A 144179-nucleotide genomic window follows, 5' to 3' on the forward strand; every position below is an offset into this window, starting at 1 on the left:
GGCACCCTGTTGGCCGTGGGGGGAGTGCAAAGGTGGGGGCTCCCAAAGGAGGGAATTTCAAACCTATATAAACCCAAGCCTCTTCTCTGGAAACTTCTCTTGGCTGCAGTTGTGGGATCATCTCTGAGACCTGCTCGCCCTTTGCTGGCTGCTCTGGTGTCTCTGTGAGTCCTGACTGTGTCCTGTGTCTCTCTGTGTGTGCTCTGTCTAATCCTTTGTCCACCAGCCCTTTGTGACTCTCTGTGTGTCTCCTCTCTCTGTCTGTCTCTTCTCTTGCCTGTATACTGTGTGTTACTTCACTTTACTTTCTTCTTAATTTCCCCCAATTTTCCCTGTTCCTTGTCTGTCTGCTTTTCTCCCCCCCTCCCCCCCCCTTTCCCTTCTCATCCTTTGGGCCTACCCTCCCCCTCCCCCACTCCCACCCACTGCATCCTCATTGCTTTAAATCTTCTTCCATTAATTATTGCTCTTTGTCCTGCCTTGTTGTTGTCCAACTTTTTGATTTTCACATTGCATTCCATTGGTTTCAGTTATATATTGCTTGCTGGTTTTGCTTAAATTGTACCATTTTGTTTGTTTCTGCTGACTGCTGCTGCCCTGCGAGTTGGTTCCCTGAATCCCTCCCCCCCACCCCCAGAGGATTCTGTTGTTGTTTCTTGTTGTCCCATATAATCAGTTTTGGTTCCCTGCTCCAAACTTGCCCCTCCAAGTCCAACCACACCACACCCCAACCCCACCCCATCCAGCCTTCTCCCAAGTTTGCTGCTGCCAAACCGAGTCCAGTTTTCTTTGCTTGGTTCCACTTATTCATTTGCTATTATTAATTTGCAGCAATTGTGGTTTCATTGTCTCTGTTCACTTAGTGGCCCCCCTCAGAGTCTGTGTTTGGTTCCCCCTCCCCACACCCCCACCCCCAAGTTTTTTCTGCTGGTTATAGTCTTTCTTTTAATTTTTTTTTTAAACTTCTGGCTTGTGTTCTCTTGATATATATTGCTTTATATATTTTGCTCCCCTCCTCCTCCTCCTCCCCCCCCTGCCTGCCCCCCCCACCCTCCCTCCTCCCAGACCCTACCCTAGCCCAGGCCCAGCTCCTCCCCCAACCACCCCATCCAGCCTAATCGCTGCTGCTGCCCGAGTTGTTCCAGTTTCTCCTTTGCTGTTTGTTGTTGCCCCCTCCCCTTCCCCCCAACACCCCTCTGCCACACACTAGCCCCCAACCACACACAGCCTCTCTGCTCCCCCCACCCCACCTCTTTTCCTCCTTGCCCCCGACTCTCTCCACTTACCCCAGGCCCCCTGCCACACACTAGCCCCAACCACACACACCCTCTCTGCTCCCCCCACCCCACCTCTTTTTCTCCTTGCCCCCGACTCTCTCCACTTACCCCAGGCCCCCTGCCACACACTAGCCCCCAACCACACACAGCCTCTCTGCTCCCCCCACCCCACCTCTTTTCCTCCTTGCCCCCGACTCTCTCCACTTACCCCAGGCCCCCTGCCACACACTAGCCCCCAACCACACACAGCCTCTCTGCTCCCCCCACCCCACCTCTTTTCCTCCTTGCCCCCGACTCTCTCCACTTACCCCAGGCCCCCTGCCACACACTAGCCCCCAACCACACACACCCTCTCTGCTCCCCCCACCCCACCTCTTTTTCTCCTTGCCCCCGACTCTCTCCACTTACCCCAGGCCCCCTGCCACACACTAGCCCCCAACCACACACAGCCTCTCTGCTCCCCCCACCCCACCTCTTTTCCTCCTTGCCCCCGACTCTCTCCACTTACCCCAGGCCCCCTGCCACACACTAGCCCCAACCACACACACCCTCTCTGCTCCCCCCACCCCACCTCTTTTTCTCCTTGCCCCCGACTCTCTCCACTTACCCCAGGCCCCCTGCCACACACTAGCCCCAACCACACACACCCTCTCTGCTCCCCCCACCCCACCTCTTTTCCTCCTTGCCCCCGACTCTCTCCACTTACCCCAGGCCCCCTGCCACACACTAGCCCCCAACCACACACACCCTCTCTGCTCCCCCCACCTCTTTGGACCGCTGCTACTGCTGTGTCCTCCCCCCACACCTGAATCCCCCCTCCCTGCTGCGCTGCGCTTCTCCTCTCTCCTCTTTCTCTCTATCATCTCTCTTTCTCCTCTCTCTCTCTTTCTTTTCTCTCTCTCTCCTCTCTTTCTCTTTGTCCCTGCCCCCCCTCTCTTTTCTCTCTCTCTTAGTCTTTTCTCTCTCTGCTCCCCTTCACTTTCCACCTCCTCTCCCACAGCTGCAGCCGCACACAGTAGCCTACCCACCTGGCGGCTGCCATCGGTTTTTTTTTTCTTTTTATAGTTTTTGGTTGATTTTGTCTCTGCTTGGGGGTGAGTTGAGCGACACAAATAGTGTTGTCTCCTCACTTCTGCCCCTCCATCGTTGTTGAACTACCCCGGTTGCCTGTGTGCCTCGTGCGGCCGCCCTGCTGTGTCTCAGCCCAGGGTGGCTGGCTGGCGGCGGCGAATCCGTGACCAGCAGTGAGTGGCAGGAGAAGGACCGGAAGAAGAGGGGTTAGTGCGTGTGCGATTGTGCACCTTTTGTTGCCCCTTTCTCTCCCTAGCTGGCGGTTTTAAATAGGGACACCCCTATTCTGAAATGCATTTGGGTGTGGGGAGGAGGGAGGGAACCTTGGAGAGGAGATGTACTGTTGTAAAACTTGTGTCTTCATGCCCATGCCCAGTAAAGAAATTGCTGCTGTGTGTTGCGTTGCATTGCATGCGTCTTGCAGGTGGTTTTTGAACAGGTGCCTTCCAGAGTGCTTCCTTGCCTCTGGGGCAGTCTGAGTGGGGTCCAGGGTTCTGATGCGATGCTGCCACTACATGCTGGGCCCATGCCATGCCAGAGTGCTTCCTTGCCTCTGGGGCAGTCTGAGTGGGGTCCTGGCTGGGCTCTGATGCTGCCACTACATGCTGGGCCAATACACACGTATGATGATGATCATGATGTTCAATCCATGAGGCTGCCATCAAGTGTTTGCTGCTGCTTGCTTGCCATGGCATTGGGCAGGCAGAGTCACAGAGTGGGTGGGTTCAACCTCTGTGTTGGTGTGACTGGGTTCTGGTTTTGGTTGTGTGCAATTTAGAGTCACTAAATAGGCTGCATTGAGTTTGATGCTCCCCCCACAGGAGCATTACTTGAGAACCACCCCCCAGAACCCACACTTTGTGTTCCAGTTCACTAAATAAGGGTTTCCTCCTTTGATCTGCAGGTTCCCAAGCGTTGACTGCATCCCTCCCCCACCCCCGGTAGGTGCTGTGCCCTCCCCCCATCCACTCTCCCCCCCAAAAAAAGCTAAAAACTTGCCACCCACACCACAACTACTCCACCCAACTGCCCGTGCCACCCTCCCACACCGGGGTTCCACCCTTTAACCCCCTATTTTTCTAAAAAAAAACCCTCCCAGACCCATCTCCCCAATTGGCTTGGTGGTTGACTCCCAAATTCAAAAAGGACACCCTCCCCCTCACTTCGATTGGCTTCCCCCCCCATATCAAAAAGTCTTCCTTTCCCCCCAATTGGCTTCCTTTTTTGAAAACAAACTTCCCCCCCGCCGCCTCCAAATCAGCTGCCTTTTTTTTGGCCCCTAAGCCCCTCCAAATTATTTTTTTGACCCTGTCTGGCCTTCCTCCTAAAGTCTCCCTCCTTCTGACCTAGCAGCATGTCTGAGCGCCGTGTGGCGGGCAGGGCTCGCTCAAGGCTGGCAGGCAGAAAGGGAGAGGCCAGGTGCGGGGTGCGCCTGCGGCACGGGGAGGGAGAGGACGCGGGGAGCCTGAGGACACCCCAGTTCTCCCCATTGGAGAATTCTTTGCTCCGGCCCCATCTTTGGTGCGCAGGATTCAGTTCCCCACGCCTGCTGCCGCCAATCGCGGCAGAGGCAGAGGCACCGTTAGGGCTGTGGCGGGTCCCTCCTCGCCGGCGGCACCAGGTGCTGCTGAGCTACCGCCAGTTGTTGAGGTGGAGGAGACTGTGGAGTTGGAAGAGCAGGTAGAGGGCGGTGAGGACCGTGCGGCTGGCAGCGATGCAGCCAGGTTCTCCCTCCCTCTGGGGCCCCTTCCCCCTATCCTTTCGCCGCTCAGTGGGGCCCCCCCTCGTGAAGCCCGACACTCTGGTGGGGAGCGGTCTGGCGAGGTGGTGGAGGAGAGGCCTGCCTCTCCGATGCCAGTTGAGCCGGGCCCTTCCTCCGCTGTGGAGGGCGGAAGGGGCGGGTTGGGTGGCAGCAGTGGGCAGGCAGCGGCGGCCGCCCCCCCCCCTAGGACTGCAGCCACCCTGCGAGAAACGGCCTAGGACGGCGCCCAGGGCGCAGGAGGCCAAGGGCAGTGGTGCATGGGTGCATTTTGAGGTCCCTCAAGATGCCCCATTCCACGCCCGCTGTGTCCACTGCAGGATGCTTGTCAGCCGTGGAAGGGACCCTGCGCACCTGGGTACGACGCCTATGTGGAGACACCTAGAGCGTCACCACCCAGGTCTCAGGGGACAGGCTGGCAGCGCTAGTGCGCCTTGTGCATCTGCCACTAGGGCGGGCAGCGGCAGTGTGCCAGCCAGCAGGCAGGCTACACTGCCCGTCCAGCGGTGGACGCAGTCCTCGGGCAGCCAGCGTATTGTTCGCGTGGACCATCATCACCTCACCCGCCTCATAGGGGAGATGATTTCCACCGATGACCAGCCGTTTCAGGTGGTCGAGAACAACGGCTTCCGCCGTATTCTCCAATACCTGGCTCCCGAATACGTCATCCCCTCAAGGACGACGTTCAGCCGGAACGTGGTCCCCTCCCTGTACCGCCGGTGCAGGGAGCTCGTGTCGGCCGAGCTGCGTGCAGCTCCGGCCGGGACAAGCGTGCATTTCACGACTGACCTCTGGACCAGTGTCAGTGGGATGCACGCTTCTTTCCTGGCCCTCACTGCCCACTGGTGGGGACCGGAGAGTGAGGGGACCTCCGCGGGCGATGCTTCCGGGTCCGGCGCGGCTCCCGATGCACTACGGCACAGGTGGGCCGTCCTGCACGTGGAGACGATGGACACGAGGCACACCGCGGAGGAGGTGGCGGCCGTACTCGACCGCCAGATAGAGGAGTGGATTGGCGGGTGTCCACACCTCTCCCGCGGCTTCATTGTCACCGACAATGGAGCCAACGTTACCGCCGCTGTCGAGACAGTCATGGACTGTGTGAACATACGGTGTATGGCACACACGCTCCATCTGACCGTCAGGGACGCCCTTGGCCTTAAGGAGCTGAGGGCGTCCCAGGAGAAGGGGGCCCGCCCCATCGCAGGTGCTGTTGCTGCCACGGCCACGCTTGTGGATAAGTCCCGCAAGCTGGCCGCCCACTTCCACCGCAGCGAGAAGTCCAGGAGACTGCTTCGCCAGAAGCAGGATGACCTTGGCCTTCCTCGCCATCTCATCCCTACGGATGTGGAGACGCGGTGGAACTCCACCTTCCTCCTGTTCCAGCGCCTGTTGGAGCAGGAGAGAGCCCTTGTCGCCCTGGCGAGGGACGAGTCCTTGGATGTCTGCGACTTCTCGAACGCAGAGTGGAAGCAGATGTCCGAGGCGGTGTCGGCACTCGAGCCCTTCCAGCTTGCCACGAAGGGCTTGTGTGGCGACACCACTCCCTTGAGCCAGGCGCTGCCCACAGCTGTTGGTCTCGAGAAGCTGATGGGTGGACTCCATATCTCTCTGACCACGCCAGAGGGTCGTGCTCTGGCTGGGAGGCTGAGGTCTGGGGTTGACAAGCGGCTCGTTGATGTGCTGGGAGACAGGGAGGAGTATGTCCTCGCTTGTCTCTGTCACCCAGCCCTCAAGGGCAATGCCGTGAGTGCCGACGACTTGCCCAGGTGGAAGGGCATCCTGGTCGAGAAGGTTAGGGAGGAGGAGGCCGCTAGGGCCCGCAGAGACCAGGGTGTTGGTAGTGGTGCGGGGGCAGCCCTCGCGGCCCAACCCGCACCCAGCAGCAGCATGGGCGGCCAGCCGGCGTCAGCTTCCCCTTCCCCTCCCTCTTCCCAGTCCAGCAGCGCGGCATCCCAGGCGGCGCCATCGCAGCAGCCATTTGCTACCGACTCGAGATCCGCCCAGTGGTTTCAGCGGTTCTGCTATGGCGCCATGCCTGGTATGCGGGAGGCTCGACCTGCCAGGCCCCCCTCCAGTGCTGAGCAATGCGTTGCGCAGTACTTGGAGGAGCCTGTGGAGGGAGACGGCGTGGACTGCGCACAGTTCTGGGCGAGCCGCCGCCAAGTCTGGCCGGACCTGGCGGTGGTGGCTGTGCGCCTCCTCTCCTGCCCCCCAACCAGTGTCCAGAGCGAGCGGGTGTTTTCACGTGCCGGGGACGTGGTGACACCCTCTCGCTCCCGCTTGGACCCTGGTCTGGTGGAGCAGCTGGTCTTCCTTAAGGTGAACCTCCCCCTGTTGGGCTACCCCAAGCTGCAGTTTGAGACGGGCGAGTGATTACCGTGGGTTGCCCCATGGTTGGTCACCTGCCTGGCTCGAACTCTGTGCTTATCCCTACCCTCCCCCCTTCCACCTCTAGCTGAGCTGACGTGACAGATGCTGAGCCGTGCCAGCCAGTCGCAGCGTGTAGTGTGCCCACACAGAGATGCAGTTGTAGTAGTAGTTGTAGTGCTGCGACTGGCCAGATGTTTACAATGCCCACGCCCACCTAAAAAGAAACCCAATGCTGACCAGCACAGGCCCTTTATCTATCCACCTGTCAGCATTTGGGGACCTGGCGTGGGCACGGCACACCCCCCCAAAGTAGCACAGCCCACGGAGTACTAGACTTAGCGGCAGCGGCGGGTATACGTTCAAAAATGCAGTGTAGATATGTAAATACTGTATGTAAATAAACATGTAAATAATTTTTTCTTTAAAAACCCCATGTCAAAATCAAGCCTCAAAATTATGCAAAAGAAAGAAAAAAAGGTGACAAAGGGAGAACAAAATGATGAATGCCAAATGAATTGATTTTATTGAAAATGTCACCAGAAATCATGTGTGGGGGGCTTGGTTTACATGGAGAAGATGATTGGGTGATTTTTTGAAATGAAACGAATGAATTATTATCATCTTATGTTCATCTTGATTGTGGTCACTGTTGATGTTGGCTGATGGCAAAAAACCCAAAACCATCAGAATAGCAATGAACTGGCTGCCAACACAACATATTGATTGATAACTGTGCAGGGGGGGGAATTGGGTCTGTGTGTGTGTGTGTGGTGCAGGCTCAGTCTGTCTCTTCCTGTTGTGTGTCTGTCTGTCTGTCTGTCTGTGTGAATGGATGCCTAGCACTGTCTCTGTGTGTGGATGCTTTCTGTGTGTAGTGTGGTGTGTGTCTGTCTACATGTTTTTTTTCCTCCCCCCCATGCCTCCCTCCATCCTTCCCCTCTCATCCTCTCCCCTTCCTCTTCACCACCTTCCATCCTCCCTCCCTTCCAGCCCACCACCGCCTCACCTGCCCCCAACCCCGGTCTGGCAGATGATGAGAGTCTGGTCTCTCCCACCGAAGCACACACGTGAGCACGTATGTGCACAAATATGTGGCTGACCAACTCTGAGCCGGACCCTCCCCCCTTCAATCCCCTCTACATCCCTCTCCCCCTCCCCTTTCCTCCCCCCTGCCTCCCTGCCTCCCTCCCTGCCTCCCTCCCCCCTCCTAGCTAGCAGCGCACACATACACACACAAAACACCTGTGGTGGCAAACACCACCAGCACACATGCACTCACACTGGTGCCACCACCTCTGCCTTGGGCCTCTGTGTCCTTGAGCAGATATGTGGTGGTGGACCAGAGAAGCATTTCTTTCCAGCAAGGCAAAAGGCATGCACTCACTGCACGCACACACACACACACACACACACACGAAGAGGTGAAGACGAGAAGAGGCAACTTCTAGAACCAGCAGCAGCAGGTGAGTGTCGTGTAATTGTGTTGCTTCCCAAGGCCACTGCCCATGCTCAATGCTCAGTCTGCTGAAACTAAAGAACTAGCTACAATCACCCTTCCTCACATGCAGCTCAGCTCAGCTCAGCTCAGCTGCACAGCACACTGACTAACTAGACACTACAGCTGGTGGTAGAAAAAACAGAAGTCTAGATTCTAGAAGATGTCCTGGTGGATTTTAAACTTTCAAATCTGTGCTAGGATTGCCTCGCCCGCCTCCTCCTCCTCCTCCTCCTCCTCCTCCTCCTCCTCCTCCTGCCTGTAATTGTGCCCTCTCCCCTTGCAGTTGCGCCGTCGTGATGGGTTGGTGATGTGCGTGCGCCGTCTACTTGTTAGCTCTCTCCTCCTCATGTTGGCTGGGCTTGCCAGGCACTGGCTGGCAGCAGCTGTTGGCTGTGTGCTAGGCTCAGGCTGTGGCGCGCGTGACTGGACTGGGAATGTTATTGTAGCGGCAACACTGGTTGTGGTGGTAGCAGTAGTAGCTGTTGTTGTTGCTGGGCTGGTGGCTGCTGGCCTGTGCTGACTCTGCGCACTTGGTCTGGTCTGGTCTGGTCATTGGGATGCAGATGTAGGGTGTGTGTGCATCATCCATGGGGAGCATCAGAGCAGAGCAGAGCAGGTTGGCTGGCTTCTGTCTGTCGGGCCTAGTCAGTGGCAGGCACTGAGTGAGGCGGTGGTTCCTTTGGGCATCACGTCACCCATCATGCAGAGCGGCAGGTCTGCTGCTCTGCTGCTCCGCCTCCTGCTTCTTCTCTGTGTGTGCTGCTCTTGTGCTTAGTGTGCTGCTCCGCTGCTGCTGCTGTGCTGGCAGGCAGCACAGCAGTGGCCTTTTTGTTAGATCAGAGAGTGGGTGTTGTCTCTCTGAGTGTCCTCCTCTTACTTGCTTGGATAGGAGTGGTGGTAGTAGGTAGGCATTAAGATGGACTGACTAGGTGTTACGTGTTAGGGCGCCCAGAGAGAGGGGCCAAAAAGATGGGGTGGCAATTGTTGGGTTGCTCCTAGTATTATTGGTGAATTTCTGAAGAAAATTTTTTTCCCCATTGGCTAGAATGGGGGTTCGGGGCTGCCCCAGACCCGCCTCTGTGGGGTGGCAGCACCGCCAAAGTGGGTCCGGGGCCATGGCAAAAATGCCCTCAGTCCCTCCCAGCAATCCCCGTAGAGATAGGAGTGATGGTTCTGTTGTTTTTCTGAGGTGTTCTGAGTGAGTGTGGATTCTGTGATAGCAAATGAGAGTGGATTCATGGTGTCTCATTGGAAATCTCATAAGCTATCATAGAATCTACACTCAGAATACCTCAGAAAAACAACAGAACCATCACTCCTATCTCTACGGGGATTGCTGGGAGGGACTGAGGGCATTTTTGCCATGGCCCCGGACCCACTTTGGGGGTGCTGCCACCCCACAGAGGTGGGTCTGGGGCAGCCCCGAACCCCTATTCTAGCCAATGGGAAAAAAAATTTTCTTCAGAAATTCACCAATAATACTAGGAGCCACCAATTGCCTTGGGATTTTTGGGGTGGAGGACACCCATGGGTGGCTACCACCCACCCCAGCTTTTTTGCCCCTAAGGGCTCCACATTGTGAGTTATGGGCAAAAATTTATTTTTTGAAAAAAATTTGTAAAAAATCAGAGGAAGGTCCAATCGACTTGAAATTTGGGTGGCAGGTAGAACACAATGTCCCCTTCAAAACCAGCCACTTTTTGTGATCCGAACCGGTTCGGTTCGGATCCGAACCGGTTCGAAACCGAACCGGACCGGGGGGGTGGTCTGGCAAAACCAAAACCGAACCACCCCGGTCCGGTCCGGACCCGGTTCGGACCCGAACCGAACCGGGAGAACCGGTTTTATGCACATCCCTACAGTTAATTTAGGACCAACAAAAAGTAGTACTTTTTCACACAGTGCATAATCAGTCTATGGAATCTTTTCCAGGGGATGTTGTGATGGCCATGAGCTTGAATAGCTTTAAGAGGGGCTTAGAAATATTCATGGAGAACACATCTATCAATGGCTACTAGTCTGGTGGCTATAGGCCATCTCCAGTCTCAGAGGCAGGAGTGTGGCCACCTTTGAGCATGGGAAGATAAGCATCCCCCGGCTGCTGTGGCCCTGAGCACTTCCAGGGGCTGCTAGAGGCTTTCCCAGGCTTTCCCCCATATTTTCGGAGGGCTGCCAGCATCACCTGCCCATCCCCATGTCAGGCACGCTACACTGGCTGCTTCATTCATGCACCACTGAGTTCAGTCAAGCAGAGAAATAACTCACTTGCCCCAACCCCAAAGGCATGCAACGAAATGCCCAGTGCAGCAGGCAGACGGGCAGGTTGTCCATCTTGCCACTGGTAACTACACCCCTGAATATTGTGTCATATGCAGAGGTGTGGCCAGCGCATACTAACACTCATGCACACACACAACCACAGGGGAAGGAGGCCACTGGTCGAGCTCATCCAGCGAGCTCCCTGTGCCCCTGCTCAGATGCAAGATGCCTCTAAATACCAGTTGCAGGGGAGGAACAGGAGCCAGTGGGCCTGTTCTTATGGAAGTGCCAATAAAAGTCTGCCATGGAACTGTACCAATACCATTTTAACCTCCATTGTAAAACCTTTTCCTATAGTAATCTATTACAAAACAAAAACCAAAGCTTTGATATAGCATTCTCTACACAAAAACAGCTAACAGTGAAATTGGAATACCATACTTACCTGCATATTACAAGGCTTTTCATCTCCGAAACATCTTGCAGATGCTGACCAAAGTTAAAAATAACTCTTGGGTTAAGATGGAAGTGGCTGATCAATAAATACTCTTATACAGGTGAAACTCGGAAAATTAGAATATCGTGCAAAAGTCCATTAATTTCAGTAATGCAAATTAAAAGGTGAAACTGATATATGAGACGACACATTACATGCAAAGCGAGATAAGTCAAGCCTTAATTTGTTATAATTGTGATGATCATGGCGTACAGCTCATGAAAACCCCAAATCCACAATCCCAGAAAATCAGAATATTACATGGAACCAAGAAGACAAGGATTGTAGAATAGAACAATATTGGACCTCTGAAAAGTATAAGCATGCATATGTATTCAGTACTTGGTTTGGGCCCCTTTTGCAGCAATTACTGCCTCAGTGCGGCGTGGCATGGATGCTATCAGCCTATGGCACTGATGAGGTGTTATGGAAGACCAGGATGCTTCATTAGCGGCCTTCAGCTCTTCTGCATTGTTTGGTCTCATTTCTCTCATCCTTCTCTTGGCAATGCCCCATAGATTCTCTATGGGGTCAGGTCAGGTGAGTTTGCTGGCCAATCAAGCACAGTGGTGGACAGCTGATTGAAAATGCCCATGCAATGTGGGGCAGCTGTGAGAAAGGCCAATTCCACACTAGGGATCATTAGGAAGGGGATTGAAAATAATTGCTAATATCACAATGCCCTTTTACAAATCTATGGTGTGGACACATGAGTACTGTGTACTGTTCTAGTCACCCATACTTCAAGGAGGACTTTATAGAACTGGAGAAGGTGCAGAAGAGGGCAACCAAGATGATCAGGGGCCTGGAGCACCTTCCTTACGAGGCAAAGCAACAACACCTGGGGCTTTTTAGTTTAGGGGGGGGAAAGGATAACTGAGGGGCAATATGATAGAGATCTATAAAATTATACACGGTGTGGAGAAAGCCGATACAGATTGCCATGAAATTTAGGGCCAAGAAAAAGTAATTTTTCATACAATGCATTAACCTATGGAATTCCTTGCCACAAGGTGTGGTGACAACCAGCCTGGGTGGTTTTAAGAGCTCAGATAAATTGATGGAGGACAAGTCTATCAATGGCTACTAGTCTGACGGCTATAGGCCAGCTCCAGCCTAAGAGGCAAGATGCCTCTAAATACCAGTAGAAGAGAGGGCATGCCCTGAAATCTAGCCTGTGGGCTTCCCAGTTGCATCTGGTGGGCCACTGTATGGAGCAGGATGCTGGACTAGATGGGCCTTGGGCCTGATCCAGCAGGGCTGCTCTTATGAACCAAATCTGTTACAGTTGTAGGGACACCTCAATGGGTTAGTTTGTAATGATGTTATCCACCCCAGTTCAAGATAGATGTGTGACTGCAGCTCAAGTGGGCTAACTTGTGAATTCTTTGTTGTTCTTTGAGTTTAAAAATTGCTTGGATTTTATGTTAGCACTTAAAATTATTGTTTTCAATAAGGAATAGAATTCCCTAGAGGCTTTTTTACACGAGTGCATGGCTCTAAGACTATATTTTGGACAGCACCCTGTTCTTATTGGGGCGGGTGTGTGGGGGGGGGAATATTGATTTTAGACCATTGGTACAGAAGACAGTGCTATCAGCACTTCTTTTTTAACAACTGCACCACCTAGTGATTTTTTTGAGCTATGAACGAAGCCAATTTTCATCTTTTTATTATTTCCCAAAGTGCTTTAATTTGGAACACTTATGGGCTGTGGACCAGCTGCAGCAAGTGCAAGGTAGCTGTAGACTCAGGGGGGCCCTGCAGATAGGTCAGTGTTTTAAAAAGTCTGAAGGGAAAATAGCTTAAGTGGGTGGGGAGGACCAAATTGCCCCCATGTCAGTCAGTGGGATGAAATATTTGTGAGCATTGGCAGTTAGATAGGCAGATGGGCAGAGCTAATGAATCTGTGGCAAGTGGAAGGAGAGTGGGAAATTTATCAGCTTTTTATATATTTATTGATTGTTGGATTTCTATACCGCCTTTCATTAAAAACAACCCCAAGGCAGTTTACAAAAGTTAAAAACATACAATAAAAATGACACTTAAAATATTAAGCTAAAAATATAAAACGAATCTAATTTAAAAACTATAAAATACAAGCATAAAAACACATAGACACAAGAATAAAAACACATAGAAGAAGCATAGAAACAGTCATGTAAAAGCCTGGGTAAAAAGCCTTGAAGAATACTCCTTGAAGACAGTCATAACCCCTTTTGTCTCTGTGCGAGAAAGGTGTGTAGAATAATTTTGTTTTACCAGCCATTTCACACCTTTGTGTTTGAGGAAGAAGGGCTTTAAAAAGGAGCTGGGACTGATCACCAATCTTTTTACACCACTCTCCAAGACACCCAGAAAATGGGGGCGGGGAGAATTGTGTAAGACCTAAGATAAAGCAGCACTCCTGTTTTTGTTACTTTTATTTTTTCACCATACTCAGCCCAAGACTTGGGCAACACTCATGTACCAGGAATAAAGTGCAACATTTTGTTACAGGTGCAGTCTTGTCCATACCGTACATAGTTTTCCGTACATAATTTTTATGTACAGTGATACCTTACATAATTTCCCTTAATAAAGTAGGGATAGACTTCAGGCTTCTGCTTTGCATTCTACTATAACCCTGAGGTCCATCCACCAGAGCACAGGGCAAATAGCAGCTTGCAGAAGAGGAGCAGAACCAGATGCAAAACGTTAAAGCTCAGGGTATGGAGCCTGTTACCTATCAAAACATGCGTATACAAGTACAAATCTATGTCTGAGTTAGCTACAGATTAGGTCTTCTAACATAAAACTAAAACTACCCGGCAGAGTTGGACAAAGGTCTGGCCAAGGGCAACAAATTAATACTATTTTACAGGTGAGGAACACCAAGACTAAGAGATAAGTCTTTAGCACAAAGTCAGTCATAACAGAGCACCCCCACACACACATTTGCAGTTTTAAGGAACAGCAAGTTGTGCCAACACTTTATGCTTTAAAAAGTCCAATTTTAAAGCTGGGGACTGAGTCTTAGAAATGCAGAGATTGCCTATGGTTCAGGCAGACAAACTTGCATATTGCCACAGGTTGTTTTAGTTGTTTTTTAAACTTTATTTACCTGAATCCAAAACTAGGTTATCTCCCCAAGTTCTTTGATGTTGGAAATTAGGGGGCTGTCTTAAATTCAGAATCCTCTTCCTTTCAGGTAAATACAGTATAACCAGTATATTTTAAGAGGGTCATCTTAAATTGTCTTCAATTTTGGCCACTGTGTGAAACATGATGCTGGACTAGTTGGGCCTTGGGCCTGATCCAGCAGGGCTGTTCTTAAATATGGTAGCCGTTCACCATGAGTCAAACTCTTGCTGATGATCTACTGCAAGTCACTTTCAGGAAATATTTATAGAACTTCTGCACACCCCTAAAACGGAGCTAGGGAAATCAAGTTAGACACTCTTTTGAACAAGGAAGATGAATTATATATTGTTTTCAAAAGTAATCCTAAGCACATTTCTTGAATCCAGAGATCCAGCAATTGTAACAATGCCACCTATTCTGCTCAGGGGGCCTCACTTAATTTAAGCCATGTTTTTGATGATTTCATCCACCCTAATTGAAGATGGCAGATGTGTGAATGCAAAAGTGTTCTTCATTTTCTAAAGCAGCAACTAAAATTTAACCAATTTGCAATCCAAGGAGTAACCTCCAAGCGCTTATGGTCTCTAAAGGGCTACAGATTACTGCACACAGTATTTTCATTGCTTCATAGATTAAATTTTGGTATCAGTTTTCTGGTTGGTAGAATACAGGTCCCTGGTCTTTCACTGGTGGGTGGCGACATTTAATTTTCCACCAACCTTGATCATGAAACCGATTCTGGGTCTGAAATGGCTGAAGACTGCTGAGCTAATTCACAGGATTTGAATACAAGAAATCATATTACATATTGTGCAACCAAATGCATAAAAACAAAGAATGATTGCTTATTAAATTCCAACCCTGGCTTTTTACAGCAAAATCATTAGGATTCAGTAATAAATTTTTATAAACCAGAAAACGTCCAGTCTCCATTTATTACTATTGAACATAAGCATAACCTACATACAAGTGTTTCAAGTTAGCTCTAGCCTTGAATTTCAGGCATAAAACAGGACACATGCATTATTTTTGGAACATTTCTCTATATAAGGCCATTATTCTAATAAAGCTCATTGGGACTGGCTCTTATGCAGCTTCTATACAACCTACAGCATTTTGATACTTGTTTGAATTTAAAAAAAAAATTTCCCTGGGTATCAGATTTTCATTACATTGGAACCACTTGTTTTTAGGGCCATGCAAGTTATGCAGTTGCACAAACAGTTTGCTTAATAAGTAGTAGCTACCTGGTTTATCTGTTCCTACTGCAAGAAGGTTCCTCACTATCTTGGTTATCTTCTGCCAATAAATGTAGCTACAACTATTAATCCTGGACAAGCACAATGAAAGTATATTGTTTTAATGTACCACTATCAATAATGACACACAAGTAAAGTCCTGTGTAAGCATTTGACCCCCAGAACTAGGCTGAAATAAGCTTGTCAGCCAGCTGGGAATAACCTTGTTGAAGCCAAGCATGATAGGACCAGTGGGCTGAAACTACTTTCTTGGAGTGGCAGCCACTGTGGTTAGGAATGATGGGAATTGTAGCCCAGAAGCAGTTGGAGGGCCAAATCTGTGTAGCCCTGGTATGAAGGAACATTACAAGCCAAGTGCACTAAGAACTTCCCCTTTGACTGGTGGTGGGCTCTTTATTCAACCAAAAAAAGAAGTCTTATTTCATACTAACCAGGTGTTCTGCTCCTTTTCAGTAGACTGCATCTCTAATAAAAATCAGTGTGAACACTGATATTTTTGCTCATGTTATTTACATCTATTCTGATAATAATTGTAGACAGCCATTTATAGAGCTGTGGGATGGGAGGAAAAAGATGTACTAGAGAAACAAATGACATTTAAACATCCTTTCCATAAAGATTTTAAAGGCTGATATAGTTGATACTATGCGTTTATAGGAGGGCTAAAAGTAACATCCCATATGAACATCCCGATAAGCTGTAAAAGCCATAAAGAAATCTTCCTCATTCCAGTAATATGCACTTTGGTCTGGGGGACTCATGTGTTCCTAGGAAAATTAGGTTATAAGATTTTATTAAATCAGATTTATACCTTTCAGCACTATATATGTTTATCAGTATTAGGCTAATCTTCTGTCACTGCAATGATTCACTTTTATGATTGTGCTTAAGGAAACTCAATTTCTAGATATTTACCAGTGATACCCATGTCCTGTTAACACAGCTGTCCAAACAGCAACAAGACAATCCACAGCAGCAAGTCAATGGCAATCAGTACATGAATTTCATGCAGGTAGTAAAAGAACTAAGATCTTTCCAAAAGGTAGCTAAAAGTTACTTACAGAAGTCTAAACATAATATAAATATACATTAAATATACTACACATGAAGATTCAGCAAAATTATTTACCTTTTAGTGTACTTCATTGCCCCCCCCCCCCCCAAAAAAAATGAAGCTAGACAGAGTTTCTTCATTAGAATTTTATATTTGTGTCTGCTGGAAGGCAGGGATAGATCTTCCTCACCATTTGTTCTATCTTCTTTACTCTGGTATTATTAAGGTTCTCCAACCCATTTTGGAAAACATTTTCTTCCATTTCCACCGTTATTAATCACAGAGTTCGGTAAGAATGATCCTAACATTTACAGGGCATTATAAAAAGCAAACAACTGATTATACAAAATATTACTATACTGTTTGCTTTAAGACCGTATTTTATCATACTGCTTAAATTATAATTGTGTGTATTTTCAGAGTCTGACATACTAACCAAGTGTGTGTATGCCAGGAAAATGTGCCTTTGCTGCAGAAGGCTTCCAGAATACTGAAGCACAAAGAGTCATTTTTTTAAAAATCTCTACTTCCCCTGGAAATGCCCTGTGCAATATTAAGAAATGTCCCTGAAGGTCACACTGCCCTCAGGGACAAGTGTTCACATTCCACAGGGCATTTCTGGGGAAACAAGGATCAGAGAACATTGCTCCCGACTCTCCACAGCTCTCTACAGTATGGGTCTACTTTCCCAGTGTGCATCTCCTTTATTAGTCAAGATATCAGCCTATCTTTATAACAAATCAGCATATAATTAAACTTGCTAAGGCCTCTCCCTGAGATAGATTTATTTATTATAGTAGGAACATAGGAAGCTACCATATACCAAGTCAGACCATGTAACTCAGTATTGTCTAAATAGACTGGAAGAGGCTACTCCAAGGTTACAAAGTAGGAGCCTCTAACCCTGTCTGGAGATGCCAGAGAGGGAACTTAGGAACATAGGAAGCTGTCATATACCGAGTCAGACCATTGGTCTATCTAGCTCAGTATTGTCTTACACAGACTGGCAGCGGCTTCTCCAAGGCTGCAGGCAGGAATCTCTCTCAACCCTATCTTGGAGGCCAGAGAGGGAACGTGAGACCTTCTGCTCTTCCCAGAACAGCTCCATCCCAAGGGAATATCTTACAGTGCTCACATGTGGTCTCCCATTCAAATGAAACCAAGGTAGACCCTGCTTAGCTAAGGGGACAAGTCATGCTTGCTACCACATGACCAGCTCTCCTCTCAGCTTGGAACATTCTGTGTGCAAGCATGCAGTTCTTTCCAGAGCAGCTCTATCCCCTAAGGAGACTATCTTGCAGTGCTCACATGTAGTCTCTCAATTCAAATGCAAACCAGGGTAGAGCCTGCTTAGCAAAGGGGACACATCATGCTTGCTAGACTTGCATAGACTAGCTCTCTTGGGCTATGACCAGCAACCAAAATACAGCTCTCCCTAAAATAACTGGTAATAAATTACTAAATTTGGAGATTTTACCTCATTACCTTTCTTCATGGGAAAAACTGTTTATATACCCTTACTCTTTCAGACACACTAACTTCAGTATGAATAATATTTCCTGGAAGGAGCTTACCAAATCCACCTCTGCCAAGTTTTCATTAATTCCTCTCTCCACAGTAGCCTGTTGCTCCCCTGTCCGTTTCATTATAGTCCAGGAGGCTGGAGTTTATTTTATATTTATTTCAAAAACTCAGGGCAGCATACATCCCACTCTATTTTATCTGTCCGATGACATAGGCGGAGAATGCCTGGTGAAAGGTCAAATGGTGAGTTTCATGCAGAATGGGAATTTGAACCTGGGTTTCCTAAATGGAAGTCCAACATTTTAACTACTTCCTGGCTCTCATGGTTCTTAGGCTACTACCCACCACGATCACCTAGAAGGGCCAATCAAAAAGGTTGCCCCTTAAGGTAGCCAATGCTGTACAGTATTGGTAGCCAACGCTGAATTTATTACGTTTCTATACTTCCTCATATGGTCTCATGGCAGTTTACAAAATGAAGTATTTTTTGAATACTTACGCTAGTAAGTATTACTAATTAAATTAAATATTGCTAATAAGTTTAGTTTAAATACAATTTACAATCCATTTTCTTTAGGCATTTGTGTTTTCATTATATTATTTGAAAGTTATGACTATATTTCAAATTTACATTTTTAAACACACCACAGGAAAGTGCTTCTGGAAAATACCATATGTACAATACATTTATATTCACAGAATGTCCTTATGGAAGACAGTTATAATTTATTTAAATTGAATGCGAAAGCAACTATGAATATACTTACTTTAGGACAAAGGTTCCCAACCTGTGGAACTCCAGATGTTGCTGATCTACAACTCCCATCACACCAGCTACAATAAGTTGTGACTGAGGATGATGGGAGTTGTAGTTCAGCAACATCTGGAGTACCACAGGTTGGGCACCCCTGTTCTAGAATATGCCTGGATTTACTTGGGATCTAAAATCCAAATTACTTTATGTCATCCTTGAATGTAAGTGGAGTCACAGCATTTTGACTATATTTAAGTTACTCATATAAGTTACTTCGAGTTTCTTCACACCCTGGTCTTCTCTGTGATTTATAAATCTGTGATTTATACACAAGTAAATACATACACTTACTCTTTGATTCACATGCTTTATTTACATACATCTACAGAGTTATATATTTTCATAGAACAAACCAGCATATTTTCATTCAAGGCAAATGAAACCATAATTTTCCCTTAGTCATCTCTAGCCTATCATTTGCTGAGTTTAAAAACTTGTTAGGTACAATACTTAGGAATACATAACACAAGGATAGCTAACTTTAACACGGAGCATCTAGCAAGTCTGATTTTCACAATTTAAGAGACAGACTTTCAAGAAGTCAGAGGCACAGTTTACAAGAGACTATTTGTTCTTGTGCAACCTATGCTATATTCAGCAAATAAAAATAAAACCAGATACTTAAGAGAAAGCCAAAAGAGGAAAGATTGCAGGACACTTCTTTCTGCAAAAAATATCAAAAGTATTTGTACAGCAAAAACATTCTGCCTTGTCCTGATCAGTCCAAAATAAAGTGATGTTCTTGAAGAGGAAAATATAAGACAAATTTTGCTCTGTTTTTCTTTGTGCAGTTTGCTTTACAAATCAAATATCCAACATGAAATCGATAATATGCAAGTAACTGAAGACATATCGCTTCTTTTCCAGAAGCACTATTCTCCCTTAGCATACTTACCTTAGGATGTCACTGAAGATGACACAATTTCTCCCAATTAAATGGAGCTTAAAAATGGTCAGCATTTTAAACATATATTGCTAGTAAAACAAATTTAATGAAGCATTTTAAGCCATAAATTTAAATTATTCCAAAAGATAATTTGCCATGATTTGCTGAATTATTCTTAAGAGTCATGGCATTCGCTGTAAGAATTATAAACCTTTTGGCAGTTTGAATTCAATTTTGTTTTTTCAAGTACATGAACCAATTTTAGTATTACATCCCACTTTGTAAAAGATTTCAGAAAGCTTGAAAGTAATTCTTGTCCAATTCTTAGTATTTTCTTTTAGTTTCATAACTACCAGTTGCTTAATTTTTGGCAGGATCCAACCTTCTTGTGCACACACCTGATGAGGAATATATCAATTTTCCCTCCTGGCACACACCACTTCTACCACACTGGAATGACTCAGGAATGTGCTTCAGGAACATATTTTCTGTTGGGGAGGGGGAGTGAGGCAAGGGTAGAGGAGTTGCTTGAAAAGCCATGGCATGCACAGACCACCACACACATTCCTTTGGAACCCAGCTTTTATATGTAGAGTTTGCAGTGGCTACACGGCTATTAGCTAGAGCCGGGAACTCATGAAACCGAAGTTAAATCTCCTGGAAGTTACCTCAAATTCTTCCTATGAAGGAACAACTCACAGATGCAGTACTCGGCTCAAAACTGTACAATTTTTTTTAATTTAGTTGCTGAATATTCAAACAGCAACATAAGGCATAAGGCTAAGATATTAGCTATGGCAAAAATAATTATCTTCATACTATAGGAGCTTTCAACAGTTAAGGTTGTTAGAAGATGGCTATAACGTAACTTCTTTGCAACTAAGACTTAACAGCTACAGCAGTGACCCATTTTCCTTGCAATGAAGAAGGGGGGAAAAAGGAAATCAGACCATCTTAGGAACAGAGTGTGTATGAAAATCAATTACATCAACATCCCTTAGAATGTCTTGCAGATGTGAAGACTAAATGGCTGGCTGGCATGGCATCAACCTATACTAAGATCTCTGTAAGCAGGATTTAATATACTAGAGTCTCAGCACGTAAAAGGAAAAATATTCCGTCAAATTAAAAAAGAGGGAGTGTGCTCCCCCCATCCACCCCAAGTATTTTTTATTTTTTTAAGTCATACCACTCACCTTTCTGGGATCAATTTATGGCTTAAAATATTTCATTACATTTTGTTTCATGAATTAAAATAGCTGCAGTTGTCCATTAAACATGCACCTCTACTAGCAGGATTTAGCACTTCTGACCAAGAAAGACACCAACTTCTTTAAAATGTCTCATGCACTGGACTATACTTTTGCTGAATTTTAATATATTATTTCTTTTTAGAACTTGTACGGGATCCAGAATGAGAAGATCCAGATGATGACCTGCGATTTCTGTAAGATATAAGTGGGAGAAAGCATGCAAACAAGTCAGTTTTAATTATCATGTTTTTCACAGTGTAAGAGTTTTTAAAAAGATGGGGAAGTATATGAACGGAATGTAATTATCTGGACTTCATCTCTGTATTAGAAGCGTAAAGAGTTCACCAAATATACAACTCTTGGTTGAGAATGCTGTCATTTGTAGATATCTAAAAAATACGGTGTCATGAATGCTTTAAAACTTTACTCTTTTCTCTGATGAGTATATTCATAGGAAATTGGGACATGATAAAGGCTAATATCTTATAAAAATATCTTTTAAAAAAGGATATACCTAGAAAGATTAAAATCTATAAAATCGAAGATGGCTACTTGCAAACACACAATATTGAAGCATTCACTTCTTTTTCTAGACCTAACATGTTCAACATTTAAAGAACAACCATTCTTATTCTACAGAAACCCAAACCTTTCAGGTGACCGTGATCTCGTTCGTCTTTTTTTGCGATCACCAGATGAAGATCTAGATCGGCTCCTCTTTCTGCTTCGCTCAGGGGAAGATGATGAACGAGAGCTCGAATAAGATCTTTTTCTTGGGGTTGAAGAACCCCTGACGGACCTGGAGCTGGATCTTTATTAAGAAATAAATTAAGACTTAATCCTAGTGTAAATAAGACCGGGGGGAAATTTACAATGCACATGAGATCCAAGAACATTCAATACAAATACAGACACATAAAATGGAATTCAGTTCATGAACAAATACTTACTGCTGTGCTAATAAAGACTTGGAATTACAGTTTTGAGTAGAGTATCTAAATCCATGGGAGTGTCTTGTGGTCAAATAATGCAACTTATAGAATGACCAGAGCTGACCATGTAATAACCACAAATGACAATTAAGAAGCCCTTACTGTTGTCTAATGGTCATCTCTATATACAAAATAAAAAAATAAAAAAGGAGGAAATGATTTTCTGTATGAAACCCATTAAGAGAAATGTTAGAGAATGAGATCTTTGAAAACACAATTTTGGTAAAGTCTCTAAAATGGCCTGATGGTCATGATCCTCCCTGCCACCTCACACAGACTCTCTCCTTCCCATCGCCCTCTCTCTCACACACCCCTCTATGTGGGGACAAGATTCTGCACCAATTGGCCTTAAAAAAAAAAAAAAAAGATAAGAGCCAGTGAGAAGCTTTACATTTACCACAGCAAAGATCTAAAAGTTATATCATCCTAAGTATTTATAAGGCTGAAAAGCATATAAGGCAGTAACATTTCAGATAAACTCATCTGGGGCAACCAGCTTTGCTGGAGGTGTGGGGAACTCCCCTCAAAAGGACAAGATGATCACTTTGTAGTTGAATAGTCTAAATACAGATATGGTAATTATCAGCTGTAATTTTAATTTGTGAGGTCAAAAGTCTTTTGATTTGGAAAAAGAACATACATCCCAAAATGACTATTTCTTTTATTACCAATCTCTTCTGCTTCTACCTCATTTTAAATAAGATGTGGCTGTTTTCCAAAAACAAAAAAAATCTGGAAGTTATAATCACTAATTGGGGGGAAAACGACAGTACTACAGCCTAATCACATATAAATTTATGCAAAAGCCAACCACACTGAGGACAACAGAACCTAACCCTCAGCTAAGTAAGCACAGGATCAAGGCTCTGTTTTTTCCAAATAATTCTGCAGAGAATGAAAAGTTGCCTCTATACCATCAGATCACAATTATGCAATAACAACTTGGCAAAATAATTCCAAGTCATAAACATTAGAATAATTCCAAGTCATACATGCAGCACAGGAACACTGTGAAGGACACAAAGTTCTATGGAAAACTACTATAGAAGTTACGGGGGGGACGGGACTTTTCCTATTACATTCTCTTCTCCACATAACCTGAAAGTGTATTTAAGATACTTTCATGGGCAATAAAAATATGGGGACATCTCACAAAAGTTTCAACAATTTCCGGGAGGTGGGGCAGGTGGATGGCTTACCTGTGATGTTGGCAGAAGCACCGTCTGTTGCCATAGCAGCCAGCTCATGCCAGCCCCTATTTTCCTTCATGGACTGCACTGAGGAATGATACCACATCATGGTGCAGCATAATTTCCTGGTGCATTCTGCGGGGGGGGGGGGGGTAGGCAGCTGGCATAAGCAGACTGCCAGGGAGACACACAGTGCTTATAGTGCTGCTGTTGCTGCCCACAGAGACTGTGACTGTTTCAACTCAAAAGGAAGATAAATGGCACTGTTGCTGCCACAAGCAAGCATCCCTAAAAATTATCAGAACTTTCATAGTCCATTCCCCTGAAAGTGATGCATTTAAAGTCCTGAATGTTTGGGCTGACCAAGTTTGATCCAACAGACTAGCACTACTACAAATAAATTGCAGCTGGGGATGAAGGGAGTTGTTGTTTAGCAATATTGGGAGTGCCACTGGTTGGAAACCCCTGTACTAAGCAAGTACAAATTTATGGTACAATTCTTTACTATGCCACAGGGCCAGAACCCCCTTTATGTCCTTGCCTGGTACACATGGAGGCAAGGCACCAGAGCCCAATTCTGACATTATGTTGTACTAGTGTACAGATGTATGAACTTTTGTACATGTTTTTGGGTGAATTACTGTACGTGCATTCAATTTAAAAGTGTTCAATTATATTTCAATTAAAATCGGTACAGGCCCCTCAAATGAATAGTACCAACAGGAAGTGTACTGCTGTACCTGTTTTCAACATACGTGAATAAGATCTGCACCTATGTACATTGTACACTCCTGAGAAGCACTGAACATGTGTGAGTAGGCCTAAGGGCAGTCTGGAATATGGAAAGTCTGTGCACCTCACATATTCCCCAGCCACCTCTCCCACTTTGCTCAAACAAGTTACGCGAGTTCCCAGTTAACACAGACCTAAACTAAAAGACCTCCAAGGATCTTTTCAACTCTAAATTCTGATATGACCTCCCATCCCCTGGTTTCTCCTGTGTATGCCAGGGAGAAAAAGAGAAACAGAGCTCTGTTAAGCCGTACAAGGAAAGACCATTCCCTTCACCTTGAGATATACTGGCTCAATATTGTGGCTAGTTCTTTTAGCTGCAATATATTCCCACAAGCTTCCTTAGGATAAAGCAAGGAAGACTCTTGGGAGAGTAATGCACTAAGTATACCAAATGGCACAGAACTAAATAATATAGCCTATTAGCCATCATTCTTGATTTTTTGAAAATCAATTTATTTAATTGAAAACTGTTTTATTTAACAATACTGGCTTATTTAGTAGAATTATTTCTTCAATGGGTATTGGGCAGATATGCATTCCAGACCTGTGAGAGCTTTGAATGTTTATAATGAAATAGTAATTTCTGATGCCCTTCTAGTCTCTCTGCTTCTGACAAGCAGAGAGGTTGCTACCTCATTCACCTTGATTTCGAACCACGAGATCTAGAACGTTCTCTTGAAGTGGAACGAGATCTTGACCTTGAACTGGAAGAGCTTCTTGACCTGAAACAACATGAAGCATTTTTTCCTTTTTTGGCAGTGAACAGACAAGAATGAAATAAAGCCTAATTTTAAGTGCAATTCATATTTGACGTTATCCACTTTAAGGCAGATCTGAGTATAGCATCTCAAAAAAACTGTCAGGATCCAAAGAGTTGTCTGTGCTAGCTTAGTAGAATTTCTGACGTTTTGTCTGCACAATAACACTCCCCTCTCTCACAATGCCATATCAAAAACTATTTTTGAAACACCCTGCAAGTTTCAAAAGCAGTTTGTCATCTGGTATTGGTTGAGCAGGGCTAGAGAAATAGTCTAAGCACTTTTTGGACGCAGAACTGGTTTCAGGGTTTATTGGATCCTAGCCAATGACAACACATCTAACATCTATCTAAAAGATTGATGTTATCAATGATACATTGCTATCATATGATACATTGTTATCCAATGTATATGATATGTTTTTAAATGCTGAGAATAATTTCAGTGCATAAAGTTCTATTCAAGTATTGGCTAGCATCCACTCGGAAAAAGGAGAGTTAACACAAGCATTTTTCATCTCACTAGTCCTTCTGTAGTTACTGAGGGACCCTTGGCAATGGCATGGAATGAGATGTTGGCTTCTGCCGAGGAAGGAGATCCATGGAAATGTCCTTCCTAGTAGCAGCAACTCCATTACCAAAAGGACTCTCTGCCACTGTTAAGGGTCTTCTGACCCTCAGAAATGGCTTTCTGGGTGGCCCTGAGAGCTCCAGAAAGGTGTGTGTGTGGGGTGGGGTGGGGGGGAGGAACCCTGTATGCACTAACTGACTTCCATTAGTACTTCTGTGGATGGTGGCCACTGTGTTTTGAATCTTACATTTAAAACAATTCAGTTCTAAAAGCAGGAAACAGATAATTTAAGTCATGTAAGAATATTAGAAGTTTACTTCAAATATTAGATTTGTGCTTCAAATGTGTGTTTCAAAAGCAAGCTTTAGATGAGATTTTGATATGCTAATGAATATTCAATTATTTTAAATATTATTTTCCATAAATAACAGAGTTTTAGATTCTTAGTAAAAACTTGTTGTATCTTTTGAACCAATACCAAATTCAATCTACATGTCAAGTACTAGCCAAGGGCTCAGAACAAACAAAACATTTAGCATTCTGTCCCCCATCCTCCCCTAAAAGTTTCAGAACGTATTTTTAAAATGACTATATAAATTTCAGAAAAACATTTTCAATGTATTAGTGGTCATGATAGAATCCTTTAGATTACACATTCAGGCATAGGAGAAGTTTGTTTCAGAAGTGGTAGGATGTTCTTTCAGGTACTATTTTAATTTTGGATGCAACTCCTAATTTTTCATGTGAATGCTCAAGCCCTTTTATGCACATGCTTTAAAGACTGATCAGAGGAGTCCAGCTGGGGTGAAATGTACGAAGAAAGGTTGGGACAAGGAGTCTAGTAAGCACACACGATCCACACACCTGGCTTCTATTAAAAGAAGATGTTCCTTTATACTGTTCCACATTAAATCAAGTATAAGATAATTCTACAATTTCACTTCCTGGTGGGAAACATTTATATTTCGTAGAGCATTATTGTTGCTTACAAAATAATTTATTCTCTGAAAATGTGTGTACTAGGAACTAGAACAAACATTAAAATTCTGTGTACAACTGAATTTGTGGTTTACAGAGCATCCAGAACCATAGGAACACCAACATAAACTGAAAATAATTGAAACTATATTTCCCCAAAGGTTCAGTATTTTAATATTAGTACAGAAGGTTTAAGATTTCAATATTCCGAGGATATTGTTCTGAGTAAAAGTGATAGTTGTATAAGATGATCTCTAGTGCATTAGGAGAATATAAAGCTGTACTATTCTAGGTTCTTTGTTAAGAGAAATGTTAATTACTAGCCAATCTAGTTTTGCTTTAAAGCAGATAAAAGTAAAATTATTGGAAAGAATGATGTGTGTTTTTAGTTTTCATACAGTACTCCCCATAAACTATGCACTACGGAAAATTGTTCAAAATAAGGAGATACTAGGGTTTCTGATGAAGCAAAAGAAAAAGAACAGCTATAAGCAAAAGTTAGGTGCATCAGCACAAAGGATTACCTGTATATTAGTAAACCTGAGCAGGATTCAGACATCTTATCATGACTAAGCACCACTGAAATAAATGAGACTTGACTAAAGTTGCATTAATGTCACTGGGCTACATGTTGAGCAGTCATCGCTTGACGTAAGGAAATGGCATCCCTGCACAGCAAGGCTACTCCAAGCTCAGTTGACATCTTATCAAGCAGCAACGTGTGCGTTTTTTGCAGATTCCCCTTGCCTATGTTAGTGCTTTATGCTGTCCAGAAATGTATCCCTGAAGATTAAATGGCCTTATTACTGGACAGCGGCAGCAGGGAGAATCAGCAAAAGAAAAGAAAGAAATGCTGCATCTTTGCCCATGCACACTTTGCTTCTCAACAAGATGTCAGCTGAGCTTGCCTCACTGCCTTACAGCAGAGGATGGATGCACACATGTGTGTGTGTCACTAAGACTTAGCCATGGTTAACAACCCTGTCATTCCCTTTCCAGATTCTAGATCCTCCAAAATTAAGAAGGGTTCAATTATGAAGCAGAATGAAGCGACCTTCAAATGCTAACACATTCATACCTCATTATTAGCAACTTCTTGGCAAAGATGCACTTATGACACACAGTCCATCAGATAAAATAGGATTAAAGTCACTAAGGAAGCATTAAAATCTATAGTCAAACCGGATCTCAAAGTAACATATATCCTCAAATGTATAACCAACACCTGAATTTTCTTGCTCAACTGCAATGTACCTGTCAGCTGGATATGTAAGATTAGATTAACTCAAACTGTGTTTAAAAAAAAAACCAATCACAAAAGAGATGTAAATAAAGAAAGTTAGATACTGACATTTTGTCTGGCGTTACCCTTGACCTGTACCCGTTTACCTGGACCTAGACCTTGAGCTTGAGTGGGAGGATGAGCGAGATGAAGATCGTGAATGAGTCGATGGAGACTTGGAACGGCTGCGCTGACTACTAGATTTCTTCTTCTTGGCAGAATCTTCTTCTTCACTAGCATCAAGATTATATTTTGAAAGATCAGCATCCTCTTCATCCTCATCCTGAAAAATATTAGTAGTTAGGCTGGCTGGGGCAGGGGGGAATTAAGCACATTTTGAGTTGAATTCATTTACATGTCCTGTCTCAAATGATCAGGGCAGGTCCTTGAAATCTCAACACAGATTCAAAAATAACGTAATATAGCACACTTAGATAATTCACTGAACACTTAACTTGATGCATTAACCATCAGTAAAATTTGATGACTCCAAACAGAGAGACCTGGGTTCAGATGCCTATTTAGCTGTGAGGTTGCATGGGAAAATCTTGGGCTAGTTATCTTTCACCTTAACCTACCCGACAGAGTTGTTGTGAAGATGAAATGGAATAAGCCCATGTACAGTATGCTAATCTTAGTTCCTTGGAAGAAGCACAGGATAGAAATATCATAAATGAACAAAAGAAACAACAGTATAAACATTGCAGTAATATTTCCTGAAAGAATATCAATTTCTCAAGACCAAGTTTTTCTTGTTCATTCATCCAAATCAGTTTGTTGTCAAAAATGAGTGAGCTAGATATTTAAGTTCACTATTTTGTGTATGCACATCAAATGTGTGTGCAGAACACAGAATTCCTTGAACATTGCCTTTATGTATTCAACATCAGACCACTATATCTGGTACTGCTTCCTTAGGCTACAGCACACTTCTATTTGTCAATTTGCTTTGTTGAACTATCAGTTTTCTACTACACCTAGTGGAAACTAGTAGCTACTTTATCCACAAAAGCATACAGTCCTTCCTCCTACTAAACAGCAAACTGTATGTTGAGCTAGATGTACAGTTATATTATCTTAGTTCTCAGATGAGAGCAATCTATTTAAGGAACCCCATTTTGCTTCAAGAAAGCAGAGATTCTGCTAGATTGCATCCTCGCTCATTAATTCTATGACATTTTAACAGTTGTCGTACAAAATGCCAGCTATATGGATTTAGCCAACAAGAAAACGATAGTATCAAGTCTGTTTTACCTCATCCAGTTTATATTTAGACAGATCTCCATCCTCATCCTCCTCTTCTTCCCCTTCAGATTCCTTATCTTCCACTTCCTTTAGGATTGATGCAGGACCAACAGGCTTTCCTCTATACTTTTTCTTTTTGCGACCAAACTAAAAAAATATGCATTGTATTTAATAATCAAATTGTTAGAACTTTGTGTTACATGCAGAGCCAATCACAATCAGTGGCCGACAACCAGATTAAATCACTTATGAGTAAAGTTGTGCCATCGAGTCGGTGTCAACTCCTAGCGACCACAGAGCCATGTGATTTTCTTTGGTGGAATACAGGAGGGGTTTACCATTGCCACGAGATGCCTTTCAGCATCTTCCTATATCACTGCTGCCCGATAGAGATATTTCCCATAGTCTGGGGAACATACTAGTGGAGATTCAAACCAACAATGCTCCCTAGGCAAGTTACTTCCCCACTGTGCCATTAGGTCTCATTTAAATCAATGGGACAAGTTAGTCATTACTAGTGGCTGATGGATTTTAACTGAATATTCCTGCATGAAGTCTTATTAGTCTTTCCCTATTTATTTATAACTACATTTAAATAAATCATGCAAGTTTATCACCTGGAATCAGAAAATTTAAAATGTAGATGAGTATCCAAAAAGCAACATGCTGCATGCATCAGATAAAAACTACCTGAGATTTATTACTTTTATTGCAGCTTTTCTTATTCTTAAGTTGACACTGGAAACCATTGCAAGTGGAAAAAATAAGGCCCGATTAAAAGTAGACAGACCTTTATGTATGCATAATTGTTTGTTAGATCCTTGCTCAAATTCTAAATGCAAGCTCTCCAATATTTATTTTACACCAAAGGTGTGCTAGACATATGCAACAAGTGTTACTCTTCAGCATGCATTTTGGACAGAGGCATCAGAGCCAATTCAATGTTATATTCTGCCACATTTTCTATTTTCAGGTTGTTGTTGTTGTTAATAATAATAATAATTCGATTTCTATACCGCCCTCCCAAAAATGGCTCAGGGCAGTTTACAAAGAGAAATAACAAACAAATAAGATGGCTCCCTGTCCCCAAAGGGCTCACATTCTAAAAAGAAACATAAGACACACACCAGCAACAGTCACTGGAGATACTGTGCTGGGGGTGGATAGGGCCAGTTACTTTCCCCCTGCTAAATAAAGAGAATCACCACGGTAAAAGGTGCATCTTTGCCCATTCAGTGCCTCTTTGCCACATGGTCTACCGGCATAATCAGTGAGCCAACAACTGATAGGGCAGTAACATCTGTGATTGTAAGGCACATTTTGGGCGATCCATAATTCCGGAAAGAATTTCAGCTCACACATTATATTGTTCAAGAAATAGTGAAAATGTAAAGTGCACGTTGACCTCGGTAACTTATGGAAGCACTTACAAATGCATGTATATAACTTATGTGCCCAGCAACACCTTTAATAAGACTCCTTACAAGCCTTGGGAAATGCCACCCTACGAAAACACTGAAGCTAAAGTTAGGTGCAAGCAAACTGAACCTGGAATCCTATAATGCACTTTTGTTTTTGCAACTTAATCCTCATTGGTATACAATCCAGTAGCAGTACGCCTTCCCTCAGCCAATGAACTCCTATTTTAGTAGGAGTTAAATTTCTTTACTTTTAGTAGGAGTTAAATTTAGTAGGAGTTAAAATTTCAAATTTAAAGAACTACTCTCATGCATTGGGCCCAAAGTAACAGCTACCCTTGTTTTCCCCACAGAATAGCTGTTGACAATTACTTGTTTCTAATGTACATCACACCTACCTCATCATATTCCCCATCAGACTCTTCACGTTCAATATATTCAACGTTTTCTCTTTCATTAAAGCCCCCACCATATCCTGCAAGGAATAGTTTCCAGGAATCAAAAGAAGTAAACTCAAAAATTCTAAGCAAAAGAGAAAGATAGAAGCTATTTTTCTATAGTCTGCTACAAGAAAACAAGAAATGCTTCTAAATATACAGGTTAATAAACATTTATGAAGCTTGTAATTACATCTGAAGAGAAACTTGGATATTGAAACTGTTCTGGTACCACACTTTATGAATTGGGTTAAGAAACTGCTTACTTTCAGCTTGGAAGCAAGCAAGCGGAACCTTACATTAAATTAGGGCTGCAAGCCACTAGAGTTTAATTCCGAGTCATATAGGCAATAATTATAATTACTGATAATTTTAAATAATTAAATAATTATAACTATAATTCAGAAAAGAATGTGTAAAAAACGTACCAGGATGAAAGGTTCAGTTTTATGGTGGGAAGGTGCTTCTATGGTAATGTATATGTGAGGTGAGCACACTGAAAACTTTTAGGCAAATAGCAGAATTTCTGACAACAGTTTTATACTGTGCTTTCTTAGGCTAATAAGGCAAAGTCTGTGTAGAATTTTCCTGAACACCAATAAAATAAGTTCAGCTATTTGTCAGCATCTCTCTGGATGTATTCAGTAATGCTTATTAAATTTAGTAGTGCCTGGGCAATAACTTTCAAATATGCAGCTGAAAGTTTCAGTTCTTAGAACAGGTCTCTCAATGAAATTAATCTCTGCTTTTCTAAAAGAAATCATAATTTGAATGTTGTGGTGTATAAAGAATCCCTGAACTGAAGCATTTTTTCAACAATACCGGGAATCCAGTTTTTGACATGGCTCAATGTCAAAAACAAATATGACATATTAGAAGAGCCCCATGATTACTGCAATTATTATTCACAGATACACTCAAAGCTCATTCCCAGTTCTACAGTAAATATTTCAGAAATCAGCAACATGCTCTATGTTTATGCACATCTCCTCCCCTCCTGCACTGAGCTGAGTGAAGCACTTCTTGATTTGATCAAGCCATAGCTTGCTGTTCTGTCAGAAGTGGCAAATGATGTTGAGTGAACTCTCCAAACTAGGATTAGAAACTACAATTTGATCATGATTCCGGGAGTTTCCTGTATTACCTGAAAATACATCCCCAAGGGTTGTGCGACCCTCAAGGGCATATTTTTGACTGATACAGAGCATTTCCCAAGCCAAACAAAGTCAAAGGGAAAGCACTTGGGCTCACACATGGGATGCTTTGCATCCTAGTCAAGTTAATGAGCGTACGTTTTTTAAAAAGACAATAATGAGATATGGAAAATAAATATCTGGTTAAGCAGTAACTGGTGATCAAAGTTACAAACCTGATATTGACAGAGCAATTCGTATCTTTGAAAGCAATGACCACCACACACTAGTTAAGACTACTATGCAACTATTTACAGCTTTGTTTGCTTTTTTCTCTCAGAAAGTAGAACATTTACTTTAACTTGGCCTCAACTTAAGTTTACAGCTTCAAAAGAGCAAAATTGCATGCACTATTTACTAGCAGTCCATACTGAGCAATGTATTGCAACTGCCAATTTCTCTCTCTCAGAATAAACAGAAGGAATATTTTGACTGTGGTTTAAGGGAGGGTCCAACGTACCTCCCCCACCCGCCCCTCCGATGACCAACAAATGCTGCTGGAGTGCGGCTCATGCTCCCAATCCGCACTGGTCCAAGTAGCATGAATCTCTGGAGACCAGGACAACACGTCCCAGCCTCCAGATATCCCATAATGCACCGCACAGCAAGTGTGGGGAGGCGCCCGTCTCTGAGTTTGCTCGAGCTGCAAGCAGCTTGAGCACACACACACGATCCTAGCGCTGGGGTTAAGAGTGAGCTTTTGCCCTTTACCTTGGCTAAAGGCTAGACTTCAAAGTGGAGATAGGTGGGCGGGCAGCACTGGGATCTGCGTGGATCCTGGTGCTGCACACAAGCAGCCTAACCCAGACTGGGCTGCCCTAGCTTAGATAGACTGCTTGTGAGAATAGCCTTAGTGTCTTCCTTCTCCAGAGTTGTATGTCAGCACACAGTGCAGTGATTTAGCCTATCAAAGACCTTGAGACAAAACCTTATCGTAACACATTTTCATTTGTTATGTTAGCAACACAAAGGGGCTGAGAACAAGGACAAGCATATTTTTCTATGTCCTCTGAACTGTAGTTGCTTCCTGAAGTGAGATGCCATCTGTTATGTGTTCCTCTAACATGGCCTATTCAGTTGTTCTAGGGACCTCAAAGCAGGTATGCAATCTTTCTGATTTCAGGTGCCTCTGTAAAAAGCAACTAGTTTGAGGATTGACCGATGATCTCAAAAACCTTATTCCCAATTGCCCAGTTACACAGAGAAGAGGTTGAAACAAAATACTGAATGTAGAACCTTGGATCAGAAGCCGGAGGTTCCCAACTCCTGTCTTAGAATCTCTTCATAACTTTTCTGCAGAAGGTGTTAACATAAGGAAACACAGTTGTATACACAGTACACATAAAGCATGCTTATATAAAATAACCAAATCATTACCTGTCCTTTCCTCAAGTTTGGCATATTTTGGAGTGTTGCACATATTACATTCTGATCTTCTGGCCCAATTAACGTTGCCACATCTTTGAAGGGAAGGACAGAGGGGGAAATGGTTAACCGTTGAAATATAGGAACCCGTTTTGGTTCAAATTAAGATGACTTAAGAATTAGCCAATACTTGAAAACTAAAGAAATTTAATTACATCTGTTTTTAGGCCTGAATCGGACCATGCTGCCTCCTGAGTTTCGTAATGCCACCTCCCTTCTTTCCTTTAAGAAGCTTTTGAAAACTTATTTATTTTGCCAGGCTTTTATTTAGTGAGTGTTTCCCTTTTTTTCCTTGTGTTCATCATTTCAATTTATGTAAACTACCTTGAGTCTATGGAAGTCAGGCAATCAATAAATTTGCTAAATAAATAAAATATATTTAAGAAAGCACTTAACTGGAAACAGTGATTGCTTTCTAACATATATACTGTGCAGATTCTTTTTGAAAAGAACTAAAATTGAATATAGAATCGAATGCAGTAACAGAGCAAAGTGAAGAGGCACCTGCTGGAGCGAGGCAGGGTGAAAGACTGAAAGCTGAGGGGATTGCCCCTCCCTCCTGGAAGGAGGAAAAGCTCTCTGATTGGACCTGTCTCAGAGCAGGAGGTCGTGGCAACCCATAATACTCTCAGATGCAATCCTCTTCTGAGGGAGAATCTGGACAGCATAAGCAGTAACTTTACTTTAATACAATCGTTATTGGAACTAAATGTGGGCAAAGTACAAAGAAAAGCATATGAAACCTCATGCTTCAAGCCAGGAAGCAATTAATTCCACACAAACACACTATTTTTTCCAAGTCAAGCATGATGGTGAATAAAACTATTCTTAAACCAGGTACAGATTTTAGCATGATGATTCATGTTCCCGGATTATGTCTGTGGCCTACATCCAGATTAGCACTGTGCTCTTAATGCTTCTATGCAAGGACACAGAAGAGTGATAGTGTGCAAAGAAAAGAATGTCTGCTTCAGACTAGTTCTTGTGTTAGTGGAAGATACCGACACATTGCACAAGGCCTTGAAGGTGGTCTTCTACAGGACTTTGTGCAATATCATGGAGCACAGCTTCACAATCTTAAGTGCATGCAAAGTCTCTCATTGTGCAAGCACAACACTAGTCTGGATTTCAGTCAAAGTCATGCTTGCTACCACAACACCAGCTCTCCTCTCCTCATAGGAGGCACAGTTAGCACATTTGTTGCCTGGTAAGAATGCATGCTGCTTTCTGCTACATATGCTCTACTTATATAGGTCAAACTAAAGACGGACATCATAAGTCTCCAGTGCTTTTCCTTCCAAAGGCAATGAAACTCTGGGTAGGTGGAGCTTCTCACCATCAGGCAAGTGCAGAGCACACAACATATTCCATATAAACAAACAGTTACTCCTATGATACTAGAGCTTCAATTGCAACATACGTTTTACACTGCCAATCATTAGCACTGAAGAGACCACGACTCTTTTCAGCAAGTGTCTTCCCTATCTCAGTGCCTCCAGCTTTCATCATCTTGGCCTCTGTGGTTTTCTCTGAAAGCAAAATCAATAGTAGCATGCTTTAAATAATCTCTTACAAATTTTAACATTTGTTCTCAAAATAAGCTTAATTTCTATAATCACCTCGACCACAACGGTTACAGCTGGTTCTTCTAGCAAAGTTAACATTTCCACACCTGCAAAACAAAGGAATCAATTGAAAATCTATTTGTTGGCAGCCTGAACCTAGACATGTTTAGTTAGAAATCCCACTGAATTCAATGAGACCTATTCCCATTAAGTATGTTTAGGACTGCAGTCTTAATTTTTAAGAACCCCTCAAACTGCACAGCTAGATTCATATTCAAGGAATAGATGCCACTTGCATCCCACTAACTTTCACTGCATGTTCTTCTTCTATGAAAAAAAAAAAGGAACACTGTGGCCCGAGTCAGTCTATCCAAACCACATGGCTTGTTAGACTGTGAATGAGCCAGCAAATCCATTTGCCCAGCAGAACCAAACACTTCCTTGTTTCTTAAATCAAACTTTCCCCTGAGCCACAAAACTGTGGTTTAAGAAACTCCAACCAATCAAGATATTGGGGTCATTTAAACCGTAGTTCCAAGATTTGGATGTTGAGGGAAAATATGAAGTATCTAATTCTGCTGCATGTGTTTGGATGGGGTGTGGAGTAGGGCACAAACAGGCTTTATAGATTGTCTGAACCAAGCCACTATTGTCAATAACCTGGTATGTCAAATAACCCTTTGAAACTGCTGTGTAAATGTATACCTAAACAATACAATTACTGAAGTAAAAATTGTGTTCTTGTAGCAGGTGTAGCTGATCACATTCCTCAAATAAAGACCAAAGCAATGTTCCCCCTGCAAAAAAATCTTATTTCAAGAAAGCTTTTAACACCAGTGTGTTTCAGATGATCACTGACTTCTGTGAATAAGCAGTTGTATGAACTACTTCACCACTTCTGCGTCGTTCATACAATTCTAAAGTTTTTTTAATTAAATACTATCTTAAAGACTGCAGCTTTTATTGATTTTTAAAAAATTATTATATGTGCATAAGCGAAATTTACAGTCAACATTGTTTAAAACTGCTCCCTAATGAAAATCAAGATAATCAAATTACTGCTGCTGCAGTTAACAGCACCTTAATTTGCTCTGCTGATTAAAGCCATCAGCTCAGTTTCGTTAAAAAGATGGTCCAAAGCACCCACAGACCACCAGAGACCTCCCTCATTCCGAACATCGCTGCTCTGCTCCCCAAGGCACTCCGCACCCTGTAAAGTTTCAGACAAGCCTCTCCAAACGGCACAAGTCCGCAGCATAGTGATGAGTGAGCAGCTTCAGCTTAAAAATACAAAATATATAAGACGCGCCGAGAGGGGAGTTCGGACTGCAGCACAAGTACGGAGCGGCCAGAAGCAACACGCGTGACCATTTTGCGGGGCGGTTTCAAAGACGGTGACCCGCAAGAGAGGGCTGCTGACTCTTTGCAGGCTGTGGAGAAAGGAGGAAGAGGGAGAAGCGGGCCCAACTATAAAGGGCCGCGCCTGTCTCTCCCGCGGCCGAAAGGATCGGCTGCCATGTCACAAAGAACCACCTCCACGTAGACTAGGAAGTGGGAGCGGCGCAGGAGGACGACAGAGAGGAGGGCCCGACCCCCCTTCGCCCAGCCAAATAAGGCGGGAGAGAAGGAGGAAGGTGCCGCCCAGCCCCCGTGTAGCGGGGCCTTCCCTTCTCCACCGCTCTCTTCTGCGGGGAGCCCGGCGCCGCCCGCTCATCCTTTGCCCCGCTCTGGCGCCACTCGGGCCAAGGCCTCGTTCACCACCAGCCACGGACGGACGTCCCCGAGGCAGCCCGCTCGCCCGCCCGCCTCCTCCACTCACTTCTTGTCCGGACAGATCCAGTCCCCATCGCTGACACGGAAATTCTTTGTCGACATCTCAGTCGCTGGGAAGGGCCCGAACCCTCCTTTCTGCTCAGCTCTCAGGGCTGACACGGACCAAGCCGGAGGCGAAGACGACACACGCAGCAGCGGCGGCGACTCGGCCTCGGTGGCGCCAGGGGAGGACCTCAAGGGTCTTACGCCTGGGCGGTCTGCCTTTTCAGGCGCCTGTTCGGCCGGCCGTCGCTCCCAGGACGCACCCTTCCCCTCGCAAGAGCTCATCTCTCGCGGTTCTTCACCTCGCTTAGCGGGGATGTCTCTTGACAACACATTCGTGAGAAAGTAGAGAGCGAACAGTCAGGCATTGAAATGGACAGCCCTGCCAACGGCGGCGGCAAAGAGGCGAGGCGCGGAGAGCGACCCCTAGCGCGTGGAGGTCCTTACGGCGTTCGCTTGGAGGATAGAAGGGCAAACGAGACCTTGGAGAAGGCATGCTGTATCGGTGGGCGATCACCAGCATTGAAAGGAAAACCCATTTTCTCGCCCTCCTTTTTTCTTCTCTCTCTCTCTCGGCTGAGGTTGATTACGGTTAGGCGATTGGATGTTTCTGGCTAAAAAGAACAAAGCCGTGCCAACCCCTAACGCCTGCTGTGGGTCCTCCTGCCTTTCTATTTTTCCAAATAATAAAATTATACCCCCAGTTCCTGCTTTCAAGCCTCTCCCCATTCCTTACAGAAATGTCTGGGGCAATGTGCCTTTCCCCCTGTTTTTTCGGCTTAGTATTTTCTATATATCCTGTTGTAGGCAAGATCCAGACTAAGTTAGCCAGCTTGGAAGGGTGGTATAAAAATCGAATAAATAAAATAAAAAAATAATAAATGATGAATCCCCTGAAAATAATGAGACTTAAGTTAGTCACGACTAACTTGTTTCATGGATTTCAATGTTGCTTAGTCATGACTATCAGCTGCAGTTGCTTAGTCATGACTATCAGCGGGGAAGCAGCTTGCCCAGGGAGCAAGTTAGTTTGAATCCCCACCAGTGTGCTTCCCAGACTGTGCCTAGTAAATATATATTTGTAGTCACAGATATCGGACAGCAGCGATACAGGAAGGTGCTGGAGGCGGATGCTCACTTCAGTGACAATGGCAAAGGCATCATCTCAGACTGCATGGGAGGAAGGCAATGGTAAATCACTCCTGTATTCTACCAAGAAAACCACATGGCTCTGTGGTTGCCAGGAGTCAACACTGGCTCAACGGCACAGTCTTAATCTAGTCATGATTAAATCTGGTTCCTTCATTCCTCTGCAGGCTGACCATGGGGTGGGTTTCTGTGCTGCTGCAAAGAACTCCAGAAATCTACCATCTGAAGATCTGCTGGATCTACCATCTAGCATGGTAGAGCTAACCTGGTACAACAAATCTTGTGGCAACTTAAAGACCAACAAATGTATTGTCGTATAAACTTTGGACTACAGTGTACTTCATCAGATGCATGCAGTGTTATTCAAAAAAGGAAAAACAAAACAATGTAATGGAGTCAAATGGCCACAGGTAGTATGTGAAGATCTAAGCACAGTAACCATTCACAACTGCAGTAACGTAATAATAAAATCTTCCTTGCTAATTTAATACCTTTGAAGTGACAGAAAAGTGACATTTTCTTGATGCAATCCCAAAGAAATAGAATCAAGCCTCATTATTAGTTTTAATTCCCCAGCTTCAATCTGGAACCTTCCTTTTAAGTTTCTTTGTTGAAGAATGCTGACTTGCAGATCAGCAGCAAAGTAACCTGGTAGACTCACTGGCTTCTGAACAGTATATTACATTTTAAAAAAACAAAACATTTTTACATTTTATATCCCGCTCTTTCTCCAAGGAGCCCAGTTTCTCCTCACAACAACCCTGTGAAGCAGGTTAGGCTGAGAGAGAAGTGACTGGCCCAGAGTCACCCAGCAAGTATTTGGCTGAATGGGGATTTGAACTTGGGTCTTCCCAGTCCTAGTCCAGCACTCTAACCACTACACCACGCTGGCTCATTTGTTAATGTCAGATTTGTGCAATTTGTGTAGAGACTGATCTGTTTGTTCCATGGGACAACAGAAGGGTATTGTTTGCAAGTGCTAACATATATTTCATTGGAGGGTGAACAGGTGAATTAGTTTCTTATGTTGTCTGATACCATTAGTACCTGTAATAGTGTTGTTTTGGTGAGGTGGATATATATGGGACCTAGTAATGTCAGCCACACAAGCCTGGTATCCCTTGGACCTGATTTTTCTTTTAAAAACAAATTTTTAGTCCCTCCTAACTGGTCTCTAATGCAAGATATCAGTGTTTCCCTCATTTTATTGTGCACTGAACAAATATATGCAAGTCAAGTTCAAAGTATGAATCCGTGGCACTCTGAAAACAAGTTGCAGCTATCATCACATCATTGTGTGAGGGACCTTCCACAACTTTGAGTGTGAAATGGGTGGGGGGAAGATCCCCATGCCTTTGCATTTCTATATAGCTGAAAGCCAGACTCACCCTATGCTGATGCGTAAGAGTTTTTCATTGCATTAAAGAGGGTGATTTTCTGAGATCTTGAGGCTCTCCACACAATAGAGCCAAAGGGGGTTTGGCAGGGAGAGTGGGCTTGGACCACTCTCTCTGCACACAAGCACTCCACCCTCCCTGGGGGGCCGGATTGACTGTCCACATGATTACTGGCTCTGTCCCAGAGCCGGTAGGGGCAGCGGGGATTGGGAGCTGCCCAGCCCCTGGAAGTCCCAGGATGCCCCGCACAAGTGCGTGGGGCATTCTGGGGAGTCCCCTGATGTGGGAGGCTTCTTGTTGCCTCCTGGTATCTTCTCTTGAGTCTTCTCTTGAGTCTTGTGTTGACTCTTCTTGTGAGTCAACGCAGAGCTGCACTGCAGCAATTCACAATCAGGAACACGGGATTAGTGGAGTGTTCGCTCCGCTAATTTCATTTTAGAGGAGGGGGAATTAAGCGGGCTAGCCACTGGGCTCGCCCATGAGTCTGGTGGTTCTCATAACCACTGGAAAGCGGGCTGGGCTCCCTTAATCTGCTTTCCGGTGGTTGTGAGAATAGCCTCCTCATGTTCTCTCTTCAGCCATCTTGTGGACAATATCCCTAATTCTGGGAGACTGGGGCAATTCCCTCACACGTCTGAAGGCTATTCACCTACGTGGCTATATGCCCCTCCCCCCCCCCCAGTTAAACAAGGAACCCCGTTTTTTGGATTGTGAGTCGCCACAGTGCAGCTCCACGCCGCAGCGGCTCGTGAGGAGACCCCCGACTGGGAGGCTGCAACAAGCCGCCCAGCATCAGCGGTTTCCCCAGAAGGGCCCGCACACTTGTGCAGGGCATGCTGGACTTCCGGGGGCGGGCAGCCCCCGATCCTCACCACCCCTTCTGGCTCCGTGATGGAGCCGGTAATCGTGTGGGTGGTCAATCCAGCTGCCCAGGGACAGCTCGGCAATTGTCTGCAGGGTGGGGTAAGTTAACTCGCTCTTCCTGCAGACCCGCCCAAAGCTCTTCTCACTGATCGTGAGAAGAGCTGCACAGAGTCTGTGCCTCCCAAAATTGTGGAGATTGCTGAAAATTGCCCTCCCCACCGCCCTTGCACAATGGAAAACCCCGGATGTTAGGGTCTGTCTGGATGTTAGCTGGTGTTTCTGTTTTCTTGGCAAATGTTAGAGGGTATTCAGACTAGTGTCCCAAAAGACTAAAACAGCTTTAAACCTATGCAGACTTACCTGGCTGGGGTAAGCCCTACTGAACACAGTGGGACTTACTTCTGGTCAAACATACATGGGACTGCATTCTTAGTTTTTAACCTACTCTTTTCTGTTCTCTCTGATTTTCATTTTAGTAACTTCTATTATTTCTGTGTTTTGCAAGGCCGTTGTGGAGGAAAACCTAGATTACCCCCCCCTTTGGTTGGTCCAAGGTAAATTTTCTTTCATGTGTTTTTATTTATAGCCCATTACAGTGTTGCTTTTAGTGTTTTTATTCACCTTTGCTTGCCTGTTGTAAACAAATGTCGCAATAAACGTCGCTGAAGGAGGGTATTGTGCACCTGGAGTCTAGCTGAAGGGATGTTATTCACTACCTTCTACTTTCTGGAACACAAAGCAAAGTGACAGAATTGCAATTATTTATTATCAGCTATATAATCTAACCAGAGATTACTTTAAAAAAAAAAAAGTATTATGAATGGCTTATTTGGCTTTTTCTGACAAATGAAAGAACTGTACAAAGTTGCCAGTTTAGGCAGCTGGCCTAGTAATCGCAAAGGTGTTTTTTGTGGTTTTTTTAAATCATAATAATCCTTGTTTTGCTATATATCCAAGGAGAGTTGAAAATACTGAGTGCATGTTTTGCTTCCAAGGTATATAACATAGTTATATACCTTAGAAGCAGGGATAGAATATGTGAGCCAAAACAGCTATGGAGTTGCTACTATACAGATTGTATGATCATAGAATTGGTTCTCTCTTATAATTATATAAACTCTGATCATACAGTTGTAGCTCTTAATGAAGGCTCATACATACGGAAGTTCTCCACCTGTGTTGTGGCTTCCAGTTACAACAGCCTGGTTAAGGCAATAGCTGGTGGCATATCTTTCTAGCCCTTGCTTTTGTTAGGAACAGAACCTCCATCGCTCATACACTTTTGCAGTAGTACTTTGCTTTTTCATAGTAGAGAAAACATTGCCATTCTAGATGTTTCCTTTCTCTGTTTTTGTCTTTCCAGCCCTGGGCAAGAGTTGTCTGCAAAATGTGTGCTCTTCAGAGAAATTTGTCATAACATTTGGAGTGTTACCCGGTCCACAATAACAAGAGTTTAAATGCCATGTTATGTTGTGCAAGTGGGCAGCAACAGTGAGTTCTGATAACTTTTAGAATATGTTGGAAGGCACAGTTGCTGCAAAAGGGTTTTCAGCAGAAGCTCATACTGCTGCAGTCTGATCACTGGACTGACAGAAAGCACCAAAAGAAGAGCTGGTTTTAGGACCGTAATGCTGGATTCCTTGTGGAAACTTGAATCAATCTGTTGATTAAATCTGAAACTGTACATGGAATCACAGAGCTACAGAAATTGCTGTGAGAAAGTTTGATGCCATTTTAATGCTGTGGTGTTGATAGCCCTCATGTGGTCAACAAGTATCTTCATTTAAAAACAAAACAAAACAAATTATATCCCTCTTTTTCTCCAAGGAGCTCAGTGTGGTGTACGTGGTTATGTTTATCCTCACAACAACTCTGTAAAGTAGGTTAGGCTGAGAGATACATGACTGGCCCAGAATCAGCCAGTGAGTTTCATGGTTGAATGGGGATTCGAACTGAGGTCTTCCCGGTCCTAGTCCAACACTCTAACCACTATTATATGCTGGCTCTCCTCATATCACTGACTCCTTCATACCACTGACTAACATGTATTGTTAATCAGCACAGTACTGTTACATGTATTCTGGAAAATATCATTAGATCTCTGCCATGCTTGCTTCTACTTCCCTCTAGTTATGCTGTTGAGTACTGTTTGTTTGAAAACTCGCATGTTTTCAGGACACTAAGGGATAATTGAGATATAGATTGACCTGACAAAATGTAGAGCATTTCTGGTCTTGTCTAGCCTATGGTCCTGGAATGATAGGTAAAAATTTCCTTAGTAGCAAAACCACCTTGAAATGGAGTCTATGCCTCAATTGGAGTCTATGCCTGAACAGTCACTAGAATACCCCAAGAGAAATAGTTGTTACTGCCATGGGGTTAACAGACTTGTCCCCTTTGCTAAGGAGAGTCTGCCCTGGCTGCATATGAATGGGAGACTACATGTGAGCACTGTAAGATATTCCCCTCAGGGGATGGAGCCACTCTGGGAAGAGCATCTGCATGTTTACATGCAGAAGGTCCCAAGGTCCCTCCCTGGCATCTCCAAGATAGGGCTGAGAGAGACTCCTGCCTGCAGCCTTGGAGAAGCTGCTGCCAGTCACTGTTCCCTTTAACAGGGATTCCCAGATGTTGTTGACTGTAACTCCCAGCATTTCCAGCTGCAATGGCCTTTGGCTGGGGATTATGTGAGTTGTAGTCAATAACATCTGTGAATCCCTGTTAGAGGGAACACTGCTTCTGTGTAGACAATACTGAGCTAGATGGACCAATGTTTCAATAGGACTCAGTTCCTATCACAGAGCATATTCCTGTACAGACACTAGTCCTCATCCAGATGAATGAAGTGTGCACGTAGCAAATGCACAGAATGCACTCCATGGAAGCTGCTATATTTGTTGATCTCCCCTTCCCTCTGAACCCAGCTGAGGGCTGTGTGATCCTCGGGAACATATTTTTGGGAAATCACAGTAGACTTCAAGGAGAAGAGGACACTTGTGAAAATCATTCTTCCTCCAGAGCGTAGCGCTTGCTTTGTCTGGATGTCGGCCACATGGATGCCTGAGGCCTGAAGAGAACTCTATTTACCTAGCATGGTTGCTTAGGTGGCATATCAGGGCAATCTGGGAAATGTGCTTGTAGGCCATCAACAAGGAAGTGGGAGATCTGTGCACCCCTTCATATGGCCATCCAGTCCTTCTGTTCCATTCAGTCCAGTTACCTGAGCTTGAATAATTTGACTGCAAATGCAGTCAAATTATTCATTGAACTACAGTTCAGTTCAGTATTGGCTCAGTAATGTTTACACAGAAGCAAATGCAGTTCAATGTTGGCAAGTGTAAAGTGATGCACACTGGGACGAAAAACCCCAACTTCCAGTATACGCTGATGGGATCTGAGCTGTTGGTGACTGACCAGGAGACGGATCTTGGGGTTGTGGTGGACAGCTCATTGAAAGTGTCGACTCAATGTGTGGCAGCTGTGAAAAAGGCCAATTCCATGCTAGGGATAATTAGGAAGGGGACTGAAAATAAAATGGCTAATATTATAATGCCCTTATACAAAACTATGGTGCGGCGACACCTGGAGTACTGTGTACAATTCTGGTCACCACATCTAAAAAAGGACATTGTAGAACTGGGAAAGGTGCAGAAGAGGGCAACCAAGATGATCAGGGGCCTAGAGCACCTTTCTTCTGAGGCAAGGCTACAACACCTGGGTCTTTTTAGTTTAGAAAAAAGGCGACTGCAGAGAGACATGATAGAGGTCTATAAAACCATGCATGGTGTGGAGAAAGTGGATAGAGAGAAATTCTTCTCTCTCACACATAACACTAGAACCAGGGGTCATCCCATGAAATTAATTGCCAGGAAATCTAGGACCAACAAACGGAAGTACTTTTTCACACAACGCATCATCAACTTGTGGAATTCTCTGCCACAAGATGTGGTGACAGCCAACAACCTGGATGGCTTTAAGAGGGGTTTGGATAACTTCATGGAGAAGAGGTCTATCATCAGCTACTAGCTGGAGGGCTATAGGCCACCTCCAACCTCAAAGGCAGGATGCCTCTGAGTACCAATTGCAGAGGAGTAACAGCAGGACAGAGGGCATGCCTTCAACTCCTACCTGTAATCTTCCAGCGGCAACTGGTGGGCCACTGTGCGAAACAGGGTGCTGGACTAGATGGGCCTCCTTGGGCCTGATCCAGCAGGGCTGTTCTTATGACCAAGCTGAATGGAGGATTGCATGGAGATATGGGAGATGCACATCAGACCTCCCACTTCCTGCTGGTTGCCTGTATGAGCACCAAAGGGGAAGGAGGGGAACAGCATTATGGGATTCCTTCCATGAGGATTGCACACATGAAGGGAAGGCTGATGCCTGATGTCAAAAAGTCAGTGCTCTTCTGTGTGGTTTGCTGTGTATAGATTCTTCATCTCCCGTTGCCATGCAACAAACCCCAATGAGCTTTTTCCAAACACTGTCAGCTACGCAGCCTTGTTGGCGGTGACAGCTTTGCAAGAAACAAAGGCCGACTAGTCAAAAAGCTGTGGCTGCCACCTTGCATCCAGTGCCTTAGAAGCCTAGCAAAAGTAATTGATAACTGGTTACAGGATTGTGGTCTGTTTAAATGTCATACATCCCTCATGTGAATGAACAGGACAGCATAGAGGTAGTATTATTGTCTGCAAAACAGGAAACTTCAATGCTTGAATCATGACAAAGTTGACATTCCTAGAATATCTGATAGCATTATTTAGGAAGCAGTACAGGAAGTACTGTAAGTCAAAATATTGTAAGTCAAAAGCACACATGCACCCATATCTGAGAGAGAGAGAGAGAATGCGATTACACCCAAAGCATATGCCCGATCCTCAAAATCTAAGTTATAGTCCATAAGTCACACTGCTGTATGCTATTTTGTTGAACCTGTGGCTAGGAGTCTTCATGAGGCAAATTATCTAGTGCTTCACACACCTACATAAGAGAGTGCATTTGCTTCCAGAACTGTCTAGCAAGATTTGCAACATCATGATACAGATAGTTTTTGCTAGTACAGTAGGTGGCACTTTAGTAACACACAATTTTAATATCTGAGGGTGATGGAATATTAACTTGGAGTGTTATCTTTTATTAAAGGTGTAAAAATAAATGTTTTTAAATATAATTGTCAGGTCTATCTGGCAAAATATAAAAATGTATTGTCTCAAAGCATGAGTCATGCTGAGCTTTGAAAGGCAAAATTAGTCATAATTATGGCATTTTAAAATGCAAAGATGCCAAAATGTATCAGAACGCTGCACTGTGCGTCTGTGTGTATGCCTGTTGATAACACGTACCATTGATTTGAATCCTGCAAGGAAACTGCTTTGAAAAATATCCTCAAAATATAGCGGTCAGGCAGTGGGAAATAATAAATGCCCCAACAGAATAGTAATGATATTTATACTGTCAATTCATATTTCCTTTTACTGTAAGTCAAGTGTTTACCGTTTAGAATGGAATCAAACTGCATCACGTTCTTGTATATATAAAAGGATTTCAAGCAGCTTGCTAGCATTTAGAAGCTGGCCGTATTCAACCCCAGCGTAGCATCGCTCCAATGGCTGTTGCTGGTGTCCACCTTTTGTTTCTTCTTAGACTCTGAGCCCTTAGCAGACATGGGGCTATTTTCCTGTTATTATTCTTTTTCTTTGCAAACCACTTTGAGAACTTTTTGTTGAAATATCTATATAATTATTTCACTAAGCCGACCGGAAATGCAAGGGGATGTGGGGATGTGTGGGGATATTTGGCGGGCAGAAATGCGGCGGCCCAGGCCTGGGCACCGGGAAGGGGGGGGGGAGAAAGTTGGGGGAGGGGGCAGAAGCGGGTGGCGGGGAGACGGTGGCAAGGAGGGGGGAGGCGGAGGCGGCAGCGAGGACAGGTGGCTGGGCCCGGCCCTGGCTGGCCGCGGTGAGGAAGTGGTGGCGGGTCCAGGCCGGCCATGGTGAGGCGGCGGCTTGGCTGCCAGGAAGAGGCGGAGGGAGGAGGAGGCCTAGCGAGAGTGAGAGGAGGTGGACAGCAGAGCCGTGCCTGAGAGGTGCCCGGCCAGCAGGGAAGGAAAGTGTGTTGCCTGAGGGAGAGGGAGGTGCAGACCTGGGCAGAAGGTTGGGGGGAGGACAGGATAGACTAGGGCAGAAGGGGGGGAGGGGGAACCGCCGGCTACAAAGAGCGCACAGATGCTCTGTGTGGGGTCAGCTAGTTATTATTAATATTACTGTAGTGGGCAGGCAGCCAGCCAGCACTGATAGAGTTAATTGATAGATAGCAGGTGACCCTGACTGGAGTCCTTAGGTCATAACACAATTGATTGGCAGGTTGGGCAGGTCCTAGGAGTCTCCAGGTGGCTTCTGGGATAAAGAAGGTGTGCCTGAGGTGACCAAGGTGAGAAGGAACAATGGCTTTTGACTGAATCATCTCATGGTGAGTCTCATGCAACTCTTGGGGGACAACTCTTGGGTTTCCTAGGTGGTTGGTTAAGTCCAAGGAAAGAGAAGCCAAGGCTAGTGGCTTTCGGAAGTTTAGCTCAGGAGAAAGTGTTTAGCAAGAACTTGCATTATAATTTATTTTATTTTCAGTGTATCGCTTTGCTATCCCAGATTCTGTACTAGTATTACTTCTGTGACATAATGAAATAAGAAACAATAGCCAATGCTCCAAACCATCCTGGGTGTTGCAAAACGTTCTTGTAACAATTTTAAGTATTCCTAAATGCAACCAAATGCTGAAGCCTAAAGACAACTTATTTTTATAGCTTTTTAATAAATCGGGTTGTTTTTTTTGTTCCTAAAGCCTCACAGAGTATTTGATTAACTCTGGGAAGGTGGTGGAGGTATATCTCTAGTGCAAGTCTGTTTCCAAAGGAAATAACTAGCCAGCTACCATGATTTCTCACCACATGTAGGTATTCACGTGGGAGGTTTTTTATTTGTACAATAACAAGGCAAGGAGAGAAGTCTGGCTGTGGCACTCCTGCCAGGCATCCATATCTCTGATTAAAAGAGTGTCTGGTGGCAGTATTAAACCTACCGAAAGTTTTGAAATAAAGAGTTTTCTTTTAAAGAGAAAACCAAGCCCAGGCTGCTCTGAAAGGGAAGGGGTGACTCAGCAACTAATTCCCTCACGTGAGCTGCCCTGGGGAAAAGGCTATATATCTTCCTTACTATTACTATAGTATAAATAATAATAACAGTGACAATAATTTATATATATGTTTATTCATTAGAAGCTGTGGATTCCTCCTTTTCTCTCCTAAAAGAGCTCCAAGACTACTAACAAAAGCAGTAAAAACCAATACAAAATCTATAGGAATCTATTGACTAGAACATTTCAAAATCACAGAAAACCATAAGAGCAGCAGCAGTAAGGCTGAAGAAAGTAGCAGCAAATATACAACACACACCTGGCCCCAAAAGGCCCCCCTAAAGATGGGCCCCCCTTTCTTGCTAACTGAGCTGGTTCATCACAAGACTGTCCAGCTCGAAAGGATACTATACAGGAGGCCTTCTTTATTTGCAGGGGTTCCATTCCTGCTTATTTCTGTGGACAACGAAACCGTGAATAGAGACGTTAACCTATGGGGATTGGGGGGTTGTGTTCCTAATCTGAAAATCACAAGAAAACACGGGGGGGGGGGCAGAAATAAGCACTATACCTTGCTCTCCAGCTCGTCAGCTTTCTAACAATGCTCCCCAAACTTCCAAATCCTCCTATTTCTGTTCTTTTTTGAGGGTGGCTTTTAGTTTTTGCAGAAAAGAGCCACAAAATGTCTCAGCACTACAAAATGGCAGCAGGGAATGATGTCAGAAGTCATTTACGACCACTCAAGAACCACGGAGAGGTAAAAATAACGCTATTTCTGCCCCATGAATAATGAAACTGGGTTCTTATGACCCAACCATGGATACATGAAAGCACATGTGCCAGGACCATGGATAACAAGGGCCACCTATAGTATGTTCAGGTATCTGTACACAGGTACATGATTGTGTGTGAACAATTGTGCTTTTATTTTAAAAGTGAACTAAGTACAGGCCTGCAGGATAAGAAGTATATATATAAGAAGCAGGCGCGTAACAATGATAGGGCAAGGGGAGACAGTTGTCTGGGGGCCCCACTGCCTGGAGGGGCACCCCAGGGGCACCTCATGTGACTCCCCATTGCCCCCTGCCCAGCCCCATAGCCTCTCAGCCACTTGCCCTCTTCGCTGTCTCTCCTGCTTGTTCTGCTGGCCGCAATCGAAGCAGCAGGCAAGCTGCCAAGAGCTCCTTTTCTCCCGCCTCTCAGCTGATCGGCGGGTGGGCGGGGCTTCCACGGAGGCCTCCGTGTAGGCCGCAGTGAAGCCTGAACTCGAGTAGGGCCCAAGCAAGCCAGGAAGGAGGAGGCAGCCTGAGTGTTCTCTGCAGCAGAAGACCCCTTGCTGCCCTGCTTAACCCAGACCAGCATTTGCCAGGTAGAGTGTGAACTCCTTTTTGTGGTTACCTTTCCCGCCCCCCCCCATATATAGGGATCTGCTTGCCATAGGGCTTGGATATGGGGGGGGGGAGGGACCGAGAAGTCTCTGAATATTTATTTTGAAACAGCTTGGAAAATTTGCTGACTTAAAAAAAACTATCTAAAAAGTCCTATAAGTGGCTTGTTTCATGGCAGAAAATTGCAAAAACTTCTGGAACAGTATTTTATTAATTTTATTTATTCATTCATTCATTTATAAATGCACTTATGTTCAAGTTGTTTTGCAACCCAGAAGGTCTGAGTGAGAACTGTGAAGCATGTGTGGTGCTTTTATTTTATTTTTCTTGTGTGTGAACTGCTCCCCAATAACTTGCAGGGACTTCAGGGTAAATCTGGCCAACATGTGAATGCAGCACCTCCATTCCAGAGGAGATGTGTCTTAAAGGGCTTTAAAAGCCTCCTGTGAAAAACCTCCTGCAATCAAACTTGACTGAATTTGTTCAGAATTCTGGGAAAACAAACATAGGTTCACCCTGCATGGTTGAAAGTCTCCTTTGCTAATCTGCAGCGAGGGGCCCATTTTAATAATTCATCTTTCTAGTGTGTTCTAGGCATTAAAAGTAATACAAATGTATAGTACCGGTACTCAATGTATATCACTATATATTGTGATGTGTGTGTGTGTGTGTATTCAGTGAAATGTATTTGCAGGCAGCATACTTATTTTGGAATATCAGACTTAAATCCTTGGGGGCCTGGGGTGTGCGGAGGCCCTGGACTTTTGGGGGGGGGGCCCATTTTAAAATCTTGTCTCTGGGCCCACTCCAACCTTGCTACGCCCCTGATAAGAAGATAAGAAGAACTGCAGGATAAGAAGTATACTACTGTACATGCGTTCTACATATGAACTGTATGTGCATAAAGAGCTGTACATGCATGTTGTGGCTTGCACACAGCTCAGCAGCCTGCCAGTCCAAGACTGTGGCACATGCGCTAGTTCTATGCCTCTCCAAACGTCATCTGTGCTGCTAAGAAACACAGAGGCTGCTAAGAATTGCATCATCCATAAGAATTGCATAATATTTGCATGCTTCCATTGCTATTAAGAACTGCATCATTGCTGCAGCAATAAGATTTCATTTTGGGAAAATGGGAGGCTTGTCATTGCAGCAGTAACATGAATTATTAGTAGTAATGGGGCTTCTCTGAGCTTATTAGCAGCATGGGTGTGGTTTGGAGAGGCACAGAGCTAGTGCATGTGCCCTGCTCTTGGATCAGTGGGCCATTCCGCTGTATGTAAGCCACTGTGCATAGCTTGCATGTGCGTTGAACATAACATGTGAATAGGCCTTGCATTTCTCTATTGAATGATGATCTGCATCCACCAGAGATCTTGCTATTGTTTTCACTTATTCCAAGTTGAAGTAAAAGTACATCAAGAGTCATAGGAACATAGGAAGCTGCCATATACTGAGTCAGACCATTAGTCTATCTAACTCAGTATTGTCTTCACAGACTGGCAGCGGCTCTTCCAAGGTTGCAGGCAGGAACCTCTCTCAGCCCTATCTTGGAGAAGCCAGGGAGGGAACTTGAAAGCTTTTGCTCTTCCCAGAGTGGCTCCATCCCCTGATGGGAATATCTTACAGTGCTCACACTTCTAGTCTCCCATTCATATGCAACCCGGGCAGACCCTACTTAGCTAAGGGGACAAGTCATGCTTGTCAGTTGTTGTTGACTCTCAGAAGTTGTCAACAGTGGCCCACATATAGCACAGTGAACTGGGCAGTGCTAAACCACCTGTGCTGTTATGTGTGTGCAAACCCCTCTTGCATAGTAGCAGAACAAAGCAGTTCTTCTCAGCTGTAAAGCTGCACAAACACGTTGCTCAGTGCAATGTCCCTTATGTCCAATAGATGTTACTTTGTGCAACTACTTCTGAGGAGATGCACCTTATTAATGTGTGTGTGTGTGTCCCAATTCGGATAGAAACACTTAAGAAAACTTTAAAAATACATAAATGTCTGAAGTTCCACAGGTAGTACAAGGTACAGCCTTCTTGGCCATGCCACCCGTATTATGTAATGCCTCCTAATCCTAATGCAGCATCATGTATAGCTCCCTCCACACAGAAACGTCTTCAATCTTTAGGAGGGCCTTTTGGGGCCAGGTGTGTGTTGTATATTTGCTGCTATTTTCTTCATTCTTTTGGCGGCTGCTCTTATGGTTTTCTATGATTTTAAAATGTTCTAGTCAACAAATGATCTAAACAATGGTCCAAATTGTTGGGAATTCTCTCTGGTAGAGAAACCCTTTTTCAATCATAGCAGAGTGCACAGAGGCACAACACAGTGGATTTACTTAGGCATGCGTGTATGAGTAAAGTAACTTGGAGCCAGTTCATGGTTTCAAATCAGTATATAAGGCATTTATTAGAGAACTCCAAGCTAGATAGGAAAGTGAGGAGTTAGGATCTCTAATCTAGCTAGCTAGCTGGATGCAGATGGATTCTGCATCTTCTGCACACATGGTGCAGGGAGAGGAGTTTGCTTGCATGTTTCAAGGTAGAAGGAACAGGAAGAGAAGATCGAGGACGTGTCCCTGAGATTAGCAATCTACATTCCAAAGGGATAGTGTCAGAGCAGTAGAGAAGGGATGACCAATGTCTTGACCCTCTAGCCCTCTGACTCACTAGTCTGCCCTCCTATGTCACTGAGACAAGAGACAGCGTAAAGTCCTTAACTTCCAACACAAATGACCAAATGATCTAGTCAACAATTGTCCATGGCTCAGCTCTTGACAGTCTTTTTGAAAAAGATATTCCCCAATTACTCTCAACAGAAGGTAATGCCTTTTATAAAATGAGGCCTGCTATTATATATGCGAGCGTATTCTGAAAAACAAAATATGCTTCTGGCTTCAGATCTCTTGTTTCTAACCCATACACAATTTAATCAATCAAGTTATAAGTAGTGATTCACCGACGAAAGCTCATCGGATGAATTGACCAAGACTGACAGCCCTATGTAAAGCCGGTTAATAGTGGTGATATTGGACTGCTGGAATTGCAGAAAGCTTTTGGCTTTGATTAGAAAGTTGCCAGATTTTACCATAGATTATGACCTTGTACTGCTCCCCAAACTGCTCTGTGGAAGAGAAATGTTCCTTATTTCAAGCAGGCACTTGTTCCTGCCTGATTCTGTGGCTGCAGCTTGCCCATTCACCTTTTCTTGCCTGATATAAATGTTTTAAAAGTGTAAAGAATGCAAATGTAACGTGCAAACAGTGTTTTTAAAAAGCCTCAAATTGGGGCTGAATTTATTTTATCTTCATCTTTTATCTTTATTTTTGTGCATGGCTAATCTAGAGTAATTAAAGAATTCTCAGCTCAGCTGCCAGGAGCCCCACTATGAAATTCACATTTTAAAAACATACATTTGTTTTGAAAAAGTAATGGCTTTTGCTTTATGCATGTTTGATCACTCCTGGGAAAAGCTTGTGATTACCTCATTCTCTCATGGAGAAACTCACATTCCAGTGACAAGAGTCCCATTCAGTACCATCTAAAACTTACTCTGTGGGAGAAAAGAAAATATGAGGATCAAAATTTTCTGAAATGATTAAGATAAAAGAAAAAGAAATGTGACATCACTTAATTTTAATAGAGCTTTGACTGATGGAAACTGAGCCTATTTTATTTCTGTAATGAACTCAATTAGCTTTAATGAGAGCATGATAACACCAAATCTACAGCAAATGACTTCTACCTAGGTCTGTAGTACATCTTTTAGGAAAAGAGATATGAAAACAGGCATTCCTAGCCTAGAATGAGATCTTGACATTGAACTAGCTGTTACTAAACATACAAGTTATAAACATACATGCTACAAAGACAGTAGCAAAATGCTTCTTGATTTTAATGGATCTGTATGACACATATATACATACATACAACCAGGGAAAAATATGATTCCCAAAGGTGGTTACCTTTTCTGGACACAGAAATAAAATTAAAAGAGTGGGGAGTTGAGACAAGGTGGTACAGAAAACCAGCTAAAAAGAAAATAATAATGAACAGTAGATCAGCACACCTGCAGGGGATAAAAATACAGACAGTGAAAAGTATGGTACAGAGAGCCATAGGAGTATCCTCAAAAGAGAATGTAAAATCATCTAGGAGGAAAGCAGAGGAAATAGGGGGAACTAATGGTTCTGAGTTTCCATTAAAAGAGTCTAGGAGTATTAAATTTAGAGAAGGGTACCTAGTACTTACAATTCCATACTGTATGTGACTGATAGGTTTAATTGGAAGGCACAGCAGATTTGAAAGAAAGAAGGTTTGGAAGTCAATGTTATTTGAACAGTCCCTATGACCTTGGGACAGCATTTAGTGAAGTCAAGACTGTGAAATGAAGAATTGCCAGATTTGTGAGAATAATGAAGGAAGGTGTCAGACAAAGGAGGTGATATATAAAATTGTTTGCATGGAATGCATGCATTTTTATATTGGGGAGACAGGCAGACCCTGGATAAAAAGATACAAGGAACACCTGACAAACATACAACATAGATAGAACAAAACTGTGAGCAGTGCGTGTTAAAGAACAACATTGAGGAAGAGTGGTGAATAAAAAGATATTCACTTTGGCTGTGGAGGCAGATGTGAGGAAGCAGGAAATTAGGGAACCTTTGTACTTAGAACAGCTGCGTCCCACCATAAATGTAAAAGAAGAAAGGAGGGAAGTGATGAAATTAATTGGCTATTGAGTCAGAGTGGGAATTCTCTCCCTCTTACTATGTGAGGTTGGGAATTTTTACTCTCTCCCTCCTATTATGGGACATTGGGAGTTTTGTAACAGGATTGGTTGACATTGGCACTGTAACAGGGTTGGCTAATTGCTGTCAGTTTACTGAGTCATGATGTTGAGTTATTGTATTTAAGAGCATGTTTCAGCTACTGCTGTATAGCACTGAAGTTGACATGTCATATTGAAATGTCTGCTATCTTTGAAAATCTATTTTTATGTTTTATATATGCATTAAAGAGATCTTTGAAAAAGAAGATTATGGATTTTAGAAGATGAGTATCTCATTGCCATTATACCGTCTTATTTATTTATATATTTATATGTTTGTTGTTCGATTTATATACTGCCCTTCCTAAAATGGCTCAGGGTGGTTTAAATTAAAATAAAAACACATAATAAAACAATTAAAAATTTTTAAAAATCAGATTAAATTTTTTAAAAAACAAACTAGATATCATTAAAAGCCAGGTTGAAAAGATGAGTCTTTATGGCTCTTCTGGAGGCCTCCAAGGAAGATAATCCCCTTATATCCACAAGGAATGCATTCCACAACCCAGGGGCAACAACTGCGAAAGCCCAATCCCAGGTCACCACCAGATGAACTGTTGGCACCTGAAGATAGACCCCTTCTGATTATTTTAATGAGCAGTGGGAATCTTGTAGAGAAGAGCAGACCACAGAGTGGGACGCTCTGGTCGGCCACTGTGGGAAACAGGATGCTGGACTAGATGGGCTCAGTCCTGATCCAGCAAGACTGTTCTTATGTTCTTAAAGGCATTCTCTCAGGTAACCCAGACCTAAGCCATTCAGGGATTTAAAGGTAATAACCAGCACTTTGTACCTTGCCTGGAAACATATCGGCAGCCAGAACAACTGTTTTGAGAACAGGCGTAATGTGATCTCTCTGGGATACCCCAGAAACCAATCTGGCTGCCGCATTTTGAACTAACTGAAGTGTCTTAACGACGTACAATGGCAGCCCTACATAAAACACATTACAGTAGTCCAGCCTGGAGGTTACCAGCTGGTGTACCACACTTTTCAGGTCATTCTCCTCAAAGAACAAGTGGAGTTCTCGAATCAATCACAGCTGGTAAAAAGCACTCCTGGCCACAGCCTCAACCTGAGGCAACAGAGTGAGACCCGGGTCCAAGAGTACTCCCAAGCTATGAACTTGTTCTTTCTGGTGGAGTGTAACCTCGCCTAGAACAGGCAGTTCTATCCCATCTTGCAGATTTCAACACCCAACAATGAGCTTCAGTTTATTATCCCATTACTAACTGTAGACAAGCTCTATCCACCCCCAGCACAGTACCTCCAGTGACTGTTGCTGGTGTCTGTCTCATGTTTCTTTTAGATTGTGAGCCCTTTGGGGACAGGGATCCATCTTATTTATTTATTTATTATTTCTCTGTGTAAACCGCCCTGAGCCATTTTTGGAAGGGTGGTATAGAAATCAAATAAATAAAAAATAAATAAATTTAAAGGGCTAATCCTATTTCCTGATATTGATGACAAGGAGATATAGATTTGGGTCTCATCAGCGTATTGATAACACCCTTCACTAATCCCTGGATAACCTCACCCAGCAGTTTCATATAGATGTTAAAAAGCATTGGTGACAGAATGGAGCCCTGAGGGACTCCATATAGTAGCTCCCGTTTTGAAGAGCAGCTGTCACCAAGTGCCACCTTCTGAAATCTACCCGAGACATTGGGCTGGAACCACTGTAAAACAGTACTTCCTATCCTCAAATCCCTCAGGCAATGCAAAAGGATATCATGGTTGATGGTACTGAAAGCTGCTGAGAGATCCAAAAGCACCAGCAGAGTCACACTCCCTCTGTCAATTCCATGGCGAAGGTAATCTATCAGGCCAAGCAAGTCTGTCTCAACCCCATAGCCTGCCCTAAAGCCAGTATGAAATAGGTCTAGATGACCAGTTTCTACAAAACTGCTTGGAACTGGTTAGCCAACACCTTCTCAGTCACCTTACCCAATCATGGGAGGTTGGCGACTGGCCTATAATTATCCATCATCAGAGGATACAGTATGGGCTTCTTAAGAAGGGGTCTAACCACTGCCTCCTTCAAACAAGGTGGCATCCTGCCCTCCCTCAGTGAGGTACTAATGATATCAACTAGGTCAGTTCCAACAACTAGGCCAGCTGCAGGATGAAATAAGCCATGTTGGGCAAGGATCCAAAGAACAGATGGCCATACCACTCCAAGCAGCTTGTCCACATCCTCAGGAGTCACAAACTGAAACTGATCCAATCTAATATTGCAAGAGGGATTGCTAATAATAATACAGTAGGGATTGCAAGGCCTAACTGGCCCTGTAGAAATATTGGAGTCTGGATCAGCTCAAATGCAAGAGATTTTATCTGCAAAGAATTCAATTGAATTCTTTTGAATTGAATTGAACGTGTCACAGTGAGACAAATCTGTTTCCGGAAACAGATTTGAAACAGAAGGGGCTTGAGTTAAACCCCTAACAATCTGGAGCAGCTCTGCTGGATGAGAACTTGCCGACGCAATATGCACAGAATAAAATTGCTTCCTTGCTGCACATATTGCCACAGCATAGGCCTTCAAATGAGCTCCGTGCTATCTCATGAAATTCAAGACGAGTCCTCCTCCATTTGCTCTCCAGCCATCTACCTTGCTGCTTCAGCTCCTGTAGCTCTTCTGTTAGAGCTGAATATGTTTGTATGAGGTTCATGCCCAAGGCTACAGTATTCTTAAGGACTTGTTGGGCTCCTGTCCAATGTCCACATTACCTCAACAGCGTGGTGACTGTTGCAAATCCACTTTCCTGTAATGCATCCATGAGGTATCACAGCACCTGTTTTATGGGTCAGTCTGGATCATTTGGGTATTTCTTGCAAATGTCAGTGACTCCAGTGGCTTTGGAGGTGATGGTGTTGGAAGTACCTATATGATCTGAGTGATCTGCACTTTTACCTTTACTGATAGAAATGGCCACTCCTAAGAGATATCACATGAATCAGTATTAGATGCTAATGGTAAGGTAGGTTGGAAGTGCATTACAGACCCTGACTTGCAAATGTGTACCATATGTATGCTGCATGTACACATACAATATACTGCATAGCCGATATGCATACTGGTACGATATATATTCTGCTATATCCTGTGACTCTTTTCTTTCCTAGCAATACCTCCATAGCATAGCTGAACCAACTCCACTAGGGGACATCAAGTAACATTTGATTTAACACTTTAATAAGAATACTACATACAGAATATTATTGGGAAGCAGCATTCCTTGGTGTTTTTTTTGTTTTTTTAATCCTTTTTTAAAAAACAGGGTGTTTGCCGAAACAAGAAACTAAGGGGGGAAATTGGGGTTGCCCTGAAGCAATGCACCAAGTATTGCTTCTATGCAATGCTAATTTATTCCAGTTTCCACTGGAGCAATATGTAGTACTTGGCACATTGTTCCCAAAGAGTATTGCAAATGTGTGAATTCTGTAAACCATACAGCAGTGTCTCATTGTTTATAATTTTATATTTGTATATAAATAAATAGAGCTCTCTGTAATGGTGGGGGACACTTAAAAAAACTGCATCATAACATTTTGATTCTCTTGGTCTCTTGCAACTTTCGTTTTAATTTCCAAGAGTGACAGACTTTTGGTAATAGAATTTCTGTAACAGATGCTTAGAGAGGGGTGCTCACATGTCACTCAAGCTGACAAGGTTTGGGAGATATTTTCTTCAATGTGTAATTGTTGTAAAAGATAAAAGATTAGCACTTGCATGTAAATTTCTCGTTATATTAAATGAAGAGTTCATACCTCCTGAGAATGTGCCAAAATAGAATCCAAAAGATATCAGTAGCTCTAATAAAAATGCTAATACATTGTAGCAGCACTGCAGTACAATATTATCTGCACTAATTTTTATTCCCACATGTCACGTTTTCCTTTTCTTTGAAATAAGTCTCAGCACTTATTGTATTTTGTCTCATATATTATAAATGCCTGTTTGTTTGTTTGTTGACAGGAATCTTTGTGATTCAGATTTGGTGTTGAATGATCCTGTTTCCAGGTTTGCTGGCAAGGGGAACACAGCGTCTCAGAGGGCATAGTCCTAGTCTGAACCACATATCTCTTGGCATCAAGCCCTACTAACCAGACAGCTCTTGGTAAGGCGTTCATAACATGCAGATGGCCACTCTGTAATAGCTACAGAGTTTTTCTCTGGGACAAAATTACTTCAGCACAGTGAACTTAGCTGCATTCAAGCAGGTAAGGCCTGATGAATGTTAATTCAAGGGCTTCTGAAATGGGTTTGCATTCTAGAAGATTACACACAGAATATCTCTCATATGTCATTCTTTACTAGAAACAGTCTCTATTATCTGGAGCTTGTTTCTGATAAAAGAGAGTCCTTATTTGGCCTTTTGGTGAGAAGTTGAATATATGCCTTTTAAAACTGCTGTTAGAGTCCATCCACATGCATTAGAGTTCTTCAGATGTCAGTAGCTGTATTCACACATTGTGTTTAACACATGTATGATCTGTGTACTGTGTATGCACATACAGATCTGTGCGCACAGGCAGTTATTAACAGATTATGTTCAACAGCAACATGCATGCAGCAGGTCATGTTCTATTCATACTCGAGAGGGTCTGTACCCAGGTTCACTTTTAAAAGAACACATATACATTCACATAAAAATATGTACATGTGTATAGATACCTGAGTGCACATACAACATAATGCCTGATAGGGCTAGTTGTTTCAATGTATCTCTAAAAGTAAAATCAGGTGAGAGATGAATGTATTTTGATTCTAGTAGACATGCATGCTAATGCATGGACAAGCCACAGGGTGGAGGGAACTGAATTTTTGATTCCTTATTTTAAAAAGAAACTTGAAAAAGAAACTCTACAGAAACACTTCTGGTCCTGTTATATGAATATGTGGGACCAAACAGCAAGTAAACATATATGGAACATCAGTTTGGTGCCCATTTATGTTTTTCAGATGTCTTCCAAATCCACCACTTCATATTCTTTGACCAATCTCACTGCTGTTTTGATTGATAATACTCTCTCTTCCAATCAGCTAGAGCATAATTTTTGCCAGCACATTTCACTTGTCAAACTGATCTTTTCCATCACAGGACTCCTGTTCAAAAATAAATAACTCGCGAAGCACATGAGCTTACTGTTTTGCCAGCAAAATCCAGGCCATTATTTGCCAACAATTTAGCTGACATTTACAATACAGATTTGGATTTTCTTTATAGCCACTGGAGAGCCAGTGTGGTTTTCATATTATAGAACAAGCACAGCAATCATATCCCTACCGCCCAATAGGACTAAGGGCCAATTCTAACCACTTTACATGTTGTATTTGCTGGAGCTAGGACCCTAGCAGCATCAGCTCTCTGCTCCAATGTCTCATAGTAACCACTGGGGGTGGTGGTAGTGTTAGGGTCATGGATGATAGTGCTGGACTCCTCCACTCTTTGTTCTTCCAATGTTAGTCTCCATTTTGTCTCTCCAGAGATGGCTATTTGTTTTAAAATCTCACCCCTTTCAGCCTTAGGTTCAGCTTCCCTATTCTTTTGTAACTTCTAAATACATCCTTGTTGTTTTTCAAACTTAAAGAACTGTCTCCAGACCTCTTGCGTGGCTGAATTCTCCACAAACTGGCTTTACTCTGCTAATAGGAGTTGAACTGCCATTCTTCTCCTACAGTATTCAGGTACAGATACCACATTTGCAAAATACATGTTTCTCCCTAAATCTCAGGTGTTTTTCAAGTAGCAGAAGTCCATCCCCCTTCTCCCAGCATGCTCAGGTGTGATTCCCCAGTTCCTTCCTGTCTTCGCTCCTGATCAGACATACACCTGGGCTCCTGCCCAAATTATAATCTGCATTCATCCTTCTACCGTTGAGCCTTTCCCCTTTCTACAACTGGGCATGGGCAGCTAGCAACCTGGGGACACCTTAGCATGTTGCCACAGAAAGCATGGGGCCGGTCAAAAGAAGGCCCTTAAACAGTGACACCACAATTCCCCTGCCCCCCAATGAAAAGACCCCCCCCAAAGAAAGGGTGGGGGGAAAGAAACAAGGAACCCTAACTGCTTTTTTCACTCCTCAAACTGAGAGTCTCAATTGCTCCTTAGAATGCCTCTGAGCATCAGTGTGAGGTGAGGTCTCCTCCTGCCTGCTACCACAGCTACAGCCTCACCTCCCTCCTGCACAGGACTAATTGGCTCAAGTCTAAATGGCTCAAGCCTAAAATTGTCCTCATTGCTATTCCGTGGCAGCAGCCACTTAATGAAGGGTTTTTTTCACTACCTCTCAAGTTTACACTCAGGGGAAAGTGGGCTGGTTTTCTCCCTGTCCTTTCCAACAGGCAGCAGCCCCTGGAGGGGCCCCTTATCTTGATCCCTGCCTCAACCCCTGTGGCTATGCTAATCCTCTAGGTCTCAGGTTAACCTTTGACCATGACTCAGTGCTAAGCATCTAGCAACCCCCCTCCTATTAAAGAGGAGGAAGTACTGCACTTATCTAGGTTGCTTAGTTTACTATGCTAATTCTCAGGAGGCAACCAATAGGATTTACCAGATGAATTCTAAGCATGGCTAGCACTTTAATGAGGAGGAAGTACCCTCAGCTAAATAGCTGGGGGAGGAGCCTGTCTCTTGATAGCAAAGGCGAATATCTCCCCTTTGCCTAGCAGAGTTTGTCCTGGTTTGCCTTAGCCAACTCTCTTCCCTCCTCTAAAGGAGAGGTAGAGGACTGCAACTGACTGAAAGAGCATCTGCTTCCATGCAGAAGGTCCCAGGCTCAGCCACTGACAGCATCCCCCAGTAAATTCTGGAGAATTATTTGGCTCAATATAAGGTTGCTTCCTATTTAATCCCCGCTTCTGGCCACCTTGGTTGGCCTGGCCTCTGAAATGCGGGTATGCTGCCCAGCTGGGGTGATGCAGGCATAAATGTCTGCCAGCAAGGTGGACTTTGGGCACAACGCCAACATGGGAGGACCTGAATGACCTCGACCTGGGGTTGGTGACCCTCTCCCTGAACAAGGGGAGCTGGCGTTTGGGTGAAGCCTCTGGCCCCTCACCCATGCCACAGGTGACCTGGTGCATAACATGCTGTGAGGAGAACCTAGTTGGCATCAGTCTGGGGTTGGCAGCCGCCTCCCCAAACAAGGGGAGCTGGCATTTGGGCGAAGCCTCCAGCCTCTCACCCACGTCACAGGTGAACTGGCGCATAACAGATGCTGTGAGGAGAACACCAGTTGGCATCGATCTGAGGTTGGCACCCCCCTCCCCAAACATGGGGAGCTGGCATTTGGGCGAAGCCTCCGGCCTCTCACCTATGCCACAGGTGACCTTGGCGCATGACAGATCCTGGTTGGAGAACCTTAGTTGGCCTCGACCTGGGGTTGGCAACCCCCTCCCCAAGCATGGGGAGCTGGTGTTTGGGCGAAGCCTCTGGCCCCTCACCCACACCACAAGTGACTTGGTGCATAACAGATCCCGTGAGGACCAGAGGCGTCTGCTCAATGAGCATCTTGTTGCGTTACCATTCTCAGCGGTCAATGAGCGGGCAGCCAGGCTGCGTCTACAATATGGACCCATGGGCCAGACGGGCCACAGAGGCTACCAGACAGGGACAACAGCATGAGGCGGTAAGTCCGGATTCTCGACAGGCAAGTGGTGTGTGTGGAGTTCCAGCTACCCGGTGGAGGTGATTGTGATTTCAGCTCCCACAATGGAGCCCATTATGCTGAGGACTGCCTACGGCGGGAGTAGAGTGGAGCTATTTATTCCAGCAGCCTCCGATCCCTCCACCACCCACACTGTCGAGATGATCGTGATTTCAGCTCCCATAATGGAGCCCTCTAATGCTGAGCTGCCTGTTCCCGTGCTGCAACCTCTGTCAGAGAAGAGCGTTGTATTTATTTGGTGGTTCCCCCTCCCATCTAGACACCTGCCCTCCTGGTTAGTCCCTCTATGATTAAGCGAGATAATTTAGATACAGGCTGATTGCAATGATTCACTGCAGTAGCGGGGAGGCCTGAGGATGCACGTGGCTGGCGGGTCAGCAGTGGGGAGTGGGGCTGGCCCCTGAGTCCACCCACTCTGGATCACAAAGAAAGGAGAGGTCTAAGTGGTTCCTCCCTAGGACTCCCCCAACCTTGCAAGTCCCTTGACACCGAAAATTGCCGGCGGAAACTCACAGGCTATCAGGTGGCACAGCAGGTAAATGCTTGACTGGCAGACAGAGGGTTGCCGGTTTGAATCCCCACCGGTGCTGTGTTGGGCGGCAGGGATGCAGGGCGGTGCTGAGGGCGTCATCTCATGCTGTGCGGGAGGGGGCAGTGGTGGCCCCTTCCTGTGTTCTGCCATGGACATCCACAGGGCTCCTAGGTCCCCAGAGGATCTCCAGTGCAATCTTCTCTTAGGTTAAAACCTGCAGCTTGGGCCACTGTGTGTAGACTGCTGGCACTAGCCCCATCCTCAAACTCCATCTATCCAGTTGGCCAATTCTATGGCCTTATGCCTGATTCTGCTCTGAACGGCATTCTTATCCTCCCTGGACTGGGCATGTGGGGGTGACAGCGCTACGTACTCCCTATCTATAGCATGGGACACCAGGCCCATGTTTACTTGGATGATATTCTCCAGTCACACGGTTGTCTGGTGGACAGGACCAAGAGCCAGCTCCAGCCATCCAATGCATTACTGCACCTGGGTAGGGGTGTGCACGGAACCGCCACACTGCGGTCCGGCACTGGGCTGGGGGGTCGCTTTAAGAGCGGCGGGAGGGTTTACTTACCCCTCCCACCGCTTTCCGATGTGGCCCCCGTAATTCATAGTGTAATTGGGGTGCAGGATATCTCCCTGCCGCCCCTTCCCCACTGCTCCTCTGGAAAGCGCTGCAAAGCTCACAGTAATGCTTTGCGCGCTCACTGAATACCTTCATGAATCACTGCCCCACTTTTTAAATGTAATTAAAAGAAAATTGGGTTTCCAACCCAAGAAGGCAGACAAGCCAGAGAGCGCGCGAAGGGGGCGGGAAGGGCAACACGAAGGGGAGACGAGGTGGCGTGGCTGGCGGAAGAGAGGCAGGGAAAGGACACGAGGGAGAAAGGACACATGGCGGTCCTCCCGAGAGAAGCACATACAGACCGCTCACCCTCTGCAGACTGCTCACCCTCTGCTTTTAGGATTAAAAAAAAGTCCGCTTTTGAAAGCCCGGCTCCCCTCCTTGTCGTCACTTAGCAATAGCCAGCAATAGCCAGCCATCCCGCCTTCCCCCGCTCTCCAGCCCCGCCTCAGGCGCAGCTACTATAGCAGCAGGGGGACCCAGTGGAAATTTCCACTCCCACCATTTCTCCCTTTCTCAAGCACTACAAAATTGGGGGACGGTGCTCCAGCGAGTGGTACAGAACTGATCCCCTCCCCCCCCCATAACTTGTAACTGCTCTGGTAAGTCCCTTTGTGAGCCGTGACCTCCTACTTCGAGGGAGAAAGAAACATTGGACCTACCGTGAAGGGTTCTTTCTCCTCTGAAGTAGGAGGTCACGCGGCCCACCCGTGGATCAGGGACTAGTGTGGTGTCAGGCCATGCTTCTCTGAGCCAACCTTCTGGACTAATTGTTCCGATGCTAACCTTGGAACAACCTCCGTTTCTACCTTGATTAATATCTCAAGGCCTCCATCCTCTATCCTACTCCCTTTGCGTGCTAACCTCTAGTTCCACAACACTGTGGAGTTCCGCAGCCAAATCATCAATACTGTGGAGTTCTGCAGCCAAATCATGAAACGCGACAGTTGGAACTGGGGAATCACACCTGAGCATGCTGGGAGAAGGGGGACGGAATTCAGCTACTTGAAAAACACCTGAGGTTTCCTGTCTATCAGGAGCAAGGAGTGGAAGTTAACCCTTTGTGAGCTGTGACCTCCTACTTCAGAGGAGAAAGAACCCTTCACGGTAAGTCCAATGTTTCTATCTCTACTGAAGTCTGAAGGTTCCACATGTTTTTTAAAAAAATGATGTGTGCCTTCAAAAAAATAATCAAAATTGAAAAACAAGTAAGGGGGTCTCTGCTTTTTTAAGTCTTTAAACATCATGCGCACCAATATTACATGTATATGCTCCTCAGTCTTGAGAAGAGGTGTGTATATTTTGTACTTGGACTTTCACACCCAGGTACAAAATGCAAAATGAGAATCAGCCCTGAGATCATATGGATCCACGACAACATTAAAATAAGCATAAGACAGGCAGATACTGGGGATGCAGCCAACTATACAAATAACAATACCTCAAAATTCTTGCAGGGAACAATATAGAATTGGGACAGTCTCTTTACAATTTGTCTGGGCCACATATATGGTAGAGAGGTTTGGTGATCCCAAACTAGATGCAAGCTCCTCTGCTGAAGGCTTTGGGAAGCAGATAGCGCTTCATACAAAATCATTTGGTTTTGATTTAGTCAGGTGAAACAAAGCTCAGTAAATCAGCAGACCAAATGTGAGTGAGGTCTTGATTCGAGGAAGAACAAAATGAACCTCAGCAACAAGATGAGCATGAATTTCTTCCAACACATGGGGCTTTGAACCAATAAAATGCAATGTGCCCAAAAGGGCTGGAGATACTTATTTCCAAAATAATAAAGCAATTTGTCCTTCTTTAATATACTAGAATGGCTAAGATTTATGAAAGAATGTCTCTGTCTGATTGAGTTCATTAAAATTACATTTAATCCAACTTTGAAAAATAAAAGAAAACACAAGGCATAACACCTACTGTATTTTTAAAAATGCCTAGCTGGCAAAGAGTGCAAAGTTTCAAAGGTCAAAACAGACACTCTTCCTTACTATTCTGCCATAAGACTTGATACAACACCATTGTCAATTAAAATTCTGTTGATGTCAGAGGAATTCTGAGATACGTAATTTTTCTCTAATCACAAATGACACCTGAACACCTAGATACTGTAGGAGCTCAGAGAAGCAGCAACACAGCAGGGGTGCTTGGATATATCAAGAACTGAAATAGCATCTCTTGCTACTTAAATATTTCTTTGCTTATTGGAGACTCACAGGACACCTTTTTGACTCTTGTTGGTGATAATTTGGTAGACTGGATTGAAAGCAGAGGTGCATTTGATGATCTGTTGCTTTTAGAAAAAAACTAGGGCACCTTATCTTTTTAGCTAATTCTTGCTACTATTAGCAGCAACTGGAATAGACACACTTTGTCTGAATTCTTTGAATCAATAGTGGGTGACATTTTTAGTACAATTCAGTCACATCACAGGTGGAATGCCTGTGCGTGTTCTGCTTGTGATGTGTCTGAATTGTACTCAAAATGTCACCCAGTATTAATTCAATGAAATCAGATAAGGTGTGCCTATTCCAGTGAAGGAACGTGAAGCACATGTGAAGGTTTGTGTACTGGAGGGAGTATGTGCATAAAGGCAGTGTTTGCACAGACAGACAGGCACAGAGAATGCCCCCTTAGTGTCTGTCTGCATACACACTGCCAGTATGTACACATAGCATGGGAACTCACCCTTTCCCCTCCATTGAGTCCAGTCAAATGCAGCAGGTCCTGATTACTGAGCAAAGTCAGTAGCTCCACAGGGATGTTGCCTAAAACTGAGGCTGGCTACATTCCATACGGCTTCCTTATCCTACAGTGCCTTTCTTAACCTACCTTGCAGAGTTAGTGGCCAAAAGAGATCACTACAAGACTCTGCACGGTAAACCAGCACTGTACACACTCATGGAACCCTCTGAAGCCCATGGCAGATCAGACAAGGTGACCCTGACAAAGTCTCTCAAAATGGCCCTTTGCTGGAAGAAGTGCCATAGGACTGTCACTGACAGAGAAGAGCACAGGGACCGGCACAGGGGGCCAGCACACACAATGAAGGTGGGGACATGCTGATAATGTGCCTGCCCTGACAACATTGAAGGATGTCCCATCACACTCTTGAGATGTCCTTTACTCGTGTGAGAGGGGTGATTATCAGACTCGGTCCTCTACATAGACTACAAAACCCTGTTTAAACTCATACAAGTAAAGGACAGCCCAGCAGCATGACAGAATGTCCTTCAGTGATGTCATGGTGGCTGCGTTCTCAGCATGGCCCCGCCTTCAGCGTATGTGCTGACTGGTGATTGTGCGAACTGGTTTAGGGTTGGCATTGACCAGGGAAACAATGGGGCTGAGAAAGCTCACCCTTAATCACAGTGGTAAAGTAGAAAAAAGAATCAGTCAGATGCTTTCCCCAGAGACTGGAACTTTTCTCACCTCTCCACCTTCACCAGCACTTCCAGCCAGCCTGCACCCACTTGCAGCAGCCAGCCACTTCCATGCTAATCACATGACCCTGTTCAGTAGTGGAGCCTGAATGTAAGTCACAACGTAGCAGATCCCTGTCTTGGGGGAGCAGGCAGCAGGTCAACAGAAGATTGACCAGGACCTAGCATGTGGCATCTCATCCAGGTCCTGTTCAGTTGCCCACATGCTGACATCTGGGGGCCCTTGGCCTTTCACTATCCTGACCAAAGGCACCCACTAGGATCTCTCATACCTAGAGGAGATTTTGACTTGTTTCGCCCCACTCTTTATCAGAGGTCCAACTGGGACTTTGACTTGTTTTTCCTTCTGTCTCTGCTACCAGGGCTGCTGCTGGAGTGGGAAATTGTAGGACATTCCATCCAGAACACACATATTACAGTCTCACTGGCTTGGAAGACAGATTATTATTATTATTATTATTAATTTATTTATTTTTACATTTATATCCCGTTCTTCCTCCAAGGAGCCCAGAGCAGTGCACTACATACTTGAGTTTCTCCTCACAACAACCCTGTGAAGTAGGTTAGGCTGAGAGAGAAGTGACTGGCCCAGAGTCACCCAGCTAGTCTCATGGCTGAATGGGGATTTGAACTCGGGTCTCCCCGGTCCTAGTCCAGCCCTCTAACCACTACACCACGCTGATGCTGGAGAGCCAGTCTGGTGCTATCAGCAAGCATAAAGACACTCACACTTGGGCTGCATTCAAACATAATGGCTAACTGGAGGTAAATGTGGCTGAGGTTCGGGTTGGAACTCCAAATTGTGCTGCAAATGTTCGCCAAACCATGGCCCGCCAAACTCTAGTTGCAGGAGCCCCTCCCTGCTTATCAGCCTCTGAGGCCAATCACAGCCAGCTGCCCCCGCCCTGCAAGTAGCCCCACACCCTGAAAGCAACACACAAGCATGAAATATCTGTGCTTTGGGGGCCTGGGGGTGATGATGGAATCTTCCTTTCATTACAGGAGAGGAGGGGAAAAGCCACACTTGCTAGTATGGGATATGCAGATGGAGTGTGAAGGATGCTGGGGTGGGGGGTCGGGTCTGCCCCACCATAACCAGGGAAGATGTTGTGAGGGGTGACCCAGAAAAGCAGTCCATGCAGACTGATTTGAAATCCACTGTGGCAATGGCAATGTGGTGCACATGGGGAGGTTGGCAGGGGGCATGGTTTCACAGCAGCTTGTCTGCAGTCCCCAAGACAAGGAAAGCAGTATCTGGGGTACCTTTCCCCATGGCTTGCCTGCACACAGCTACCTTGATCTATTTAGAGCACCCATGGACTGACCCTCTTGTGAGGGAAATGTGAGTGAGAGAAATGGATGTTTTGCCACCTGGAATCATTTCAGATTTGTCTGTGCATTTATCTCCCCACCCCTGCACGCCGCAATGGTCCTTCTCATGAGTTGCCTGGGGGTATCCTGTGGCCTTTCACTCTCATGCCTGAGTTGAGTGGCTGTGCATATATCATTCAGAAGTGGCTGGATCCCACCCAACATGTTCATTTCTCTACCATATATGTGAATATAAATTTTCTTGGTGGGTTTTTTTTTTTTTAACAGTTTTGCATTCCATTTCAAAACATAAATATGAAACGCAGCAGGATGTGGTGGGGGTGGTGGGGAAGGCTCAAATTCCCAAAGGAATTTGAGTTTTAAACTTCTATAGTCTAGTTTACAACCAGATGATGGATCCCAATCATTTTACAAGCACGTAAGGCAAAAATGCCCATACCTTATCCGGGATTGAATACAGCTTTACTTACATCAACATAAATCACAACTGTTTGCCTATTTCCTATGAAGTAAACTATATTTCCATTGGTGTAAAACAGCTCTGAAGACACCAGGAAGCCCACATACTGTGCAATTGTTTCATAGTACAGTAAAATCATGGTAGGTCATAAAAAAGGTTGACAGTCCTGCCTCTTAATTGGCATCAATTTAATAGAATTCCTTTCCAAAGGAAAACCTGGAGCTCAGTGTTTGCTCAGATAGCACACATAGTCCTGCCCAAATGAATGAGCGATGTGATGCTCTGTTATAACTGTGCAGGCGTGCTGGAGCGCCATGCAATTTTCAGGGGCCACTGGGTGGGATGGTCAGGCCTGGCAGCCGCTCCCACTCCACCCACTACCACCACCATCACCACCACCATGGGGAGAGGCCAGGGAGGCCTGCTCAGCTCACCACCCACCCACCCACCCCAGCAGCTAGAATTATTGAAAAAATCAGCAGTTTGGCCTCACGGTGAGGCAGCTGTGGGGAGTGCGGGTTGGCAGCAGGAGGCCCTCCCCAGACCTTGTTGGCCACGGGCCAGGGCCCCAAGGTCTGGGGGTAAGAGCGCCTCTGCAGGAAACAGAGGGTAGGAATAAATGGACAGTTTTCACAATGGAGGGAAGTAGGAAGTGGGGTCCCCCAGGGATAGGTTCTGGGAACAGTGCTCTTTAACTTATTCATAAATGATCAAGAAGTTGGGGTAAGCAGCCAAGTGGCCAAATTCCATTCCATTTTTTCAGATTTATATCCTGCTCTTTCTCCGAGGAGCTCAGAGCAGTGTACATGCTTATTTTTATCCTCACAACAACCCTGTGAGGTAGGTAGGGCTGAGAGTTACATGACTGGCCCAGAGTCACCCAGTGAGTTTCATGGTTGAATGGGGATTCAAACTCGGGTCTTCTCGTTCCTAGTCCAGCACTCTAACCACTACGTTATCCTGGCTCTCTGCAAATTTGCAGATGATACTAAACTATTTAGGGTAGTGAAATCCACAACAGAGGAGGTGAGGAGCTGCAAAAAGCTCTTTCAAAACTAGGGGAGTGGGCGACAAAATGGAAAATATGGTTCAATGTAAGCAAGTGTAAAGTGATGCATATTGGGGCAAAGAACCCCAACTTCACATATACACTGATGGGATATGAGCTGTCGGTGACTGACCAGGAGAGAGATCTTGGAGTAGTGGTGGACAGCTCGTTAAAAGTGTTGACTCAGTGTGCGGCAGCTGTGAAAAAGATAATTCCAGGCTAGGAGTCATTAGGAAGGGGATTGAAAATAAAACTGCGAATATTATAATGCCCTTATAGAAATCTATGGTGCGACCACATCTGGAGTACTATGTACAACTTTGGTCAACATATCTGAAGAAGTATATTGTAGAACTAGAAAAGGTGCAGAAGAGGGCAACCAAAATGATCAGGGGCCTGGAACACCTTCCTTATAAGGCTAGGCGAAAGCACCTGGGGCTCTACCTTGGAAAAGAGGCTGAGGGGAGACATGATCAAGATGTATAAAATTATGCATGGAATGGAGAGGGTAGACAGAGAGAAATTTTTCCCCTCTCTCACAACACTAGAACCAGGGGTCATCCCATGAAACTGATGGTCAGGAAATTTAGGACCAACAAGAGGAAGTACTTTTTCACACAGTGCATAATTAATCTATGGAATTCCTTGCCATTGGATGTGGTGATGGCCACCAGCTTGGTTGGCTTTAAAAGGGGCTTAGACAAATTCATGGAGTACAGGTCTATCAATGGCTACTAGTCTGGTGGCTGTGGGCCACCTCCAGCCTCAGAGGCTCGATGCCTCTCAATACCAGTTGCAGGAGAGCAACAGCAGGAGCAAGCACATACCTCTTGCCTGTGAGCTCCCCAGAGGCATCTGGTGGGCCACTGTGTGAAACAGGATGCTGGACTAGATAGGCTTTGGGCCTGATCCAGCAGGGCTGTTCTTAAGCTCTTAATTAGGGACTAAGGAGCTCAATCACAGAATTGTCAGCACACACCCTAGATCACAATTCCAAGGTACTTTTGGAGCAAACCACCACTGTTACATTGGTACAAAACCAAAATTTATGTTTTCTTGTATCTATGGCAGTAAAGGCTCTGACACCTTTGGCAGAGTTGCTTTCATGGCATGGCATGGTATGCTCATGAACATTCCAGGTGCTTGGGGAACACCAATGTATGAATGTTTGCAATCCATCTTTGGTGACGCAAACATTAATTATCAATTTGGCTGGCAAGAACTAAAAGTTCATAAAGACCCTACAGTTTTGTGGGCAGGCAAAGGTTTGGAAAGGGATCCCCAAGAGGAAGGGGAGGCACAGAGTGCAGAAGCAAGATGGTTGAAGAAAGGGTGCAGAGTCGGCAACTATATGAAAAACAGGAATCGCGGGGAAGGGTAGCGAAGGAGAAGGAGGCTTGAGGAAAGGGGAAAAGGAAACAGGGAACAGAGATTAGAAGAGGAAATATGAGATATGAAGGGGAGATAAGAGAGGGGGATATGGTGGCTTAAATTCATCTGTGCTCCGAACCAGTCAATTATTTGGCAATGGGATTCTAACCAACTATGTTTCTCATAACAGGCACTTCATATACCCAGGTTTCTGCTACTGTCACGCAGCATTCCACTTAAGTAAACAATTCTTGGATGAGCTGGTAATCAGTGAGCTATGAAAATGGATCAGAACAGAATGAGGCGACTTCATAAACGAAGTAGTACCCACCGCTCACATATTCATTTGTGAACTGGTGAGGATTGTTGTCTGCCAGCTAGCTAGCCCTACTCAGCCCCCTGCAAACTGAGCAAAGAGACACTTTTTTAAAAGTAGTGATTCTTATTTCGCAGGGGAAAGCAACTGGCCCTAGCCATCCCCAGCACAGCATCCCTCCAGTGGCTGTTGCTGGTGTCTACCTTATGTTTCTTTTTTAGATTGCGAGACCTTTGGGGACAGGGCCAGGAGCCATTTTATTTATTTATTTATTTATTTATTTATTTATTTATTTATTTATTTATTTATTTATTTATATCTATGTAAACCACTTTGGAAACTTTTGTTGAAGAGTGGTATATAAATATTTGTTGTATTTGAACTTGTAGTCACCACACCTTGAGTAATCCTCCGAGGGGACTCTCTGTGATGATGATATAAACAGCTTCAGACCATCACTCTTTTGCAGAGGTAGGGCTAGAAGTCCCTCCTCGTGCCTGGAGACATGCAACAGCTGGAGGTGGTATGGTATCACAGAGGCATTGTTGTCTGTGGTACACATTCATTTCTTTTGTCCACTGTCATCTCTGGTCTGAAGCACCACAGGAACCTGCAAAACTGGCCAGAGACAATAAGGGGGTGGCAAAATGCTTCTCTCCTATTAACTTTATTTCTCTGGAAAGGCTGTCATTTGTGTGCAGCTTTTGTCCACCCACTCCTGCTAGCTTCTTTCCACCATCTGTGCCATGCATTTAGCTTGTTTGGTGCTATTGACAACCTTTGCTGATTGTTATCACCTGACAGAAGCAGATACAGGCATGGGTTTTAGTTGGCTTATTATTGCTATTACATATTACTAACAACAGGAGCTTTATGTAGCTTCCTACTGAGCAAAAACCTGTAATACTATGTTTACAGCAGCGCCTTTCATGCATTTTTTCATACGACACAATACATGCAAAATTCATGTAACAGCAGCTGAACAGCCAGAAACGCTGCTTCTGGTGGTATGATTAGAAACAGAGAAGTGTGAGGTATGACACTTTTCTATGCCTACTTTTTCCTCATTCCAAAGCACTTTCAAAGCTGCTTCCCCTCACCATGTGGTTTCAAATATCTGCTTGCCCCAGTGGGAATGGTTTTTCTCATCCCAGTTGGGCCATAATTTTCTCCATTGCTTATCAGGGTTTGACATTTTCGGGGGCCTCAGGACCAAGTGAGTCCATTCTCTCAACAGCACTGCCATTTTCACCTTGTGTGAGCCATCCAGAACAGTTGAGGACAGCATAAGCGCCCGAACTCCCAGGGTGCACATTCTGCCAGGTTATAGGAACCCATAGAAGGTTCATTGCCCAAGTTCTCAGAATCCTGAAACCAGCACTGAACCATGCACTACATATAATGTTCGGCCTCAGGTGCCAAGAACCAGGTACCTTTCATACATGTGTTGTTTTAAACACTGTCCTTGGGTACCACCAGACACGAGTTTTGCTTTTAGCTCTGAGGGCAGCACAAGAGCTCTCATACTGTTGAGTCAGGGCTGGTTCCAGCCTCCAGGTCTGAGGTGACCCTCGGCATGTGAGTGTCATGGGCCCTCTCCTTGGGGATGGCATCGTTTTACCTTGGCTAGTAGGGCTATTTGACAGTGGCAGGTAGTTGGGCAACTCTTCTTCCTTCCTTGTGGTAGCAAGCATGACTTGTCCCCTTAGCTAAGCAGGGTCTGCCCTGGTTGCATATGAATGGGAGACTTGGTGAGCACTGTAAGGTATTCCCTTCAGGGGATGGAGCCGCTCTGGGCAGAGTAGAAGGTTCCAAGTTCCCTCATTGGCATCTCCAAGATGGTGCTGAGAGAGATTCCTGCCTGCAACCTTGGAGAAGCCACTGCCAGTCTGTGTAGACAATACTGAGCTAGATGGACCAATACTGGTCAATACAATATACAATATACTGACTCAGTATATGGCATCTTCCTATGTTCCTGTGTTCCTCTTCATTAGAAAGTGGCGGTGGGGGGAGAAATTCATGCAATGATGACAGCAGCAGCTCCTCATTCTCACTCTTCCCACTGATGAATCTTCAGCACAGATGGCTCCTCCTCCTGCTCTTGAAGGGTAGGGAGAAAAGGAGTTGCTGCCATGTTTATATTGGAGATGGACTTCCAGTGCATTGACCTTTTGCACAAACTATCCTAATGACCACTAGGGACATTGGGAGTAGAGATAGTGAGTAAGGGTCTCACCAACTGTTTTACTGGTCTCTACTCTATGACCCCTGATATGACTCTACAGGCATTTCCTGTCTGAGTCAGAATCCCCTCCTTTCCTCTTGGAGAGCAGATGGAAACATCTCTCTCTCTCTCCACCTACCTATTCATTATGTCGTTCTATAGATTAGGGTTAGGTCTTTCCTATCCAAAGTATACTTTACCAATTGCGTAGTATTTATTCTTCAGAACGAACAGAACAGAACATTCTACATTCTAGTATTCTACAAGAATCTCCATGTGTCTTTTATAAAAAGCGGCAACAACTAAACTCAGCAACTACTCTATAGCTGGAGTGGGTAGCTTTTTTAGTGCTCTGCTAATTAACGAGGAGATAAAAATTACAACCCCCAACAGTTTACCCCATTTGCCAGTAGGAACCTGGCAAAGGGAGAGGAATCTTTGATGGTATCTTTTGTCTCCTGCTTACTCTCTCTATCACCAAGTGAGGGGAATCTTCAATAGTGGTGACTTTGGGAAGAAACTCATTTGTGGATGGGAAGGGCAGGAGAAAGCAGTAGCTGTGTGAATCCCTTAGCAGAAAGACTCACTCCACTTTGTCATCTTCTGACACTCCCTCCATCTGAAAATAGTTCTCCACAGGCCCTATAATGATGCAGGGGCCTCTGGGGCCTCTTCTATTTGCATAAGGGGAATGCTGGGAGAAGGCAGAAGCCCCACAAGTCTCTTATCTATGAGATTTGCACCACCTCTACTTACCCAAAGGTGGATACTGCCTTGGACTTCATAGGTTGGTGGTCAGCAGTCAACACTATGAGGAGTGGTAGGGCTGATCAGGACCCGATATAGTGGAGGAATATGAAGTGGCACGGCGGGGAAATGCTTGTCTAACAAGCAGAAGGTTGCCGGTTCGAATCCCTGCTGGTATGTTTGATGTGTGAGCACTGTAAGATATTCCCTTTAGGGGATGGAGCCACTCTGGGAAGAGCAGAAGGTTCCAAGTTCCCTCCCTGGCATCTCCAAGATAGTGCTGAAAGAGATTCCTGACTGCAACCTTGGAGATGCCGCTGCCAGTTTGTGTAGGCAATACTGAGTTAGATGGACCTATGGTTTGACTCAGTATATGGCAGCTTCCTATGTTCCCAGACTATGGGATACACGTATATTGGGCAGCAGCAATATAGGAAGATGCTGAAAGGCATCATCTCATACTTCATGGGAGGAGGCAATGGCAAACCCCTCCTGTATTCTACCAAAATAAAACCACAGGGCCCTGTGGGTGCCAGGAGTCGAAATTGACTTGACAACACACTTTACCTAGTGTGTTACCTTAAGTGATATGTGTCACCTTAAGTGGCACAACGGGGAAATGCTTGACTAACAAGCAGAAGGTTGCCAGTTTGAATCCCCATTGGTACTAGATTGGGCAGCAGTACACTTTACTTTACTTTATGCAGCAACAGTGTGGACAATCATTTTACTGTTCCTTTGTAAACAACCCTCAAGTATATAATTGATACCACACCATTAAAAAGAAAACCTCTCGTTCATATGTTGTTTTGAAAGCTACTACAATTTTATTAGTTGTGGGGGGGTGGTAATGTACAGACATATGTATCATGACTCACGGATTCTTCAAATTGTTCTTTTCTTGCTTTCTTCCTTCTCTATATACATAGTCGTCCTTAGCAGCATTTCTTCTTCTGGGACAACAAAGAAAACAACTATATCCAGACTCTACACCCCGTGAGCTTCATTTGTCAATGGCTGAAAGTTGCTTCCTCTCTCACCTAGGCTATCAGGCCCACAGAGTCCTGTCTCTTCTCCATGTCCAGAGGGGCATAGGAGCCTGAATTCCGAGGCCTAATACCACTTTCCAGCTGAAGAAAGAATTGCTGAGGCTTTATAATGGTGATTGACAATTTCATTTTTAAGCTGTTTATCAGTTTACACTCTGCCCATCAGGTACCAAAAGAACATGACAACTCTTGTCAGTTAAACAAAAGATTTGGATGACAGCATTTCAGCTGAATTTTTTTCCCCACCTCGTACTCACTGCATCAATACTGATAAAACAATTCCATTCATTATGCCCAAAATAAAATAAAATAAACAACTGGTTGAAATCCTGACAGGTTAGATGAATATTGAAAAATAGCAAAACTAACCTAAAACTGCACCTGATCCCAGTTCTTCAGCACTTTCAAAATAACCTGTCGAGATTCATTAGGAATCATTTTATTGGTTGAAGACAATAATCAAAAATGGTTGTTCTGTCAGTGGAAGTGAGTCACCTTCCTGCTGCAAATTCTTCAAGGCAGGGGTGGCCAACCTTAGGCTCTCCAGCTGGACTACAGCTTCCATCATCCCCAGCTGCAGTTGTGGCTGAGTCTGGGAATGATGGGATTTGTAGTCCAACAATAGCTGGAAAATCTCGAGTTGGGCACCCCTGATCTAGGACAATTCTTTGTTGAACTGTAAAGCTGAAGCAATACATACTCAAAACACGAGGGACATAATTGTTTTGGATCTAATTTATAATTATGGAACTAGAAGGGACAAAATATACCTAGTTTCAGCCCCAAAACACAGGACTACTAACTCACCCACTTACCCAAGGCAAGCCAACCCGGAGCAATTGGAAGCAACTAAATTAGAAGCAACTAAAGGAACTTCCTTCTGAAACACAGGCAGCTGTTACCTTCATTCCTGTCTTGTAGGCACCCCGGCAAAGTCCTTCCCATTCTCATTGGCTTTTAGTAGCATTGGTTAGCCTTTTGGTACTTTGATTACCCCTGATTGAAATACAGCAACTGAAATAATTTTATCAGCTGTGGTTATAGAATTTTAAAAAATGGTATTTATGTGCTGTCTTGTTCTTGTGGATTATTTTAACTATTTTTATGGATTAATTTTGATTTATTTGCATGTTGCTTTTGTGAGGTGCCTTGGGACGTCTGTGATTAGGCGGGACTGATCGACTTGATTAATGGGCCGGCTGATTTTACATTTTTAAAAAATGATTTTTAGGACAAGAACTTATAAAACTGCAGATGAGAAGCAAGCACAATCTAAAAAGCAGCATTCCTTCTTGCATGAGAGAAAAGGCAGAGAAGGCAAAATGCCAAGATGATGCCTCTGTCAGTGGCACATGAGCACGTAATCGAAAACAAAGGGAATGCACTTTTTCCCTTTAGAACTCTTTTTCTTATATGCAGCTCTATATAGATGTAATCAATTAATTAAGCATATGATTAATCCACAAAGACAGTCATAGTTTGTCCGAACACAAGATGATTGTGTTCCTTTTTAGCACACTGTGCCAGAAGCCACATAGCACATGAGATGTCAGCTAGAAAGGCTCTAGACTAGCAGTCTCCCCATTGTCTGGTCTTCTGTGCAGAAGGAATCCATGTAAGAGGCTTCAGTGCCAGAGTCATAATAGACTTTCTAATTTGTGTTGCAACATTTAGCGGCTTGGGCTGTATAAAGTGATTAAAAACCTTTTGATTGAATAGAGAGATGCCACTGATTAATCAGACAGCAGTTTTCTTTTCTTTTTTAATGGTGGCCAACATTCTTCTCAGCCCTCCAGTGACAGAAGGAGGGCTCTGGGTACTTAAGGCGACTTCGCTGAAGACTTCTGCACTGAAGGCTTCTTTCCACAGCTGACTGGGTGACGAGGGGGATTGATTTCTGTGTCTCTCCTCTCACTCCAAAAGCCTTTTCCACTTATATTTTATCGAAATATAATTATCTATAGATTTATACCAGTGGAAAGGCCTTTTGGAGAAAGAAGGGAGACATGACCATCATTCCTCCTTCATGCCCAGACCTATGCGCAAGAAGCCTTCCAGAGAGCGGCAGAAAATGTCATTTACTATTATTTTTGATCAATTTCTTTTTTCTTTTTTTTTAAAGTTGGCAGCCACTACATTCCCACTTCTTATACACAAGGGAGTGCCTCTTCCAATATGGCGCCTGTTCCACATGTGTGCATACCAAGTGAAGAATGCATTTTAATGCGGAAGTATTGTTTTATTCACATGCATATTTATTCAGATGTAAGTGATTAATCAAGCAAATCTTATATGCTTATTTGACTAAGATTTCTTTAGTCGTGTGACATTCCTAAAAGAAATCATGTCAATTTGGTTACAGCAACCAAATACTGATAAATTTTGCCCAGTAGGTGTCATCACCGTGCTGTTACAGTGCAGAGTGTGTCTACATTTCATTTTGAATGGGCCATAAATATTCAGTATGAAATATACTGAGATGTAAAATAGCAGGTGCAGCAAATTTGTAGTGAGGATACAGTTAATGGGTGAAAGATTCAATATTCCATCTAGTGAGCAAACAACTGTATATAAAAACTCCATCTGTAGCTCTTTATATTTTGCAAGAATTTTTAATACATGATTTATTTTAAAATACTGATATCTTTGTTTTAGAACATGGTTTTATACAATTAAGTGGCAACATGTTTGAAAGCCATTGATACACATGTAAATATTTGATTTGAGTAATTTTAGGGTCTGCATAGTTTGTGACAAGAAAACTTCTTTTCTGAATTATTCCATGTTCTTCTTCCCTATCAATATTCCCCCCTCAGCCAACAATTACACTGATTTTCTGTGTTCTTTCTCCGCACCCTTTCTTTCATCACTTTTGACTTCTTTTTCTTTTAGTAACTCTGCCTTTGAGACAAATATACCCCAGCAAATAGTTTTAAAAGCAACATACTTCCATTACTTTAATACCTTAGCTTGCTTAATTTTTTGTGCAACTTTGCTTGTGGTACCTGTTTGTTCAGACTATAACTGGTACGGGCTTGATTCATATTTAGATTTGCAGTATGCTTTCTGAAGCACAAATTAATATGGGGATTTATGGCCTCATAGAAATCCATAGGAAGTCTCAAGAATTACTGCATCTTAAAATCTTCTGTCCCTCATAACTGACAATTCCCATCATTGTATTTGTCACTGCTGGTTGCCATAGAAGGGCATGGTTTTATTAAATGCAGGCAGATGCAAACTATATGTTACTTTCTAAGATAATACTGAAGCTGAAACCAATTAACTCTTGGCTCAAATGCACAGCTAGTGTAAGACGACACCAGTCTGTTAAAATCAGTGGCAACACTATTCCCTGTATCTTAAATTAAAGATGATGGGATCTGCAATAAATTATACACGTAAAGCTGTGTAGACAGATGCCAGCAGAGAGCTGTCTCAACATAATGTCTGGCAAGTCCTTAGGACTTTAGCATGTCTCAAGCAGTGAGTGTCTGCATTGGTTTATTCACCAGTGTTTCCAAGCTATAGCCAGCTTTTCTCTTCGTCGTGTGACATTACTGGAAAATCAATTGGCTAATGCCTCATTTCTGTGGCATGTCTACTAACAGTGAACTTCTAAATCCTAAATGCTATTATGGCTTGTATCACACAATGTTAGAATTTCATTCCTTTTTAAAAAGTAAGAAAATATATTCGGCTGCTTGAAGCTGATTTAAAATCAGCGTGTTGGCAGGGCCCATAGGAATTAGTAGAGGTAATGACTGGAGGCCACTGCGGGATGGTGCATTCCTCATTTCTTCCACTGTATCACAATTACTGTCAATTACCACTATCACAAGTGAAGGATATTTGGATCATGTTCCTTCCTTAGCCCCTTAAATACTTAAGGAAATTCTTGCCTGTCTTTTCTGGGTGGTGCTAAGCCAATGGGCATTGCATCCATCCTTGGGCTTTCCTGATCTTCCCAAGAGAAAGGAAATTCAACTCTGATCTTAAGGCCTCCTATTTCCATAGAAAGGAGGATATTCTTCAACTCTCCAAGCAGTATTGCAGCCATTCTGTAGCTGCTAGTGATCCTACCCTTCTTCTGAGGTCAAAGGAGTAAATGCCCCAATGAATGAGTGTTACTATGTGGCTGACAAAGTCTCATGCCAAAATGCAAGATTTCTAATTGGGACAAACTGCTGAAAGGAAAGGAAGATGGCAGGATTAACTGAGAATAAATAACCGATTTACATGATAATGTTTCAATGTTTTATTGACTAGCATATTTGTATTAAAATTAATACAGTATAAATACGTTTTTAAAACTTCTCTCTGCACTATTATATCTGTGATTGCCCATTCATACTTCTGATCCAGGCATTGATGTTGCAGTCAACAAGAGCTGAATGTTTCTGTGTGGACCAGCCTATGGTTTATAAGATAGCATTGTGCAACATCTTCTGCTCCTGTAATCCATGTCTCAGCTCCATGTCTCTATCTTCTTTTAAAGTGAAGATCTGTAAGTTCTGTGTACTACTGCTCAACATATTCAGTGTTATGGGTTTAGGAATCACGCTAAAAGAACTGCAGTGATACCTTACGTATCAGTTTGTATTTCTATCCCTAGGGATTCCAGGCACTTCCAATCACCTTAAAACATAGTTTAATTACAACAGCAGCAACAAAAAAGGAAACCCACACTTTTTTTAAAAAGCCCACAATGTACCGTTATACCTAGGAAGATATCAGAAACCCATCCATGGTTTCACATATAGGGGCAGCCAACTTGCCAAAGAATAAGCCAAGTGTGTACAAACAAAAGAAGTGGTTCTAATAAGAGGATACTGAAAGCTTTCAGATGCGATTCACTCTATGCAATGTTAACCACTTCATAGAAGTGCGGGAATGGGCTCTGATCCAGAAAATCTAGGCTTCTGCTAGGTTTAAAAGGTAGCTTACAATATGGCACAGGGAAACAACTATTGAGAACAGAAAGCAAAAAGCCCCACTATTTGTGGAGATGGCACATAAAGCAGCTCTCTAGATCACCTCTAATCTAGCTCTGTTAAAATCAATTGAAAACATTCCCATTGACTTCAATGGATGTGGAATTACACAGCCAATACACCACCTGCTTTTGCCATTTGTTGGTTGCTTAGAGTGAGGAAGTATAAAGAAAGTTGGGGTACAGCAGGAGAGTCAGAACAGCACATTTTGATATAAAGGAAGAACATTAGGGAGCAGAAGACATCTTGAATTACAGAAGAAGTAAAGACTTTTTCTCTCTTTATCATCATACCAACAGAGGCGTAACTATAGGGGGGGCAGGGGGGGCACGTGCCCCAGGTGCCATCTTTTCTGGTCACGTGGGGGGCGCCACCATGACCAAATTTTTAAAAAATTTGTAAAAAAATTTTGTTAATACAAATGTTTCCTGCTCAGTGCAGCAGCGCTGCAGCAGTCAAGGGAGCGCATCGGTGCCCCCTTCCCCACGAGCGGTCCCTTCCGCGCTGCCTGCGCCCCCCCCATTGCTTTGCTGGCGCCTGGCGGCCAGTCAGTGGCCTGGCTTGGCGGCGGCGGCGGGTGCTTGTGAGGAAAAACCTAAATCTAATGTAGTATGTGGGGGGTGGGGGGGCGCCGGGGGGCGCCATTTCAGTGCTTGCCCCGGGCGCCGTTTTCCCTAGTTACGCCTCTGCATACCAAAGAGTCAGTAGCAGTAGATTTGGATGATTAAATACCTCGAGATTTTCTTCCTCAGATTGCACAAAAAAGTCAACATAAACAGACCTCAAATAAAAGTGATTTCCTGGTCATCCATTGTCCTGTGTTATATCAACTAACAAGCAAGTGCTTCTTAGTAGAAGTAATGAAGCCCACTTTCCACTTCTTTTTAAACGGTGGTTGGTGACTCTTACCTAGGACTCCCTCCCATGTGCTGTGAATTTCATTTGTATATGACCATCAGCACATGAGTTACAAAGGAGTGTTGCCTATATTCTTAGGTCATTCACACAATCAAAAACTATGTTCTACCCAGGTTTGGGAGCTTTGTATGCTCCCAATTTTTGGTTGTGTGGAAGCAAGATAGGAGAAAACTTGGGTAGAAGTGATTGTATGGAAGCAAGGTAGGAGGAAAATCTGGGTATAGCTTTTCCTCCTGCCTTCCATACAGTCACTTCAACCCAGGTTTTCCTCTTACCTTGCTTCTACACAACCAAAAATTGGGAGCACACACAGCTCCCAAACCCGGGTAGAACACAGTTTTTGATTGTGTGAATGGCCTCTCTTGAGAAGCTGCCATTTTGAAACAAGAGGGTCAGTCGACATCTCCTCTAGGACCTGCTCTCATGTGCTGTAAAGTTGCTTTATGTCAAGACAATATATACAAGAGTTATTAGAAAGGAACACATGGACACACACACAGACATGGTGATCTCATGAGTCTTCTTCCTTTTGGAAAGAAGGCTAAGAATGCTAGCAGTTCCAAGCTAGCATTTCCATGTTACAGAGAAAAGAAGACAATCATACTCAAGCATGACTGAAGGCTTATTCATGGGGATGTTTAGGATTGTACAGTTTATCCAATGACCTTCCGATAACCAATTTTGCACAGTGTGAACACTTCCTTACACATCAGGAAGCTGTACTGCTGTGGGCAAAAAGTAGTATATGGGGTGCTGCTTCTTACCAGGCAGGCAGCATTAAAGGGATAGAAAGGAGAGGTCATCACTCTGTGATGGAGTACAAGTTTTGCACGAAGAGAGTCCCAGCTTCTGTCTCTGACATCTCCAGCCAGGGCCATCCTTAGAGTGCGTCAACTGGGGTGATCGCCTCAGCCCCACACTGGCACAGGCCCTGCCCTAGGCACACTGCAGCCTGCCGTACTCTCTTTCCCAGTTCCAGTCCCAGCAATTTATATTTCCCCCATGCAGCCCAGCCCAAGAGACAACCTTGTGTGTGTGCGCGCACGCGCGTGTGCGTGTGAGTGCATGCGCACATGTAGTGCAGGCTTGTCTGCTTGCCTCCAGGCAAACTGCTACAACTCCTTCCCTCTCTACCTCTTAGCTGTTCAGTGGGTGGGTGGGGCTTCCAGAAAATAGGGATGCCGGCTGGAGGTGGCGGTGGCTGGCTGGTCCAGACACCGGGAGCAGAAGGCGGCCGGCAGGAAAAAGCACCCACTGCTGGGAGTTGGCGGGCAGGTGAGAGGAGGTGGTGGGCTGGCTTTCTGGCCAGCCCACCAGAAAGCCCGGGGTGGGGGACAGAAGTGAGGGAGAAGAAGCGGGCCAGCCAGCCTTGTCTCCAACTGAAAGGATCAGGTAACTGCTGGGAGGGACCTTGGAAAGCTGATTCTAATTAGGAAAGACAATTGTGGGTTAGATGAACCAATGGGCTGACTCAGGATAAGGCAATTTCATACAGTCAATGCCTGAGAGAACCCAAAGCCACTTCAGTTCAAATCCAGCATGGGGAGGGTCAGTGGCTGAAAGGAACGCTGGCTGGAGTCATATGTGAGGTCAACCACATAACGTATTTGTTCTGTGGTTTCCATCTTTGTTATGAAACCTATTCTGGGATCTGAGCCTCACACACAGTGTTTATATCTGAGAATTCTGAGACCCAAGGTCATCTTTAGACATGGATAGTCTGCTTGATTACTAAGCCATTAAACTACTTCCACACATTTTACATTCTCTGCTATTTAGCATAGAGGGCTTTTTTTGTTTTGCTTCCGTTCAGCTTTATTCATCATTAAAACGAGAGTAATCTGCATACCTTTTAATCCAGGATTAGCCCTTTTTAGTTTATTTTCCCTGCAGACTGACTGTCAGTGCTTCAAAAACATCAGCTATTGATGGATTTCTATACAGCTGCCTGCACATCTGTGGCAATAAAACGTGAATATGCTTTAACAATATCTGAAGTCTTCTGTTCAGGGTTTTTATGCAACTTTTTCTCTCTGAAGCACCTTCATAATCTTACATTGTAGCTTTAAAAAAAAGAACTAGTCACTGAGATTTTTTTTCAAAAAAAGAAATGATTGTGTGTGTGCGCGCGTGCATGCACGCATGCAAAATAATGTGTTTGGCAGTAATGAAAATAAGAACTCTTTCCAATATCAGTTGCTAAAAGAGAAATTTACAACTCAATTCCACAACCATAAAATCCAAATTTGTAGTCTGATCCTGCAGGCTGGTTAGTGCTGATCTCTTTGTGCAGATACTACACAGGAAATGGAAAGAGGAAAGTATGCCTTAATACTGCTGAATACTCAAGCCATGTATTTTCTAAAGACCAGTCCAAGCACCTTCAGGGAGAGAGGGACCTAACTACATTCCTCTGCTGCCTTCCACAAATTGTTGATCTGGCACAATCGTGACTCTTGCACTGCTTCCTGTAAGTTAAAAGGTCTCCATAAAGACTGTTTTTCATAAAACTGGTGCTGGTGTGGCTGAATTCAGAGCTCAATAATTAAAAAATAATCTCAGAAGAAATCTCAAATGTGGATCCAAAGTGGGCAGTCCTTGGTCCAATGTACTTCATTTCCCTGCCAGTAATGTCCTAGATGAAGTTGTAGGCAGCAAAATCATCAAGTTTGTAGATGTCTTATACAAACTGGAAAGAACTATAAACACGTTAGAGCAGTGTTCTTCACTGAAAGGCCCAGGGGCCAGTGGTGCCCCCCCCATCAACCCTAAGTGTGGATCCCTGGTTAATTGTTCATTGGGCCTGTGTGAAGCTTCAGCCAAAGCTGAATACTCTGCACAGTCCTCCTGGCACCATGTGGAAGCAACCATTCCCAATGTACAGTGTTGTGCTTTGCCTAGAGCCAGGAAGAGGGGCTCCTATAGGGGGAATGGAGACCTCTCAAGGCCCTGAACCACCTTGGAAGGCATACCCAATGTGCTTGGAAGTGTAGCCCTTTCCAGCGCTTTCCTCCTAGACCTCTTAGAGGGCCCTCTCAGCATTGAGAAAACTGCAGTGCTGTGAGGAGGTCAGCACAGCAGTGAGAAATGGTGCTCATGTGGAAGTTGGGTTTTTTGCCAAAGTGGCCCCCACTTGAAACATAATGTAGATCTAGGCCTAAGAAGACAGACTAAAAGTCGAAAAGATCTTGATAAGAACTGGACTGGAAACGCTAGCAAGATATTTAATAAGGACAAACAAAAAGAAAAAATGTGACTATGGGGAGGCATGATAGAGGTGAATAAAATTATGCATGGAACAGAGACAATGGACAGAGAAATTTTTCTCCCTCTCTCACAACACTAAAACCAGGGGTCATCCCATGAAACTGAAGGTCAGGAAATTTAGGACCAATAAAAGGAAGCACTTTTTCACACAGTATATATTTAACTTTTTGAATTCTCTGCCACAGGATGTGGTGATTGCTGCTAGCTTTGATGGCTTTAAAAGGTGACTTAGACAAAGTCATGGAGGTCAGGTCTATCAATGGCTACTAGTCTGGTGGCTATAGGCCACCTCCAGGCTCAGAGGCAAGATGCTGCTAAATACCAGTTGCAGCGGAGCAATGGCAGGAGAAGGGGCAACCACTCCCCCCCTGCCTGTGGGTTTTGTGTAGGCATCTGGTGGGTCACTGTGTGAACAAGGGTGCTGGACTAGATGGGCCTTGAGCCTGATCCAGCAGGACTGTTCTTATGTAAGATCCATGTGTAGGAATACAGAACCAAAGGCACAAATGTAGGAGTGGAGACAACTTTCTAGGCTGTAGAAGTTGTGGCTTCGGGATGCATCCTAAGTGGCCAAGTAGTGTCCAGGTAGCAGCCATAACAGAAGAACCCATAGATACTCACATATGGTTTTGTTCCTGAATCTGTGTTCCTTCCTATCAATAGGTCCATCTATTGGAGTGAGTGGGTAGAGAGAGTTCATCCAAGCACTCTCTCACTGACTGGGTTGCTGTTGACATGCAAAAAGAAACATGAATGTTTCCCTTTAGTTTTGCTGTAACCGTGAACTGACAATTGCAAGCAATAGTGTTCCAAAGTCCCAACTACTAAAACCATGCCCCCAATCCAGGGGTTCTCTCAGGGGCATAGCTAAAATAGGGCAAGGGGACACAGTTGTCTGGGGGCCCACTGCCTTGCCCCCCCCCCCGAGGCAAGTCACATGGCTGACTCCCCCAGCCAGTGTTGAGACCTGGAGCTTCCAGAACAGCATGTCTTTCATTTAAGATTTCTTTACTTCATGAGCTGAGCTTCAGTAAGCGGGGTGGGTGGGTGGGGGTGGGGTGGCATTTTAAAATCTTGTCTCTGGGCCCACTCCAACCTTGCTATGCCCCTGGGTTCTCTCAACCAGTAGGGAATTCAGCATCTCCTGTTGAGCATCTCCCTTCTCACTGGATAGCTCGGTCGCTTGATGCAGAAAGCAGGTGCTTAGATTTAATCCCTCCATTTTCCCCAAATAGATGGTTAGCACAGAGAGTACATAGCTTGGGGTAATTAGTTGAACAGCATATATGTGGTACAGGAGCCCATTTGGGAATCCCTGGGTGCTGGATGCACATTTCCTCTTCTGTAGCAATTTTCTCCATGTGGATTTGGAGAGGTAATTCATGCAAGGAGTACTTTGCTAGACTGGGATGAAGATGCATTCTTAGCTGCTAGGCTGAGATCAATCCACATGTTTTCAAGGTTTTCCTTTGCAACCATAAGGGCTAGAACAATATTTGAAAAGAAAAGCTAAGATTTTTAGGAGCCACCAGATTTTGTGGAACAAAGTCATATTCAGTCCTACATTACTTCACTGCTGCTAAGCAGATGTCTAGAAGACCTCCTTGAACTTGCTCTTGTTCACATGTCTGAGATTATGTGCTTGACTATGCATTTCATAGCCACATTATTAGATATGTGCTTGACTATGCATCTCATTCTTTAATAAGATAACACAATGCTATCACTTTACCACTAATCTATGAAGTCCAGAAAGGATGGAAAGAAGGAAGGAATTTTATAAATGCTAGGATGGTTTGGAATAGAACCTATTCCTATCTTTGGGAATAATTTCTTTGACACAAATAACTAAAGGAATCTGAATGAGATGCCGTCTTCATAAATTAATGCTGTGCTGCACAATTGTTTTTACTGCCAGGGAGTCTGTTTCATTGGCATAAGTGAGATATGTTTGAGTGACTCAGTTTTACAGAGTCACTCACCTGCTCCACATATAATGTTTTTCTGCTGCTGCCACAGGCCGTTTGGGTTCATCTCTATGCAAGAGAATTTTCAGAAATGGCAACAAACAAAAACATTTCATTCTCCCAGGACTTTCTCTTTCTCTCTGACTTTAGGCCACTATGCCAAAGAAGAAGAAGAAGAAGAAGAAGAAGTTTAGGGGATGGATGGAACAGGAAGCTGCTGAATTAGCAAAAGTTAAAATGGACACCTTATCTTGGCTATGAATAAGGGCTACGGGTGGTTAACTCGCTACAAAAAGCAATTGTCCCAGATGAAAGGACAGCTATGATTGTATTGCATTGATTCAGAATTCATGTTTTTATGTTCTCTATTATGCAGACTGAGCCGAATGAAGGTGAGATGTGTCTGAGCTGCATTGATTTCAGTGTTTTAGCCCTTCACTGTGTGTGTGTTTTAACTTCAGTTGATTGGATCCTGTATGTATTTCTGTTAGTAGGATGTCTTTTTGTTTTTTCCTTGAAACACTGTTCTTTTTCTTCCCTGTACCTCTGCTCAAGTGTATTCACCATCATCTCTGTCCATCTTATGCATTTGATGAAGCAGGCTCTTGTCTTTGAAAGCTCATGCTTTAATACATTATTCAGGTCAGGATCCAAAGAATCCCATGCCTAAGCAGAAAGCAATTCAGTGCATTGGGGGCATGTGTTTGATCATTCTCACTCCCAGCTGAATCTTCTTCAGCCAGACTTTGGGTCTCCAGATGTTGTTGGACTACAACTCCCACTATCCCTAGCCACAGTCACCCAAAGCCTACTGTGGTTGGGAATGATGAGAGTTGGTCCAGCAACATCTGGGGACCCAAGGATGAGAACCTCTGCACCAGGCCTGCCAGCCTTCAGGAGCAGCTTGGCGTGGAGATATCAGGAACTTCAGTGTCCTAGGGCAGAAATTTATGTATTTATCATATTTATATACTGCCCGATATATGTATCTCTAGGTGGTGTACATAATCCAAAATACAATATTAAAACAGAACAAAAACAGTTAAAATGAACAGTTTAAAATTAATTTTAATTAAAAGGCTGAGAAATCAGGTGTGTCTTAAGGATTTTTAAAAAAAGTAATCAGATTTGGAGAAGCTCTTATTTTGACAGGGTAAAAAGGAAAGTGTGCTGTCAAGTCGATTTCGACTCCTGGAGACCACAGAGCCCTGTGGTTTTCTTTGGTAGAATACAGGAGGGGTTTACCATTGCCTCTTCCCGCACAGTATGAGATGATGCTTTTCAGCATCTTCCTATATCTCTGCTGCCCGATATAGTACCAGCGGGGATTCGAACCGGCAACCTTATGTTTGTTAGTCAAGCATTTCCCTGCTGAGTGCATTCCAAAGCACTGGAGCAGCCACAGAGGAGGCCCAACCCCGAGTCACCTCTGGATGAGCTGGTGGCAACCAAAGCTAGACCTCCTGGTTGTCTATACAGCATTTTAAATAGTGATCTTACTCTTTCAGATGCCATTCCAGTTGTTGGGATATATGTGTATATATACTTTGAGGCTATTCCCACAATCAGCCAAAATCAGGCTAGGGAAGCCTAGTCCGATTTCTTCCAATCATAGGTAGCAACGGAAGCTGCATGGCTCCCAGTGGCAGCTCGGCAGCAAGCCCACTTATGGAGCCCACCACTAAACCTGGATTACAGGTGTGAGAGCGCCTGGAAAATGGGTTTCTTGATTGTGTATGTCATTGTGGCGCAGCTCTGTGCCACACTGACTCATGAGTAGCCTCCCAACCGGGAAGCTACAACAAGTCTCCTGGCATTGGGAGGCTCCCCAAAAGGCACTGCACACTTGCATGGTGCCTTATGGGACTTCCGGGGGCTGGGAGGCCCCCAAACCCCGCCACCCCAACCAGTTCTGATCAGGGAGGGCCCCCTGATCATCTGCAGGGAGAGCGGGTCAAACCCGTTCTAGCAAACCCCTTTTCGGCTCTTCACACTAATTGTGTGAAGAGCCTCATTTTCTTTGTTCTTGCCACTGTATGTATATCTGTCTCTATAGACTTGGGCTAGAGTTTAGAATGTTCGTATCAGTCATCCATTCTGTAGATTGATTGGTCAGTTTGTATGTCTTACTGGATGCTTGAGACTATTGTTTTTCTGTTAGGATGATCTTTCACTCTTGTTTCTAATTTGGTAATAATTAAATAATAAACCTTAGTAACTTTGTTCAATACATTTAACAAGCCTTGGTTTCTTCCCATGGTATCCTTCTGGATTGGCTTGTGGAGTTCGAGACAGGGGGCACTGCTTTGCAGTGGTTCGACTCCTATCTCTCAGGCAGATTTCAGATGGTGGAGCTTGGTGGTGGTTGCTCTTCGAAACAGGAGCTATTATATGGAGTTCCTCAAGGCTCCATTCTGTTACCAATGCCTTTTAACATCTTTTCCTGCTTCATAAATCATCCTGTTTATGTAATAGTGGACAATAAAGCAAGACAAAGTTAAGAAAACAATATTTTTTTTAATTCCTATGAGATGATAAAATGATTGATGCTGTGCACAGAAGAGTCTATAATAAAGACACAACATTGGTGAATGATTTACTGATACCCACTGAAACATGGGTATCACTGAAGCACTCATTCTCTAAATGCCTGCCTACAGGCAGTAATGGGCTGGATGAGGGATAACAAACTGAAGCTGAATCCAAGCAAGACAGAGCAATCATTGCTCATTGTAGGGTCTCAGAGCCTGAGGGACGAGTTAGATCTTCCTGTACTGAATGGGGTTACACTCCCTCAGAAGGAGCAGGTACGCAGTTTGGGAATGCTCTTGGATCCAGGCCTCACTCTGGTATCTCAGGTGGATGCCATGGCCAGGAGTGCTTTCTATCAGCTTTGGGTGATTCGACAGCTGCATCCATTCCTTGAAGAGGATAACCTCAGAACATTGGTGCATCAGCTGGCAACCTCCAGGTTTGACAATGCGCTCTATGTGGGGCTGCCTTTGTATGTAGTTTAGAAACTTCAGTTAGTTCAAAATGCGGCAGCCAGATTGGTCTCTGGGGCAACCCACAGATACCATATTATGCTTGTTTTGAAACAGTTACACTGGCTGTCGATATGTTTCTGGGCAAAATACAAAGTGCTGGTTATTACTTTTAAAGCCCTGAATGACTCTCTGTCTTAGAGAGTACCTTCTTCTGCATGATCCCCATCACACATTGAGGTCATCTGGAGAGGTCCGTCTCCCGTTACCACCAGCATGTCTGGTGGCAACTTGAAACCGGGCCTTCTCTGTAGCTGCTCCTGGCCTATGGAATGCACTCCTGGAAAATATCAACAGTTTAGGCTTGCTGTTGGCCTTTAAGAGAGCCCTAAATACTTATTTGTTTGGCCTGGCCTTCCAAAGTTTTTTAAAAATTTAAAAGTATTTTAATTGTTTTTAAGTCGTGTTAAAATTGTTTTTATATTTTAAGTAGTGAGTTTTAAATGATGATTGCTTTTATGTTGTTTAAACTAGTTGTAGTAGTGTGCACGGAACTGGTCCGGGGCCATAGAAAAGGCCTCCGGACCGCTCCGGAATTCCGACGGTCCAGCGGTTCAGCAGGGCGGGGGAGTGTGTCTTTAGGGGGGGTAGTACTTACCCCCCTGCCGCTCTTCCCCCTCCGGCGCTGGTGTTTCTAAAAACGTTCTTGGGGCGGCAGAGTTCCTCCCTGCCACCCCTGCCCCCCTCGTTGTCTGAAAAGCGTAAAACTAGAAAGAGATGGCGGTGTGCATGTGCTCTTCGCGGTGCGCGCGCTTGTCTCCGCCTTAGAAACACCAGCGCTGGAGGGGGAAGAGCGGCGGGGGGGTAAGCACTACCACCCCCCTTAAAGACACACTCCCCCCAGTGCTGGACCATGCTTCTGTGGTTCCGTGCACATCCCTAACTAGTTGCACACTGCCCAGAGCCTATGGATGGGGTGGTTTATAAATGAAATCAATCAATCAACCAACCAATCAATCAATCAATCTTTCACACATCTGATGAATGTTTGAAAAGATAAAGTTACTAAAGCTGTGAATGGTGAGAATGACCATTAGGCGATTGTTCACCATGACCATAGGGTAATTGTTCACAATCACTGGTGTGCTGCATATTTTGGGACATTCACCAGATGTGGATTGCCAACATTCATGTAATTGTCAACAGTTATTTTTTGGACATTCATGGGCTGATGTACTGCACAGAGATCCATCCATCCAAAGAGAGGAGCACAAGTGCTGCTGTGATGCACTCTGCATCCTATCCACACTGTTTGTGGACGCGGGGCTGCTCTATGCTTACTAAGCAGTGCATCATCACAGTCCCGATGTTACTCCCATCATTCCTAATGGGAGAAATACTGTAACTGCAGTGATGCACTGCTTAGTAGGTATGGAGCAGCCCCACCACCCAGCATGGGTGGGCATGCATTGCAGCAACGTATGCACCTCTCTTAGATGGACAAATATCTGCATGGTTTACAGCCATTATAACAATACATGTCCTTTTGCTTTTTCACTGGAAAGGCACTGAAAAGACTCTGAATCATCAAATTATATGAAAGTCAAGTAAGCACATTGTCAACACCTGGTTGGTTGAAAATCACTTCTGTGCACTTTAAAACACCCTAACCAAGCAGCTGTTTTTAATAATGAAAGATATTTATAAATTGCCATAATGACATTGTTTACTGTTTGCATTGCCTCTCTCAGCCTGGTTCATTAGCTATCATTAAAAGCTTTTCACAACATGCTCTCTGCATATAGAAACGTCAAACATAGTTCAAATGCCATCCTAAGTGCTCTGCTCTTCCATGTGCAGTGTGGCTAACAATATAAATGGAAGGAGGTGTGATGGAAAAATTACTGCTGCTTTTCAGATTACTGACACTACCAAGATGATATGGTGGAATGCATATCATCTCCAGACATCACACATGGAAAATGCCCAGAGGTTTTGCCAAAAGGTAAGAAATGGTCTGTTAGAAATGGAATATCAGTCTAGAATTAGGCAGCCTTGCTCGTTTTCCTGCATTTTTGGAACGGACCATCGTTTTGCGGTTGGAATACCCAGAACTATGGCTACGTTCAGATGCTAATTTCTGATCTTCCAAACTAAACTAAACTAAAACTAATTTTTTTTTCTGATTTTCCAAACCACATGTGGGAGCCCTGTGCCCACATGCTCTCCCCCTTCCTTCCTCCCCTCATGCTTGTGGGGATAGAAAAATAGAATACTTCCTAGCTAACAATGGTTTCATCTAATCATCCATACCAATTGCAAATGATAGTTTGATCCTGATTTGCAATCAGGGGCGTAACTATAATAGGGCAAGGGGAGACAGTTGTCTGGGGGCCCACTGCCTTGGGGGAGGCCAGAAGCAAGTCACATGACTGACTCCCCCAGCCACGCACCTACCTGGGCTTCCTTCAGTTGTATTCATCCTCCGAAACTGATGTGAATGTTAAGACCTGGAGCTACCAGAACAGCATGTCTTTCTCTAGTACCATTAAATGTACCATTAAATGACTCACATCGTCCACAATTTACAAAACCTTTTAAAAATAATTTAGGATGATGTTCTATTGTGGCACATAGGATATATATATTTCACTTCAGTGAGGGGGGGGCATTTTAAAATCTTGTCTCTGGGCTCACTCCAACCTTGCTACGCCCTTGTTTGCAATTCCGTTTTGGAGGTCTTGTTCCAGCCATTGTTTGCTAGTTTGGACATTGCAGGAAACTGCACTTTGATCAAACTAGGAAGAATTCAATTAAGCCTAATGCACATGGGGAGGAGAGGGGTTGGGTGGGGAGGAGGGGTTGAGCACAGGTCTTACTCCTGATGCTCCACATACCATGGTTTGGAGGATCAGATGTGATGTTTGAATGCCGTCTATGTGAAAGTGGTTTTCCACCTTTAACAACATAGGGATTGCTTTGTTGGATCAGACTGGCAAGCAGTCTGTCTCCAACCTTGTACAGCTATATGCTGTGGGGAGCTCACAGATAGTTCAAGTTATTATGCCCATCTCCTTGTTTGCCCCAGTACACAGCAAGCAAAGTTATACACTAATCATGGAGCTTCATGTCTAATGACTAATATCCGCTGACAGGCTAATCATGCCTTATTATCATGACTAATATCCATTGACAGACCTATCTTTTCCATGCCATAACTTTACTGCAACTTCACTATGCGCACGTTGATGGAGAAGGCCTATATGTGGAATCACACAGCCAGAGACTATGTGGCGACCCCTTTAAAACATTCCATATAGCTACTCTCATCATGTGGAGAGTCCTCCATCTGTTGTCTCCACCCATGCAGTGAGCCAAGCAGTACAACATGCAAGGAATACCTGCTTTGACCAATTTTCAAGAAAATACAAACATATATTTCCCTTCTAGTCCAGCAAAGAAAGAAGCTTCTCTCTGCTGCACTATGAACATTACACATTCAGAGCAGCATTTTTATCTTCATTCCTTCAAGGCTGTCACCAGTGCTGCCAGCAAGAACCTGATCTCCTGGATTGTGGGGATATAGCTTGAACTAAATACATTTAAGGCAAAACCAAACCTCTTCTTACCATCTTCTTTTTATATATACAGCTAAGGGGAGTCAGTGGCTCATATTAAATAGAAACAGGTACAGCACTTTTACGCATCCCAGGGAATTTTCACACTATGCAGGGTACACACACATTTGTTACAGGAGCCAGGTGTCCAAAAAAAGAGAGAAGCCATAATCCTGATGTAGGTTCGCATCTTTACAAGGCAAAGGCAGAATAAAAACGTGGTTGATCAGGAATATCTATAGAACTGAGATTTTATTTACACTAGCAAATAGTAATTAGTATGCATAAATACCAAACCAGGTATTTTTGATATCCTGATTACATTCAATAAGTTGCCAGGTCCATCAGCTAGCTTTGGGCTACTTTGTGTTTTCCCGAATTGCTCCAAGCCTGCTAGCACAAAGCACAGTGGCAAGGCAAGCCTCCAGCAATGAGACTCAAAATCATGTCCCATTGAACAAAAACCAATTTTCCACAATCCATGGTCAGGTCTGGATCATGAACAAGAGGAATATTGATAGAAAGTCAAAATGATCATAAAGATTCCCAAGTGATCATTTTGAATTGCCATTCAGTATTCCTGTTGTTCATGATCCAGACCTGACCATGGATTGTGGAAAGTCTGTTGTTCAGTGTGACATCATTTTGAGTTTCATTCAGATCAAGATGCTGAGTTTACATACAATGTGGCCCAGTTTCTTCTGATTGCTAACAGGATTAGACAAGCTATGACATCTTCTACAGCCCTTTAACCCCTCTGTATTATAGCAGTTGGATATTGTTGTTATGCTCTGATGTTTTGATGCATTTCCCCCCTTTCTTTTCTTTCCCTTTTTCTAGTCAGTGCCTTTCTTTTCTTTCCCTTTTTCTAGTCAGTGATTGAATAAAGAATTATCATATCATATTATATTGAATTCCAAGTGTTTCATAGGCTAAACCCAATTTAATTGTTGTAGTTAAGCCTGCTTTTTAGCCAAGGTATGCTCCCCAAATGGCTCAGAATGAAAACCCATTCACAAATCAGAATATAGGTATGTATATAGATTGGTATGTGTATGGTAATCTCTTCTGGCATCTGGCAGCTAATGCCAGTCCAGGCTGCAGGCTTTTCCCTATTTTCCCTATAGAAGGAGGAACAGCAGATGAACTCCAGGACCGGATGGTTACAAAGATATCCATGGAAAGAGCCCTTCTGTTGATCTTCAAAGACTTCTGGTTGCATAAATGGTCATGACTAGCCCTAAATTTATCAGAATTGTAAGTGGTGGGCTCTTGAGGCCCCCAACCCCGAGGAATGCTGCTGTTGTCAGTTGCCAATCCAAAGTAAAGGTATGTGTGTGAGAAGAGTGGGGAATGGGTGCCTATGGCAAGATACCTCAAGGCACTGTAAGAGTCTGTGCAGTGTTATCAAGGAGGGAAATTGCTGGTTTGTCTCTTAATGTAGCGCAAATTGCATGTATAGCTTTTCAAAAGGCAGAAATGTATCATTTTCCTGGAAAATATGTGAAAGGGGCTAAATGCCGACTTCTTCTGACATAGTAGACGGGAGCCCTGTGTCAGCAGAACCCTTGCGCATGGCAGGCATTCCATAAATCCAAATTCTATTAGTCACTTCATGCTGCACATATTCACTGCACAGTACTTCTCTAGCTCTTTTGTCTTGGGGTGGGGGAGAGAGAGAGAGAGAGAGAGAACACAAGACTTAAAAATGATTTGCTTACAAACAGGCAACAATTATTATTCCAGCACTGTGCTAATACATTGTCTTACAAATGCCAAGGTGGGGAGATAAGCTTTTACCTGTTGAAGGTGAAGAGCTCTGTTTGGCTCTGTCTTTAGATATTTGGAGTCAACTGCTACTCTTAAATCATTGCTAGTTCAACTGTGAAGCATGGGCTTGTACCGAAGATGAGACACACCATTGCTCTGCCTCCTTCTCCACAACCCCCTAACCTCCTGTATGCGATCCTATTTTCTATGGCCATTTCCCCATTATTTCCATAATTTATTTTTCAGCACACCTGGCATTCCACAGTGCTCAAACCCCCATGTTTCAATGGGTATCAGTAAATCATTCCCCAATGCTGTGCCTTTATTATAGACTCTTCTGTGCACAGCATCAATCATTTTATCATTTCATAGGAATAAAAAATATATATTGTTTTCTTAACTTTGTCTTGCTTTATTGTCCACTATTACATAAACAGGATGATTTATGAAGCAGGAAAAGGAAAGAAGGTGTTGTTTGCTTTCAGAAACTTTCTTCTCCTAGCTGTAGTTTTGTCCTGTCTTCAGGCTTCATGGAATCATCCTTGTGCTGGCTTAATAGCGGGACACTTCTGACTTTCCATTTCAGGGGTGTGTGTGTGTGTGTGTGTGTGTGTGCGTGCAGCTTTTCTGAGGTTTGTAAAATGGCTGAGCATTCTTTTTCTATGAGACAATGCAGAAATCTGACTGATTCTACAATATTCGTCTCCTTCAGGCTTGAGGGTTCTTATCAAGCCTACACAGCAAAAGAGATGAAAATGGTCATAGTATGACTCTCCTTATAGCTAGGATGTTGTGTCTTTGCCATGGAAACCAAGCTATCACCCTTCCTCCCTCCCTCTCTCTCTCTCTCTCACACACACACACACACACTCATACACACACATGGTTGCTATGGTGGCACAAGATGAATGATCTTCCCTGCAGTTTCATTGATAGCATAAAGTCAGGTAATGAACTGTCAATCCCTTTGTAATGTTTACTTTTGGAGATTCTTAGCTTCTACTGATCCAAGGCTAGCAAAATTGTATTTTTAAAAAAACCAAAAAACAAAAACACAAATGCATTTGTGGCTTCTGAAAAAAACATAGTTCATGGGCAGAGATGGCATCTATCTAAAACACATTATTTCCAAGTAAGCTAGAGATAGCTAGATAGGACAGACAGTGGCAACAAAGATAGAAGGAGAGAGCTGTATAGGGGGTCTGGTATTGGTATATCTGTTCAGATGTTTCAGCGTTCTGACATACAAACAAAAAATCCTTCTGCTGCCACTTTCACCTTGTCCTTCTGTTTCTGTCTCCTAATCTCAACTTCTGCTTCCTGAATTCACTGCTGCTGATGTATGCCTCTGCTTGCTTACTATGGTGAGTGGCCATTTTGGAATCAGGGCTGATCCAGCCATACTGCTGTATGAACACATGCGCGCGCACACACACACACACACACACACACACACGGAAGTGGGCCACATCAGGTGACAGGCTATGGACCAATCTGCCCACAGACTGCCAGCCAGTTTTCAGGGGTGACAAAGCTTCCCTTCCAGCACCCTTCACTTGCAGAGGAACCACACGTTAAAATGGCTTTTATGCTCTGCTTTTCCTCTTTCCTTCTTTCTAACAAAGAAATGAAGGGGTAGAGATTGGAAAGAAGGAAGAACTGAATTGTGATTCTAATGGTGGTGGGGCGGGGGGAGAAAGGAGAGGTAGGGAAGGGGCACCATCTGGTATTGTGCGCCAGGCAGCAGAATGTCAAGGGCTGACACTGTTGGGAAGTTTCCCATAAAGTACCGAATTCTCAAAATGATGGGTGGTAGGACCAATCGTGTTTGGCAGTAGAACTACATACTAGAAACAATGGTACAGTAAACCTGGGTAATAGTGAAGTGGATAAGAAACTGTTTCAGTAGCGTGACTGGAGGATGAGGTCAAAAATCCTAAAGATCCTTTCAGTTGCTTTGCATATGACACTTGCAGGAAAGTGAATTGGTCCTGGCTGGCTGGATGCTGAAAGGTGTGGTAGTGGTATACCACTGTCCTGTAGAATGGGAAATTACAGAGATATGGACAAGGAGTGACTCTTTGACACCTTTTTCTCAATGTACACATGTTTTGTTTAGCTTCTAGGACTCTTTGACACCTTTTTCTCAATGTACACATGTTTTGTTTAGCTTCTAGGACTCTTTGACACCTTTTTCTCAATGTACACATGTTTTGTTTAGCTTCTAGGTAGTGATCAAATGTTGATGTAGGTGCATTACTCCTACTGTGTTTAGGCTGGAAGAACACAGACTTGCTAGAGTTCCTATCAGTATTCTTATTCCTGGACTTGGGCGAGGACCACCATGAATCCATCTAGTTTTCCTAAACTTCTATCAGTCTTCTGAGACAACATTTTCCTAGCCATATCCTACATATGTTGACTTCAGAAGGGATACATAGGAACATAGGAAGCTGCCTTATACCAAGTCAGACCATTAGTCTATCTAGCTCAGTATTGTCTACACAGACTGGCAGCAGCTTCTCCCAGGTTCCTGCAGGCAGCGATCTTTCTCAGCCCTATCTTGGTGATGCTAGGGAAGGAACTAGGGTGGACCTTGCTTAGTAAAGGGGACAATTTGTGTTTGCTACCACAAGACCAGCTCTTCTCCCATAAGAACTCATATTGCCTGTGCTCAGAAGCACAAATTATGACTGTTCATGCTCAGAAAACATTCATGAGACCCAAGATATAAACTGTTGAAGCTCTGTTTAACCTTCATGTCACAGACATTGTACTGTACTCAGGTTTGAGCAGTAAGCATAGCCCTATTCATACGTTATGTTCAACCTCTTATGATCTGTGTACACTGTATGCATCTACAGATCTGTACACATTGATAGATCTTATCCACACATTATGTTCAATGCACATAGAGCAGCAGACTTCCTATCTGTACCCTGCATTTGAGGGGGGGCATACTTTTAAAATGAATGCATGTACAGTCATTACACAAAAACATGTGCACAGAGGCGTAATGATAGGGGGGCAGGGGGGGCACGTGCCCCGGGCGCCACCCTGGTTGGTCATGTGGGGGGGGCGCCAAAAGTGCCCCCGCCGATCCCCTGGCTTTACTTTTTTTTAGCAGCAGCAGCAGTCTGACTGCTCCGGTCCATGGCCCCCCTCCCCCGGTCGCGGCGCCGCCCGCCCGCCCATTGCTCGGCTCTGGCGCGCCGTGCGGGCGCCTAAAGTTTGTTTGTCGCACGGCGAATCAAATCTTCATCACAAGCAGGCAGCATAACAGCAAGTACTCCGTCTGTCCGCACTCCTCCCAGTCCCCGCCCCGCCACCAGTTGCGCGCATGCGTGGTGCTGCTGGTGTCTGACTCCTCCTCCCAGCTCGCTGCAGCACATGCGTCAGCAACGAGGCTGGGAGTCGGACTCGGAGGGAGCATTCTGCTGCTGTGCTGCCTGAGGCTGCTGAGCACACAACAAGCACACAGTTAACGGCCCGGCCGGCCGCATATAAGATATAGCACAAAAAGCAAGCAACCTAAAGCACCAGGACTGGACAAGGTGTGTGTTTTGATATTCGTGAACTTGGTTGGGCGGGGCGGGCTTGGCAAATTTGCACCTGGCTGGGCTATTAAGTTGCGTCACCCGTAGTTCTGTCCCACTGCCACCGTGACCTGTTGAAGAGACGGGAGATGGTTTGTCCTCCTCTATCTTTGTTCTGGTGGAAACAAGGCGGCTGGAGGGTGGGGGCAGATACACGTTAAGAGCGAGGTGACCCAGTGGCCTCAGCAGCTCGATCCTCGGAGTTCAGCCCCCAGAGGGGCAGCCTTATAGGGGTACACGAGCCCCCTGAGCACCATCATGCTAGGGCCCCTCAGCCTCGAGCGGCTCAAACTTCCTGAGCCGCCCAGAGAACAATTGCAATGGTGTGCGTGTGGGGAGCTAGTCTAGTGTGCGACTATGTAGGGGGCAGACAGACATGCAATTTTAGAGAGAGACTGGGCTGTGTGAGCGCACACAGACACGAGAGGAGCTGCGGGCTCCACCACACGCTGCGCAAAACTTTGAGCCGGGCCGAGCAAGCGGAGAGGAGCTGCGGTGCCTTGCAGGGAGGTGCCACCTGCAAGTGCGGCGGCGGCGGCGGGTGGGGGCAGCTGGGCACGTATCCTCCTCGCTCATGGGCAGCAGCTGCAGCCAGCTCCTGAGGGCAGCGGGCACGAGATGGGAGTGGCGCGGCGTGCCCCCGCCGCCCAGGCCAGTGACGCCTTGCCTGCTGCTGGGGCCTCGCCTTGTTTCCATGGCGGGCTCCGCGGGGGAAGCTGCCTGGCGCGGCCCATGAGTTCCCTGCAAGCGAGCGAACTGTGCCGCGCTGCTTGCGCTCGCTCCCTCGATTCTCAATCCCCCCCTCGCGCGCGCACCCCAGCCTGACACTTCTCAACCAGAAATGCCTCTTTTAAAGGTTGATGTTTTTAAAAAAAAGAGTCATGGGTGTATCAATGTATGTGTAATTAAGTAGGAGAGGTGGAGCAGCAGTCAAGAGCAATAATGCAGGGAAGGTACAGATAGAGGGAACTGATACCAGGAAGTGCTTGTTATTACAGCATGGAGGGACTTGAGGCTGACTCCTCTAATAAAGGACTTTTGTGATATACTCCTGCTTGAGCCCGGAATGAGTGGAAACCCCATTTGAAATAATGGCAGGGGAAGACCCAGTTGCACTGCAGCATGCTGAGAGCTTAACTCTTTCTCATCTCTCAGCTTTCCCACTGAAAATCCCTCCCTCCATTACCTCTTGAAGCAACTATTCCTTCAGGGGCAAATACTTCTGGGACAGAGGGTGGATTTTGGCAACCTCCTCTGTGCACTCTGTGTGGGATCACTGTCCCTCCTCAATAGTTCTCCAAGAATTGAGATGCTTCCAATTCAAAGCACCTCTCTTTACCACGTGTTCCCCAAAAGGTGTGATTTGACCCTAAATGCTATGAACTGATATTCTACTGAAATAGGTTTCCACATCAGGCAGTTAGAATTTGCCTGCACAGCTATCAAGGAAAAATAAGTTAAAACAGCATCATCCCTGCCTCCTTCACGTGTTCAGTTAATACATACTTTCTCAATACAAAAAAACAAGAGTGTACGCATAAGAATAAAAGCACCCATAGAAATTAGCCTTAGCATTTATACTATCAGATCTCAGGCAATTTCAGTTCCTCATAAGATCCATAGGCCCTGGGAATCCCATGCTGTTTGGCATATTCTTGGGAACGCTTGAGGTCACGAGAAGCAATGGCTACTGCCTAGGAAAGAAAAGACAAATTCACGGAGAGCAGGTCTATCAGTGGTAGTTGCGAGATGATGGCTAAATAAAGAGAATCACCATGTTAAAAGTTGCCTCTTTGCCCATTTAGCAGGGGATTCATCTAGAACCTAAGTATGTAATGCACCACTCTTACAATTTTTGTAATTTTTTAAATTTTTAAAATAAAAGTTTTCTGAAACATGTGTGTCAGTCAGATGTATGCTGGGGGGGGGCGCGGTGGTGGTGGTGGGCACGGCGGTGGGGGGGCGCAATTCCAGTGCTTGCCCCGGGCGCTGTTTTCCCTAGTTACGCCTCTGCATATGCGAGTGTACAGACGTCTGTACACACATATACCATAATGTCTGAATAGAGCTCTAGTTGCCCCTACATAGACTTCATAGTGTTCCCCACTGCAGTCTAGGAGTTATAAACAGCAGCTTTTCAAAAGGGAATTAACTTGTATGGCTCTAAGTTAGTGGCCCTTGGACATTGCTGAGTGTCAATTCTCCTGCTACTGGAATCTGAACCAGCAACCCTGCTGGGCGAATGAGAGCTTGACAAAACGATTGTGAAAGCCTTGATGTGAGCTTTTGTGGCTTCTCCCCTTGCTCAAAATGGTATCATTCTGGAACATTTCGCTTGAACACAAAGCTTCAAGGGAGAGAGTAGGGCTATCCTAAGGTTTCCATCTGCAGTATTGGCAAACAACCAGTTAGTTCCAACGGACCAGCACAATTCTTTCTGCACTTGCTCTGCTTTGAATCCCTACCTAGAAATTCCTAGAAAAGCAGGCAGGATGCTTTCCCATGCTTATATTGTGTATCATTAATATTCAACATATGTATATACTTTTTCAGAATGAGATTTCTCTAGGTCCCTGTAGCTTCTGTAGGGCTGAAAATGTTTCATAATGAATAGAAACTCCAAGTAGTAAGGTATTGTATCGAATGGGGAGCCTGGCAAATAACCATATGCCTGCGCTATAGGGTTACAAAGAGAGAGTGGAGAATGGGACTTGGCTCTAACTCAGGAAGAGCCTTTTCTTTTGCTTTTCATTAAAGTGCTTTGTTGATAACTTCAGCATTAACATGCATTTGAAAACCCATCATATCAAGGACTCTGCATCTTTGCAAGGAAAACAATATACTGGGAAACATTTCAAAACGCCAGCAGCATCTTCTGCTGAAACTTGTTTAGAAAATAGGTTTGGCGAAACAAAAGCCTTGCAAGTAACATAATCAGCCTTGCCCCTGTCTGGCCAAACGGGCCGAGGGAGGAACAATTTGTCAAAGATACACACTTGTAATGTTCAAAGAAACAATTTTCTAGCACCGTCTTATCTCCTTCAACTCCCTTTCTATACCTATTGTTTGCTATATGTTTTTGTTCAAGAGAAAAATTAGGCACACTCTGGAAGGTTTGCTTGGTTCGGGATTTTTTTTTTTGTCTTTGCCAAGCCATTTAATTGATGGTGTCCTTCTGTGAGAGAGAGCCTCTTGTAGCCATTGTATACACTGAAGCAGAATATCTAATTTATTTACACTCCAAGGAAGGCCCACATCGCTGCATGTATAATTTACGGCTCAAAGTATTAATCAGCTAATTGTCGTAGTCAATCAACTCATTGATTCAACATAGATTGAAAAATGGGGAGCTTTAATCAGACCTGAATTTGGCCTGTCCCCTGAGAAATGGTTTTTAGTGCCAAGAGGACTGTTCTAAACTCTCCAAGAGCATTTCTTGAACCTGGCAACAGCTGAGATCCAAACAACTACTTTTGCCTGCATAAGGCCACATTTTTGGCATGCTGAATGAGTAGAATTATTGGCTGACATGATGCACAGGCTAACAGAACTGGAATGTTCACTGTCAGGGATGCAGTGGGGCCAGAAGGCAGTCCCACTACTTTACAAAACCAGTGGCTGTGCAATGCAAGCAGTATTCCTGCATTTCTCCCCAATTCCAAGAATGGGGATAAATATGGCAACATTGCTTGTGAAGCTGCCAGGTTTTACAAGTGTCAGGACTGCCTTCTGGCTCTGTTGCAGGCCCAATATAGAATATTCTGGCTCTGTGAGCCTGCACATCATGTTGGCCTTTTTCGTTAGAATGGCAGAATGTCATCTTATGTCATGAACTACTTTGGAAACTCCCCTCAGATTTAAAATAGGTTCGCCATTCAGCATGGTGGACTGATGTTGAAGAAACACATACCTCAAGTTCCCTTGGGCCTGTGAGATATATATATATATAAGCTAAGCTCTTGCCCATGTAGAAGTGGAGTTAGAGAGCAAAATGTGTGGTCACTATTCTGCTCAATGGCTGGACTTTGATTAAGGCAGGTAAAGCACAGGAGGCTAGGTCCTAGAAACCCTGGTTTGAGAGTGGGTGGCTCTCAAACCAGGGTTTCCAGGAGCCAGTCTCTTGTACCTTACCTCATGTACTGTCAGTAGTCAGGTTCCTCAGCAAACCCGGAAGACTGCGCTGTATGGGTCAAGGGTGTCCTAGTGCATGATAAATCTGATTACAATCAGCTGACCCAGTGGTTTCATCTAGGCCCCATAAAGTCTGATCCAGCTCCTTCAGCTGGGGCAACTTGTTGCTATGAGTAGCCACAACAGGCTCTTCTTGCCGCTATCTTGTGTGACTGCCTTCTTTGAAATTAACCTCAAACCCAACCCTGACTATGGCCCTTCCTCTGACTTCTTGGATCAGGGTCTGCTTCCTCTGGCCTTGACCTTGCTCATGTGGACTGCACACTTCTCTTGGCAGCCAATGACTGAGAGCAGACCTCTGCTGAGACCTGACAAAAAGGCAAACATTAGTCAGGGATTTTTGTTCATTGTTTTTAATAGAAGCTCTTTACATAAACTAGCCTTACTTTGATTATATGACTAACAGCTGTCCCTGGGCTGAGGTCTTCATAGCATATCTATGAAAGAGAACGGCTAAAAATCAGAGGAATACATCAAGCACTTCATAGCACAAAAACAGTTCTTGAAAGTCTGTAGGAAGATAGTGTGGACATTTAAGTGTGTAGTGAGTCTCCAGTGATATGGACGCATCAGAATGTAGGCAGAGGGTTCTGCAAGAATCCTGTCACAGTTTGCCATGAAGTTACCCATGGAACCAGTGAGTGAAGACCTATGACTGGGTGGGGTTTAAAAAAAAAAAGATTTGTACACTGCCCCAAACTTCCGTCTCTGGACAGTGAACAATAACATTAAAACAAGTTAAAAACATACACAAAAACTTAAAACAATTTAAAATCAAACACAGATTAAAAACCTAAAGAATTTTAAAAGCTGAAAATGCTTGGGTGAAGAGGTGGATTTTCAAATGCTTTTTAAAAAAAATCAGAGATAGCAAGGATCATATGTCAGTAGGGTCATATTTCAGTAGGATCGTATTTCATTCCACAATCTTGGGGCAGCAACCGAGAAGGCCTGGCCTTGTGTGGTCACCAGGTGAGCTGGAGGCAACTGGAGACGGACTTCTCCAGAAGACCTCAATGGGTGGTAGGGCTCATAATGAAGAAGATGTTCTCTTAAATACCTAGGGCACAAGCCATATAGGGCTTTATAGGTTATATCCAGCACCTTGTATTTTGCCCGGAAACCTATTGGCAGCCAGTGTAGCTCTATCAGCAAAGAAGTAATATGGTCTCTCCGAGATGACCCAGAGACCAACCTGGCTGCCACATTCTGTACCAACTGAAGTTTCCGGACTATGTGCAAAGGCAGCCTAAAGCGAATTGCAGAAGTCAAGTCTGGAAGTTACCAGCATATGTACCACTCTTTTGAGGTCATTCATCTCAAGAAATGGACGCAGCTGGCGTATCAGCTGAAGCTGATAGAAAGCCCCTCTGGCCACCGCCTCAACCTGAGATACCAGGGAGAGGTGTGGATCCAGAAGTACTCCCAGACTGCATATCTGTTCCTTTTGGGGAAGTGTGACCCCATCTAGAAAAGGTAGATAAAAATCATCTGACTCCGCAAAATCGAGTTCTGACCCCGCACAATAAGTACCTCTGTCTTATCTGGATTCAGTCTCAGTTTATTCTCCCTCATCCAGCCCATCACTAATTCCAGGCAGGCATTTAGAGAGGTTATGCGATCTTCTGATGACAATGACATGGAGAAGTAGATCTGGGTGTCATCTGCATATTGATAACATCCCGCACCAAATCCCCTGATGATCTCTCCCAGCGGTTCCATGTAGATGTTAAAAAGCACTGGAGACAGTATGGAGCCCTGAGGGACGCCATACATAAGCTCAGATTTTGAAGAGCAATGGTCTCCAATTGACACCATCTGGAATCTGTCTGAGAGGTAGGAGTGGAACCACTGTAAAACAGTGCCTCCCACCCCCAGCACTCTCAGATGTTCCAGAAGGATACTATGGTTGATAGCTGTAGAGAGATCCAAACGGGGCAACAGAGTCACACTTCCTCTGTCAATTTCCAATTGGAGATTATCCATCAGGCCGACCAAGGCAGTCTCCACCACATAGCCTGCCTGAAAGCCATTTTGAAATGGGTCTCTAGATCAGGCTTCCCCAACCTGTGGCCCTCCAGATGTTGCTGAACTACAATTCCCATCATCCCAGCCACAATACATTGTAGCTGGGGGTGATGGCAATTGTAGTTGGCAACATCTGGAGGGCTGCACGTTGGGGAAGCCTGGTCTAGATCATCAGTTTCATCCAAGACTGTCTGGAGCTGAGAGGACACCACCCTCTCAATTACCTTGCCCAGCCTTGGGAAGTTGGAGACAGGCCTATAGTTGCTCAACTCGGAGGGATCTAGTGCAGGCTTCTTTAGAAGAGGTCTAATAATTGCTTCCTTAAGACAAGGAGGCATCCTGCCCTCCCTCAAAGAAGCATTTATGATTTCTACCAAGCCTCCTACAACAGCCTCCCTGCTAGATAGAACAAGCCATGTTGGACAAGGGTCAAGAGAACAAGTAGTAGGCCTCATTGCTCCAAGCAGCTTGTCCACATCATCAGGAGTCACAAACTGAAACCGATCCAGTCAAACCACATAAGAGGAGTTGCTGGACACTTGCAATCCAGACATCACAATAATTGTGGAGTCTCCATCTAAGTTGGCCTGAATATGAGAGATTTTATCTGCAAAGAATTCATTAAACACATCAAGTGGGTAACTGATGGCTCCAAATTCTGATTCAAGGAAGTGGGGGCATGTACTAGTCCCCTCACAACCCTGGACAACTCTGCTGGATGTGAACTCGCAGATACAATATGGGCAGAAAAGAACCACTTCTTTGCCGCATGTATTGCCTGAGCATAGATCTTTAAATGTGCTCTATGTAGTAATCTGTCAGATTCAAATCCAGTCTTTCTCCACTTGCGCTCCAGTTGCCTACCTTGCTGCTTCTGCCCTGTAGATCTTCCGTATACCAAGGGGCCAATTTTGAAGCAGGTTGGAGGGGATACTTGGAAGCAATCATGTCTACTGCCCTGGTGAGCATGTTGTTCCAGTTCTCCACCAGGGCATCAACAGGATCACTGGCAGAGCCAACATTTTTTATCTATATAAATATTGCTCCTAGGTGTGCCTGGGGAAAATGCGTCCCGGCAGCCCAGCTGATTGGCTGGGCTGTGGAGGCCCCTGATTGGCTGGCACACCCAGGAGGAGGAGAATTGGCCAGCCCACGCTGGCGGGCCTGGCCTGGCGAGTGGTGGCCGTTCCCCAAAAGTATCTGCACCCTGGCTCTGTCTTGACAGAAGCTTTAGTCCTTGAACACCAGAATCCTGTGCAGTTTCCTTCTGGCTTTTGATATTTTTCAGGAACCTTCTGGCTTTTGATTGCCTGATTTTATCAGGCAATGCCTTTCAGACTCTATTGAGCGAGAGAGGCAGGTGGGGGGGGGGAGATAGAGTGAGCGAAGGAGGCGCGCAGGGGGGAGAGCGCGAGCAAGAGAGGCGCGGGGGAGACACAGAGTGAGCGAGAGAGACATGGGGGGGAGACAGAGCGAGTGAGAGAGGCGCGGGGGGAGAGACAGAGCGAGTGAGAGAGGCGCGGGGGGAGCGACAGCGCGAGCAAGAGAGGCGCATGGGGAGAGACAGAGCTTGTGAGAGAGGCGCGGGGGAGAGACAGAGTGAGAGGTGCGGGGGGAGAGACAGAGTGAGAGAGGCGCAGGGGAGAGACAGCGCGAGCGAGAGAGGCACACGGGGGAGAGACAGAGAGAGCGAGACAGGTGCGCAAGGGAGAGACAGAGTGAGAGAGGCGCAGGGGAGAGACAGCGCGAGCGAGAGAGGCGCATGGGGGAGAGACAGAGCGAGCGAGACAGGTGCGCAAGGGAGAGACAGAGCGAGAGAGGCACGGTGGGGGGAGAAACAGAGTGAGCGAGAGAGGCGTGGAGGGGAGAGAGACAGCGCGAGCGAGAGAGGCGCGCGGGGGAGGGACAGAGCGAGCGAGAGAGGTGCGCAGGGGGAGAGACAGAGCGAGCGAGAGAGGCGCGGGGGGTAGAGACAACGTGAGCGAGAGGTGCGGGGGAGAGACAGAGCGAGCGAGAGAGGCGCGGGGGGAGAGACAAAGCAAGCGAGAGAGGCGCGCGGGGGAGAGACAGAACGAGAGAGAGAGGCGTGGGGGGAGAGACAGAGCGAGAGAGGCGTGGGGGGAGAGACAAAGCGAGCAAGAGAGGCGCGGGGGAAAGACAGCGCGAGCGATAGAGGCACGGGGGAGAGACAGTGCGAGTGAGAGAGGCGCGGGGGAGCGACAGCGCGAGCAAAAGAGGCGCGTGGGGGAGAGACAGCGCTTGCGAGAGAGGCATGGGGGGAGAGACAGAGCGAGCGAGAGAGGCGCGGGGGGAGAGACAGCGTTAGCGAGAGAGGCGCATGGGGGAGAGACAGAGCGTGCAAGACAGGTGCACGGGGGAGAGACAGAGCGAGAGAGGCGCGGTGGGGGGAGAGACAGAGCGAGCGAGAGTGGCACGGAGGGGAGAGAGACAGCGTGAGCGAGAGAGGCGCACGGGGGAGAGACAGAGCGAGCGATAGAGGCGCGCGGGGGAGAGACAGAGCGAGAGAGGCGCGGGGGAGAGACAGTGCGAGCGAGAGAGGCACACGGGGGAGAGACAGAGTGAGCGAGAGAGGTGCTCAGGGGAGAGACAGCGCAAGCGAGAGAGGCGCGGGGGGAGAGACAGAGCGAGAGAGGCGCGTGGGGGAGAGACAGAGCGGGAGAGGCACGGTGGGGGGAGAGACAGATGAAGCGAGAGAGGCGGTGTGGGGGGGGCAGAGCGAGCAAGAGAGCTGTTGTGGGGGGGACAGAGCGAGTGAGAGAGCTGTGGGAGGACCAGCCAAACAAATTCTCCCAACTAACCCCCAAAAGGAAGTGAACTACCGCACAGATGCTCTGTGCAGGTTCAGCTAGTTATTATTATTTTATGTATTTGATTGAAATAAACATTAACTTCCTCCAAGGCTTTTTGGAATCCTGTTGGGTCCAATAACTTCTTTGGGCGGACCATTCTAATAGGTCCCTCACCCCTGTGGAGGTGGGAAGTAGTTGTAAGCCTAACCTTAATCAGATGGTGGTCCGTCCATGATAATGGGGAAATCACATGAGTCCCCACCCACGGATCACCATCCTGATCAGAGCAAAAGACCAAATCAAGCATGTGACTTGCAACATGCGTCGGTCCAGAGACCATTTGGGATAGGCCCATAGTCGTCATGGCTGCTATGAACTCCTGCCCCAGACAAGTTGGTCCCGAAATGAAGATTGATGTCCCCCAGCACCAAAAGTCTGGGAGACAGTGGCGTATCGGGGGGAAACGGCGCCCAGGGCAAGCTCCCTGAAATGGCGCCCACCCACCCCCGGCCCCCACATACCTGTGAGGGTGCGGTGGCGCCCCCCAGGTGGCAGATCGCTTGCGGTGGCGGCGATTCGGTGGTGGCGTGCGGCAGCGGGTCGCCCAAGTGTGGCAGCGGGTCGGCCGCCGAATGTGGCGGCGGGCGTGCGGCGGCGATTTGGCGCTGGCGGGTGGCGGCGGCGGGTCACCCGTGGCCCACCGAGTGCGGCGGTGGCTGGTGGCTGGCGTGGCAGCGATGCTGTAGCACGGCCCAAGCGGCGGCGGCGGATCGCCCGCCTAGGACAGAGTGCAGGCCGCAGAGCGACGCCAAGCCTGCCTCCTGGCCTGGTGCACCTGCGCAGTTGGGAAGCGACGCCGGGCCAGGAGGCAGGCTCAGCGTCGCTCTGCAGCCTGCACTCTGTCCTCGGCGGGCGATCCGCCACCGCCGCTCAGGCCGCGCTATACAGCATCGCCGCCACGCCAGCCACCAGCCACCGCCGCACTCGGTGGGCTGCGGGCAACCCGCCGCCGCCCGCCAGCGCCAAATCACTGCCGCCCACCCGCCGCCACACTCAGCGGGCGATCCAGGGGGTGGGGGGGAGCCACTTTTTGGTGCCCCCACGTGACCCCCGGGGTGGCGCCCGGGGCACGTGCCTCCCTGCCCCCCATCATCTCGCCCCTGCTAGGACAGAGTTTCTCAACCACCGGTCCGGGGACCGCTGCCGGTCCCCGAAGGGTTGAGCGCCGGTCCCTGACTGGGAGTCAACCCCCCCCCCACAACTGCAATCAAGGCACTCACTTCCTCAATTTTGCACATGGTACGGAAGAGGAAGAGTATCACCTTCTTGTCCCTTGCCTCCACGTGCTGCTGTGATCTTCCTACAGCTATTTTATTCCCTATCTTTACAGCTTCAAACTGTATGCGGTGTGGAAGGTATGCCACCTGAAGGGCTGCCACTTGAAGGGCTGCTGGTTCTTGCATGCTCATTGTTTGCAGCCAAAGATTGATTGATTGAAACCCAGCTGCCTATTGTGGTCGAGGCGCCTTGAGAGGGAACGCTGTTTCCCTCTTGCATCGGTGGGGTGTTGTGGTCCCTCTGCCCCCTGTAACCCCCTGGTCTGCACCGCCGGTGGAGGACGGCGGTCCCCTTTATGACCTAGCCGGGTGCGGGGGACAATCTCTGGCCGGGATCATGCCGCAGTGAGGGCTAAGCAGAGGAGGGAGGGAGGAGGGCCGCCTTGGCTCACCTCGCAGGTATGCGCGGGCAGCATGTGGGACCACGTGAGCTGCGTGGCCCCAAAGGCAGGCTGGTGTGATTGGCTCCCGCAGGGGAGTTGGGAGGGGGGCACAGGAGTGCACATTGTGAGAGAGGATGGGGAACACTTGCTACACTCTGGTGCGCAAGCACAGTGGCGGCAGCTCTTGGACCCAGGCGACCTTCCGAGTGCAGTCCGGTGCACCATTGCCTCACCCACCCTGAACAGTGCCTCGTCTCCCCAGCGAGGAAAATGAGGCATCTACCACTACAACACCCCACACCCTCCGCCATCTCAGAATCACCCCCTTTCTTTTAATGCCAGGTCTCCACCGCTCTTCTTCACATTTTCTTTCACCATTAAAAAAACCCCATTCCCAGCACCTGCCATGTAACGAATTTAACGAGTTTTGGAGGAGCTGCACGGGTTTCATTAGGTCCACCTCACAAAGTGCACATCTAAGAGCAGGATCCAGATCAAGTCAGGTGATCATGACCAAGCAGCATTGACACAAATGAGAGGTGACTAAATTAATTTCAGTGGGTGGTCGTGACTAACGTTGTCTGGATCCTGCCCTGCGACTACACAACTCCTGCTAAAACTCCACCTCCATCATGAGAGGGTTAAACTGTAGATTTCCGGCTCTACTGAGCTTGCCCTGCTCTCCTCTCCTCACCTCCTTTTTGCTTTGCTTGACATCCAGCCTGATGAAGCATTTTGGGGGGTTCAAAAGCTTGCTTGTGCGTTGTTTTCATTGCCCCCATGTAGCTTTTGAATTTTTCTAATGGCCCAACATCCCCTCTCCATTGAGTAATCACAAGCACCTCCACCCCCACCCCACACATACTGAAGACATACTGGAGACAAATTTGTTCACCCAGGCTTTTAGATTCAGGGGTTCTCAACCTTGGGTATCCAGACATTGGTGGACTTCTACTCCCATAATCCCCAGCCATAATGGCCAAATGCCATTGTGGTTGGGGGTTATGGGAGTTTAACCCAAGGTTGAGAACCCCTAATATTCCATGTTTGCAAAAGATTCCAAATTTAATTATTTTAATGCTTATATTATTTTAATTGTAAACTGCCCAGAGATGCAAGTTTTGGGCAGTATAGAAGTCTGATAGATAGATAGATAGATAGATAGATAGATAGATAGATAGATAGATAGATAGATAGATAGATTTGAAACCCCTTTACTAACTGCCGGTCCGGGAAACTGCGCATGAAGAATGTAGCGGTCCTTGAAACTCTGCACGAAGAATTTAGCGGTCCTTGACTCCAAAAAGGTTGAGAAACACTGTGCTAGGAGACACCAATGCAGGTTCTGCGACCAAGTCCATGAGCTCAGTAAGGGATTCTGTTGGGCAGCAGGGTGATCAGTACACCAACAGAAGTCCCAATCTATCCCTGGTCCCCAAACTTAAGTACACACATTCAATATAGTCAGATACCCCAACAGGTAAGGGAGCTTTTATCCTTATAGACCACAACCACTCTACTTCCCTGCCTGTGTCCCCTCACCTGCTCCTCTACAGAATACCCTGGAGGGAGAAGCTGTGACCAGACTGGGCCACTAGCCTCCCCCAACCAAGTCTCGGTGATACACACCAGGTTGGCCCCTTTCATCCATAATAAAATCATGGATGAGCTCGAATTTATTCTGGACTGAGCTGGCATTGCAAAGGAGCAAGGTGAGGTTATGTGGGTTGTTGGCAGTGCTCCCCGAGGTCAAAGAGCTGGCAGGACAACTGGAGGGGAAGACAGATATTAAATGTCTGACTGCCCTTCCCCTGGAATGGCCTGCTGACCTGCCAACGTTACTTCTTGTATTCCCCACCACCACCGGGATAGATGCTCCATAGTCAACGAAGGCACCCCCTGTCTCCCCATGTCCAGGCAAACCCAGACACATTACAAATTAACTTCAACCAAGTCTCAGTAATAAGTGGGCAAACCAGCTGTTGCAGCTCCTAAAATAACCAATGGGAATATAGTATGCCCCAGCCCTCAGTCCCACACTGAAGGCCAGGCACCAAAGGCCAGCCCCCTTAGGAGACTGCGGGCTGCACTGCTGGTGCTCCCTCCATCTTCATAGGCTCCCAAAAACTCAGAGTCACCTCTCTCACAGGTGACTCCAAGCTGGGGCAGATGAAAATCAGTGCTCACAGTTGGAAATAGCTGCCAGCACTCAGGAAGATGAAAGGGCAAAGCACAGCTACACAGATTGACCTCTGAGCTGTGCATGCTGAGCTGGGGGGAGGTGGGTGGCTAAGGAGGCTATGAAATATCTCCAGACCAAGATTTCACGTCTGCCAGTTAAATTGCCTTGGAACCCAAATCCAATGGGATGTGCGTATGTGGAAGAAAGATGTACAACTTTCAACAGCTTTGTATCAGACTTTAAAATAAATAGATGGTCATGTGGAAAGGTAGATTTGCAATTGTATTTCAACCCTCCTGTGTATTTTGTGTCACTTGTGAACAGATGTGCTCTATCCAAAGTGCACTTTTAATTCTCCACTCTCCATTTTTTGCAGGAAGGAAGTGTCTCTTTGGCACACGGATGGCTATCCCCCCTCTAGCATGCAGTCTTACCTGAATCTTGCTTCTTTTATATGTTCATCGAATATACAGCATGCCAATTGCCTTTGCTGTCTCTTCTTCCTGTGTTTAATGAATCTGATAAGAAACTTGTCACTTTCTTCTGTTATTTCCTTTACTCCTAGTGGTAAAACTAAGAAGATCATTGGAATTGCCACGAAATTTAGGACCAGCAAATGGAAGTACTTTTTCACACAGTGCATCATCAACTTGTGGAATTCTCTGCCACAAGATGTGGTGACAGCCAACAAGCTAGATAACTTTAAGAGGGGTTTGGATAACTTCATGGAGGAGAGGTCTATCAATGGCTACTAGTTGGAGGGTTATAGGCCACATCCAGCCTCAGAGGCAGGATGCCTCTGAGTACCAGTTGCAAGGGAGTAACAGCAGGAGAGAGCGCATGCCCTCAACTCCTGCCTGTAGGCTTCCAGTGGCATCTGGTGGGCCACTGTGTGAAACAGGATGCTGGACTAGATGGGCCATGGGCCTGATCCAGCAGGGCTGTTCTTATGTAATGCCTTGTCACTCTGTTATGCCTGATGATGTTGACATGCTATTTGGGGGCAGTGTGGCCTACCACTTGTTCTCTGGATCCTTGCCCGACTTGGCTGCTTCTGTCTAGCAGGGAAATTGTTGGAGATGGCCTAGTTAATATCATTAACGATCGCTGAGGGAAGCTAGGATGCCTCCTTATTTGAAGGAGGCTATGATTAGACCACTTCTTAAGAAGCCTTTCCTAGATCCCTCAGTGATGGATAGTTATAGGCCGGTCTCCAGTCTCCCATGGTTGGGCAAGGTGATTGAGCAAGTGGTGGCTAACCAGCTCCAGGCAGTTTTGGAGGAAACTAATTATCTAAATCCATTTCAAAGTGGCTTTAGAACGGGGTATGCGAGTGAGTCTGCCTTGATCAGCCTGATGGATGACCTTTACCAGGGAATCAACAGAGGGAGTGTGACTCTGCTGGTTCTTTTGGATCTCTAAGCGGCGTTTGATACCATCGACCATGGTATCCTTCTGGATCGTCTGAGGGGATTGGGGATAGGAGGCACCGCTTTGCAGTGGTTCCACTCCTATCTCTCAGGCAGATTCCAGATGGTGGAGCTTGGTGATGGTTGCTCTTCAAAATGGGAGCTATTATATGGAGTCCCTCAGGGCTCCATTCTCTCACCAATGCTTTTTAACATCTACATGAAACTGTTGGGTGAAGTCTTCAGGGAATTTGGTGCTGGGTGTTATCAGTATGCTCATGACACCTAAATCTATTTCTCCTCCTCCTCCTCCTCCTCATGAAATGGCATTCGCTCCCTAAATGCCTGCCTACAGGCAATAATGGGATGGATGAGGGATAACAAATTGCAGCTGAATCCAAGCAAGATGGAGGTGCTCATTGTAGGTGTTCAGAATTTAAGGGATGAGTTAGATCTCCCTGTGCTGGATGGGGTTACACTCCCCGAGAAGGAACAGGTACACAGCTTGGAAATGCTCTTGGATCCAGGTCTCACTCTGGTATCTTAGGTGGAGGCTATGGCCAGGAGCACTTTCTATCGACTTCGGCTGATTCAACAGCTGCGGCCATTCCTTGAAGAGAACAATCTCAAAACAGTAGTGCACCAGATGGTAACCTCCAGGCTCAACTATTGCAATGTGCTCTACATGGGGTTGCCTTTGTACAAAGTTTGGAAACTTCAGTTAGTGTGGTGAAATTTAAAGCAGAGAAAGCTTAACAGGAAAATATGATTCCTTGGGAATCTGCATAAGTGAGTTTCGCCAATTTGTAGCAAGGTTGCTAGTCACTTCTTGATGAACCAAATGCAATCTTTCAAGAGAGATACCATGGAGGGGAGATCATAAGGAAAAGAAGAAGATAGTTGTTTTTTTAGTTCTAATACTGGTATGACGTGCTGCATCCCCTCTATTCCCTACCCAACCCCAGCAGGCTTATTTACATTCAGTCAGTTTGGACAATACATCCAACCAACCCTTCCACATGTGAGGACAAAAGTGTGTGCTACATGGATCAAGGGTGCCCTCTAATGCATCATCAGTCAGCTGACCTAGTGGTGAATGTCATCCATTTCCAGATCATTTAAAGAAATTTAATGAGTATATATAGTTTTCAAAAGGGTTTATGGCAATCAGTTCCAAATGTTATTTATAGAGAGAGCCCTTTCTCACGATCAGTGAAAAAGGGCTTGAGGGAGAGTGAGGAAGAAGGCAGCTTGCACCTACCTCCCCGCAGATGATCCCTCTTCTCTCAATGGGTGGGCAGATCACCCGATCACACAATTGCTGGCACCCACTGACAGCGCGGAGGGTCAGGGGATTGGACACTTCATCCCAGGTTCTGGAATTCCCATAATGCACCATGTGAGTGTGGTCGGCAGATGATTTAAAAAAGGGGGGTTAAGAGAGCACTATCTCTCTTAACCCCATTTAAGAGGGTGGCTGGCTCGGCTTGGCGGGTTTGCCACAAAGGCACTATTGGGCACTATCCTGGCGGTTCTTATTTGTGGGCAAGACCAGACTTGGCTTCATTAGCCCAGGTTTGCTTGCGCATGAGAATGAATGAATGAATGAATGAATACACACACACAAGCACTGCACATCAATCTCCTTATGTATACATTTGGTAAGAAAAAAAATGACCATTTTAGACCTAGATACTTTCAGCCTGTAGGCAGAGGTCAATAAGACTTCTCCCAGATATTTTAGCTCTTAACACAAACAAATGGAACTACACTGAAATCATGTGCCAAAATGGATGGTAAGGCAAGGAAGCTGTGTGGGTCTCTTTGAAACTTCCAGCAAACACAGGAATTGTTTTTTGTTTTTGTTTTTTAAATGAATGTTTGGAGTTGTTTGCATTTCATATAAATCAGTTGACCTGGTCTCAGCAACACTGCCTTTCAAATTGTTATATTCATTTCATTCTGAGCTCATTTCTTCCAAAATTGGTCTCTACGGTTTTATTTGCTGGTTCATTTCTTTCAGCCTGCAGCGAGCTCTGCTCTCTTCACCCATCCCCTGCTTCATGCAGTTCTTCTGAGTCTTCTGGTCTACAAAGGTCAGGCTGTAGTGGTTTGTTTTCAGATTTGGGCATTGCACTGCTTCCTCCTTGTAATACACAGACCCAAGCCATGCATTTCAGCATGCAGTACTCGGTAGAAGGAAAAACTTACACAAAAATGATTGGAAGACCTTAACTCTTTAATAGGACTGTCTTCACCTCTTAAAACATGTCTGCTGTGCATTCAGAAATGTTCATTGGTGAATATAGCTGTAATGGGTGTTGCCAAACACTCCACACTCTTTTCTGTCTGTCCAGTGACTTATTAACAGTGTTTTCCCAAGGTGATATGTATTCATTATACACAAGAGAAAAGGAGTTCAATTTTGTTATGGCTGCAAGCATTCCTCAACTATATCAATTAAGTAGTGCAATTAAACGAATAATTTGTGAACCAGACATTGAACACATTTAAAGGCTATTTCTGAGTGCATGACAGCAACTGGCAGTTATTCACAATGTTCTTAAATTGAGAAATATGTTGAATAATAAGAGAAGATGCTCCTCATTTAGTTTGTAATCAGGCCTTACGTAAGGTTGGCATGCCACAATCCAGAGAGCACCCGCATCTCTTTAACAGCTCCACATTGGACAAAGATGATGTAACCATGCAACTGCCCTCCTCCTCCTCCTCCTCCTCCTCCTCCAGTCTTTTCAGCCTCTTAGCTGCACCTGGGCAAAGCATACTTGTTCTAGGAAATGAGGTGAGAAAACAAGGGAAGCTATGAGTGTAGGTCTGTGAAAGGGATACACATGCTTCCCAGGTTACAGTCTTTCAACCCTAGCCTTTTTCCGTATGTAAATGTGATTGTTATGTAGCAGCTGCAAGAAGCTGGGTTGTACCTATGCAAATTCTGGGTTGTACCTATGGGTTGTACCTATGCAAATGAATAACTTTGCAGTGCAGCACCTAAATTCCATCTAGACTGTGAAGTGCTTCACACGATCAGTGTGAAGCGCCTGAGGGGGTTCTGTGGGGAGAGGGGGTTAGCCTGCTCTCCCCGCAGATGAACAGCCGTTCATAGCTGGGAGGCCAGATTGGCTGCCCACACAACTGCCGGCTCTGTCACGGAGCCGACGGGTGGGGGGATCAGGGGCCGCGTAGCCCCTGGAAGTTCCAGGATGCCCCACTCAAGTGTGTAGGGCATCTTGGAGAGACCTCCGAACCTGGGAGGCTGCTTGCAGCTTCCCGGAGGGGGTCACCTCAGCACACGATCAGGAAACCCAGCTTAGTGGGATGGTCTCTCTGCTAACCTGGGCTAAGGGGAAAGCTACTTTGGCAGGCCAGCCACCAGAGAACCACCGGGTTCACCCACGAGCCCACTGGTTCTCACAATGGGGAAAAACTGGGCTGGGCTTCTTTAGCCCAGTTTTCCCTCATCATGAGAATAGCCTCTGTGACTCTTAAATTCATAGACTAGGATCTAATGCTTATAGTGAGAAATCAGAAATCACCTCTGAAGACATAGGAAGCTGCCTTATGCCAAATCAGACCATTGGTCCATCTAGCTCAGTATTGTCCACACAGCCTGCAGCGGCTTCTCCAAGGTTGCAGGCAGGAGTCTCTCTCAGCCCTATCTTGGAGATCCCAGGAAGGAGCTTGGAACCTTCTGCATGCAAGCATGCAGATGCTTTCCCCAGAATCTCCTCATCCCCTGAGGATTCACACATGTCTCCCATTCAAATGCAAACTAAGGTGGACCCTGCCTAGCAAATGTTGGAAGTTAAAGGACTTTGCGCTGTCTCTTGTCTCAGACAGTGGAGGACAGACTAGTGAGTCAGAGGGCTAGAGGGTCAAGACATTGGTCACCCCTTCTCCACTGCTCTGACACTATCCCTTTGGATATGTAGATTGCTAATCTCAGGGATTAACTTCCTTCCTCTCTCTCTTCCCTACCTGCGCTTCTACCTTGCAACATGGCAAGCCTCTCTCCCTGCACCATGTGTGCAGAGAAGATGCAGAATCCAACTGCATCCAGCTAGATAGATAGATTAGAGATCCTAACTCCTCACTTTCCTATCTAGAATGGAGTTCCTTAATAAATGCCTTATATATTGATTTGAAACTATGAATTGGCTCCAAGTTACTTTACTCTCAGCATACACGCATGCCTAACTAAATTCTGCTGTGTTGTGCCTCTGTGCGCTCTGCTATAATGAGAAAGGGATTCTCTCACCACAGAGAATTTCTAACAGCAAAGGGGGCAATTCATGCTTGCTACCACAAGACCAGGAGGCACTTCAAACGACCTGTGTGAAGCACCAGGAGGATTTGTGCGGGGAGAGTGGGCTTAGCCTGCTCTTCCCACACATGAGCAGCCTCCAAGCCCTGGGCAGCCAGATCGGCCACCCACACAACTATGCCATGGAGCTGGAGGGGGCTGCAGGGATCAGGGGGTGCTTGGGCCCTGGAAATCCTAGGATGCCCCACACGAATGTGCGGAGCATCCTGGGGGGGACCCCCGAGGCCAGGAGGCTTGTTTTAGCCTCCTGGCGGGGGTCTCCTTGTGGTGGTACACAAGCAACTGAATGGGGTTAGCAGAGCCCTCGCCCACTAACCTCGTTTAAAGGGAAGAGTAATTTTGGTGCTTTGCTGCCGGGAGCCGCACGGTTCCCATGGCAACAGACGACCAGGAGAAATCAGGCTAGACTCCCTTAGCCTGATTTCTCCTGGTCATGCGAATAGCCCCCAGCTCTTCTCCCAAAGTATGTTGAGATATTTCAGTTAAGCATGCCTCTATGCATCTAGTCTGCTGGTTAAAAGCCAAAACAGTTAAATTAGTGAGGGCTGCAATCCTATACACCAGAGGTTCTCAAACTAGGGTCCCCAGATTTTGTCGGACCGTTGTAGTAGCTGGAGATAATGGGAATTGTAGTTCAACATCTGGGGACTGTAGTTTGAGAGCCCCTGGTGTATACACTTGAGAGTAGTTCCCACTGAGACCAGTGTGATTTGCTTCCTTGTAAGTATGCATAGGATCACACCACACATCCAGGCATTTCAAAGCACTATTCTGTGAGATGACTGAAGTGAAAATCAGCAAACTACCCTGCCCCCCCCCCCCGCCCACACACCTTGTATGCAAGGAAGCCTTTGTGTACATGCATGAGTCTCTTGAATGCTTGGCCATAGCAAGGATTTCTACATTGCATGGTTTTTACCCTGGCTTCAAGGAAGAATTAAACAATGCATGCCATTTTTTCTGGACAGTTTGGTTCTATCTGGTATATATGTGTGAATGGAAGGAGGAGGATGGGAAAGAAGAGAATAACTGCTTCAGCACTTCACCTCATTTCCTTGCACCAGAAGCAGACTAACTGTTCAATGCTGGCTGCTTCCATTACAGTCTAATGTCACAAACTTTGGCAGTGTGAGGAAAGCATATGGGGAGTTAATTCACCTCCCTCTCATCAAGATGGCTGTGTGAGTTCATATTGATCCTACAAGCGCTCCAAGCCTGGGCCACATCAAATCCTTAGAGAAAGACATTATTGGTACAGCAGAACAAAACCAAAAGATGATGCTCAGCTCATTCTGTAGATAGACTTATCCTGTTTCCAACTTTGTATGTCAACTGTGCTGTGAAAAAACAAAAATGACACACAACTGTGTGGGATAAGGAGAATGGATACCACGGACAGAATAAAATAAAAAGTAAAAAGTCAAGCACAGTGAGACCAAAAGTATCAGCAATCCGGCTTGTCCACTCATACATGTTGTGGTTTAAATGAAAATAGGGAGACAAGGTGACAGTTTGCGGAATGCTGAGCGTTGTGGAATTCTTAGCAGAGTATTCTCAGGCTTGTGCAGCCCTACCAGGATGGGGCTGTTTGTGTGAAGCACTGGGCTCATGGCCTATCTCAGCATTGCCCAGCCTGGTAGCCTGAGGTTTCCCTCCAGGGTTATTCCCAGGTAGAAAGGCTCGAGCGCACCCTTCTCCCTGGGTCCCTGGTTGTGTATCTGCTCAGGCTGCCTGCAGCCTGAGCACTCACAAAGCCAGGTGGCTAGAACCCCTGGCTCTGGGGAAATCCCTTAATGCACCCTGCTCCTCACACAGTACATTGTGGGATTTCTGGAGGCCAGGCTGCATTTCCCCCAGATGGCTGTGTGGCTCCTGGCAGAGCCACTCATGTGGGCACATGAGCCATGCAGCCAGGAGCAGAACAAAGATCACCTAGGGGAAAGGTAGGAACTATTCTGTCTTTCACTCCCACCCTCCATGCCCCATTTAAAGGCCATGTGAATGACGTTTGATAGTGTTCATCACCCAAGCTATAGCCCTTGCTGTGAATTGGAAGGGAGAAGGGGTGTGCACAAAACCAGAAAACCCAGTTCAGTTCAAGTAGATCTGAATTTGAGCCGAACTGGTCTGGTTCTGCACACATTAGAGCTGGGCCCAGTCTGGCTCAAGTCTCAACCGGCTCAGGCCTGGCTTGAGGGGGGAGGGGAACAAAATGTACACAAAAATGGTGGACTTGCTGCCATTGCAGGGCTTTGGGAGTGCTGCTGCGGCTGCAGGGGGGTGCCTCATGAGGTTCCGCCTCCCCCCACCAGCCTCCCCCTGGTCTCAAACAGTCAATTTCAGGCCATTTCCAGCCATTCTGGGCCTCTCTGTGCAGATGGCAGCCATTTTGGAGGCTGCCGTGCATGCGCACTGGTCATTTGCATGACCTGTTCATGACCCAGCAAAATGGGCCATTTGAGACTGGGGGAGGCCAGTGGGGAGAGGAGGGAACTCAGGAACCCGCCTGCCCCATGGCAACAGCCCCTGGAATCTTGCAATGGTGGTAAGTCCGCCATTTTTGTGTGTAAAAAGAAAAGAAACCCGGCCTGGCCCCGGACTGGTCCAGCAAGTTCCCCTCGAGCAGAACCAGGCCCAGTCTGGCTCGAGGGCAAGACTTTGAGCCGGGCCGGTTCAAGTGCGAGCCAGCATGACCTTGATCCAGCTCACACATCCCTAGAAGGGAGGCAAGCAAAACAAATTTCTTGGTCCCTTTTTTGCTCCATTCATGTTATGGGCTTCACTACTAAAACCAAGGAGAAGCTTTTTCTTTTTCTTTTTCTTTTTCTTTCTCTGGAAATTTTGGCCAAACAGCCCTCTTTCATTTCAACCTATAAGCATTCTCTTATGACACAGTCCATTTGTTTTTATTGAGTAGAATAGGATTACAATCAGACATAAGGTGGCAAAGAATTTTTCAGAGACCTATGTAGAGAAATAACAAACTTCAGTTTTTACTGAAGAAAAAATAAGACGGTATAACGGTGATGAAATACACATTCTCCAAAAGAACACAAACTTTTCAAAAGCATATTATATATACAGATGTTAAAATAGCAAACGTTTCGATGTTATACATCAGCTTCAGTGCTATAAAGTGGTGACTGAAACATGCTATTAAGTACAATACCTCAACGTCATGACTCAGCAAAACTGACATTAATTAGCCAAGTAGAAACATAGAGCATGTTTCAGTCATCACTGTATAGCACTGAAGCTGATGTATAACATCGAAACGTTTGCTATTTTAACATCTGTTTTATGTTTCATTTTTTGTGTGCATTAAAGAGGTCTTGAAAAGAAAATATAGAAAAAAAACTATAGGAGAAAACCAATGAACAGGTTCGTACAACAACAAACAAATTCTAAAGCATCTTTTGCAATAAACCATAGGACCAATAGAGTTATAACTAATGGACAAATGCATGTGGTTTAACTAAACCTATCTGTAAAAGTAAAGTTGTGCCATCGAGTTGGTGTTGACTCCTGGTGACCACAGAGCCATTTGGTTTTCTCTGGTAGAATACTAGAGGGGTTTACCATTGCCATCTCCCACAGTGTGAGATGATGCCTTTCAGCATCTTCCTATATCACTGCTGCCTGATATGGGTGTTTCCCAAAGTCTAGGAAACATACCAACAGGGATTCAAACCAGTAACCTCTTGCTCCCTAGGCAAGTTATTTCCCCGCTGGCTAAACCTATCTGTACTGATATAAGTTCTACATAGTTAAGGAAAAGAATATTCTCCAATATGAATTTACCTGATTTATTCTTCATCTGGAAGGGATGAGAATATTTCAGAGAATTCCTCTCCAAATCCCCATGTCTTATGTCTCATTTCCCCCCCCCACAGGAATAAATTGAATTTACATAACCATCCATAGGTGACTCTTTGGGGGCATTTTAACAAAGAATTCAGAGTTCCAGAGTACTTAAAAGAACATACTTGGGGCTGAGAAGGTGGGGGTTATAACTAGCAGAGACTTTTTTTTTAAGCTGCATAATTGACTGATAGAGTCTATCTAATGAACACAACAATATTTTGGGAATAGCAGAGAAGAAAATCCTGGACTTATTGATTCTAGAGGCCTAGACTCAGGATTTTGTTAATTTGCAGTTCAAGTTATGAAAAGCAGCTATAATGCCTGCTTTTAGCAAAATAAAAGGGGTCCTTAGGTGTTTCTGTTTTGGTGCTGTGGACTAGGGATGTGCAGGGAATGGGATTTGCAAATGCCAAGCTCAGAACAGAACGCAAACGCTCAGAATGTTACATTGGAATAACCGATTGAGCCAGTTGTTCTGATAGAATGAACTTGGAACATTTCAAGTGTTCTGAGCACCATTTTAGAGACCTGTTTTTCCCTTGATGACTGCTTTTGGCACTGGCTTCCAATTGGCTTGCAATCTCCTTGCTTCTTGGTTGGCTTGTTATCATATAAATCAAGTTGATTTGTATGATAACAAGACAACCAAGCAACAAGGAGATCGCAAGCCTATCAGAAGCTAGTGCCAAAACCAGTCACCAAGGGGAAAACAGGTCTCCAAAATGGTGCTGAAAACACTCAAAACATTCCAACTTGGAATGGGGTAGTTCCGTTCCGAGCTCAAAACAGGCCCTCCATTTCAGGGGTGTTCTGTTTTGAGCTTGAAACACTTATAAGGATAACCTTCCTCCTTTGGATAACCAAAGGCTCTTGAGTAAACCTAGTAGTCAGGGGATAAGCGGACAGGTTCATGTGTGGATCGGTAACTGGTTGAAGGACAGGAAACAGAGAGTAGGAATAAATGGACAGTTTTCACAATGGAGGAAGATAGGAAGTGGGGTCCCCCAGGGACTGGTACTGGGACCAGTGCTCTTTAACTTGTTCATAAACGATCTGGAAGTTGGGGTAAACAGTGAAGTGGCCAGATCTGAAGATGACACTAAACTATTTAGGGTAGTGAAATCCACAACAGATTGTGAGGAACTCCAAAAAGATCTCTCCAAACTGGGGGAGTGGGCGACAAAATGGCAAATGCGGTTCAGTGTAAGCAAGTGCAAAGTGATGCACACTGGGGCAACAAACAGCAACTTCACATTTATGGGATCTGAGCAGTCAGGGACTAACCAGGAGAGAGATCTTGGGGTTATGGTGGACAGCTCATTAAAAGGGTCGTCTCAGTGCACGGCAGCTGTGAAAAAGGCTAATTCCATGCTAGGAATCATTAGGAAGGGGACTGAAAATAAAAATGTTAATATTATAATGCCCTTATACAAATCTATGGTGCAACCACATCTGGAGTACTGTGTACAGGTTTGGTCACCATATCTTAAGAAGGATATTGTAGAATTGGAAAAGGTGCAGAAGAGAGCAACCAAAATGATCAGGCGCCCAGACCACCTTCCTTATGAGGCTAGGCTACAGCATCTGGGGCTCTTTACTTTGGAGAAGAGGCGACAGAGGGGAGACATGACTGAGGTGTATAAAATTATGCATGGAGTGGAGAGGGTGGACAGAGGGAAATTTTTCTCTTTCTCTCACAACACTAGAACCAGGGGTCACCCCATGAAAATGAAGGTTGGGAAATTTAGGACCAACAAGAGAAAGTACATTTTCACATAGTGCATAATTAAACTATGGAATTCTTTGCCATGGGATGTGGTGATGGCCAGCAGCTTGGATGGCTTTAAAAGGGGCTTAGACAGAATCATGGTAGACAGGTCTATCAATGTCTACTAGTCTGTTGGCTGTGGCCATATCAAGCCTCAGAGGCATAATGCCTCTCAATACCAGTTGCAGGGGAGCAACAGCAGGAGAGAGGGCATGCACATACCTCTTGCCTGTGGGCTCCCTAGAGGCATCTGGTGGGCCATTGTGTGAAACAGGATGCTGGACTAGATGGGCCTTGTGCCTGATCCAGCAGGGCTGTTCTTATGTTATGTTCTTATTTTCTTATGATACAGCATGTTTAGGGTCAGAACATTTCGACCTTGAAATGTTCTGCACATCATAAGAACATAAGAACAGCCTTGGATCAGGCACAAGGCCCATCTAGTCCTCAACTGCTAAACCTGAAAAACTCAGTTCTGTAGAGGGTATATGGTGAGTATCCTCCGCCGTGAAGACAGATGCAAATAACTCATTCAGCTTCTCTGCAATCTCCTTATCCTCCTTAATAATCCCTTTCACACCCTCATCATCTAAGGGTCCAACCACCTCCCTGGCAGATTTTCTACTTCTGATATATTTAAAGAGGTTTTTGTTATTCCCCTTGATACTTCTAGCTATATGCTTCTCAAACTCTCTCTTTTCATCCCTTATAGTCTCCTTGCATTTATTTTGCCAGAATATGTTCCTTCCCATTCTCTTCATTTGGGCAGGACTTCCATTTTCTGAAGGAAGTCTTCTTCCCCTTTATAGCTTCCCTGACTCTACTTGTAGCCACGCTGGCATCCTCCTGAACGTGGGGGTACCTTTCCTCCTTCTTGGTATACATTCCAACTGTGCTTCTAGTACTGTGGTTTTAAATAAGTTCCATGCTTCCTGGAGTGATTTGACCCTCCTGACTTTCCCTTTCAACTTCCTTCTTACCAGTCCCCTCATTTTTTGAGAAGTTTCTTATTCTGAAATCCAACGCATCTGTGTTGGACTTCCTTGACAATTCTCCACTTGCATATATGCTGAATTGGATTACACTAATGTCACTGCTACCCAATGGTTCTGCAACTCTGACATCTCGCACCGGGTCCTGGGCACCACACAGGATTAAATCCAAAGTTGCCATCTCATTTACCATTTACCCAGTCTATGTGTGGGTAGTTGAAGTCACCCTTTATTACTGCCCTGTCTCTCTTTGACGCCTCTCTTATTTACTTCTCCAGCTCCAGGTCACTCTCAGGTCACTCTTTGATCTGGAGGGCAATAGCACAGTCCCTAGTAACACATATCCTTTCAGTCCTCGTAATGTTACCCATAATGATTCTGTGGAGGACTCTGGTCCACCTAGGTTTTCTAGCTTATTTGGAATCTATCCCTTCTTTGATATACAGCACCACTTCTCCCCCAACCCTCCCCTCTCTGTCCCTTCCATAGAGTTTATATCCAGGAATAACCGTGTTCCACTGGTTCTCATCATTCCGCCAGGTTTCTGTTATACCCACTATATATTTATTTTTATTAGTAACCAAGTATTCCAGCTCACCCATCTTGGCTCGGAGGCTTCTGGCATTAGTACACAGACACCTATGCGCTGGGTCCCTCACCTGGTGTTAGCATGTACTATTCCCCCTACCATCATTTTACCTATTTGGCAAGCTGCCCTGTGTTTCCTTCTGCTCAATTCCTGGCTCTACTCTGTCCCCTTCTGGTTTATCCGAAACATGTTCACCCTCACATCTTAGGGGATTTTGCTGGCCAAAGCAGATACCACCCTGTTCCTGCCGGCAATCCCCCAGGCGTCATCTCTACTGTGGACACAGAAATATATTATTAGAGCAACTAGATCTCTCCTCTTGTTTGAAGGATATACTTTGGTAGTATACAAAGAAAGATTTATAAATTATAAAGGCTGATCCAAGGCTCTCTACCTTAACTGGTTCAAATGTAAAGATCAGTTTAGTCCATAACCAATCAAAGGGGCAGTAGCTTAAGTTTCTGTTTGCCCAGTATTCTCATTTCATGGGCTGGTCTTTTGAACCTTCTAAGGGAACCATCTGGAAGATAATTTTTGAAGCTCCTACAGGAACTGTCCTTTTTCTCACCTTCCTAGTACTGCACTAAAAATAATTCTTTTGGGGATGAAATCGACCAGTATCTAGGCAAAAGGACATTTCCCCCACCAAAGGCAAACCATTTCACTACACTTTACCACTCTGAATATAATAACATCAATTACAATGGCAGAAAAAATTCCGTTGCTTCATAGACCGTTTCTCTATAGGAAATATTTCTAAGTCAGAAAGGTAGTAGCCATCAGAACAGAATGAGGTCATTCACACAATCAAAAACTGTGTTCTACTCAGGTTTGGGAGCTGTGTGTACTCCCAATTTTTGATTGTGTGGAAGCAAGGTTAGAGGAAAATCTGGGTAGAAGTGACTGTGTGGAAGCAAAGTAGGAGAAAAAGCTGCCCAGGTTTTCCTCTAACCTTGCTTCCACATAATCACTTCTACCCAGGTTTTCCTCTAACCTTGCTTCCACACAATCAAGAATTGGGAGTACACACAGTTCCCAAACCTGGGTAGAACACAGTTTTCGATCGTGTGAATGACTTCAATGTTTTGCAACAGGTAGGTTCCTTGAGCTTCTTTGTTGAGAGTGTGGACTTCTGGTTTCTAAACAGTGTACAAATGCTTCATGTTCTTTCCCCAATGTGCTAAATGTTGCATGCAGGGTGTTTGCATTCAGAAAATGTATTATTCTCTTGGACTTGCAGTTGATGTTCTGTTTAAAGCAGAGGGTTTTACCAGTTATTCTGCTTTTGGAGGTGACATGTTTTGCTAAGGTGATAGAATGAATGAAGATGTGTGGTTTTATTTTACCTCTCACAAGTAATCTATGTAGATTACGAGACTGGAAGAAGGAAAGGACAGTAGGCTGCTGATGGCTTTAGCAAGGCATGGTGTATTGGCTGCGGAGGGGTAGCTCTCCTTAATAGTCAGGTAAGAATTCATGGATGCTGGATAGAAGTCAACCATGAAAGGAATGTGCTGTTCTTTGTGAACATTCTCCATGGTGTTTTGGAGGAGAGACTTCCTTAAGAACTCAGATGTCTTTTTAATGGGGTAATCAATTCCATGCAGAGAATTTCCCTTCTTTAGAAGGTGCTCTTTAAGTTTGTTTGTTCTTTGGCACATTTCTCATTATTGCATATATGTTAATGCTGTGGGCCAAACTGTAGATCAGGGGTGGGGAACCTTGGCCCTCCAGCTGTTTTTGAACTACAACTCCCACCATCCCCAGCCATTGTGGCTGGGGATGGTGGGAGTTGTAGTTCAAAAACAGCTGGAGGGCCAAGGTTCCCCACCCTGCTGTAGATGGTCAACATCTTGATGAACCAAGTATCACTGCTAAATGAGAAGTGCCCAACTAATGCCCTCACATGGAAGGGGATTTTGATGACTGCCTCTTCTCCCGGAACCCTTTGTGCCACCCCAAAATATGTCCCTGAGGGCTGCATGACCTTCAGCTACTTAATTTTGGTTGGTACAGAGCACTAATGGGGAAAGGATAGGTTGTTGACATCCGTTACCCCTGCATGAGTGCTTGTGCTGCATCGTTCGAACACGTCAGCTGTACCAGTGCTGCTCACATAGCATTGATACTTCATGAGTCAGTATCTCAGCCATTGTTTCTTTGCACATGAAACAGGAACTCCAGTCCATGTGCATGATTTGGTTTGCTATATAAATCCATGTCCATCTTGTTATGCTCAATAGTCTGGAGAACATCAAAGAAATGAATTTGTGAATTTTCAATGGTGGTGATACAAGTGAATTCAGTTGTCAAACTGATTGTGTTGACATACTTTCAGAATGGTTCCAAACTTCCATTGCCATTGGTTCAGGTTACAAAGACATCATCAATATAATGCTGCTGTATGTGTGATCTGTACTTGAATTCTTTAAGGACAACATGTTTTCCCATAACGGAGATTTGCACAAGAAGGCAACATTCATGTAAGAAGGCACCATTCATGCTTCATGTAAGCAGGCCTATCCTTAGGGCAGGGCGAGTGGTGCCATCGCCCCAGGCCCCGCGTCTGAAGGGGCCCCAGGGGCTCGGCAGCAGCAGTAGTAGCAGCTGAGTGGCGAGCAGGCTCACCTTGGTAGCCTCTCACGCACCCATCTCGGCTCGGGTGCGGCAGCCACCATGTGTCCAGAGGCTGGGGCTCTGGCGGCATGTGCGCAAGCAGCAAAACTCTCCACTTGCTCGGCAGTGCCTATCTCAGCTCCTGCCAGCACAGCAAGCAGCCACGCCATGTGTGCTGGGCGGGTGGTGGGACAAGTCACCAGTGACTGAGCAAGCGGCGAGCCAAGTAGCCTGCTCAGCTCTGCTCACTCGGCGGCTGGCAGCCTTGTGCCCACCTCAGTTCCTGGCATGACAGCCAGAGGCTGAGCCAATCACATGCGTGCTTGGGTTGTGGGAAAAGGATCCAAGGCAGTCCGTGGTGTCACCAGCATGTGCCGATGACGTTGCACTGTAGCTCAGCTTGCCCTGGCTTGCTCCGGCAACACACAGAGAGTCCCCGAGGAAGGCAGGCAGGAAGGAGTGCTGTGCTGGGGAGGCTTACTGCCTGCCTATAATAAATGCTATGGGACATGCACACAATCTTTCCATTCACCACTTTATAACTTCAAATTACTCAATGCAAATTAAAGGTAAAGACTACCAGGGAAGAGAGTAATCCCAGGCAAGTAAAAGTCTTAGTAGCTTTCATTTGCAGTTTTTTAGAAGTTCCAGGAACACATGAAGTGACAATAAAATAGGGCATTCCAGAGCCAGTACAAAGTGTCTCATAACTGAAATACCACATACACAATACTATTTATTTTCTTTCTCTTTTCTCTTTCTTTTTCTCTTTCTCAAATGGGTTTGCTTGGGTTATTGATCAGGAAACCATGGCAGTTCCAAGCAAAGTGTATGGAATGTTTATGAACATTCTAACTCTGATGGGGGAGGGAAAAGTTGGCAATCAATGCAATGTGTGAAGGCCACATCTCTGCCACGAGATGTGGTGACAGCCAACAACCTGGATGGCTTTAAGAGGGGTTTGGATAACTTCATGGAGGAGAGGTCTATTGACGGCTACTAGTCGGAGGGCTGTAGGCCACCTCCAGCCTCCAGGGCAGATCAACCGCACAGTCAGGAGCAGGTGAAAAAGGATGTGCACCACAGGCCAATCAGGTGAATGCCCCCCAAATTCCTGCCCGGCCCCAAAAGGCGACCAGCAAGAGCCCAGACTGTACACCTAGGAAGGGTGGGCGGGTGCCTTCATGGAGCAAACTGAAGGCCTGCTGGGCTGAAGCGAGCCGCATGGCCGAAGCCCCACCCGCACATGGGCTCTCTAGCCAATGGGGCCTCTCCCTGCCTCATGTTTCTTTCGGGGTGTGTGTGTGTGCAGGCAAACATGCGCGCCGCTCATTCGAGTGGCGAGCAGCCAGATTCTGCTCGTGTTTCTCTAGCAAACATGTTTCTGCTACTGTGTATTTGCTTCAGGAGACTTCTTGTACATCTTTCCATACATGCACATTCAGTTGCTTGCTTAAATATGGGATCCTTTAGAGACAGAGGGGGAGTAGGGAAAGAAACATGTGGGATGGGGATATGTTAAGTTGCATGCTGAAATGTTTCTGTTAATGTATATTTGTACGAATATACTTGTTTTTATCTTCTTACATTCTTGTGAGTTTGTGTTTTATATATGATCGAAGTGTTAGGCCCCCCAACCCACTGATTTGTCCCCAGCCACGCACCCCCCTAGGGACGGTCCTGCATGTAAGGATGTGTGACATTAACGAGGTGATAGCTTCTGTTGGAAGCTCATTGGAAATTCTACCATTTGGAAGCTTACTTAGAACTTGAAATATATATATATATATATATATATATATATATATATATATATATGACATTAAGTAACATCAAATGTGGTATCAGTATAGTTTTATTATAAAATTGATATTGCTTATTCAAGGCCTCATTTTTAGTAGTATAATGGGGGAGTTTGAATCAGATTTTGTTATATCTGTAATTGTGTTCCCAGAAACCATCCTGCAATGCTAGGTTTATGGATTTGGGGTAACAAATAAAATCTTCCTGGAATTCAGACTGGATCTGAGTTGGTCAGAAGATCAGCTGTTTTGTTACTGACTAATGTTTTGTTTATACAACCTGATATAGTTTTAGGATGCCCTATTGTCTCTGGCAACAACAGTTACAGAAAAATATATATATATACTGACTTACATTTACCAAATCTGGTCCAAAATCTACCATCATACATCAAACATATTAACCATTTCTGACTCAAAATTGAGGACTTGAATAAGCAATATCAATTTAAAAATGGGCATTTCTGCAGAGCTGTTTTGTTACTTTGGGGATTGAATTTCACACACACACGCCAAAAAGATGGCAAAGATGACCTTTAGGATGATATTAAAAAAATGGTAGAAAAGACAAAAACAAAGCTTAAGCAAACTGTCAGGCTTATTGACCTTACCTATAGTAAAAACCTAAAATAAATACACAGAGATCTGGGCAGGTCACTTGCAAGGGAATTGTGTCTGAATTGGTCTGTTTTGAAACCTGGTGAAAGTGAAAGCTTTGGGAAACAAGCCAAAATCTGTGAAGAGCTTCCCCCCCCATCAAGCTGCACTGCATTTGTAGACCATGGGCTTCAGAATGAGAATTCTGTGCACTTCTGAAGCTTCCCAAATATTTACTATAGCCTTACTCACACTTTCTTCTGTCCATTAGGGCAGACAGCAAAAAGAGCAAATGTAGACACCGTGACAGCCATTTAGGCTGAGGTTGAATCTACAATGGCTTTTCAATGTGTATTAAATGCACTTGCTTGATTTATCAGAATCAGAATGTACAGATCTGACTTTTGTTCTCATATTTACCAGGAATATTATTATTTAGGGTGACCCAGGGCTTGCCTGTTTTGCTTGGCTTCGGAGACTTTGTAACTTATCCTTGGCCAAGGCTAGGTAGCTTATGCAAAATTCAGTTGCCTTGATTTCTCTGGAACTGGAGTAGTTTTTGTTGAGTACCCTGTGAACATTCCACTGCAAGGGCCACATCTACAAACACCCATATACACCATTGAACCATGGCTAACAATCTAACACTGAGCATGTGCAACTAAAAATGGCATGTGGGTGACGATAATATCCCTGCTTCTAGAGCACAGGTGCTTGCATGCTTGTGGGCAATTTTCGCTAATCCCCCTTCCCACAGAAGTGCTCTGTGCACCTGGAAGTCCCTGAGGGCTGTGCTTCCTTCAGGACCTACTTTTCAGTTGTATGGTCACTTCCAGGGAAAGTGGCTGGTGAAAATCACTTCCTGTGCACAAGTACATGTGCTCCAGAACAGAGATGATGGCACTGCATGCATACCTTTTTTAGTTGCACATGTGCAGTGTTAATTGGATGTCAACTTGTGTTTGGAAGGAATCCAATCTTAATTTGAAGCAGCATGTAATGACTCGTCATGGGCTCATGTTGGCTACACAGTCACTCTCCAGTTGACCAAAGAATAGTAGTGTCACTTGGTCGGCACACAGGTGCTCACAAGCATCCTGATACTTGTCACTGCAGTTCAGACATCGCATACATATCTTTGATGCCTAGCAAATTATTGACACACACAGACAGATATCTATCTATCTCTATCTCTATCTCTATATCTGTGTGTCAAAGATTATATATTTATATATATATATATATATATATATATATATATATATATATATATATGGTACTTTTAAACAGAAATGTTCTCAAAGAGGTTTACACAAGAAAAAAAGAATAACAGGGGAAAATGGGTCCTCTGTCTTCAAAGTTCTCACCATATAAACAGAGACATAAAGGTAAAGTGTGCCGTCAAGTCAGTGTCGACTCCTGGCCACCACAGAGCCCTGTGGTTGTCTTTGGTAGAATACAGGAGGGGGTTACTATTACTCCTGTACAATATGAGATGATGCCTTTTAGCATCTTCTTATATTGCTGCTGCCCAATATGAGTACCAGTGGAGATTCAAACTGGCAACCTCTGGCTTGCTAGTCAAGTCATTTCCCCACTGTGCCATTAGGTGGCTCCAAACAGAGATATAAGAGATCCACAAACAGCAGCCACAGGGCAGAATGCTATGCTTGTGTTATGAGGTTTGCCAGCTACATCCTCCCGCAGACCTTGTGACACTTGCTGGGTTGAACAGGAAACTGTTGGTCTCCCCTCTAAATATAAGAGAATCACCACTTTAAAAGATGCCTCTTAGCCCAGTTAGGAGGGATGAATGCAACATTGGAAGTGGGCTTTACTTATGAGCAATAAGGCTTTGATTCTATTCATATTTGCTCACGAGCAAGTCCCATTTCATTTATTGGGATTTACTTCTGAGGAACAAGCATAGGACTAGGCTGTACTACCAGTGGACTATAAAATAGCTAAAAGTGCTTATTTCTTTGGTTCCTTCCTAACCCAGAGACCTTCTGAATCTTTACAACAATCCACGACTGACAATCTCACAGACTAGGCTGGAGGAGTGCAGGGCAGGGGGTGGGGGGAGAAATGTGAGACATAAATATCAAAACATCTGGAATTATTAATGTGGTATATTAAAATAATACAAGAGAGAACATGCTGGTTAGAGCCTGGGCCTTTTAGATAAATGCCACATACCGAATATTTGCATAAATTTGCTGCACAGATTGTTTTGACATGTCGCATTCTGTATAAACTGTAAGAGCAGTGTGTCTCCTGTGGCATTTCAGAGCCACAGACGTACATGTTGAACCTGTGAATCCATAGAGCATCGTTTGCCTCTGATTAGCTTTTTGACTAGAAACTGCACACATTTATCTTTAAACTCCATTCAGTGCTGGTCCCTGTGATTTACATTTCAGATTTGGCAGAGGAAGACAGAGTAAAATAAGCTGGAAGACACACCCACACAAGCTTGATAACTGCATCTTCGGGTTGTCTGGAAGGAATTTGGTCTACTTTGGGCAAAAATCACCATTATTCTGTTATGGATTCTTTTAATTGCTAAGTCACACTTCATATATTTTCACACTTTTTAACTTAAAGAAAGATATAGTTCCATTGAACTGAGAACAAAGGGAAGCATTTATGATTTCCAAGAAATGTGGACGTGGTCTTTTCACAGGCAGAACCACTTCATCTATCCTGAATTACTATTTCCTTTTTGTGTGGTTCAAGGCAAAATAACAATGATCCTGAAATCCTTAATGACCTCAATGAAGGTATAAGATTTCTCAGAGGAGAACTGGTATGATTCTGTGTAAGCTTAAATGATGAATGCGGAGAGGAGTAATGTTACCAGACCACAGTGACATTTTCCTGTCATTCTTTCTGCTTATTCTTACAAAATTTGCCTCCATACGGTCAAATCAAGATTCTGCTCCACCATATGCAACATTAATTATCTGTTCATGCATTTTATGTACTAACTAGAGTAGAAAAAATATGGCTGAAAAATGTCAGTTTCCTTTCCAATTTATTTATTTCAACATTTTCCAGACTCAATCATACAGGATCCACCACACATACACAAGGATTACAGAGCATCTTCCAGTTCCTTTTGGGTTTATGTCCAATCTGTTCAAAATGTTCAGTGCATAACCTTTATCATTGGTTTTTCCTCCTCTGCCCTTTTTGGCATCCTATAGGATGAATCAACTCATTAGAGCAACCCCACATCACTTTTCTTTAGTAGCAAGGACTTCCTAAGAGCAAGAGGAGCAGAACTGCGTGGCTTTGGCCCACTTGCCCAGAAGAAAATGTGTTTAATGTTGTATAGTGCACACCACCAGCTGTTAAAGATCAGCATCTAAGCCATATTAATAGGAAGGGTTTTCCCAGTTAGTAAAACTGTTCCTTGATCAAGGATCAATTCCACAGAAAGACGGCTGTCTAGAGGAGATGCAAGATGACAGCCTGAACAAGCTAGAAGTTCCAGGGATTTGTCAGTGGAACAGGTGAAAATGTAAATGGTGATAATTGAATGCTAATTATCTCCACCTAGCAACTGTCTGCCAGGTGTTCTAAGGAACATAAAAGGAAAGAGCAGACAGACACAGGCCGCTTGTCAGCTTTTAGTGGCAGGACAGCTGGGGTGAAGGATCATTTGTACTACACCTAGGTGCATATGTATGACTGGCTTGCATTTGGTTTTTGGATTTTTGTCCATAATCTGATTTTTGATTCATTGTTTTATGATATCTATTTATTTGTTCAATTTATACCCTACCTTTGGTGCAGATCCACCCTCAAGGCAGATTACTGTCAGTTTCATGAAACAGATTAAAACCAATTTGGAAAAATCCAATAAAAAACCATAGAATAAAAAGACTAACCTTGCCAGAGAACACAGCAACAGGAACAGAAGTACAATAATAAATCCCCTTGGCAATACTGGCACACTATTTCAAAGGCATTGCAATAGAAAAGAAAAAAAGACTTTGTTTGCTTCTTAAAGCAAAAGAGAGCAAACTTTTCTGGGAAGCAATGACAATTCTGTACTAAAGGTGCCACCACAGAGAAAGCCCTGGCCCTTGAGTTACAAGCCTAGCAACCAAAAGTGAAGGCACCCAGAATAAGGTCTTGGCAGTTGACTAGGGTACATTGGGAGACTCTCGCAGAAGGAGGTGGTTTCCAAGAAAGCCTCCACTCGGAACAGTTAGGGCTTTAAAGGTCAAAAGCCAAATATGAAACCACTGGAGCTGTTTTAGCACTGGTGCAGCAATCTCAGTTAACTGTCAGGCTGCTTTGTTTTGAATCTGTTGAAGTTTTTGAATATTTTTAAAGAACACACCCCATGGTAATATGAGTGAGAAATTGACAAGCATATCTGTCAGTGTCTAGGTTACTAATGGTGGTCACATCATTAAGTATATCAGCTAGATAAAGGCATGTAATCAGCTAAAACAGAGTTTGGTTGGATTTTCTGATTCTTCGTGGTGTCCACATGAGCCTCTACATGGCTTGTGAGAACATACAAGTGTAAAGCCTTAATATGACATACTTACAAAACAGAGCTTCAATACAACTACAACAAAGAGAAGGAGAAGAAACAATGGTCCTGGTAAATTATAGTGGAAGGATATAATGAAAGTATAGTTATGCTGACCAGTTGTTTCAGCACTCTACCATTATAAGCCCTGGACATTCTATCAGTCATAAAATTGAAACTGTCTGTCCAATCTGCCCAAATACTGTTCCTTGAATCAATTAAACACCACAAATTGAGAAGAGTGCGTCTTCTTACCTTAGTCACAGATATTAGGGGCTTCAATAACTAAGCATGAGTGCTGTACACAAGCCTGGACCCTGAATCCAGCAAGAGGCATTGGAAAGTCATGGTGTTGCTTGTGGCATTTGCAAAGTAGGTGGCAAATTGTATAATCATTGTCTCAGTGAAGGCAGCCCACCACATTCACCATTTATCATCAGCCCATGTGGATGTCAGTTTGCAGATAATAACAGCAAAGAAGTAAGACCGTGGCATATGTGCTATTGCCAAAGTATAGAACCAGCATGCTTGGAGCTTGAAAGAGGAAAATCTCAGTTAATATCCCTGCTCAGCTATGGAGATGATGAGCAACTTTGGGAAGCTGGTAACTGTCTCCCAGATGACTCTACCTCATATGGTTGTGAGGCAAAAGTTCTGCTCTGAACTCCTTGGAAGAAAGGCAGGATACAAAGCTTGGTGGGTGTTGTTTGCCCCAGTCTCCAACTGCTAGAGGCTCTTAAAAATTAGGATGACATGTGCTGAAGAAGCTGTGGGAGAGAATGCTCAAATGTCACCATATGATGGTCAAGCTTAATCTACACTTTATCAGTCTATATGGTAATTGGTAGGTTTTATGTGACTGGTGTGCCCTATGCAATTTAACAGCTTTCTCCACTGTTACAGTTCTCAAAAAATTATAGGGAATAATTGCTGAACAAGTGGAGGAAGACAATGATCGTATGTCACCATATGATGGTCAACATTAATCTTTCCTTCAGTGGGCCAACCACAACATCAATATGGTACCAGTCCAAGTCATTTAGTTTCCTAGTGAATTCTGGAACTCAGTTGGCTCCATGATTCTTCTAGGGTGGACTATATGAGCATCAAAACCATTGGAATACATTTAATCTTAAATCTTCATTTTGAGCAGCTGATTTCTCCAAGAAACTTGACCTCAAGTTGAAATATTGGAATGTTTCACAACATTATAAATTCCCAACTCTAAGTAAAAGACTCAATGGTGGTTTTTTTGTATCTGTCCATCAATAAATCCTTTTTGCACATGCAAAATGGTTAAAATAATATAAGAAAGATTTTCTGGCATGAAATTATTATAAAACATTGTCAAATACATATGTGATACAAAAAACCTTAATGGGCATGAATGCAGATGTTGTAAGAATATATAGTGCTAACTCATATGTGTGATGTATGAGCTGAAGCATCAAAAGCACATCAGATTTCAAGTGTCTAATGTTATTATTATATAACGAGTAAAAAAAAAAAATGAAATACCTGCCATTTAAATCCAAATACAGGATTTTGCATATTTGAATGCCAAGTCTTAGAACAGTCTAACTGGTTCTCTACTGTAACGATAGCACAGGAGGGCAGGAATTAATGAATTCTTGTGACTATAATAGTTTTTCAATACAGTATCTCAAGTTATTGGAACCCATTTCCAGGCCAATGCATGAAGAAACACCAAATCCAATGTGCATCTTGCCTTGTCTGCCAAACTATGGTTCCTTTTATCAGCATCTCATGCCCGCAAGCCTTACTGATAACCTCAGGGCTTCAGATTTTGTACGGTTATATAGCTTGTTGATGATAAAGCATCCAAAACCTCCTTGACCTGAATCAAGTAGTTTGTCTAAAGAAGGTTGGACAGGTATCCAAGGAAATGGGTGGCAGAAAGGTAACAAGGTGGAGAAAGAAGTGGAAAGATTCAAAGAGCAGCAGACATGCATGGAGACAAATTGAATCAGATCACATAAATGGCTGCTTGAGAGTGCATCCTAGATCCACACTAGCCCCAGGGAACGCTACCCCACCAACACATCTCCAGATCATGGTGACTGCGGGACAGCAGGACTGAAAATGCTCACTCTGACAGGCTGATCATCACATATGCATGTTGATTTTTTGCCAAGTACAGCCACCCTGCTTGCCAAGGATAACTGAAAATAGGGGTTCCCTTCACCCACAGTTCCCCACTGCAACCAATCTGCATACTCTGCAAGTCTGGTCTAAGCCCAGGAATTCTGAATGTATACTAGCTATCCCTGATCTTACCAGACTGAGCCCACAGGGAAATGGCCAGACACATGGAGCGGTCCAGAAGCCTAGGAAATCTGTAGGGCTTGAGTGTAGGGGGAAGGCGAAGAGTATCAATTTTATATTTAAACAGATATACCAGGGCCCCCACATCATCAGAGCCCCCTATCACTGGTTGGCCTAACTCAAGAGGGTGCAGTCTGGAGACCAAAAGCTCATGGAGCCTCTGGTCCTCCCCAGTGGACTGCTGCTCTCATGAGAGGGCTAATCCCTGGCCGGCAAGGTGATATGGGGTAGGAGTGTGTTGAGGGTTCCTGGACTGCTTGGACTGGGTCTGCCATCTCAAGAGCATCCTTTATCAAAGTGGACCAGGCCCTAGGATCCTTTGCCTGCCGTCATATACATATTCCCTCCTAGGAAGTCGTCATGATCCCTTTCCGGAGTAACAGAAAAACAGTGTCCCTCTCCATTCTGCCCCCAACCCCCATTAACAGTAATTGTGCTTGTACCAGACTGTTTGGATGTGGGGCTCTAGTGAGGGCGATGGTGCAAGTGCTCTGAGGAAAATGGCCTTTCCCTGCAGAGGGTGAACTATCTATGCCAACAAGTCAACATCACACGGAGCATGCCACCTTGCAGATCGTGGCCAATGGCTGCCACACTGCTGATGTGCTGACACCTTGACCACACTCTATAGATGTGTGCACTACAGAACTTGCTGGGATACGGCCTCGGCAGACAAGGTAGAGGGAGGGGCTCCTCTGCCCTGAAACCGGAGGTTGCCCAACCAGGGTTGGAAGATCGTCTGTGGGATGATTCCCAAGTTCATGAATTAACCTCAGGTTTGTCAACTTGCAGTTTCATGCTATGTCTGAAAGCGGCCAGTATCTTAATCACCTGTCTTTATGAATGGCTCCTTTTTTAACATTAGGGAGAATGGCGGGATAATCTCTTGCTGCAATCATTCTGTTTGGTAACTGGATCGTGTATTCCCTGCTACCATCAGTTCTGGCTTCGCCCCTTCTAGTAGGTATAAACTGAGAAGAAAACCACCAATTGTGCTTTCCAAATGTCGTGATGCAAGTAGCTTAGGAGGGTTCAGGCAGGCAGGGTGTGGCAGCTTGCCAGTGTTAAGCCTAAGCAAACTGCTGCAGGAATTGAAATGGTTTAACAGGCTGAACTTGTGCCCCCTGGATTAAGCTGAAATCTTGCTGGCTTCATGTGGAGAATATTGAAAGGAGCTGTAATGCTGCCAGTTTGAACTAGCAAGAAACTGGCAGATCTAGATGCACAATCAGCCGCTGAAGGGGATCTTCCCTCCCCTTTCCCCAAATATTAACAAATGCAAAGAAACTGCCTTGTGCTACAAGAGCAAAGAAGCAGAAAAAAGGCAAAATTGCTCCCTGCTCCCTGGAAGAGTGCAATTGTGAAGGCTGCTGTTATGAAATTGCTGCACCAGAAGAATAGGCGAATTGTTCCAATTCCCTCCACTTCTCCTGCGGATTAACTGACTTTACATTATTTCCCAGTGATACACACTGTATTATTTATTGCCATAATCAGTAAGATCCCCACGCCATAAATAACTCGCCTCACACTATGTGACTTTGTTTTATGGACCCACATTAATGGTTTAAATTAGGTTTCACAGGAAGCAGCGATTGCTTTGTGTCTTCCATGAACATGCTTGGGAAATGACAGCGGCTTGGGTTTCCTTGTGCCTCAAGTTCAGCCCTTCAACTGTAAAATCTTTTTGATAGAGAAGAGGCAATGATCCTAAACATATTGACTCATGAGTACAATCATCCTACTGAAATAATAAGGAAGTGTCTTAGGAGCAGGAGGTTCGAAGGCAAACAAATTGTTTTTGTTATGGGGATTTACTTTCTGTCAGGGATACAAATGAGAGACCTTTACTCAGAATACTCAGCACTCAAGGGTCATTTGTGCAAGACACAGGGAACTCTAAGTAGAACAGTCCTTCTTCCAAGCTGTATCAGCTACAGTCATCTGTGAGCAGCTTCTGCTGCTGCAGTTAAAGTGGCATTTAACTGGGGTTCCCAACAGGGGGTACTAGGACCCCTAGGGCAGTGGTGGCTGGTGGTGCCTGGGATCGGGGAAAGGGTGCTAGGCAGGGCAGGTGATGGATTGAGCCACAGGTAGTGAGAGGAGGAGCCAATTATGGGCAGCTGTGGAGCTAGAGCCAGGACTAGGTGGGTCCCTTAGCAATAACCAGCGAAGTGCATATTTCTAGTTAATGAGTGGGATCAAAATACAAACACTACTACTACTACTACTACTACTACTACTACTACTACAAATATTTATATACCTCTCTTCAGCCAAAGTGTTCATAGTTGTTTACATAGGAAAACACATAAATAAGATGGTTGCCTGTTGCCAAAGGGCTCACAATCTAAAAAAGATACACAAAGAGACACGAGCAACAGCTGTGCTGGGGTTGGATAGGACCAGTTGCTCTCCCCTTGCTAAATAAAAGAGAATCACCACTTTAAAAGGTGTCTCTTTTCTCAGTTAGAGGGGGAACACCCACACAAGCACACAAATCTCAATTGCTCATCAGCAGAGATTCAGAGAAATATGGAAAACGTCAGTTGCTTTATAGTGCTTAACAGGACTACAGTAGTGTGTAGATTTGTATCTAACACAGCAGGATTAAAACACAAGTGCGCGTGTGCGTACACACACACACACACACACACACACACACACCTGTATAAGCCAGGTACTTGTACAGGAACTGGGTGGTATCTGGTCCGGTAAGCAAAATCTCCTAAGGTGCTAGGGTGCAAACATTTCAGATAAACCAGAAAGAGACAGAGTAGAACCAGTAGTAGAGCAGATGCAAATACATGAAGCTGGTCAAAAAGATCAAGTGACAGTAAGGGAGATAGCACATGTCAATGACAGGTAAGAGACTTGGTGTATAGGTGTTTATATACTAATTCCAGAAACCTCCAAACCAAGATGGATGAGCTAGAGTGCTTGGTAGGGATGTGCAAATCAGTTTGGATCCAAATTGATTCAACCTGAATCTGATCGATTTGGGTGAGTCGAGCTCAAGAAGAATCTGCCCAGACACTCCTGGCCAAATTCGAGCTCAAATCAAATCACAGCAGATTCGATTTGAATCTATTCAGAATTTGGGTTCCTCCTGTTAAATCCTCCAGATCCCCAGCTTTCATGCCCCCCCCCCATAAAGCTAAGCTCTAGCTCTTGTAGATGTGCAGTTATGGAGCAGAAAGTGCGAATGCGATCACTATTTTTCAAGTGTTTGGATTCTTTGGTGTCTAATAACCTTTCCCCATAATGAATCCCTATGAGGATTAATTATACGCCTTTGTTTCTTCTGTTCATTTTGACTGTCATTGGACAGTGCCAACTGTCAACTGCCATGTGCCAACTACACCCCCGCTTCACCCATAAGGCAGTGGGGTACTACTCACCCATAAGGCAGTGGGGTACTACTCAGTTGTTCTAGGAATTTTTCTACATGTTTAGACTATTTGGTATCTAATAACCTTTCCTCATAATGAATCCCTATGAGGATTCATTACTCACCAAAGAGTCTAAACATCTCAAAAATTCCTAAAATATAAACTCAGTACCCCAGTGGCTTGTGGGATGGGGGGGTAGTTTGCAAATGGGATGCCACTAATTCCCCACCCCCACCGACAAAGCAGTGGGGTAAAATTGAAAAGAAGAAATGAAGGTGTGTAATGAAGACCCCAAAGAATCTAAACACTTCAAAAATTCCTAAAAAATAAACTGAGTACCCCTGTGTGTGGGTGGTGGTGGTGGTGTAGTTGACACATGGCAGTTGACAGTTGGCACTGTCCAATGACAGTCAAAATGAAAAGAGGAAATGAAGGTGTATAATTTATCCTCCTAGGGATTCGTTATGAGGAAAGTTAATTAGATACAAAAGAATCTAAACACTTCAATATCCCTAAAAAGTAAACTGAGCACCCCACTGAGTACCCCACAGAGAACAAGTTTATCAGTGGCTACTAGTCTGGTGGCTATAAGCCACCTCCAGCCTCAGAGGCAAGATGCCTCTAAATACCAGTTACAGGAGAGCAACTGTAGGAGAGAGGGCATGCTCTCACCTCTTGTCTGTAGCCTTCTCAGAGGCATCTGGTTGGCCACTGTGTAAAACAGAATGCTGGACTAGATGGGCCTTGGTCCTGATCCATGCTGGGATGTTCTTATGGTCTCATGCACTGGTTAAAAGATTAATTTCTTCCATTGCCCACACTGTACCTGCACATTGTAATCTAACTTAACTAACTACTAGGGGTGTGCAGAACAAGTTCAAATTGAACCAGGTTTGATTTGAATTGGCCCAGTTCAACAGGTTTGAGTTCAAACTGGGCTGCCCCCGCCAAAGGAGGGCCAGCCCAAGTTAAAACTGAACCGGCCCCAGTTCAGATCTAACTGGTTTAGCCTGTTTTGACCCAGTCCGAGTGGCTATGCTTGTAAAGGGGAATCCAGTGAAACTGCTCACATTGCTGCTTTTCCTCCATGTAGTTTCCCCTTCCAATCCAGACTCTGTTTTTGTTTTGGGATAACTTTTGTAAAATGCCTGTTAGCGCACGTGCGGATGAACCTCCCTTCCATCCCAGCTTCCTGATTTTTTCCTTTCAAGTAAAAGGCTCTGCATCCCCTCTGGGTGGGGGTTAGATGGACGCATCCATGATGAGGCTTCCATGGCTGCAGATGCACGTGGAGTGAAGAGGGCTCCATCTGGCTAAACCTGTAGGCATGCACAAAGGGGAGGGCTGCGGGGCAGGGAGGGAGTGAACGGCAGGCAGAGAGAAGAGGGAAGGGGAAGGAGAAGGAGGGCTGAGCTGGAGGAGGACGAGCTTTACCCCCAAGCTAAAAAAATCCCCAGAGTATCCCATAAAACCATTTTCCAAAGTGCAACATTTCTAGGATGCACATACTGCATATTAAGGGCAAATAGCCAAGGAAAAAGCTGAATAATGACACCGGCTGTATGAATTTAACGTATTGAGGTATCTGCAAATCCATCCCATGTGTGAATGCCCCACCTTCCTTTACCCTAAGGGAAGGAGGAGGGATTAGGCCCAATCCCAGTGGTTCTCACTCGCAGCCTAACCCAGGCTGGGCTTCCTTATCCTGGGTTAGGCTGCGCATGAGAACACCCTCACTGTTTTATGAGAGTACAAATGTCTGTACACAGGTACCCATTTTTTGTATGAATGACTATACTTGCATTCATTTTAAAAGTGCACCTTGGTGCAGGTCCCTCAAATACATGGTACCATCAGGAAGCGTATCTGTGTTCAACATAATGTGTGAACACATCTGTACCTGTGTACACTGTGCACTTATTGTATGAGTATGGAATATAATATGCGAATAGGATCTGATCTAGTTCAGTTTTCTACCTTTCCCTGCAGGCACCTGGGATGGAGTTGGGCGCAGTGCTGAAAAAAGGAAATTAATTATTCCCTTCTACTAGACCCAGGAAATATATGCTTGGATGTATGTGCTACTGCCACCACAAATTGAAGCATAAGATAAGAGCCAGCTAAATATTTTAGCAATGCTGTGGGTGGCTGGCATGAAACCACCAGAGAACTTATCAAACTGTATTGAATACAAAGAGTCAGATAAATCACACGCTGGGAGTCATAGTGGTCTCCTGGGTGAGGGGAATCATACTTCCCTCCCCTATTATGATGCAAAACTTTGATACAATTTCAGAAGGCACCTACTCCCACGTCCTCCTACAGTGGGAGGCATTGCAATTTCATATTCTGTTGTGAAGCTGTAAAGTATGTACACCCTCTGGTATTCTCACAGTGTGTCAATCTATGAAAATATATAAAGCACAAATGAAAAAAGCAACATGCCTTGAAAAAGGTGATGCAGGCATCATAAGTGACTTCAGCCCTGCGGCATCTAAAAAAGGTATAATGATCCATAGATACAGCAAACTGTCATTTTATGTCTATTGTGATGATAGTAGGGTTTCTAGTCTACCCCAGTATTACAAAGAACTTCTGCCATTACATTGTCTTAGGAAACTCTGTTTTTCTAATAAAGATTTAAAAGAGAGTCTCTCTTTGTCTCTGCTTTTTTCAGTTTGGGAAAGAATGTCTGTTAAAAATCTGGATCCACAGAAAAAAGAGAGGGGCCCTGCTGGCTACGAGTAGGCAGGGCATGCATGAAGCAACAACTGATACATCTCTGGGGTGAAAAACACAACTAAACTATCTGTAGGAACTTTGATTATTAGAAAACAACTTAGCGGTATTGCAGATAATAATGTTCTGTACCCAAAAATCTCTGGAAGAAAGAATACGGCTGAGGCCTCCTGGATTCAGTGGAACTGTGGGGAGGTGATATTTTGGAACAAAGGACTATCCTTTCAAATAATGAATGCATTTTTAAGGGACATTGTCAGACCACATTCGTCCATATGAACCTGCCAGGGCCCTGCCCTCATCATCTCAGGTTCTACTCATGGCCCTGCCATTAACAGAGACAGGGCCTTTTCGGTTGTGGCCCATTGGCTTTGGAACACCCTTCCCAAAGAGATTCACCATGCTCCCTCTCTTGGTGTGTGTGTGTGTGTGTGTGTGTGTTTAAAAAAACAATTTAAAACACATCTTTTTAAAGAGGCATTTAAATGTTCTATCTGCTGCTTATATCTGATAGGTTATTTAGTTTTTATAGTTCTCCATTCTTAGCTTTTAAAATAACTTTTAATTTGAAATTCTTTAGAACTTGTAATTTTAAATGTGGCTTTAGCCTGGTATATTAACTTAACTTGTTTAACATTTTCTCTCTCTCTATATAAATATTTCTCTTAGGTGTACCTGTCACTAATCCCATGTGTTCTCATGAGGGGAGGGAGAGAGGAAGGCGAGTGGCCAGCGAGAGAAAGCGGTGATAGGTAGTGAGAGGAAGTGGCAGCCAGGCCAGCCAGCCACCAGGCGAGGAGAACGAACTGGGACTGAAGGTGGGGAAGAGGAGAATGACTGAAGGGATGGCGGGGGAGACAGGGAGAACTAGGGGTACAGATGCTCTGCACCAGGTTAGCTAGTTAGTCTTATTATACTTGTATCTGTTTTATTAACATTGTGAGCTGCCTCGAGCAGTAGTGTACTGGAGGGGTGGGGGATAAATATTCTAAACAAACAAACAAACAAATACAATTAACCCTGTCCTTAACCCAGATATCCAAGGAAGCCTAATGAAAAAAAAGGGCCATTGACAAAATCTGCATTTGTAGACAGGTCAGATACTTACATGTCCAACTAGCAAATGGGTGCATCATGTGTAGGATATTAGGAGAACAGGTGGCATATAGTTAGTTACTGCTGGCTGATGGAATTCTCTGTGTGACCTTGAAAAATAACAGGCTGACAGGATGGGCAGTACTCTGTTAACTTTGTGGACCCACCACACAACTTGCAAGGCAGCCTCAGTGGTGTAACAAGACAGGGATGTTGTGGAATGCCTTAGAACTGCTTCTGGGGAGCAGTGAAGAGCTCCTTCCACTGGAAACAATCATGTTGGCCATTGCCCCCAAGACGATCTCACTGGGTTGCTGTAAGGATAACTTAGCCCTTCATTTAGGGAATGCAGATGCACAATTGTGGCCCACCCTAGTTTTACAGAGCATCTGCAAATCTGATGCACTAGTTCTTCACACTGATTTGTTATAAAATGGAATGAGCCTATATACTAAATAGTCATGTTTAAGGTGCAACGTGCAAATTCACTCTAAAAAATCTCTCCCAACCCCCACCCCACAAATGGAGTGCTTTCCCAGGAGAAAACATATATTTTAATTTCAGTTTGAATTCTTGTGACCATTTCAACTGACTACTGCTTTTGAAACAGCTTTTGATACCATTGAGCATGGTATCCTTCTGGACCGTCTGAGGGAAGTGGGATTGGGTGGCATTGTTTTACAGTGGTTCTGTTCTTACCTCTCTGGTAGATTCCAGATGGTGTTGCTTGGAGACTTTTGTTCTGCAGAGTGAGAACTAAAGTGTGGCGTTCCACAAGGCTCCATACCATCTCAAATGCTATTTAACATCTACATGAACAGCTGGGAGAGATCATCAGGAGGTTTGGTGCAGGGTGTTATCAATATGCTAATGACACCCAGATCTGCTTTTCCATATCGACTTCATCAGGGAATGTTATATCTTTCCTAAATGCCTGCCTGGAGGTGGTAATGGGCTGGATGAGGGATAACAAATTGAAATTGAATCAAAATAAGACGGAGGTACTGACTGTGGGGGGGTCAGAACCTGAGAGATGGTTTAGATCTGCCTGTTCAGGGGGTTGCACTCCCCCTGAAAGATCAGGTACTTAGCTTGGGAGTGCTCTTGGACCCAAAGCTCTCCCTCGTTTCTCAGGTTGAGGCAGTGGCCAGGAGGACTTTTGATCAGCTTTGGCTGATACGTCCATTTCTGGAGGAAAATGACCTTAAAACAGTGGTACATATGCTGGTAACCTCCAGGCTCGACCATTGTAATGCACTCCATGTAGGGCTGCCTTTGTACATAGTCTGGAAACTACAATTGGTACAGAATGCGGCAGCCATATTGGTCTCCGGGACAACTTGAAAGGACCACATAATACCGGTTTTGAAGGAACTGCACTGGCTGCTGATATGTTTCTGGGTGAAATACAAAGCATTGGTTATTACCTCTAAAACTCTTAACAGCTTGGGCCCAGCATTTTTAAGAGAGTGCCTTCTTCAGCATGAACCCTGCTGCCTATTATGATCTTCTGTAGAGGCCCAGTTATGATTGCCGCCAGCTCATCTCATGGTGACCCGGGACTGGGCTTTCTCTGTGGCTGCCCCGGGCCTTTGGAATATGCTCCCTACTGAAATAATAGCATCTCCTCTTTTTCTTTTCAGGAAGACCCTCAAGTCTCACCTGTTCTTGTAGGCGTTTAATTTAGAATTAATTTTGATAATTTGTTTTAATAACTGTTTTATGTGATTGTTTTTATTGTGTTTCATGGATTTTAATCAGTGTCTTTTTGTATTTTCTAGACTTTGCACACCTCCTAGAGATGTACATATCAGGCACTATAAAATATGATAAATAAATAACTAATAAATAAATAAATGCTGAAAGTTATTTTAAGGGTGGGATGGGGTGTCTTTGCTGGAGGTATCTTCTAAGATCTTATGTGTATTTGGTATTACCCTAAGTTATTCTGTGAACTGAAGGAACTTTCCTTCACATAGGCAATTTTCATCATTCCCCTTCCCTCTGCAGCCTCCTGAATCTCCCCAGAACAGTCTCCTGTGTCTCCTGATTATTGCAGTAGCAGGACTGCAGCACAAAGGGATTGCCAAAAATCATGTGAATGAAAGGCACTTCCATTTAT

General features: G+C 44.8%; 1 protein-coding gene and 2 long non-coding RNA genes across 7 annotated transcripts; 2 read left to right on the plus strand and 1 right to left on the minus strand.

Moving 5' to 3' along the window:
• Nucleotides 1-18800: 18800 nt before the first annotated feature.
• ZRANB2 (zinc finger RANBP2-type containing 2) lies at nt 18801-36610 on the minus strand. Its single transcript, XM_053244087.1, has 10 exons — nt 36314-36610; nt 34549-34601; nt 34350-34458; nt 32882-32964; nt 30273-30349; nt 28466-28603; nt 27319-27494; nt 24265-24345; nt 21296-21457; nt 18801-20838 (listed from the first exon to the last, which is right to left on the minus strand). The coding sequence occupies exons 1-10, from the start codon at nt 36592-36594 to the stop codon at nt 20775-20777; spliced, it is 1224 nt and encodes a 407-aa protein (XP_053100062.1). The 5' UTR covers nt 36595-36610; the 3' UTR covers nt 18801-20774.
• On the plus strand, nt 36560-41548 carry LOC128322578 (uncharacterized). 4 transcript variants are annotated; one of them, XR_008305782.1, is made up of 5 exons: nt 36560-36962; nt 37395-37500; nt 37626-37868; nt 40196-40273; nt 41083-41548. It is a non-coding gene; the product is annotated as an uncharacterized LOC128322578 (long non-coding RNA). The 4 variants fall into 4 exon arrangements; XR_008305785.1 differs by having other exon boundaries at nt 40225-40273; XR_008305784.1 differs by having other exon boundaries at nt 37626-37726.
• Nucleotides 41549-48111: 6563 nt separating this feature from the next.
• Nucleotides 48112-79518, plus strand: LOC128322579 (uncharacterized). 2 transcript variants are annotated; one of them, XR_008305786.1, is made up of 3 exons: nt 48112-48216; nt 57054-57298; nt 73791-79518. It is a non-coding gene; the product is annotated as an uncharacterized LOC128322579 (long non-coding RNA). The 2 variants fall into 2 exon arrangements; XR_008305787.1 differs by having other exon boundaries at nt 57054-57195.
• Nucleotides 79519-144179: the final 64661 nt, after the last annotated feature.

Source organism: Hemicordylus capensis, chromosome 4 (genome assembly GCF_027244095.1).
Source record: "Hemicordylus capensis ecotype Gifberg chromosome 4, rHemCap1.1.pri, whole genome shotgun sequence".
NCBI lineage: Eukaryota > Metazoa > Chordata > Lepidosauria > Squamata > Cordylidae > Hemicordylus > Hemicordylus capensis.

Bases quoted from the DNA above. Each gene is read 5' to 3' on its own strand.
- ZRANB2 (XM_053244087.1), bottom strand. From the start codon at position 36,594: ATGAGCTCTTGCGAGGGGAAGGGTGCGTCCTGGGAGCGACGGCCGGCC. The intron at 34,459-34,548 runs GTGATTATAGAA...TTTTGCTTTCAG, and splicing joins CTGTAACCGTTGTGGTCGAG to AGAAAACCACAGAGGCCAAG. The intron at 30,350-32,881 runs GTAATGATTTGG...TATTCCTTGCAG, and splicing joins CAAACTTGAGGAAAGGACAG to GATATGGTGGGGGCTTTAAT.